Source organism: Aptenodytes patagonicus, chromosome Z, assembly GCF_965638725.1.
Source record: "Aptenodytes patagonicus chromosome Z, bAptPat1.pri.cur, whole genome shotgun sequence".
NCBI lineage: Eukaryota > Metazoa > Chordata > Aves > Sphenisciformes > Spheniscidae > Aptenodytes > Aptenodytes patagonicus.
The window spans coordinates 29,957,739-30,101,917 of NC_134982.1; the positions used below are offsets into that span (position 1 = coordinate 29,957,739).

The 144,179-nt window shown below is 42.2% G+C and overlaps 1 protein-coding gene across 1 annotated transcript; it reads right to left on the reverse strand.

The window, feature by feature from the left end:
* Nucleotides 1–977: 977 nt before the first annotated feature.
* Nucleotides 978–68,936, reverse strand: MAP1B (microtubule associated protein 1B). Its single transcript, XM_076363142.1, has 7 exons — nt 68,681–68,936; nt 63,747–63,848; nt 18,938–19,020; nt 14,757–14,897; nt 3,786–10,398; nt 1,910–2,148; nt 978–1,234 (listed from the first exon to the last, which is right to left on the reverse strand). The coding sequence occupies exons 1-7, from the start codon at nt 68,856–68,858 to the stop codon at nt 1,079–1,081; spliced, it is 7,512 nt and encodes a 2,503-aa protein (XP_076219257.1). The 5' UTR covers nt 68,859–68,936; the 3' UTR covers nt 978–1,078.
* Nucleotides 68,937–144,179: the final 75,243 nt, after the last annotated feature.

Below are 144,179 nucleotides of genomic sequence, written 5' to 3' on the forward strand. Positions count from 1 at the left end.
TCTTGCCTTGTTGAGCTGTCCACATGCATCAATGAAGCGTTCACATGACTAACATACGTAATTCATAGCACCAAGCCATTTGACCAGTCAGATAGGTTTCTAGTACCACACATGCACACTCACACTTCTTTATTGGTGTAACTATGATCCTACACAGATGTTTTATAAATTTGCTGTCTCAACATTAAAAAATAAGTGCATCAAGTTTCTTTGTACATTCAAGTCACTTTCTAAGGCAAATTGTCTACTGTATGTACTCCCAACCGCTTTGGTATTTTGCTTCAGTTAATCAACGGTGGACGTGGGTGTTCAAGCATGTGGACTGGTCAGTTCTGGCTGGAGTGAGCGGACTTTCACTGGGAGCATGCCTTAGACCAACAATTCTGCATGTTGAAAGAAAGGTTTTAGACTTCCGGATGGGGTGCAGACTATGTGCGTATTTGGCCTATGATTGTTATGGTATGTCAGTATGCAGAGTTCAAATGAAAGTAGGAAACTGCTGATGAGCATTTAGGTTGTACGTCCCTTCCTAGCCACATTCTGTTTCTTTTTCTTTTCTAGCTAACTTAATTCTGTAAAAAAAGGATCCCCCTTGTGATAGCTCAGATTGATACAAATTTAAAACTTTCTTTTCATGTGAGAGCATAAGCAGACTGCAGTAAGCAATACATCTATTGCCATGAGACTAATGCAGATCTAATTACTTATTACTTTCTCCTCCTACCCCTCTCTCTCTTTCTCTCTCTCTTTGTGTTTCTTTAGAGGGCAAATGCCTCTACCTGGCAGAAGTCAGTTGGGGTTGCTAGTGCATGGTTTCCAAACGTTCAGCAGAGGTGAAACGGGATCTGTATTTTTGCAGTAATTTGAACCCTACTATGGGAATACTGTTATTTCCCTTAGCAATCAGCAAAGACTGAAAAATATTAGTGACTTGCATCACTGTGACACAGTATAGCATTTGGCAGGTATACAGTTCAGCAGTTGAAATAAATGGGTTTATTTATTTTTTAGAAAAGGTATTTTCAAACTGAAGAATTTCTGGAAACAAAGTTTAATCTTGTGGTGCATGGTCTTGTTCTTACAGTTCAATCTTGCATGCGGGAAAAGATTCATCCTGCATAACAACAGTGCTGCTGCTTGCCAAAACCATGATGTTGAGGTCCTGCTGTTTCTCATGGGTTTCTTGGTACCATTCCCTCATCACTTCTGAGTCATGGGTTGGGATTAAGGTCACCTGCAACACAAAACAGAAGTCCTGAGGAATGGACAAGTATGTTTCCCTTTTGGAAAGAGTGGGTCTTTATGCAATAAATAGTTGGATAAATGAATGGATAAAAGGAAATAAACAGACACATAGGTAAGGTAAAATAACTGCAAAGAAGTAGTTTATCAAAATAAAACCTTGTTTTTCTTAAGGTGCTGAGATGCAGCTTTCCAGAGAAGTAGCAGTCTGTAGTCTGCACTGATAGCTCTTCAGATTATGGCCAAATATTTGTTTACTTATTGATCATGATGGAAAGGCACAGGAAGTTTCCAAGTGTATGTGATTACCATATAAATCATGAAATATTCACTCTTCTTTCCTACTTACAAACTGCAATGTTTCCAAACTTGGATCATATATGGTATGGTAACAAGATGAAACAGCCAAATGGCCCTGTAAACCAGCCCCCAACTGTTTTATTCACCAGGAACAGGTCAGAAGGGCCAGAAATGGGGGAGCAGATGAGTGTGGTGCAGCTCTGTGCTTCACTCGGGTGTCCTCTCACATTATCAGTGAAACGAGGTGCCCAGCCTAGGGACTCTACTCCCCGGCAGCCGCTGTCCACTCCAGAGGTGCTCTGGCTTCCCATAGTCGCTTCCCAGAGAAGGTTAAATTTCCAGATAGAGATACTAGTGAAGAGCCTACCTGCATGTTACTCTCCCACTGCGCCTTGCCCTCCAGCAGGGAGTCCAGAACAGCCCTGCTTGGCTCTTCGGCTGCAGAATCATTCCCGCTCACCACGTAGTAGGATGACCGCACCCTCTTGAAAAACTCAACGTCAACGTTCTTGCTATTGCTGTGGTTGGGAATGTACACCAGATCCAAATACACCGGAGGTCCTGGAGGCACTGCTGTAGATTTTGCCACCTTAGTATTCCCCGGTCCTTTGGAAATCAAACAACAAAAGAATATATCACAGGCTGGTTAAAAAAAAGCATTTATTAATTACTGTTTGTTAGAACCACTGAGGTGAGATGTGTCCAATTATGGCATTACTCTCCTACATCTAATGACATGTTCCAGCTTTGTTGTATCCTGATTACAATTGTAATGGGAGGAAAAACCTGAATAACTGTTACTGTATAATACAATAAAAACTCACTACCACATAACCAAAAATTGACTGAACCTTTCCCAGTAATATACTACTACTATCCAACAATTACTACGCAGGGCTGTGATTACTGAATTACCATTCAATAAATGGTGGTATTATTTTCCAGGTTAAGAAGCACAGCTTTTCAAAAGTCTCAGGTATGCACAATTCTAAAACCTAGGGTCACACAGGGAGCCATGCAGATTTGAAGCAGTCCTGAGATTTGGGGTATCAACACACAGCAAGACACCTGTTGATATGCTCAGACTGCCTTACAGGTGCATCAGGAAGCTACTACATGTGAGCAGAAAGAGGGTCAAAGAGGAACTTGGGAGGACAGAGAAGCTTGTAAAGCAATTACTTCAGGGAACTGAGAACAAGTGTTTGTTTGCCTGCTGGATCCTTATTTGCACACACAAAATAGCCACTTACCACAAAAAGTAGGGGGAAGCATGTTTTTGCTGCTGTACATAGTATAGTGCTTCTTCTAAGAAGAGCTTCAGTCAATAGGAAGTTCAAAGTTTAAGTACATTAAAAATACTACCTTTGAAATGCATCTACTAATGGAGACATGCAAAAGATGGTGTAAGAAAGGAACAGTGGACCACTTAAAATGGGGAAGCTAAAGACAGTTGAATACTGGTTGGTTTGTATTGAACCCTAGAACTGCTCCTTGTAAAAAAGCTTTCAACAGAACATCAGCCCTGAAAACAGCAACATCAAACTATCCCCCAAACACTCTCTAACAAGATCTGCCGGAAACAACAGATTAGCACAATGTCTCCTTCAGTAATTTAATTTGTATTTTATTACTACTTAAAATACACAACAGTCATTCAAAATGACATTAACTTTCTGTATGTTTAGTCACCACTGATGGCATAAGACTTTAACTGGATTATGTGATGTACATGCCTAGTTCACTGAAAGTGCTCTTACTACTGTTATATTTTTTTAAAATACTCCTTTTAAAATTAATCCAGCAAAGCAATAAGAGCATCCAATGGCCGATAGTACCTTTGCCTCCCACAATATTAAATTGCATTCATTTATGTTAAGAGAATTGTGCCTACTTGTTTCTTACAATGAATAAAGTGGTTCACTTTGCTACTGATTTCACTTCACCTACAAAAGTGGTACTTTTAATTCTATTAGTTGGTTAACAGTTTAGACAGCTAGTATTAAGTTTTTATATTTTATGTACTCTCTGAGCAAATTGACACATCAAGTTTCTCAGATTACTGAAGTTAAATTAGTGAATTTCATGCATTTAAATGTGGCCTTTACACACTGGATTTGTATTTAAAACCTGGACTTTCTTTGGGGGTTTGCTACAAACTACATTCTCAGCTGATACAAAGGCAAACTAACTTCACTGCAACAACTAAGAAAATCTTAACACTAGGGACTGCTCTCTGTCTTTACCTGTGGTTGCAGTCTTTGCTGACTTGGATGTTGTTGTATTTGCTGCATTCTTGGTGTCCTTATCTTTCTCTTCCACTCGAGACTTTACTTCTGGATTAGAGATATTTTTGGTTGCCTTCTCCACAGACTCCTTCTTTTTTGGAGAAGCTGTTTTGGAAATTTTGTCTAAAGATTCTTTTATAGCTGGCTTTGGTGAAGCCACTTGTTTTGATTTACCATCACTTTTCTTAACAGGAGAAGACGACTTGGTCTTAGTACCCTGCTTTTTTGTCTTTGTCTTTTCTTTGAGGTCCTTCTTCAAAGGTTTACCTAAATTCTGATCAACAGGCAGAGCCTCTGGATCCACCATGGAAACATCAGGGTGCCTAGGGGAAGGGCTGCGATCCTGCATCGGGACAGGCGGTGGGTCAATGTGTTTGTACGTAATTGTCTTGTCTGTTGGAATGGTTTCTGACTCATCTTCTGAGTCAATGTTAGCATCTGCAGTGATGGAGGGACATTCCTCAGTCTCTGGGGGAACATCCGAATCAGTCTGAGATGGGGCAGACTCGCTCACAGACGTGGGAGGGGTTTCATCACACTGCCGCCCTTGCTGCTTTCCCCCAGAAGGTGGCTGAGCTCCCCCAGATTGAGTTAACGGCTTCTCTTGATCCTGAGACTCTTCTTCACTTGCAAACCACTCAAGGGGGTTTGGGTTGATAAATGAGGGTGAAAGTTCAGTTTTGGGATGTTTATATTCGCAAGAGGACACAAGGCATAAGTCAACATCTTGACGGGATTCTGCTAACGGTTTTCCTGGAGTGAAATGTGCACTTGCTTCATAGGAATAACTAGTAGCTTCGGGTGACCTGGTGGTTCTCCCAGTTGTCTCAAATGAGTAATCTGTGGCTTCAGGTGAACTGGAGGCTTTCCCAGTTGTCTCATAGGAGTAAGCCATGGCCTCTGGTGATCTGGTGGTTCTCCCAGTTGTCTCATAGCAGTAGCTAATGGCTTCTGGTGACTTAGTGGTTTTCCCTGTTGTCTCATAGGAGTAATACATAGTATCGGGTGATCTGGTAGCTTTCCCAATTCTCTCATAGGAATAATCTGTGGCCTCAGGTGATTTGGTGGTTTTCCCTGTTGTCTCATAGGAATAATCTGTGTCCCCAGGTGACCTGGTGGTTTTCCCTGTTGTCTCATAGGAATAATCTGTGTCCCCAGGTGACCCGGTGGTTTTCCCAGTTGTCTCATAAGGATAATCCATGGCCCCTGGTGACCTGGTGGTTTTCCCTGTCATCTCATAAGAATAATCTGTGGCCTCAGATGACCTCATATTTTTTGCAATTATCTCATAGGAATACTCTGTGGCCTCAGGTGACCTAGTAGTTTTCCCGGTTGTCTCACAGGAATAACCCATGGCCTGAGGTGATCTAGTAGATTTTCCAACTGCCTCATAGGAGTAGCTAATATCTTCTGGTGACCTAGTCGTTTTCTCTGTGGCCTCATAAGAATAACTAAGTTCTTCTGGTGACCTGCTGCTTTTCTCTGAATCTTCTTTTTCTGGACTAAGTAAAGGTTCTGGACTGTGCTTTGTTAGGGGTTCCTGGTAACCAAATGCTTTGACAGAGGACACTTGCAGTGGCAATGAAGGTGTGTGACTAGCTGACACCGCTTCTGTGATTGCAGGAGGTGAATCTGGAAAACTAGGAGAGTACAGAGGAGAAGATTCCCTTGGAGTTAATGGAGATAGATCAGACTTTGGTGACAGCTTTTCTCCTAGGCTCTGCACCTTTTCTGAGGTAAAAGAAGAATGTAGTGACATATCTCTGGGTGGAACAGCACCTGAAAAAGTTTCCTCTGGCAGTGGTGAAGTTACCTGGGAAGGTGTATGAGCTGATGAAGTTGAGGATGAAGCTTCAATTTGAGAAACTGAAATAATTTCTGAAATATCTTTCTCCTGAGAGTAAGATGACTGCTCCACAGGGGAAATCCTCTGTGCAAAAGTAGGCTCCTGTATATCTGAAGGGCTATAATCTACTTCTGTTGGTCCATTTTCAGATATATGGTGTATACTAGTGCCTACAGTAGGATATTCTGGAGATTGCCTACTAAAGTCCATTGCTAAAGACTGCTCAGGGGACTCCTGACCAAATTCCACTGACATAGTTGACTGCTCAGGAGATCTGTGATCGTGCACCGGCGTTCTTGATTTTGCGGTTTTAGGTGAGAAATCTGGTGGAGAAATTGACATGGGCCTTGGGCACTCTTCCTTAGATGGAGACATTTCTGTTTCCTGAAAAGTTGTTGGTGTTTGTACAACTGACACTGAAAGGGAATCATCAACTTCAGTAGAGTGGGGAGATCCAACCTCAGCATGCAAAGAAGGAGAGACATCATCAGTAGTTGGTTCTGGAAATGAACTAGTAGCAACAGATGCTGTAGAAACAGAAGCTACTCCTTCTATATGGGAATAGGTGTCTTCTGCTACAACCTCATCAACAGGAGTTGCAGACTTGTCAGAAACAGTGCCTTCGGAAATTGACATTTTGGTATCTTCTTTTAAAGAACCGAACTGACTGATATCTATTTGAGTAGGTGAGAGATCACCTGCTAATTTCCGCTCATCCAAGACCAGTGAAGACTGGGAGCTGCTGGGTTCTGTATCCTCCATTTTCCTTTCCAGGCTGAAGCCTTCCTTAATTACCATAAACTCCATGCTTTTTTCATCTTGTTTTTCTTGGAAAAGGCCCACAGAGCTGGCTTCAGAAGCTGGGCTCATCTGAACAGGTGATTTTTCTTTTTCAGGTTTCCCCTCAGAAGGACTTTCGTAATCTCTGATGGGAGACTTTAAATCAGCACTCAAAAATGTATCATATGTGGTCTCTGAACCTATCAGTGGTGGACTCCGTAGAGGCGAGAGAACCTTTTCAATAGGAGATTCTGAATCTGGCACAGGCTCATCCATAGGGCTTATTCTGGGTTTTCCAGACTCATCTTTGACTTCACTGAATTCAAAGCTAACAGGAGCTTCTGTTGACTTTTCACTGGTTTCAGACGGAAGCTGACTGGACTTTTCATCAGTGGGAGACTGATAATAAGGTGTGTGGCCAGCACTACCAGCAGCAGACTGTGAGGGAGATGCTACTTCTAACGTTTTATCTTCAGGGCTTGCACAGTGCTCTTCAGCAACTTCTTGATGTACATCAGGCAATGTAGCAATGGGGACAGGCTCAGACGAGACCTTGATCTCATTGGGAGTAAGCGAAAAGTTCACACTACGTTCACTCAGTGGTGTTTTCGCAACAGGTGATGGAGGGGACAAACTGTCAGCTGGACTCTTGGCTGGACTACGTTTTCCACCAACATCTTCTTGATAGGGTTCTTTGATTTCTAATCTGGCAGTGCCTTGGATTTCCCTTTCTTTTTGCCGGTATACATCTTGGAATGCAGATTTGCAGAATTTGTCTTCCTCTAATGAAGAAGGTGGTGAGATGGTGGAAGCTGAGGCATTATAATCTTTACCTTCTGTGGCCTCTGTTTTGGATCCTTCAGATAATCCATTAAAAGCATCTGGAAGTGGAGAAAGTTTAGGTCTGCCAAACTCTTGAGAGTACAGAGATGTCTCATACTTGGTAATGTTCACATACTCCTGAGAGGGTGACTCGCTTTCCTCATTGTTAGTTTCATCACTCATGACATCCCGGGGTGTTGACATTTCATCCATTGGAGTTGGTTCACTGGATATTTCAATGGTAGACTGTGTGTAACCTGAAGTAGCAGTGAATTCCTCAGGTTGATCTTCTCTATTTTCTTCATCAGAAACAGTGGCTTCACTTTCTGAACCACCAGGTAATGTCTCATCATGGATAGAAGAGGCTGGTTCAACTGCTGGAGACTGAGGCTCTGAGCGTTTTGTTGGTGTAATTATGAGTAGGCCATATTTATCTTCAACTTCACCAGCTTCTGCAGCTTTGTCTACCACAGCCATCACATAATCTTCTTCAGCTTCTATTTTTTCAGTTTCCTCTTCATCTCTGATGTCTTCTGCTTTGTCCTCCTCATCTTCTTCAGTCTCTTCAGTTTCTGCCTTTTCTATTGCTTCTTCCCTGTCTTCCTCAGCCCGTTCATCTGATGTCTCATAATCTGCCTTTTCAGTATACTTTTCATATTTAATGTTAGCATCTGCTTCAGCCATTATTTCTTCTGAGCTCTCTTCAATTTTTCTTGGTTCCTCCATATATGGTTTTGTGATGTCCAGTGGTGTCTTTTCTTCTTCATCTTCACCTCGTTCTTCAGCTTCTTCTGTCTCTGCCTTTTCCTCATAATCTCCTGCTTCGGATGATTCTTCCAAGCCAGTTCCCTCATCTTCAAACTTTTCGTTGTCATCAACCCTGTGCTTTTCCACAGGTTCCAATTCTTCGGGTGTCTGTTCACACTCACCCTCAGCCTCTGTGGTAGTTATGCCTTCATCAGAGGACTCAGCAGGTCCTTCATTATCTAATTTTTCTTTCTGTATTTCAAAGGCCTCTTTTTGTACTGTGCCAGTGAGTTTCAGTTCATCCTCTATAAGTGCAACTTGAGGTTTTGTTTCTTCTATTGTTTCTACTTCTTCAGCTTTTAATTCCTCAAAATCCTTTGTTAAATCCTCTGGTGAAGACATAAGGGATCTCTCCACTTCAAGTTCCTTTCCACCGGCTGTAATTTCTGCAGCTGCTACAGCTGCTACGGTTGTGGCAGCAACTCCAACTGCTGCAAGGGCAGCTTGTGCTCCACTGACTTTGATCTCCTTCTTCACAGTCTTAACTTTTCCTTTTTCCTTTGGCTTTCCAGCAGGTACTGCTTCTTTTTTAGCAGGTTCCTCCTTCTTTTGTGGTTTAGGCTTTGCTGCTGGCTTTTTGGCTTCAGTCGAAGGAGCAGCTGTCTTCTTTGTTTCTTTAGGAACCTTTTTGATATCCTTTTTGGCTTCTTTTTCTTCCTTCTTAATTTCCTTCTTCTCTTCTTTTTTAGCTTCTTTTTTAGCTTCCTTTGGTGGAGCTTCTTTCTTTACTTCCTTCTTAGTTTCCTTCTTCTCCTCCTTTTTCATGTCTTTTTTAACTTCTTTCTTGATCTCTTCTTTTTTTGGTTTTTCCTCTTTTTTGATGGGTGTTTTCTCCTCTTTTTTAGAAACCTCTTTCTTTGGTTTTTCTTTTTCCTCTTTCTTTTCTTCAGGTTTTGCTTTGACTTCCTTTTTCACTGGCTTCTCCTTTGACGCTTTTGGTTTTACATCTGTAGTTTGTTTTTCAGGAGCTTCAGATTTTACTAACTGTTCTTCTTTACTTGTTAGGTCTTTTTCTGCCACTATAGGTTTGGTCTCCACTTTTGCTGGTTTCTCTTTTTTAACTGGAACTTTTTCTTTGCTTTCCAACTTCTGAGGCTTTTCCGGTGCCGGACTAGGCTTCGCAGGCTCTGGTGTTTCTTCTTTAGATTCTTTTCTGACAGGCTTGCTTGGTGGTGTCTTTGCAGCAGGCTTGAGACTCTCCTTGCTGTCTGTTCGTTGTTTCAACTTTGCTTGTTTCACAGCCGGACTAGCAATGCTCCCAGTTAGGTCTTTTTGTGTAACCATTGGTTGTTTAAGGAAGTCTAAGTGTTTGAGTTTTTCTAGTCCTTCTAGAATATTATATTGGGTGCTGTTTCCAGGAAACAGAACTCGGATTATTTTTTCTGCAGGATTAGCTGGATGCCACACAATCAGGGACGAGACAGAGGTGAAGTAGGATAATGGAATGTCTAGTTCTTGGACATTCGGTAGCAGGAATTCAGCTTTATCTTTGTTAGTACCACTCCACTGCTGCATAAAATATTGCATCTCTTTGCTATTTTTGACAGGATTAAGCACATACATCTCAAGTTTGCCAACTCCCATTTTCTGAAATAAAATGATGGGGTCAATGGTATTTCCCATATTTCTGAAAAGAGGTTCTGGTTTCATAGACAATTTATTTAAATACTGGAGAGTAAAACAAGCTTCTTCTACACTCCTTTTTACTCTAGAGTTAGGATCCAGGTTCTTCAGGTTCTCAGGTACATTAAGGAATACAACTCCTAAATCAGGTGAGATCAGATTTTTCATCCAGTCACTGTTGGTAGTAGACCCTTGGGACTGTTCCTCTTCTAGTTCAGCTATCTTTCGCTGAAGCATGCTATTGATTCCTGGCAGGTTGTCATCTCCGATGTGAGTGAGCAGAATGGAATCCACCCTGTCCAAGTGCCGGATAAGTTTCCAAAAGCAAGATTTTCTTTCGGATCCTCCATTGATAAGCATGTTGAATCCATTCACTGCAAACAATGCAGAGTCCCCTCTTCCCCCCGGGAAAATATAACAGCAGGGTTTGGAGAGTTTCAAGAAGCCTCCTGAGGTTGGAGGTTCCAAAATGTCAAAAGGTGATGGCACTTCTACTGATTCTGACAGATACTCTGTGAATTCAGAGAGTCCTTCCATTTCGGGCAATATGGAAGCTGAGTTGAGTTTAATGTTAATAAAGTCTTGAAGGTTGTGTCTGTCAAGGTTGGAATTTTTCCAGTCCCCTTCCTCAGGGCAGAAAAGAGTTAGGCTGGCTTTGTTGGCAGGGTGTGTGGTGCTCAATAATTCACCAATCTAGGGTTGTAAAACAAAAACACAAGAAGATGCATGTAAATTCATTTTTTAATGACAATTAACATCAGAACAGTATTTCCTGATCAGATAGATAAAAACTTTTTCATTTGCTTCTGCACTGGTGAGTACCCGTCCTAGAAGCTAAAGGAACCTGTTACCACAATTAGTTTACTACTGTATTTTTTTAAATACAAAGAAGGACCTTATTCCCGGTCCCTATTGCCCAAAGGATGACAGTACCCCAAGGCTCCCCTTCCCTCCTCCACCCTTTATAGGAAGATGGTACAAGCTTTTATATTGAGAGGGTATGAGGACTATGAGGCTAATGCTGCCAGAGCTGCCACTATCTCTACCATTGGCTCATGAGTCTCCCTGCTGCCCCAGTCCATCCAGAAGAGCCAGCCAAATATCTAAGGGACAAAGCACATCATCTTAACAGGCAGAGAGTAACTGCAATCCAGAGGAGGCCAGCATCCTCCCAGAGGCAGCCGCCTTCCTCACCCCTTCTCTCATGGGATATATTCCACCACACCATTGTTACTGCAGTTCTTTCTGCAGACTGGCTCCTGAAGAGCTAGCACCGCTCCCAGATTAGCATGACTGACTGCAGGAGAGTTTTCCAGAACACTACGAAATGAGTTACTGCTTCAGAAATGCAAACAGCTACAAGTTTTGTATTTCTGAGACTATGAGATACAGGGCTAAAGAAAGAGACAGAAAAAAAGTGTTAGGGTTAAAAATGCTTTTGTCATTATTTTGATTTTAAACTCGTGGACCATGAAAGTTGAAATCTAGAATAACTCCATTAATTTTGACAGTATTTGCTAACATGCTAGTACCAAAACCAGCTGCTGAAATAAAGGCATAGAAAACAAGAAGTTCTATGCCGTAGTATGAAGAGCTGTTGTTCTGTTTGTCTGAACTAAAAAACAGTATTTGATGGTCCCAGATTAGTAGACAAACAAACAAGAAAAATTGTGACATATTTCATACCTTTGCCCAGTTCCACAGATACTTTCATTTGACTTTTTTTTTTTAACTGGCAATTAGGTTAGATGTAGCCCATTTCTGCTCTATTTGGTCTTAAAAAAGAGACCACCAAATTATGTAAACTTCTTCTTTAAAGAAGTAATTCAGACATAAAATGTCAGTGCAAAATATGCCAGCACATCATCATGCAAAATACTACAACCTTCTTTGCAGAGACACAATTGTCAGTTCAAGCTGTAAGAACAGTTTTCATAAAGATGATATAGATTATGCTACAGCTGAATAATTTGAATGTCTTGGACCACAAGCTGAATCAGCAGAAGAAATGAATACATAAAAAACTAATGATGTTTGATTGCATTAGATCTCTTTGGGCCTCCATGTGTGTGTCTCACTTTCTTTCTTTGTGTTACATTATTTATTTTCAGCATTTACCAAAAATAAAACTCAACAAAGGTGCAGTTGCTGTTATCCAAAGAAAAAAAATCCAACCAATACCTAAATAAAGCAGAAAATAAATATTTTCTATCTTCCTTTGTCAGCCTTACTTAGTAACCAAACTATTTGACAGGAGTATAAATAAATCTCATCCATATGTCAGACATGGCTTTGTCTGAAAAGGAGCAAAGGAAAAAACAAAGCAAAACAAAATAAAAGGAGAAATGGCTGAAAAGGATGAAAGATAAGGAAAACAGGAGAACTATTCCTGTTGTTTATTGCAACAGAAATAAGAAAAGAGGGGCAGCACAGACCGCAGCTCTGAAATGGATTTAGGATCTCAAATGTAATCTTTATGCTGTGTCTCTGATCAGGGTTGAAAACACATTATTAGGGAGAGACGAAAGTAGTAAAAGATCACTTCCTCTGGATGAATAAATCCAAGTCTGTTGCACACGTAAGGAGATAACTTGAATACAGACTGTTTCTCATGTAGAGCCAACTTTCTGGCTAGATAAAAAAATCGTATGGTAATACACTGGGCTAATGAATATACTGGGCCAAGGTTTGGGGTTAGTCCTCTCCAGTTTATATTATATCATATTTGGATTTCTGCTTCATACTCCTAAATTCTGATTTTCTTTGCTCCTAAAAGTTGGCACGCATAATGCAGACAGTGTTAAGCCACTGGTAGCGCAGGCCAATGAAAAGTTGGAGAAAAATTATTCCAGACATAGATCATATCTGTTAGGAATAGCAAGTTCAGGAATGCCCCAGAAAAGGCCTCAATGGATTTGCATTTCAAATGGCGACACCAAGGATATCAACAGTTCCACTGCTTATACTATTTGATAACACAGAGACGTAACCACTCCTTGTCTTCTCTGGATTCAAAGTCACTCTGGGAGCAAAGAAATGTATTTGTGAACCTGAACATCTTTTCAAGCACTGAGAGACATCTGTTGAGGAACCCTCAAGTTTTAAAGGTGTCACAGCTGGTGAAGGCAAACAGCAAGTTGGCTGCTCAGAGAAAACACAAGGTTGTTTCCTACGCTGGACCACAAAGGTAAAAAGAAAGGTTTTCTTCTGCTAGCTGTTGTTGCAGAGGCAGTGAAATGGGACATCTTCAATCTTCTGGCACGGGAGAAGTTGAAAACACCACTTTTAGGCATTGTCTGCAGGGAGATCTGCAGGCTAGAGATGGGTTTCTGAATTAGACTTCATAAGAGTATCCCCCAAAGGGTATTTACTTATTTGTAAGAACATTCCTTGACCATAGTTCAGGTTTGGTCCAGCGAAGTAAAAATGGGCAGAGGCCAGAAACACCAGCTCTACCCAGTACTCATCAAACCTTACATGTTTATAGAAACATAGAATCATTTAGGTTGGAAAAGACCCTTAAGATCATTGAGTCCAACTGTAAACCTAACACTGCCAAGTCCACCACGGTCAGGACAGCACAGGAATTCTTTCTTCTGATCACCACTTAGAAAACCACTAACCACTTTTTTCTAGCCTTTTTTTCTAACCTTTTTTCCAATTTGTAGACCACCTAAAAACTTCCCGGTAATGGGACCCTTTAAAAAATTTGACATACACAGACTGCAGTATGCGATATTTCTTTGCTTTTGTGAAATCTTGTAGAAGCAGTGAGAGGCCAAGGCTTCAGAAACAATAAATTGGAAGCCAACACTTTCAAAGACCCGTGCCGGCTCGCTGGTGAGCCTGCTGCCAGCCACAGAGACGAGCCAAGTGAGCCTTACTCATAGACCATGGGAGTACGCCCTGCACGCCCACCACTGCAGCAATCCCTTGGTGGCTGTAACTCATGGCCTACCACCACCCCTCCACTTTCCACCCAACAATTCCACTTCCTAACGGTAATGCCCCTAGTTTTGCATGTAGTCATAAAGTAATTATGTGTCACTAATTAGCCACAGATGCAAGGAGCTTGGGTTTGCAATTTCGTAGAAAAGTAACTCTGTGAACTGTCAGTGAGTTTTAGGCATCACACGTGTTTCAGAGAGCAAGAATCCAGCTCTTTCCCCAACCCTACAACCATACGCTGAACAAAGAGGCTTTGAGAATAGGATCAAATGGATACAATAAGGTCACGCTGGAGCTCATGCAAACTTTGCTTTTTCAGTGCTGAACCTTCAAACCTCACTCCACTGACATGCTCCTAATTAATTTTGGAAACTAAATTCCTAAGGGTGCAGCCATATAGTTTATTTAAATATATACTTTACACAGCAGCCAAATTAAGTGTGACAGCTTGTTTACTATGGGTTCCTGCCCTATGGGAGCTTTCAGACACAGTACATTAAGCAAGACAGCAAAATAACAAGTCATGAAACAAACGGCATTAAATACTGGTATACTTCATACTTATTGTTTTGGTACATAAAAATCACATGATTTACAGATTTCACTGGCCAAATTTTAAACACTACTATAAAGAAGCCAAGCAGGTAGGTGGTGCAAAAAACTACAGCTATTCCAACACACAGCCTCTGTCTTGTTTTATGTCACCTATTACTTAGCTGCCACCAGTGTGTGGTGGCACCACACTTGACACCACGTGGTGTCAAGTTCAATCTCACTGCTTCATATGTGCACCTTAGAAAAACAACCTGTGTATTTTAAACACAGCACTGTCTCCTTCCATTGTCAAAAGGTTCCTTGATTTTCTGTTTCTGGAAGTTACAATTTAATTCCCCAAATTAAAATTTAATTCTTTTGTTAAGCAATTTACATAAAATGTAAAGTATATTAAATGAATGTTTTGAAAGAAAGTCTATAATGAAGAGTAAAGAGCATCAGCATCAGGCTGCTGATGCTAACTCTAACAGCACAGAGGGCCATTTTTAGTCTTCTAGAAACCTCTGCCATTACATGGCAATGTATGGAAGACACTTTTCTGAACACACCTCTTGATCCGTGAAGATCTCAATGAAGTTCTGGAAGGAGAAGGACCCTGACTGAAGAATGAGTTCTCCTGTGTTTTCAAAGCACTGTCCAGTTAGTACAAGGAGCTTGTGTCTTGCAGTGTCTGTGATCATTAAGCGCACCTAGAGTAAGGGAGAGAAATACATCAGTAATGGGAGTTACCACGTGTTTCTATATTCTGCTGAGAACGTGCAGTTTCTCTCTCCTAATATAAAACATATTTTGCACCAGAGTCTCCCAGGACTGTTGAAACATTATCATGTTATAGTGCTGTTTACAAAAGACAATGAGAAAGGTGCAAAAGGGAAAAAAGGAGGGACAAGAAGCAATTAGAGAGAAGGTCTGATGAATAAACCAAACTAACGACATGGAAAAAAGAGCAAGGAGCAGAACAGAATAAAATTTGAATGTAAAAATAATATTTTCAATAAACAAACACATTCCTTGTTTAACTCTTGGTGAATTTTAATAGCACTGTATCAGGACAGTCTTGGCGAACTGTGTCCCACGTGCTAATGGGGGACAACTGCATGTGTCAGACTCAGTTTTTGGAAGGCTGCTTTACAGTAACATTATTGTACAGTACATTATTTAGTACAACATTACTTACCATTCAGTTGCAAAAACATCAGTGAAAAGTAACAGCCACAAATCACACATAAAAGTGTCATATTTAGACTGTCATTCTATTGTAACCTGAATCATCTAGAAAGTTAAGGGACGATTCTGCTTCACCATAATCATAAACTTGAACTTCAAGCACTCAGATAGAGTCACATGCACCGTTTACACCTCATGATGTCACTAACTATGAACACTATAAGTTTTTAAAGTATGCCAACCCAGGACCTTTTTCAATATACAGTAGTAAATTAAGTGGATGCCTGATGGCACAAATGAGCTTGCTACTGAGAAATTACCTTCTTCTGCATTTTGAAATAACTCTTAACTATTTTAAAGTAGATGCTTGTTACTTTACTTGACTCTCACTACAGCAACTAATAATTCCTGTTTCCCCCCCAGGGGGAGATTTACTTGCATGCTAAGAGAAATCCATATATTCAGTATACTTCTGTTGGCTGAATTCAACTTAAATTTAAGAACAAAACTAAACAAAACCTGTGTAAGATTCTGTACTGTTGAGTAATTTTTTTGCAAATACTTCAAAAGTCTTGTCCAACACTGAAAAATCAATTCAGCCTACGGTAAGGTATGAATTTCAAGTGCACTAATTCCTCTGTTTAAGGAGGAATTAAGTTAAACCAGAATAGCGATTCCAGAGCAAGGCTGTCCACATATTAAACTAAATGAGCAGGGTCCATCTGGAAGAGCTCCACATGATATTGCATCCAAGCTCCATCTCCATGGAGATGACATAATCACCTCAGCTCTCCTAGCAAGCTATTCTTTCAAATTTTTATATTGATTGTTAAGCAATCAGTAGGTCTAAATAATTCCTGCTCACACCAGGGAGGCTGAGCCAGAAAGGCTCGACCTGAATCTCTGCTGAACAACTCACATTTTCAGTACAAGTAGAAAAGAGGCACTGAAGAGTGTGTATCTGAAAGAAGATCCCAATTCTACCACATTTTCATTGTTATTTTATCAAATAAGTGACCCTGATGCAGAGCAGCAGAACGTTCCTTTAGTTAAACGCAGGACTAATGCTGGTCTGTCACCAATTGCACTAAATACTTATAAATTCAGCAATATCCTTGCTGGATCGAGTGTATCTATTTCTATTTCAGACAAAAATATAGATAAGTGCAGCCAGCTGTCTGATGTGTGTTGCTCAAATCTTGTCTGTTTTGGCTGTATTAAAACCATAAAAGAACTGGCTTCCTTTTCTATGCTTTCTCTCGTTGCTGGCAGCAGTGCTGGGCAGTCTGCCAAGTTATGTGTAAACTCACCAGGTTTTCCAACAGCAAAATTATTTCCTGACTTGTGAATCACTGATATGTGACTGTCACATAATTCCCCTTCAACCTATTTTATTAATTGATGATGAAATATGTTCTGCAGAGCTAGCAAACTATGGCAAGAAAAAAAGTATATAAAAGCTTGCACATTACAGAGCATAATGTATGATACACATGGAAGACCTTCAAGAGACACATATATTCTGTGTCTGGGTATAACCAAGGCTTCCCGAAGGACTACCAGAAATTCATCTCCTGATTTCAGGACCACTCCATTTCAGAAGAAATACTGCAAGCTGATGATTCTGTTCAGCTTTACCCTTGCTTGAAGTCCCAAATTGTTTGAAGGAAGCGAACAGCAAGATGTAGCCTCAGTCAAAATGGAGGTAAGGATGGAATGCGAGCAGAGACAGGAGCGTCAGCAGATCAGTGGTTTCCCAGACTTACAGTACAGTCGCAGGAGTGTTAGAGCAACGGAGTGGGGTCTTAAGAAGGAAGTAACTGTTCATGGGTGTTTCAGAAACTTGTTTTCTTTGGGAAAATACAATCTCTCTCTCTGGGCCTCTCTCTTCTGGGAGGTATTTTGGCATTTGACAGAACATGACAGGAGCTTTGGGCAGAACCATGCTCAGACTACCACCAGCATGGCTATTACCAGCCAGATTAGCAGGAATTTCTTTTAATATAATTTTCCTTTGTTTTTCCTGAACGGATAGATTCAAGCTCCTCTTCTGGTGAAGTCAGAGCTCCATGGTATACCAGTGTATCCCGAGATGCAACCTGGAAATGTCTTGATATATGAAACTCAGGTTTCTATTTGCCATAATGGGCAGAGCATGTCTATTCCAATCTCCGATTTAATTCTCCTGCCTCTTTCTTATTGTCTTTTTCTGGCTTGTGTCCAGTCAGAGTCTTGCTTAGCCAGCCAAGGTAAATCTCAGCTTGTAACTTCTGGCTGTGACCAGTTTGGCAAGATGAAAGCGAAGAAAAGATTGCCTCCCACAGTCTAGAGAGGAAATTAACAGTAAACTAGCCAAACACCTTCCAGAGCCAAAGGAGTAAAGCCAGGCTTCAGAAGTCATTAATGGGCCTCAGACCATGTTCTTCCATGTGATCACCCATCAAAGGTATGACGAGCAACAGCGACAGAAATGGCATTTCCCTACTTTTGGCAGTTCCTTCAGCTCTTCCCCCCTTCTGCACACACACACACTTTATAGCTTTTTACTCTGAATTCCTGAGTGTATTAAGAGCTGATACCCCGCTGACCCCCCTGCTCCTTACCAAGTACCTCTAATGCCTTGTAAGAGATTTTCACACACAGTTTTTTAGTGAATGAGATGCCATTAACTAAGGTGACTTACTTATTTAAACTTTTACAACTTCAGAAATTTCATTTGTTTTGGAGTCCTTCCTCCTGTTTGTGTTTAATATCACCTAAGGTTGGTAACAAAATAGATTTTTCACTATGTACTACAAGCAGAGCCACTTCATTTCCCAACAGAAATGGTAATATGTCAGTGCTTCCCAACACAGGCTAGCAATGCAATTATCCCTATTTTTTCAACCTTCAGTCTCACTAGCTAAATTTGTCAATTTTGTCTTTGAGCTACACGCTCAGTTCTTTGACTCTACTCTAGTGAGTTCATGAGGAATTGGCAGTCCTCTTCTGGAGCACTCTCCAGAGTCCATTGATGACATCACATGCTTTATGAAGGACAGACAGGTCAACCTAGAGTCACCACCACATAGCTGGTAATTCTTCTCAAAGACCTAAATTTGTCTCAGGGCACCTTCAGGCACTTTTTTCATGTGTAAAATAGGCATCCAGATCTACCAAACAATGGAGGAGCAGAAGAAAAGCAAATGCAGTTTCACCACAGCTGCATCCACTTCAAGAAGGGAATTTGGTGCATTATGAGAAAAGGAGTGCTGGGATCAGAGGTGTGTTTCTGTCCTATGCCTCTGACATATTATCAGGAGTCTGGGAAACCAGGGAGAAAATCAAAGGATGGCTGATGTTTTTCATGATATTTGCTCCTAACATGTCCTTTCATCCACAGTTAGGACCTGCTTTTAGTCTGCTAAGACTCTGAAAGACAGTATTGGGATTTGTCAGTCTCTCTGCTGGAAGGCAGTAACTGATATTCAAGAATCATCTCAACTACATCTGTTTCACTGCTCTCATCTTGTCGACTTAATGGAGCTTTTATGACACATCCAATAAAGTATTTCTGACTTACCTCAGTACTAACAGCTTCATCTGAGGGATTGATCAGGACTACAGTTTCTAAGACATCACTTCTGTGGTGAAGAATCTTCTGACCTGCAAGCACAGAGAGAAAAAAAAAGGAAAGAAATTGAATTCAATCAGCATGGTTTAAACCAGCACTTTCCATGAGCTGCTTGTATGTTCCGATGTGCGACAGCTCTCTGGTCACCCAGAGCAGCGCACACCGGCCACAGCAACTGCTGTGCTGCTCATCTCTTCAGAAATGCCCATGGCATGTGGTCCTGTGGGCCAGAAACACCGCTCCAGAAAATTCAAAGTAATGAAAACAAACTGGCAACAGCACCAGGTCCTGTCCCTTTCCCCTGGCCGGAGGAGTCCCTGTAAATCACCTTGGTCTCACAGAGCTGGTGTGGATCAGGGACTGGAGTAACCGTCACCAGCTGAGCATCTGGCCTGGTATTTTCATGGATGTATCTACACCACAGATACAGCTGAGATTACACAGTCCTGTAACATGCCCAGGTGGTTTTAAATGAGCTTTTTCAGGAACTACTAGCTGCTTAGCTGCAGCAGCAGGAAAGTCAGCACGGGCTGCAAACTTCCCCTGCAAGAAGCAAAGTGAATACTTGGGCTGTACACCAGTGCTGGCCACCACGGCTAACGAGCACAATTTGTGAGACAAGCAAATGAGCCCAGGGGTGTCCCTGCTGCCCACCACCACCAGCACTGTCCCACATGGCACACGCGTGCTCCCTGTCACACACTGTGGGAGCGCTCCTGAGCCAGGCAGTGCCCCATGCAGACCCCACGTCCCTGGCCGCACCAGAGGAACCAGGTGAAAGCTGGGACCCACCCTGCCAAAACTCCCCTTTCAGCCTTCTGTTAATACTGACTAACACTGGGACACTGTGAGAAATTCCCTATGGGGATCGTCGGACACTTGCCGCACTGCCCTGCTTCATCTTCCTCCTGCTTACAAAAACCATAGCAAGCAGTGTTAGGCACAAGAGGGAACGGGCGTTCACTAGCTAGCTCCTGAATTAATAACGTCTGGGCAAGTTTGGAACAGCCTTGCAGCCCACTGGCTTTCATACTTAGTAGTTAGTCTGTCTCTGTATTTAATAGTGATATTCATCTGACTGGGAGTGGATGCCAGAAAAACACAACAGGACTCTTGACATTTTTTTTTCGTATGTTAATTGGCAAATTCTTATCAGGGTCTCTTTCTGTGAGAACTGCAGTGAGATTAATTAGCAGCCGTATTGTCATTCAGAAATCCAGACTGGTAATTAGTCCAAAAAACCAGAAGAGCTGTCCCTTCTGAGCAAACTGCTCGGTGCAATATTAATCAATTAAAATAATTGCACTTAAAAGGAAGTACGAGGGACACAGAGCAAGTCACCTATTTGCCAGCTTAGAAAAACTCCCCTGTAAAGAGGCGTAAAATAACCGGGCCGAGAATGGCCACGCTGAAAGGAGCTCTGCATTCCTGGGAGCACCGGGCGGCGTGGGGGCAGGCTGAGAGGGTGGGCAGCCGGCCTTTCCCACACCGCCCCCGCCTCGGGGCAGGCTCGGCGCTGCCCCCGGCCCTTCCCCGGGCAGCCCTCCCCCAGGCAGCGGACCCCGCCCGCGCCAGCGGTGCCCTCCTTCTCCCTGCACCCCTCCTGCCCTCCTCCTCCTCCTCCTCGCCCACCGAGCTCGCAATGTGCTGCATCTTTTGCTTTTGCTCTGGGGAAGTTCTGCACTTATAAGCGTAAAGGCTTGTAATCAAATGATAGAAAGTGACGGAGAAGGAAAAAAAAGAATGTTCCTAAAATGTGAGACAGGGTTGTAGTTTACTCTCTTGTGCATGACAGTGCCTAGAGACTTGCGGATAATGATCTAATTCGTTCGAAGAAACCTAGTTTTCTTAACACATATTCTTTTTGCTGTGCTTCTTTGAAAGAAAGAGACAGACTGTATATTACGAAGGGGAGGAGGGCAGGTCTCCCTCCGCAGCATCCAGTTCTGGCATTACCCTTTGTAATTAAATTTATTTTTATAGCTCTGCTTCCTCGCCTAACAGGAATGCACGTATGAGACTACATTCAACAAAACATCCAGATGGCTCTGCTACCACAGACTCCTTCAGAAGATGCTCTGCGATCTGATATTTTAGTTATTCTGCAGATTTCCCTCAAATTAAGAGATTAGGCAGTGGTTATTGAATCTAGTCTTTACGGTTGGTAAGGAAACAAAAGAAATCGTCATCCCTTAGTTGCCACAGAAATTTCTCGCTTAATAGTTGGTGACACAGAGCACACACTTTGCTTCAGGCCAGACTAAGCCTCATATATGATTAGACATTAACACATTAAACACAGGTAGAACAGAAATGCAATTAGCCACATGCAAAGTCAGACAAAGATGCATAGCATCCACCTGACTCTAAGCACCCACTTTGGACTTCACTGAAGCTGCTCCAAGTTGTGTATCTGTGTAGCTGGGAGGAATTTGACCTGAGGAGTTGCAACTCCTGCTGAACAGCACCGAGGGTGGTTACTTACATCCTATGCTCCCGTGGGCCAGACACCCAGCTCCAGTGGTTGCATGGTTTCATGCACCTTGAGACTGATTTCCAGAGGCAAGCGTAGAGGTCTGCACCATGTTCATGGTGCCATGCGTGACTGCCTCCCTCTTCGACCCCTCAGCATCAACATGTGTTACTGCTTATCATGCAGGGTGGGGACCCAGCACTGGTAGGGTGTGAGTCACTACAAGGGCTCCCGTCCCATGTAAAACTTGGGAAGTTTGCTGCTGCTTGCCGATATGAGTAACATGGTCCCATGTCACTGCTTGAGAAACAAAAAAAAAAGTCTTTTATTAAAACTATTTACAATTTTGTGGGAGCAACACAGGCTTACTGCCCAGGCTGATACCCTGAGATGCTCAGCTGGAATGAAGGAAATTCTCCCACGGGAACAGTTTTATCAAACAGAAATGAATTATCACAGTGTGGGAGCGGAAAGCAGCAACAGCATTTCACAAACTGGCAAGAGGCTGCGACTTACTAAACTACAGATGGAGTGGGAGAATCTGAGAGTCATGTAGAAGATCTGGGGTTGCTTTAAATTAACTCTACTGGATTTTTGCAGCCCATCTCTACACATTTGACAGAACATTTCTGTGACATGTCAGAGGAAGAAAGGAAGAAACTTCCACGTTGCACAGAAGTGGTTGGGTGGATAGATTTTACCTGCTTATAGTTTCTGGAAAGCAAGTTGAAGTCCTATCTAAAGAGTTTCAGAAATAAATATTAATTGTGTTTGGAAGAAATCTAAGTATCTGCTCATCCTTGATTTTATTAAGTAAAGCTTCAAATTAAAAACAGATATGAATAAAGAGTCTTGGCAGCTGTTTGATTCAGAACCAAACAGAGAGAAGTAAACAGCATGTGACAATTGCTTAAAGGGTGATTTCCACATGCATCATCCCAGGTCCCATGGACATAGGATCCTATTGCTCCCCTACTTGGCCAAGTATCAGTTACATTTATAGTAGGATTATTGAGATGGGGATGGTGTCAGTAACATTTCCTAGAGAAGTGACCGAACAGATTTCTAACTTACACAGTCGGTCTTTTCAGGCCAATCAAGCAGCATGAATATGGGGCCCACTTTTAACAGTGATTATGTTAATTTTGTGCAAACACAAAATGTAAATTAATGGCTAGGAAAGCCCTCCTTCAAGTCTTGTTTAACCAAGGATCACTACTGACACACTTCTCCTTACTGGCATGCCTGTGCAACACCAGCCCATGTGGATGCATGCTGTAGGCAACAAGCTACTCAACAGAGGGGTTCCCATCAGCCCTTCCCGCCACCCCAGATGGACACCAGCACTCACTCGCTCCCCATCAGTGCCATTCCCACACAAAGTAAACACAGAGGAAGCAGGCAAATCTTTCCTGTGATGATTCTCAGCAGAAAGGGTGAAGGGACAATACCTCCTCCCTGAAGATGATGACTGTTTGACACCTGAGCTGTCATTCAAACACAACCCTTTGGCAACTTTAAACATCTTTTCTTTTTCATTGTAAAGAGCTTTCAAGTATGGTTTCTCTGCCAGAAGACATAACTGCCATGTTACGCCAGTCACCGTGATGGGTGGCATTAGCAGATGGCACAGCTTGCAAGGCTTGCTAACGACACTTCCCCCAAACCATGACTAGGTAGTGAACTCTCTGCAGCTGGAAACGTTCAGCGCACTGCACTTGCAAGTAGCTCCAATGCCCAGGCCCCCCCCAGCTGCCCCTGTCTTGTGGAAGAATTCCTGGACATTGAGGGGAGAAAAATCCTCCAAAATGAACCGTAAAACATCCATTCCTAGAGTTCTTTCTTCAACTCTGAAAAGACGTCTTTAACAGACAAATACAATCACTGAGGAAAAGACATTTTCCCAACAGGGCAATGCTGCGTTTGAGGAGCAGCAACGTGCAACCTTTTTGCTCGTTGTTTCTGGGTATCAATGGCAGGAAAGGCTTGGTGTATTTTAATTCCTACTCAGGACAATACCCTGTTTACTGATATCCACACATAGTAACATCCTAAAAGCTTTAATCCTCGCTGCCTTTACATCCAAGAGCTGGATGACTGAAAAATACTACCAGCTAAGGATTTCATATATGTGAGTATATAGGGGGTTTGGAGGCGAGGTGGGGGAAGACAGGAGGGGTTTTACACTCCGTTTCTATGCATCCAAGCACTAAAGGTCAAAGCATTGGCAAATCAGACACTCTTTTACATTTAATTAATTTGTTAGAAGAAAATACACCTTTAGTAAAAACAGAATTAATATATAGCCTAAGGAACACAACAAGGGTCTTCACCGCTGAACAAGAGCAGGTGAAGCTCAGGTGGAGCACGGTGTTTGAGCTGCTAAGACTCTGAAAGACAGTATTGGGGTTTGTCAGTCACTATGCTGGAAAGCAATAACTGATGTTCAAGAATCGTCTCAACTGCATCTGTTTCAGATTTACCATGTCTGATGAAGGTTATCGGAAGGTTACCATATCCCTTGGACATGATATATTTAAAACAATAAATTCCTTTGGAAAACAAGAAGCTTTATGCCTAGCCAACAATAATGCAATAACCCATACATTTTAAATAACTTCAAACTGCTCATTGTTTCACCTTTTTCTAGTGGGGACTTCAAATTTGCCCTCCAAAAAAGACCTATTAACCTTGTGTTCAGCATGGTTGTTCTATGTTATCAACAGAGTATTCAGAGTTCTGGACGCCTGGTCATCTGATCTGCTATTTCTTATACTAACTGAATAAATCTATTTTTCCTTATTTTCAACACAAAGATCAATGGGCATAAATTGTCAGATAATGTAATTGTGACCAGCCCCCAAACCTCCCCACTGTCAACCTGGAGGCACTACATTGCAACAAGGATTCCAGGCCAAGGAGAAAGGATCAAGATCCCCTTTTACAGCAGATTATCAATTATCTGAAGAAATCTTCCATAAATGATATGGAGCACTCCATCCCCTTCACCTTCTCCATTAAGACAGGGCCACCAGAGCAAATTAAGTTTCCTGCTGACCTAAACTGCAAGCTGGAGAAATAGGTAAGTGTACAGCATTAAGCAAGGTAGTGGGTTTTACAGAGTTTCCAAAGCAAATTCTGATGTTGTAAAAATCTGGAGTTCTGTATCTGCAAGTAAGAAGAAAATGATTTGCAGACTTGATGGAGAAATGGCTGTATAATGTCCAGGCACTGGACTATGAGAGTAGAACTTCAGAAAGCCCCTTTCAGGCACATTCTGAAAGCCCTGCAGGTGATGCTGGGGGCTGCAGAGGCTAATCAGTCAGTCTTGTAACTAGCTGACATGATGGGGAGTGCGTAACACAGGCATAACTCCACGTACGTCAGAGAAGATAGATTCACTGCCTCCAGGGCTCAATTCAGCCCAATGACTTCTTAAATTTAAGCTGGGTGCAAGGAAGGTATAGTCATTTTTTCCAGCAAGAACTCTCATATACGTACAAATATTGGAGTACTTTACACAATTCAAAGTGAAAATAAAATCCATACCTGCTAGGATGCTGAGTTGGCATGACAGCTGTGAACAAAAAGTCAGCTCTACTAACACTGCTGAGCCCTCTGATGGTGACAAAGATTTGGAAGAGTGACACTGACAGCAAAGTGTGACTGTTTTCCTTGTAATTATTTAAACCTGCTTGCTCTGAGCACAATGGTTAGTTCAGATTCATATCTGATGTTACATGCTCTTCATAGAGAATTATGTGTTGTCTCCGCAAAGTTAGGTTAATCTTTCTTGCATCTTATCTGCTGGAATACTGAACTGTGTTGTGACTCTGCAGGAAGCATAAATCCCCGTTTTATCTTCTCCCTCTCCCTCTCCCTGCATAAATGGAATTCATATTCAAGTTTCATCCAATTCAGCTGCAACCTGGTGATAGCTGAACATTTTCCTACTCACAACCAACTTGCAACAATTATAAACTACAAGTCCTGAGAGGCAATGTCCTGCAGCATATTGTATTTTAGGATTTTTAAGCTCATATTTATTTAATGAAATAAGGCTAGCTGCATATAATTTCATTTTAGTTCTTGGATAAGTCCTTAAGTGTTAGATTTCATTTGGGTTTACACTTCCAGGTAATAATAGAGCCCTGAAAGTGGAAGGCTAGACAGAAGATGATGATACAGCTTGAACAGTAACATCATGATTCAGCCTCCAGTTACTGTACATGAACCCAGTCCACCAATCCTTGCTCAGGACTCTTGAACAGCACTGAGGGAAAGCAAGCTGACCTGTTTGCACTAATATTCATAGCTGGATTCATATCTTCTGCCTCAAACTTTAATCTCTAATACTTGCAGACTTATGAACTGAGCTATGCTAGGAGCTGCTGCAAGAACTACAAGTGATTGCAGGGGACGCACCACTCTGCGACCCATTCCCACTGAAATCTCCTGAAGTAAATTCAAGTCATTAAATCATGTTTTCACACACCCTGTTGATCAACAGGCTAATTGTATCAACTTTTCACACTAAATATTGATTTCTTGCACTATTTGCCACTTTGTGTGACATCTCATTTGCTGCCAAAATACAGCCATTTATCAAGTGGAAGAAAACTGCTGGCCTTTCACTCGCATATGTTACTGTCAGGGGCAAATTATTACCCACAACTGTCATTCTGCACATTCAGAAAAAGTATTTTTCACATAATTCTTGATGTTTTACAATTTCAGGGCTCTATGAAGGACTGCTAAAGCATTAAAAATATCTTCTGAACTAAGTAGTACTACAAAAAGTACTCTGAAAAAAGTTGAAGCAAATCAGTCTAAAGCACAATAACAATAATAATTTATATATTATATTTTTAATGCCTACTAAAATAGGTTTATCTCCCAAGAAGGGGATATGCCACAAAAACTGAACCAAGTACCCTAGAGATTTCATTATTGATTTCACTGAGACTCTGGACAGGAGTGCAATTTAAAACCAAGTTTGCTGAAGACCTCAGTAAAATCAGAGTCAAAGAGAACAAGAATACACCTCCTCTTTATATACTGAACTTGCAACAGTAGTGGAATCCAATGCTGCTGATAAATGGCTTCACCCTTGACTTTGCTTAAGGAAAAATATATCTAGTAGTCAGTCAACAGCACCAATCTGTTCCATGAGTTCAGCTGCAAGTTATTGCTATCGAGCATTAAAATTCGCTACCAACAGGACAAAGACAAGCCTCTTCTTGAAGTGAGTGACTGTCTTTAATTATTGGAGTACTTCTTCAATTAGGAAACCAAACATTCCTTATCCATCCTATGATAACCAATTATTCCCAATACTTAAGATTTCATATTTCTGGGGGAACTAACCAATATCCTAACCAGGTGTTGTAGAGATAGCGGGTCCCTGGCAGCAGTCTTTGCTTTCTCATTTGATGCCTAATTTTTGCTGTAGTCAGGCATGGCTGCCTCTGAACTCTGCCATTTCTGTTCTTCCATTGACCTGTGTCATTTACAATCCACATGGTGAATAAAGCTCAAATCCCAGAAGCCTTGTCCACCACTATTTGGCAGCACTGTAATTGCAGTGAGAGGATGGCAAGCAAAGGACATAAATATGAACTGGCCCAGCTGAAGTTAACGCTTTGCAGACAGGTGAGTGAAGCTTTATGACCCTACTCCAAGAAATGATCTCCTGTAATTACAGGAAGGAGGAAAAAAAGGAGTGTTCAGAGAGCAGAGCAGTTTAATATCTGGGTAGAAAGAGAGGGAAGAGTGATGGCTGTTTACCAGAGGGCCATGCAGTGTCCCTAGTCATGAGAACTGCCTTGTTCAATAGCATGGCTGTAGTCAGTGGCTCTGAGAAGCAAAAACCCCATCCCATCCCAAGTGTCTGACATAGGCTTTCACCAACAATTCATTTACCTGAAGTCACCATCTCCCTCAGGAATCACCCTTCCAACCTTGAAACGAGAGGTTTCAGAGACAGCTAGAAGATTGCTGCACTCATCAACATGGAAAACTTCGTATGTACCTTTATGTCTGATTCTTCAATTGTTTTGCCCTTAAAGTCTTTTTATATAAATTGTATAGTCTTTTCCATTATTTTCAAGGCAATACGTAGCACTTATTAATGCTCCATATAAACAAAACTTAGGATCTTCTTCCAAAATATTCACAGTTCAGCCACAGAGTGGCTTCCTGAAATGTGTATTTTAATCTTGTTTAGGAATATTTCCACGTATTGGTTTTGTAGATTAAAACTCTAGAGACACTGTGAACTCTGAACAACTACTTTCACAATGAATTTTATCTTTAGAACACATCTGATAGGTGTGAAAGGATTTTAACCCCATAAAATAGAGATAAGGAAATAATTTCCAAGTTCATACAGAAACAAAAACCTGGATCTTTAGAGACCAACCAGAGTGCTGCGGCTACACAATCCTTTTGGTTCTGCAAGGTACGTCACTATGATGTGCATTAGAAAATACTGAATACTTAAAAAGCTATGCGTAATGGATTTTTTTAGACAGACCCCCTAAGTTACCTTTAACTACTTCCCAGAGCTGAAATTATTCCATAAACCAATTGCCCGGCTATTAAGATATCTGTATTATTTAACTTACAATAGTGTTATCACTGCAGACCCTGAAACTCTAGCTACAAATGGCAACATAAAACAGAAACCAACACCCACTGAAATTCGTGAGAAATTTCTCTGGGACTATCTAGGCAAAAGCAAAGCAATTTAATCTTGTCCTCTCTTACTGTTTGTGTTTCATAAACTTGAGTCAGGCAGGTAGGCAACTGTGAGATTCTCTGTAAGCAGTTGTCTTGAGTTACACATCTCCATTACAAGTAATAATCTTAAAAAGCTGTTAATAGCAAATTTGGAAATTAATGGCATGTATACTATGGTGAGCCCTACATTTTTAGGCTGTAATCCTTTCATTGTTTCACGTTAATCTCTCCCCTACCCTTAAATCTTAAATGCGTAGGAAATGGCAAGGGCAGCTCTATGATATGCTGCAGAACTGATCCGTGGATCTGGAGCTTTAGTTTCAGCTTCAAAGCACATTGCCCCGGTACTGCATAGAAACTGGCAGCCAACACGCACCACGATGGGAGGGAGACTGCAGTGATGCAGAGCTGACTCATCAGTCCCGAAGGTCAATGAAAGTCCTCGTCTGAGCCTGCATTTGGGAATATTACTATCCAAGGAAGCTGCTATTACTATCCAAGAGCTGCGCAACATCAGACCTCTTCCAGAAACAACCTTCTCTGTCTAGAAAGAAGGAAATTTCTTCTTTTACCACTGGAAAACATCTCAGACCCAGAAACTAAAACAATCCTGAGCAGAGCAGACCATCTCCCAGTATAATTTATTTGCAATAGTCCCCACAATGTGATACTTTAACTTTGCTCAGTTATTCAGAAAAGGAATCTCTCTTTCACATCCCAACTCGGTGCTGTCAAATAGCCAAATAAAATCTTAGTTGGAACAAATATTACTTCTTTCTCAATACCTCTGTGGCTCATTACCTCACACTCCACTCTTTATCAAACAGCACCATATATCATAATTCACAGGACTGGTTAGAAGCTTAAGTGTTGTTTTGTTTTACCAGGTGCCCGGTATATACACATTACATACAAACAAAACCATTTACTGGGCTGCTAAAGATGCTAAGCAAATTTGTGCATCAAAGGAAAAGTGCTTGGGACTTTTTTCCAAGGGCTGCTTTTATGGAAAACAAACATCAGATTTCTTTTAATGACTTCTTGTAACAAAATACAATTGTGCCAATCTGCATTAAATATCATAGTGTCTAACTCAAATCCAAGTGCACTCCATAGGAAAATTGCCACTGAGCTCAATGAGGAATGGAAAAGGTTCTCTGATTATAAGTATTTGCTGCTGAAAACAAGATAGGGAACATCAGCATTATGTTTCTTCTTAATGGAATTTAAGCAAGTAGCCAAGATCCTTCCTGTATTTAAAAAACAAAAAAACCTCAGTTAAATGTACTTTATTTCCTTTCAAATGTTGCCATTGCTAAAACCTTCTTTTTATATCCTTCCATTTTACGTCCCTGTGCTGCAGTGCCTGGCTGTACCATTCTGCCCTCACTATCCCGCCTGCCAGGGAAGGAAAGTTTGCTCAGACTTTTTTCCTTTTCTCTGCAGCACTCTGTGCAGATGCTTCCTTGCACTTCACCGCAACTCCCACCTTCATATGGAAAATGGAGCGCAGCAGCATCAGGGAAAAGCTGATGTAAATGCAAAGTGTGCAACAAAGGGATAGATACTGAAATGAGTATTTCAGAAAAAAATAATTTCAGAAGCCTGCCTTTCCTCTTCCCAGACATCTCTACCTGAATACATTTTTAGTCTTTTACTCCCTCCCTTCAGGGAGAAGTCTCTGAATTTTGGTCATTTCAGTCTCTGTTAATGATTCCAAATTGCCACAGCCTACTTACTAATGGGTTTTCATCACTATGGCAGCTGAAGCTAAACCCAAAGCTCCAATATCCTCTGGGGGATATTTCTGGTCTTGGAGCTATCACTGCATATGCAACTTAGTTTTAAGTTCATCTGCCATCTCTGTCGAAAGTCAGACAAGTCAATACAACCTATAGGGATTTCACACATGGGGAATCCATTCTTTCCCTCAAGCACATTTTCTTTGACATATATTTATTAAAGTTTCTCAGTTTATATATAATTTCTATCCTTGCTCCTAGTTCAAATCAGAGAAGGATTTCATTGTCTTGGCAGCCCATGAATAATGAATGACAGATCTGATTGCAAGCACTAAGGGCTGTTGCAGGGAGCCTTGCACTCCAGATTAGACATTTAGTATATAAAATTATTTATGGTTGAATCTTCCTACAGTCTGACAATCAATAAGTTTTATTGGGAAAAAACCCAGAGTTTATATAACCTACCCTTGATGTTTTTACTGTAATGTGTATTATGTACAATAAAAATCCCGGGTTGTTTGCCAAAATACCTCCTTAAACATAATTTACCTAGTGGTGCTCTTTGAAGAACTGTGAATTTCTTCTTTCACAAGTAACATCACAGCTTTATTGCTGTTTCCTGAACAAATCACACAATCATAATAGCTGTATTACAGTGGAAAAGTTCCTTTTTTTTAATACTTGGGTTTACTTTTGTGTGCTTTAGAAACTTGCCATTCCGCTAAACGTATTATTACTACCAACTAATTCACCAGCTGTGGAATACCCCTGAGCCTCCGCAACCACTGCAAAACCTAACAAGATGCTCTGTTTGTGAGCCTTTAATGAGAACTGGGTTTAAGTTTTTCCCCTGACAACCATCCGGCTTCCCAGCTCCATGGGACAACTTGTCCAAAGCTTTTATTTCGCTTTACCTATAGTCAGTAAAAAAAGCCACAATGATAAGCAGTGTTGCTAATCAATTTCTGGGCGTGAATTCACTGTCCTATTCTAGCAGCAACCGCTTTCCCGGTCTGAAAGAGCAGAGCAACTGTTCCACCCAAAGGCAGAGATCTTGCTCTGCCGAGAGAGAGACTCACTTGAAAGCTCAAAACACCTTCATCCTCTGATTCTTTACTGGATGTGTGCAATTCTCCACTGTAATGGTTTTATACAAATTGCAAATGTAATACAAAATCAATTGCCTCTGCATACAATACAGGCAGGTACTATTAATTAATTCCAGGTTTTACAAAGAAGAAAATGAGAAGGCGCACCTGCCAGCTAGATGTTTCAGCACAAAAGGAACACTCTTTTGGTTTTCATTTCTGGAATTAAAACAAGCCATAAAGTAGTCCTTCCAGTCTTTGGCTTAAATTTTCTGATGATGTGCTTAAGTACAACCAATTGGACTACATTATAAGTCTCAAAAGGTCAATACTATCCTGTAAATAAAACATCAAAAACAGCGAGGGAAGGAAGAAATGGCAAGTATCTTCAGGAAATACAAACCCATATCCAAATACTATCTTGAAAAGTCAATGTCTTTTAATACCTAAACTCTAAAATTATACAAAGCAATTACCCTAATCAGTGGTGAAAACTGTAGTATCAAAAAGCCATGTATGAACAACAAATAGGGATACCTCATATTCACTGATGTGATACAAGAAAAAAAATAGCCGCTAACAGAAATCAAAGGACTTGGAAATCAGAAATCAATGAACCAGCAAGTGTGAAAGCAAAAGCTGGCCCTCTAAATGACAAAGTGGGCAGACTCCAGAGGCCAGTCAAGAGTCTAGCTTGGGTTATTTTTTTTCTTTACTGGCTCTGTACACTCTCCCTGCACCTACTTCTGTACGGAAAAATAAGTGAGGAACAGATCTAGTTCTGAAAACACCTATATTAATCTTCAAGTGTTTGCATTACCATTTCTGATACCCTTTCATACTCCCAGTCTTCTTCCTAGGAAGAAGCAGATGCCCCTAGAAATAGTTCAGGCAGCCTCTGGGCTGAGGAGCAGAGGACTGCTCTTGCTGACCCGTAATGGAAGGATCCTTTCCGCTTACACAGCCACAGCAAGCTTTTACACAGGGGCACAGAATACGCACCTAGAGAAATAGTTTCCTCTTGCATATGCAGGAAGTGCTGCAGAGAACTGTGTCATCTCTAACTAGATGAATGTCCACCAAACTCCCAGGAAGTCCACCGCAATGCTCAGTGCACATCAAAACTAGTTACTTTAAAAAGAAGGAAAGCAAAAGCTTACCCTGTCACGGAAAGGAAAAACATTTAATTAAATGTGAGCTCTGCCTCAGGTTCTGTCTCTTGCAGCCAAGCCTTCTTACCTTTTCCTAAATCTTCATTGTTATTTTGGAGCCTCTAATCACCCTTTATGACTCAAAAATACAAATCTCTGAAAGTACTTAATGTCACACAGTGGGAATACTCGTATAATTTTGGCCTGGTCCTTCATGAAATTGCTGGAAACCTTTAGCATACCATAATTACTTAAAATTTGAAGGTCTATTCTTCCCTTTATGTGCATGCTTAACTCCTGTTAATGCCGATGAGAGTTATGTGCATACAACAATGAAAGATTAAACTCTTCATTGTTTAAGAGGTGGTGATCAGCCCTGTGCTGCTTTAGGGAAAAACCTCAAGGATATTGCAAGTACTATCGGGAGTTAATCTCATTACATACTACTAATAGCATTTGTGGCAGTGTTTGCTTCTTAAATCAACCATAGGTGACCACCTGGTGCCCTGCAACTGCAAAGCTGCTTCCACAACACATGCACAGACCAGTCTCTGCTTAGGAGATTAATCTATAAGCTGCTATGAATCTATTCTCCTGACACTTTCTCCCCCACTGAGAACAACATGTGTTTTTATTTTCAGTTTGAATATTTGTAACTAAACAATAGAGCATTTTAAATTAATTTTTAACTACACAAATCCTTTAAAAATTTTTTTTTTAAGAATCATGGATTCAAATACAAGGCCTATTAGTTAGGAATGAATATATTGTGATGGTTTTCAGTGCAAACTTCACACAGGCTCATCTTCTTGAGTTACCATATGATTGGCTGCACCTAGTACTTTCCAAAAGTAAAATTGCTGCAGGGCTGATTTTAAGTACTCTTCAAGACAGCAATCAGAGAAAATAAAGACATCTGTAAAAGAGAAACTAGTACACTGAAAACCATATGAGATGTCTCTTTTATTGGTCAGCTTTGTCTTGTCTATAGAAGCTATCCATACTATTCTTAAATATACAGAGATATTTTTAACTAGGTTGACTTTGTGCATACCGATTAAATCAGCAGAACCATGCTGACTTAAACCAGCTAGTGACCTAGCCCACAAATAAGTTTTACTGCAGATTTGAACGGAAAGGCCACCAATCACTAAGCAACTGTTTGCAGGCACCAACTGAATAATTAAAGCTGGTTTCATCATACAGATTTCATCATGCTGTGAAAAAAAATTTACCATTGGCAACCCCTGTTTCTGTATCTGAAATCTAGAAATTTACAAAAATCAAACTCAAGAAAGACTCGTTCACACCAGGCTCGATATTAGAATTAATTCCTCTGGCTTGCATCCAGTTACGATGCTTTAGGATACAAGCAGGAAGAATGGTGATCACCAACTTTTTAAACAAATTTCATCTTTCTAATTACTTTTGGCAATTGATACCAAGTAGCCTCCAGCAATGGATTGCCAGGATGAGACTTTAAAGATAATTGGAGAACGTGTACTTACAAATGTGTCTAAACTGAAATCTAGAGCTGTGTTGGCAGAATATTATTAATAGAGCCGATGTGTTGATATGGATATAGAGAAATGAGGGCTGCAGTTAGAATGGAAACACTGAAGAAAGAAATGTACAGTACTTTTATTTCGTATGTTTTAAAAGATGTGTTGTATCCATATTCTATCTGGGGATTTCATAATGATTGATACTGATAATTTGTTAAAGTGGTAGCTCCTGAGCAATACTGGGTGGATCCTAGATATGTAAAGGTTCTGTTTAAATCAGGAGATCTAGAACAGTTCAGATTTTTAAAGACAGCCAGCCCACTTTCTCATTTATAAAGATGGTCCCTCCAAGTCTCTGGCCCCTCTCCCCAGCAGGCTCCAGGCTTTGCCTTTATCTCTGTGCACTGATTGCCCCTGGAAACATGCTCCAGAGTCCTCAAGACTGGAGGATCTGAGCTGTAGCCCCAATGGTCATACTGTTGAAATTATCTTCACGCTGTGTTTCCCCAGACAAAACAACTGGGGAACATGAAAGCCAGAAATGAAACAGGTCTTGGGAGTCTCTTAAAAGAAGGTGATATGCAGAAAATCCACATAACAGGGAAAAAAATCTCAGCTCTCACGTAGATGAGAATGAGGGAGTCTGGTAAATTCAATAGATAGAGTAAGGACAGTTTTGTTGAAATTTTTTAAGTATAAATCATTTATCAATAACCAACATCTTCATTCTGATCTAGCTAGTCTCAAAGATTCCTGTAGGGTTTCCCCCAAAAAATTCTGCAGAATCTAGAGTGGCAAAAGTGGGAATTTTATAGCACTTGGCATATATATAGCATATGGATACTCATAAGCTTTAATAGCATGCCCTTGGACAGGCACACACAAAAGGAGGCCCATTCCAAGATACCTTGAAGAAGACCACTGGAAAAATCAAGAGAAAAACATCTTCCTGACTCAGATATGATGGTGTAACATTGTGTGTTATCTAAGAACAGATGTCTACAGGGTAAATGAAGAAAGTCAAGTCCAAAAATAGCATTAGGACAGTAAAGTGCTGCACAAATTCAGACTGAATATGCTTCAAGCCACATCTGTCTCACGGTGAACAGTATGCATTAGGTCTGCACACGTGGCAGGAAGCAAGGCAACATCACCTTTGCACAAAGGGTGAGATTTCGCTGTGTTCTCCTGAGAAAAAGAGCGTTCTATATTGCCTGCGTTTCTTAACTTAAAGGTAATTTCTGTACACCTCCTCTTCAAAGAACACTCAGTGCGCAGTCAGGTTTTTTTAATTTTCAGCTGATACATAAAATGACTCTCTTATTTAACTTGTAGCCCACACAGTACAGCAGGATGTGCTCCGTATCCCACACTCCTCATTACTACACAGTTCTACCTAGGCTGATGAAAACCTCACCCAATCCTGAGAACCATGTACCTTCCTCATTTGAAACAGAACTGGCGCAGCGCAACACTGAAATAGCTGATTTTTAAGCACCTGGAAAAAATAAATACCCAGTGATTATAAAAAGAGCTGTTGGTTGCAGTGGCTTTCCCCACCTAAGTCTAGCAGTGTGGGCTAAATCCCATACGCTGCTACTCAATTTTTAATAGGTCATTGGGCAAAATTTCATTCATTTTTTATGAATGCTTAAGAAAAAAATGGATATGACTGCTGGTAGGCATGGGGTAAGCGATTGTATCTTTACATACAGAGATTATTTATTCTTTGCATATAGCTAAGAAAGATAAAAAGAAAAACATATGTTTATCCTTACACTGGGACTGCACTGCTGGGAACATTCAGCACTTGTGCTAAAGCTGCTTCTATACACCCAGTTAAAGGAGAGATCCAGAAGATCCATTTACTGATCTGCAAGGCGTGGGGGTGTTGGAAACATACCAAGATCACTCTCGAGGACAGCAGGTATCACCCAGACATGAGAGGGCCTTGTCACTACCTCAGGATAGCTCACACCGAGAATCCACAGGGAGATTGCATCCCAGTTTTAGGACCCATCCTCTGCGATGATGGGCACTGGGCTCGGCTGAGATCAGAGAGATTTGCCGAAGTGGATAAATTTGCTTCCCCATCGCTTCCAGGAAAAACCTGGTGGGTCAGAGCCACACTTTCCAGTGCTTTAAGTAATCACTAACAGGGTAGGAATAAATCAGATTTAGATTTCAAGACGATTTCTCTGGCCCCCTCCCTAGCATCCCTTACTTCCCAGCTTGAAGGTCTCAGCAAGATTCCTGGATTTCCAACAGGTCTTCCTTGCCCTTTTTTCCCCAAATACTGTGAGACAGTACATGTGCTTTTGTTTTTAATTTAGAAGACAATGAAGCACAGGCTAGAGTCCAATCAAATTCTAAGCACAGATATTGTCTGGTATGAATATTAAACCCTGACACTAATATTTCATATGTTCATCAATAAAACGCTCATAATGATAGTTACAATTGAGGGAAAATATTTTCCCTTTCATATGCCAAAGAATGAAAAAAAAAAATCAAAGAATCCCAGGAAAATTGGCACATTTATTTATAAACAGTCCTTGGCTTGGTTGCTATAAAACAAAAACACAAGTTCTTTGGCACAGCTCTCATTGTATATAGATTTAATCTATTTGCTGTTAGTGAATATTACAGCTTGATATGCAACTGTAAATGCATGTCTGCTGTTCCCTCAGGTCAAAGCATGTGGACTTATATTCTATAGATGTGTCATCAAGCCACAGCATTTTTGCTGTTATTTCAACATATTTATAAAATGTCCCATGCCACTCTCCTTTGAATGCTATAAATTGCTTTCATGATCTGCTCAGGGATACTGAGAGTTCAGCTGGCATTGTAATATTTCATTTAATGCATGAAACTCTCAGAAACACTTTATAACAGTCAACTGAGTCAGACCAGACAGTTCTTAAAAATATTAAGGGTCCATTTACATCTTCAGAGTATGCGTCAGTTTCCAAGCCACGAGTTGTGTATGCAAACTATGTTTGGGGGAAGGATATATTCACAAGCATAAAATCAATTAGTAGGTCTGACTTGAAGTTTTAATTACACTGATACAGTTTGGTCTATCCTATATCAGAATTTCTTTTCCCTGACTTGACTTCTCTATATTAACATTCCTATATATTAACATACCTATGAGACGGTGCTTCGTTCTCATTTCTCTGAAAGTTGATCTATGCCAACATTAATATGCCCACATTTTCCCTATCCATTCCAAATATCTGATCACTTATCACCCCACCATTTTCAGACTTACTATATATGCCATTCTACATCCACGTACATACTCAGAGTTCCTATAGTGCCCTCCTTTCTGTCATTTTAATCTCCAAGAAAAATATTCATTGCCCGCTTTAGCATCAGATTAAACAATTATTAAACAATAATAAACCTATTAAACAATAGGTTCATTTCAATTATGGATTACAGTACATCTTCACAGTTTGTATGGCAGTAAATTCTGGGCCTTTCTGAATCACGAAAGATCTTAATTCTGGCTCTGAACAACTTAATTCCAGCGTTTGCCTCTTTCCTGTTCATAAACCCAAGGTCTGAACACCAGTCAGAGGAATTGTCACCATTCAGGTGCAGTCTGGTGGCTTGCAAGGATCTGTCTTCGCTGACCAAATCCAGTGCTGGCTACCTGCAGCTCCTGGTGACTCAGAAGGAAATAGGAAAGCAGTAAGAAACCAGATCCCCCTGGGAAGGTTTGGCTCTCTTACTTTACAACAAGGCTGAGGTGGCGACCCCACTTTACACTGTGGAATTTAATTTCCTTTGCACTACCAGCATTGCAAAATGTTGAATACGTTTGTGCTAATTAGCTACAAACCCTTCATCCTTTCTTCACTTGTCCCTTTCCCCACTTATCCCTTGTCTCCTTTCTGACTTAATTGTAATTTTCAGGGGCAAAAACTCTTGTGAGAAGTACACAAACTGACACAAACATGCAATATAAATGAGTCGCACAAGAGCAGCACGTGCTGCCCATGAGCCCAGCATGCATTAGGTGTGTCGAGGCAATGCAGACGTCCAGGACATCCTCTGGCTGCAGGTCCCCCAGGGGAGTGGACATGGGCTGCATCAGCACATCAGGCCACAGCTGTCGCTACTGCTTACGACCTGAATAAGTGCCCATGCCTCAGCTGTGCAGACCTTCCTTTCTCCTTCACCCCACTCCCTGAATAGACTGGGGGAAAGGAAGCCTTTGTACAAATGTCCCTGATAATGCCAATCTTACACTCTTATCAAAAATAATGCTTTTCTGGTAATATTTTTTAAATGGAACTGAATTCTAATACCATGTTCAATTTGGAAATTGTGGGGTCAGCAAAAGGAAGATAAGATCTGACACATTTTGCTTATATCTGAAAAATCCTTCATCTAAGGAAAAATAAAAAAGACATTTTAGCAGAACATGAATTTTATTGAAAAATATTGAAAATATGCTTATCTTTAATACATAAATTGCTTATCTTTAATAAATAAATCTTTAACCAGGTTTGCAATCTTTATTTTTAGTGACAGAGGTCAAAATTCTACTTTTTATTTCCTTTCAGTGCTCCTTCCAGCTCACTTCCTTAGCTCCTGGGAGCACCTGCTCGTTTTATTCCTGAAAAAACCTCTCCAGGCCACAGGGATGGGATGGCAGGGGGGGAAGGGGGCTAGTCCCTGTGTGCCGCATTTACATTTGGAGTGAGTGCCATGTTTCACAGCTGCAGCTGTCAGCCTACCATTTCTGCCGTTATTTGCATTTCACCAGAATCAATGGAAGCAATGAACTACAAAATAAATTGAAGTTCTGCATAGAAAACAAATGCCTTTTATTAATCTGACTCAGCTGCTGAAGTACTGAAACATGGAAAACTTGGTAAGATTGCACAGACCCTAATGATGAGTACCATTATCAGGTGAGATCAACAGTATTTTTATGTCAAAAACTGTAATTTAAAAAGGAAACTTTTTCTACAGCTGGTGGTAACCTAGTTTTCAAAGGTAATCACCTCTGTTGCCCAGCTTAAACACATTAAAATACAATTCCAAAGCCAGTGCAATAGAAAAGAAATTGAAGCTTAGTAACTCTTCCTCTTCTTTTCTTCCCCCAAGTATCTTATGCTGCTCTACCAAATGTTTCATGTGCTATAGAAGTCTGCATTTCCTAGTTGGAAGTTTGACTTGCAATTCACAGATTGATACCTATCTCAGCCCTATTCCCATGTCCTTTAGGTCATTTCTCACTTATACTAACCCAGAATTTGAAAACTTACTTTGGAGGCTAGTGTCAGATATAATGGAGTAACTGCAGGCAGCATTATAAATTGAAATTCTAGGGGCAGCAAAGTCAGAGAGAAGCTGCAACATTCCTATGCAAACTCCATGGACGTTGTCTATAACAATGGTCGAACACAACCCCAGTTTATATGCTTCATTGTGGCATGGCAGCACATCTGCAAGGTGTTCCTACTGCACCAGCATGTCTGCAAGCAGACAGATCTTCTGCAGGGAGCAGAATGAAGCGCACTCTTCCCCCATCTTTACCACAACTAACCAATCCGGCCACTCCTGTGGTAAAGGCAGCATTCAGTCCTGCTCCTCGTGACAGCCTTGAGTGTCATTTAATCCCGCTTGTTCCCCCCTACTTCTGAACATCATTGTCATCCATGCCCCACTGTACCTCCAAACGATATACATCATTGCCTCCAAATACGAAAGAACATTTCTGGCAAAAAAACCCTGTTCCCTGGGGAGCAGGGCAGTGGAGAAGCACTGGGATTTGAAATGGATATGTGGCTATGACATCAGACCTCTTAAGCTGATGGCTGGGACACTAATAGCAAGAGTACTTTCTTTCTTAATGGACCTCTGGGGTCCTCAGTGCACCCTCAGTGTGAATAGTTAGGCATTAGCCCTCCCCTCGACTCTCTGCTTTTTTGCCTCTTCAGAGTTGAGGTAGGCCTAGACAAATCATCTTTGCAAAACAGTGGCAGAATCAAGGTTACTATTCTGCCTTCCAGTCCGTGATGGGAAATGTTCAAAGGATAGCTAGATCCTGCAGAGACTCATCTCATCTCTTTGTAGATGTCAGGGTGCACTTGCAGCTGTGGTGACTCAGCTAGACACAAAACCAAGGTCCTGTCCACAAAGTGTCTCTCAACATCTTGCAGAATAGTTTGCGTGTCACAACTGAATTCCTACCCAGCAGTAGTTTGTTTTCCACCTGCTTAGTATCTCTGTGGGTATCTTTTCTGGGTGCTGTTAATAAAGTCGTCACACATTTGCTCCACAGCTGCACTTCAAATAAGGCAACATCTGTTTACTGTTTCCATTTCTGTTTGTAAAGCTGCTTAATGAATGTTTTGGAAATACTTGTATTTTATAACTTGCTGTGCACAAGGGTCTTTGTTCCAGTTATGGCTATTGTGCATGATTTGTAATAAAAATAACAGAAGCACTATGAGATAGTGAACAATATAAGATACTGTTCTTCTGTACAGAGATAATTCGACTGTGTATATTTCTCATGCACCATCTATCACAGATGCTGGAAACAGAAGAAACATCCTAGGCTACACAGAGTAAGGGCTGATCCAGCTGGCCTTCAGACAACAGAACTTTTTCCACTGACTTCAGTGGGAGTTGGACAAACTCACGAGAGTGATAGAGTAATTAAAAACAACAGTCTACAAAATACATTTTACAAGATAAAAATACAGGATTTCTTACATTGCCAAAAATATTTTAACTTGCTAATTAGCAATCCCAAGGAAACTTAACATTGACAGATTTTCAATGAATTAATATATTCGCCATGCACCACAATGTGAATTTTCCCATGGCTTCAAGAATAAGTTAATTGTGAGTTGGTTCTTGGTCTAATATTGTGAACTCAGACATAAATTATTCATCTTCTCCCATATAGTTCTATATCCCATCTGCAAGTTAGATGGAAATTACCCCCCGGCTCAGATTCCACCTAACGTAAGTTGGCAGAGCAACAGTGAATTCACAGTTATCCTGTGTTTAGCATGCCCTCAGCAATAGGCCTAAGAAATTCTACTTGAGAATATCTTTAGTAACTAAACGGCTCCTGTGGACTGATTTTTGCAACATACGCATGCAGCAGTGGTCCCAGCATAAACTCTCTGGTTCATCTACCAGATGGATTAAGAGCTGTAGTAAACACTATAAAGAAAAATCAGTATTTCAGTATAATGCTTAAAACCAAATTAAATTAAAGGCATTGGTCTAATTCTACTAATTTAGGTCCAAGCATCTGCAGATATATGTGTTCTTTTTTACCATCTCACTCAAGCTTTTCTCAACAAAATCAGACTAAGGAGACAAATCAGAAGACAAAGGGAAAGTTTAAAAAACTCCACACTTCAAAGTGCTATTTTTTAAATCTCTGTAAAATGATTATGCTAAAACCTAAGCAAGTGTGTAAATCTTTGAAGGATAGGATCCAGCTAAATCTGTAAGTCCACTGAATGATTCACCTGAGTAAGAAGTTCAGAAGTAGATCCAACCATGTAGTAGTATAGCTATTGTGATACTAAAGTTGTTCTAAAAATTTCTGAAGCCATCTCTTGCTTTCATATCTATTCATCCCATGTATTAGCTTTTTATTGTGTCTTACAGTAATGTTTAATATGTATTTTTAAGAAATATATTTGGGAAGGTGCTCACTATTTTAAATCATTACCTTTTAACTCTCACAGGTGCTTATTTCTCTAAGTGGACGTGCAAATCACCACCCAGATTGCCACCCTTCTTTGGTCCACAAAGAAACAGAACCTTCTAGTTTATGTTCTCTTTTGCTGTTGAAGACAAGTCCTATCATATCAGATACTTATCCAGTGACAACTTAAGGACAGGTGAAAGATGAAAAGAAAAGTTATTTCACTTCCCTCTCTTACCTCCTAGCACGTCTGATTTTATTCATGCCTGTCTTTAGTGATGTCCTATTGTACAGCACACAGCTTATCAACTGACACAAAAATAAATGCATAATAAATATTCTACAAGAGCAGACAAAGGGATTTGCTAAATATAAACATACTGTCTGGTCAGACTTCTACCCTCTTCCCTAAGGGTAAATACTGTTGTCTTCTGACATCTCTCAACTTCTTGCAGCGCCTTCTCAAGTGCCACTAGCAACTAGTAATTAGTCTAGTTCTCAGATGCCTTGTGTGTCAATAGAGAAAAAAGGCAGCAATTCCTACACAGAACTATTTTAACTCAACTGTTTTGGTTCTAATATTTAATAAATTGCTTGTAATGTTTTAATGTGCTGCTGTAGTGGCAGCATACCAGAAACATAAAGATAAGCAGTTGCTCCAGGCATGGAAGAGAGCTGGCTTGGCAGAAGTGTCAAGCATCTCATATGCAGTATCAGTTCAAGTAAGACAGGAGGCCTAGATGAAGAGAGTGATGTCTGGGAGAGGAGGAGAAGTCATCTGATTCAGTGAAAAAAGAAAAATACCATAAATTAATATTAACAGTCTTTTTTTCCTTATTTGTCCTATTAAAGGGTCAATGAACACTGGCTGCAGAGTCAAGAGCTGCCAAATTTGACTTTCAAGTGGCTTTTTATTGCCCTAACAACCAGCAAAGGGCACCTGCCTTTGCCCTAGGGCATGGGGGAAACATCAGAAGGAAAAAGCTTGAGCTAAAGAATTCAAAACATTTTTTCATTTAAAATTTTTGTGTGTTCTCCCACTTCTTGTTTTCTTTTTCCAGCTGACCTTAACAAAGTAAGGAGAAGAGGGTTTCTTCTGTCTCACTATTACTAATAGTTGAAATCTGATTTAGAGAAACAGGAACATTTAACATATTTTGCAGAGGGTTGAGATAACAAAAAGAGATCCAATATATTCCTGATGGTTTAAGCTTTCCTTTCAGTTTATATACTTGCACCTGGCAATGGAGCACACAATGATTCAAGTCCTTGGATACTGATAGTGGTTATATTTCTAGACTGGGGACAGCCTGAAGGTAGCATTTTCCAAATAATTTGTTGAAATAGAAACATATTTTCACCCATTAGCATATATTTGGCTTATGAGATCAAACATTGACACAAACTTACTATTTCTAAAATTAAACAAGCAAGATTTAGATTCCTTACAGAAATCATAACTTGGATTAAGAATACATTCATAATTATTATTATTCATAAGTATTATTCTGAGGGAGAATAAAATAAATGGGATGAAATCACTGAGAATGTTAGTAAATTTAAGGGAACAAAACCTCAGTTTTCATTCTACTATTCTCCTACATTATGTATCTTTGCTATTACCATTATTGTGAGAAAGTCATCTGCACTGCTGATCAGCCTTCCAAAAAAGGCACTTAAGAAAAGACCTGGGACAACTTTTAAGACAGGAGATAGTTAAAAATACTTCTCACTGTTTCTGTACTTCTCATGTGGTTTTGGGCAATGAAAATGTATCATTCGGTCTCATTGTATTTATGGTCAGTATCTGTTCTCTTATGTACTAAAGCAGGGCTACAAAGTCCAAGGTACCAACACTGTAAGGAACTTCAGAAATACAAACACATTTTATCTGTAGCATAAATAAAACATTATTTACCATCAGCAACATTTGTTCTAAAAAGCCCCGGGCCTGATTGTCCCCGTGAGATTAGCCAGAAGAAAAGACCCTCTAGGGCATGAAAAACCTCCTTGTAGAGAAGAGAGCACTGGTCAGCTACCTCCAGGACACCACCTGCCACTGTTTGAGGTCTAGCACAGTTCTGCATGGGTTCAGGGATGTGTGAGGACATGCTGCTCCTGGTCCCAACCAGACCCCAGAGACAGTCTGTGAAGGAGCCAACAGGCTTTCCAGCTGGAGTGTGAATTTTCCATACAGTCAGACCTCACATGTACAGCTGTCAGCATAAGATCAAGGATGACCACTCTACTCATGCCACTGCTGCTTGGGAGTCTGAAGAGGAGTGGAAAGGACCTTACAGTTAGTAAGACACAACAAGGCCTCCAAAGCCTTGAGCTTCTGATAATGGATCTTTCACTACATCTGAAAAGGACTTTTAAGTTACAAGGGAATAACACTTCAGTACATCAGAGTGCAAGTACTTCGAAAACAAAAAGAAACCTGATCTTGTATCCTGTTTGAAGACATGTAAAAAAGAGGCCCTCCAAAATTAGGGACTGTGCAAACACCTTTGAATTGGAAGATCTGAAATATATTATGATGTACAAGTTCCCCTTTCCATTAATACAAAAGACAGTTTTTAATCACCTATCCAAACTAGCACTGGCATTTGGTTCTTACGGACTCTCATCTCACACTCCCTACTTGCAAAGCAGCAAATCCACATTGATCTCTTCAGCTGAAGATACAGAATTAAGTACTGTCTGTCTAATTTCACTAATTCAGCACAGTGATAATACAGTAGAAAATTAATAAACAAAGTTAACAATGACAGAAGTATGGCTATTAACTTCAGATTGGTCATTTGGCAGAAATGGAGAAAACATTAAAATTCTTTCCTTTAAAGCCTAGGGACTTGATGTGTGGAAAACAGATCTTCTTGCATATCTTTGTGGTTTTGAACATTACAGCTTAAGGCTTAAAACACTTCAGCACTTTCCTAGTCAAGGTAAGATTTAAGAATTCATTAAGTGTTCTCTTGAAACAAGGCTTGAGTTTCTTGCATTGTTATCTCGTGTTCACTCTGTATCGTATTACTGCATGAGTCTTCTAAAAAGTCCTGGCTACCTTTTATAATAATACATCAAATAGTTGTAGTAAGACTTGCATGTAGACCTATCATGAGCTGCCATCTCTACTTTTTGTGTGGAGTAGGAACAAGTGTAAGACAATGTCTGGGTCCATGGCAATATATGTGAAGTGGTCTAGCAAAGGAAGTTGACAGAACGAGATAAAACCATAATGTAATCTCCTAACAAAAAATTGTTTTCTTGCATTTCCTCCTGGGATCTGGGTATATTTCTACTCAGAATTCATCTGACAGTGTAAGATCTTTTGTAGTATACCTGTCAAAGCTAGGTTATAACCTCATCAAAGGAATGGCCCAGAAGTATGGATACAAATAAGACATTTTCAGAGTTTTTTTCATAAGCTACTGGTTTTGAGTGGTTTATAATCTGACTATTGTAATTTGCTTCCCTTAGAAAAAAGCATGGTAAGATAAAAGTCTATTGTACTATTTTTAAATGAGTAATGAAAGTTCACAAAAACATTGGGTTTTAGTTACATTTCTAGTGCCCAAATTGGTTTTGTTTCTTCTACAAATAAAGAAAAAAAACCAAACTCATTTAAAATTATCTCCCTCAGCTTAAAATTTTCCTGTGAATCATCTAGTTCTGGCCTTTATAATAATCTGGTGGTCTTTTTTTTTATGAAAATTATATATTTCCTATGTTGACAGGCTTGGAGTCTAATTAGACGGGAAACCTGCGTAGAAAGTGGAGTAACATAAGAAACATATGAGAAAGTCCAAGAAAGTGTTGCGAAAGGGTAACACAGACAGAGAGCACTGCAGACTGGAGATCTTTCTCCATGGAAGAGGAACTAGGTTAGCAGCTGCCAGGAGAAGGACCCGGCAGTCTGGGAGTACCGAAGGTTTCCAAGAAGACAAGCACACACCGTAGGGCCCCGGGGTCCCTAACTCCTGCATCCAGAACAAGGGCACACCCGGATGGTAAACAGGGGGATCAGGTCCCCTGTATGCCTTCATTTCTGTTAGCGTGGCACTATGCTGTGGTCCACATAACCATGTGGGCCATGTAACCGATGTGACATCAGCAGAGTTATCTGTAGATATAATGGCTTGTAGCAGCACTGACTAGTCATATTTGATAATACATGGACTATACTGAGTTCCTCTGATATTAATGACAATTTTCTGAGCCTTCTTTCTACAGAAATTCAGAATGGAAATCTGTTTAAATGAGGCACAAAGGGAAGGCTTAGCTTCCTATCTCTTATGTTTCATTAAAGAGAAAGGGAAAGAAAAATACTAAAATCATTTTTTAAGCACCTTCTGTCAACTTTGGCTTTTACATTGTTTATGCAAATTACACATACACATATAAACTGCTAACTATTTATGCAGAGTAAGCATTCCTGTGCAAGATTAGTAGTAGCAGGTATGGTCTCCCACTGGGGGACTTATTCCCTATTTCTGCATTTTATTGCTTTGTTAACAAATGCAGATTTCTTGGTAATTAAACCGACCATTTAAAGTTCTGAAGTATGTGACCATGTCAAGATTTGCTGCAATTTATCCCCAATTATCAGGTTAGTACAGTAGAAGGGAGCTGTTAGCAAAGGAATGCAATAACAAAAAACGCCCAACTATAAAGAAACACAGTAGTGAATTATCTCTACCCTCAAATACTTAGGCTGACAACTGGTCTGAATAGGTTGTCTGACTAGTGAAGAGCCACTCACCTAGTAAAATTTTAAAGGTTTAAGCTTTATAAGAATTCTCCTTTAGTACTGATTAACCTGAAAACAATGTTTGAAGAGCACATGTAACATGGAGCATGTACTGCACTGATTTTTTTTCATGGGAACACAAAAGCCATTTCCAGGTCTGAATTTCAGTATAGGCTATTAATAAGTATTGCCTCCAGGGAGAAAATTATATTACTTTGGAAACAGCAAGATTTCCCTTGGGCTGATATAGGGGAAACAATAGGCTTTTTAAAGGTCTAAATTCAACATATTTTTTTTAAATAGCTTTTTCAAATAACAGTAAAATGAAGACGATACTAGTTATGTTGCAGTTTGATATAACCAACAAAACATTTTCCTTAATAAGGAATAAAGCCTGCTCAGTGAGTCTCTGAGTAATACCCAGGAAAATAAAGTTACCTCTAGTCTCCCTTATCACCTACTTCTCCTCTTCTTCTCAGTCAGCATTAGCCCAATTCTCTTCTAGGGCTGGCTGCAGGGTGGATGGACGTACCAAGTCTAGCACTTTGGGATGGTCTTGTTTTAAAAGCCATCTCAAACAAAGCTGGCACACGAAACAAATCCAAGCCTTTTCTATAACATCCAGAGTGATTCTGGAGCTCTTTTCTTGCAGCCTTACCTGGATGATGTTCAATCAGAAAATGCAGAAAAGTAGTAGACAAACTTGGCTCTCATTTTAATGCCTGCGTCAACTTTGGCTTCTGTGATCTGTACTTATCACTGAGAGAGCAAGAAAGCAGCCGGTAGCTGTGAAAACTGAGGTGTCTCTGGCCAACCCCATCTCAGGTGGTCGGCCATTCTCATTAAACACTTGAGCCTGTCAGAAGATACGTGACCAGGTACCGCAAAAGGTCTGAGCAGACCAGAGCCCCTGCCCCATGGGGAGGTGACTGGGGGCATTTTGCTGGAAAGAGCATGCTAAAGGGCAGAAAAGGAAGCAAAAAATCCCTCTCTCTCTCTCTTCAGGGCTTCTGCTAGCAGCAACCACAAAAAAAAAAAAAAAGATTCTTGATGGTGTTTTGATATGAAAATATTGAAAAACTGGAGATAAGTAAATCTAAAGGAATTGAAAGACATTCTTTCAGCCCATGTATTAGTGAACGATATAACAAGAGTAAATTTCTGCCATTTTATTCTTTTATAGCCATGAGAGATTTCATAGAAGGTGAGTAAAAGCCATCCAGTCTGTCTGTTTACCACTGATCTTCCCCTTGATATATTCCTCAGCCCCTATCGTTCCTCCCCCGAGAGCTCCTGTCACTAACACATCACTCCTCCTCTTGCCTTGAAGGGCGGTATCTGCAGCCTCTGAAAGGCTGTGCTAGTGCTGGTCTATTCATCATCTGGCAGACAATGCTCTCACAGACAATTCCATTAGCAATATCCATCTCAATGACAAAGTACGTCTTTTAGTGTCTGGTTTCCAACCACATAGATGTAAGTGTTGTGCTAGGCCCCTTTTTTTGACAGTGGAAATCACTGACCTAGTGCAAGTTGTGTTTATTACCCATTTCCTTTCAATCAGCTGGGTTGTCAGAAGTTTTGCCTTTAAAAATGGCCTGTATCCTTTGACACACACGCTGCTTTGGCTGAACTAAGAGAACTAGTAACAAATATTCAGCTTTCCACATAAGGCTAAACCCCCCCCCCCCCCTTGATCTTTGAAATCTGAAGCTTTATTTTAAAAGACTAATCTTTCAAAATTAGGTTGAGAATATTGGGAAAGGACCCTTGCAAGCTATTGGAGCTCTGCACTTAACTTTACATTATTATTGTTGTTTAAATGAGGAAAGTAATCCAGTGAAAATTAAATGAGCAATTTTCATGTGAGTGCCTCCAGGCATTATTAAGATTCACAGTACAAAGTGTCATGCTGCTTCATAATAAATTGATCTGAACAAAGTAGTAAATACCTACTGCCTTTATAACGGAGAAAACATTTTGCATTACCGATGTTTCTGAAACAGGCTGGCTGAACTGATTTTTTTCCCTAAATACTTAGTCACAGGTTAAATGCTCCAGCATTTTCCAGTGGCAGCATCCATCCTCCTATACTTTGGCAGCAGGCAAAATAACCCTGATTAAATTAATCAGTGTCTTCAGCTATTGTTGTGCTCGTTATCAACCTTCTAATTTTGTATGTTCTGAAGATATATCCTTAAGTGCAATAATTGTAGGCATTGGTTCATTAGCCAGTATGATCAACATGGGTTATCAAAAGCATTTTTCATGCATAACAAATAGATCAAATTACTAAAACAATAAAAGAAATATCTGAGATCTACAGTAGGTCGATCTACATGATGTAATATTTCACTAACATAATTACAAGCAGTTTTATAATAACTTAATCTTCCACCTTCTTTTGTCTAAAGGAGACCAGAGATACTCTGCTGTTTCCTGCAGAAAGCTTGTGCCCCGGCTGGCAAAATGTCAGGTGAAATTAGACTATATAATGAAGAAAATGTTATTTTAGATGTGATACACTCCCTTTAGAAATATTGCTGATTGCACACAGGCTGTGTAATTACAGACACTGATGAATTGTACTTCATTAGAATGACAAAGTGTCGGCATTGGTGAGACATTTAACCCACCCAATATTAAATGAACACAACTCAAGTACACTTTTAGGATCATCATAATTTTAAAAAAACAACGTAGGGGGATGCTTAAGGAACATGATATCAATATATGCATTTTTCCCCCAAAGATTAAAATAACTCAGTATTTAATTTATTTTCTCTTTTTTTGGCAAGAGAAATCCTGTGAGTTTTAATATTTTCTCTTGACAAAGAAATGTAAAGATTGCCATTAGATTTCCATTGGAAGCTTCCACTGTCTTGCATGATAGGCAGAGTTGCATTATTTTTCTTTTTTCCATATGAACCGTGATACATTTTAAGTCTGGCACACTTAATTTTCTAAGGGAGTGACACTAAAAGGAGAACTCTTACTAGCTGTTGATCGACTGACCTATGCCTGATGATAGTTCTAAGCTGTGCAAATGCACAAGTATTCTTTCTTAACTTAAGAAAAAAGTACTTACCTATGGAGAAGAGGAATAACAAATAATGTTGGGGTTGATCCTGCCTTCACTGGGATCAAGAGCAAAATTCTGACTGATTTCCAAAAGCAGCAAGTTTGGATACAAGACTTTTTGTGCTACAAATTCACTTCATATTTGAAGATGCCAGCAAAGAAAAGGGAGGTTCATTTATGCTGAACTAGGCAAACCAGCTGTATTTGCCAGTTTGAGCACACTTTTTAACTCAGTGATTGTGGTCTTCACTGCATTTTTTTTGAGATGGCTACACTTCTACAAAGTTACACTACTGTGTAGTTCATAAGACATTGACCTGAAAAACGCAAATTTAAAAATAGGAATATTTATAATATATAGTATTAGAAACATATATTAAATAAAGTCATATATAAGGAATATGCACAATAACATGAGTAGCAAACTCAGTCATGTAAATAAATCCAAATTGCACAAAACTTAGAAAGGTAAATGTTTGTTTTGTGTACAAATTATATAATTTCTTCTTATTAGTTGACATCGCAAAGCCTTTCACCTTGACTTTTTCTGTTGAAAAGTTTTGATTTATGGCTTCTGTTTCTTGAGGATTCTGTGAATCCTCACAAATGAGCAGATTTTGCATATTGTTCCAACATGCTCCCTAAAGGGAAAACTGCTTCCCTTGCACAGAACACTAAAATTAATTGGAAAAAAAAAGAAAAATCAGGAAAAACAAAAGATCAACAATGACCTGATCATGCAAGCTCTCCTCATATGGCATTTACTGGACGGCCACTGTAAACCTGGCTACTCACATGAGTGTTTAAAAGACTGGACCGCTTCATACTCGCCTTTCACATCAAATTTGGATAACCAGGATAAATTTTCTGGAATTAAGCTATTGAAAGTTCTTCCCAGCACAGCGGTTGTATATTCCTCTACAGCTACATATTTCTGTTTGGGCTTGATCATTTTTAGCCAATGCCTTGACCCATTTTACATCCTCCCTTATGCTCTATACCGCTGCAAGGGATGGGCAGTGGTCCCTGAACCCAACTCCCTCTATCAAACCTACGTATCAGCTGAGAATAGCAAGGCACAGACACACGGCCGAAACGAGAGAGAATACACGGTCTGTCAGTGTTAATCCTTTTTAATATTCCACTTCACACCAGAGAGGATTTAATTGTTTCTTAAATGGCTCCAGGGCCTCTAAATGAGCAAACTTGTCTAACAGAACAGACATTAATTTGAAAGAATCTTTGTAATAAATACTGATCTATCATATCCATAGATCATTCTGGAGACGCAGCAATCTCTCCTTGCCTAATTAAACAGTGCTAATATGAAAATGCGGGCCAAGCCCATAAAGCACAACAGATCTGCCAGAGTGTGGAAATGCCTGGAAGTCACGAGCTCTGGGAAGAGAGGCAGAGGCACGCACGAACTCCGCCTGCATGCTAATGAACTCCACCAGATCATAATCCATACAGATGTAATTTAAATTCCCTTCCACAACTTCAGCCTCGACGTCTTCTAATTAACCCTCAGCCATGAGATAAGCAGCCGTACAGAGATGGAGATAGCACAGCAGAGGTGACAAAAGGCAAAAGACTACTCCTTGCCACTTCTCTTCCCCCAGGATTTGAAGGTTGTGTCAGTCACTAAGCCAAACTTGGAGGGGTAATCAAAATGTCATTTACTTCATCTCCCTGTGGCATTTTAACCTTTACCCTGCAAGCATTCCTGGATTTAGGACTGGCAAGAACATTTTAGTAATCATAAAGCACACATTTCCACAGACACGCAGCAGTGTTTAAAAGCATTTCACTCCCACTTGGGATGGAGCTTTGTTAGAGATGGCAGACAATATTTCACCAGCTTGGCTTACGTTTTGCACAGATACTCAGCTTCCTACAGAGGTTTAGGTCTAAGGGAAGTCTGCCGATTTATTGCCAACTCCAGCACTGCCCAGACTTGCAGGGAAACCATAGAAGAGAATTGCTGGGCTTTATTTCAAGTGGTGCCACAGCAACTCAGCAGTGCTGCATTTTATTTTATGTGGAATCCCGTTACAAACTATAGACCAGCTCCCCAAAACCGTTTCCCTCCAACTGTCTATAGATGGGATCTACAAATTGCAATTCTTCAACAGCACTCCAATGCTACCCTAACATATAATGGCGTAGATCTGGAGGGACCCTTCTGTTTTCAATAAAATTACTCACAATTTACACTTGTTAAAAGCAGAATTTGTCAAAGTGATGTAGTAATCACAATTTAAGATAAACTGCTGGCTATGTTTTTGGGCAGTTTTGGTTTTTTGTTTGTTGTTTGGATTGTTTTTTTTTTTAATAAGTGGTAACAGACAGATGTTCCCAGCGAGTATCCAGAACCCTGCTACTTTGCCCACAATTAACTGAAAAGTATTTGAATGCCCATTTACCAGTATTTGCATATATCAAAAGGTTTTGCCCATGCAGATGTATGCAGGTGTTCAGTTTCATAAAATGGTCCTCATGTTTGGGGTTTTTTTAATACAACTCAGAAATCTGAAGGAGTTACACAAATTGGCGAATGACTAATCTCAGCTTTTCATCTTTGGTGTTATTTTCAAATCAAGTTGAGTGATCCCTGTAGTGATTATTTTCTAACATCTGGCTGGTAGCTTATTTGAAGAGAGTTGGTGGCCTCATTTTGAATTCTAATGAAGACCACGCTGCATAAATCACTGACGTTAGATTCCCTACTGGCCCACTTGGCAGAGCAGTCCTCGATGGGAAGCTGAAGCAAGACAAAAAGAATTAAATGTCATTATGTCCCTGCAACTGAATAATCCAGATCAAGGATTGTCCACAGCATCTGAGTGTGACAGCCACAGTCAGTCTTTATGTAGTTGAGGGGCAAAGTTAAGGACTAAACTTCAGGTCTCTTGATGTAGGACATATCATGTGTTCTACAGTCACTTAGAAAGTAATGATTTTTTCTTTCATCCCTAAGAAAGGCAAAAGGCCACACTGGGATTTAACTTGTATGAACAAGTATTTTTAGACAGACAATACTGAAATGCTTTGTCAAACTACATGCTACTGTATTCCTATATTCCTAACAGACAGTCATAGCACAGACTGAGACAGGGGAAAAAAACTGATATATGCTAAACTTGACAAGTGAGTCAGAGTCTACTTGCTTAGGTGTCAGGTCTTTTATTCCATGCTGTGCTCTAAATTCAGCATGGGAGAGGAGGCACTGCTATAAGTCTTGGTTGCAGCTTAAAAACAGGGGAAGCTCAGGTCTGTTAGAGACATCCTGAAAATATAGAGAATACATGATCTGTACGGCTGATTTCCTCAGCTATATCTACAGCATGTATTAATTTATGCACAAATATAGCTGTATGTATAATGGTCTTGCTTTTCTCCCTACCGGCTCTGCAGAGTTAATGTAATGTTAAGCATTTTCATAAATGATCACTATCTGTGGTCTTCAAACTGAGAGAGCTCTCACCCTGCATGAGCTATACTCTGCTTTTCCTCTGTTGACTATGAGAGATCTGAAGTTTGCTGAGCTCATTTCACATTGAAGGAGTCGTCCTTCACAGTCAAAAGAGCTGAATTATCTTAAATTTACACTTCAAGCAAGATCTCAGAGCAAAATGGAAACATATGTTTCACATTAAGTACTATGACCTAAAACCAGTACAGAAGTATTCATAGTGACTTTAGTATGTGCTCGTTTACTGCATGGCAGTGAGTATGGGCATTGAGAATGCCATCTACTGGCAGAAAAGAACGAGGGAGAGTAAGCCCATGGCAGGCAATTTCCAAAAAAGGGAAAGGGTAAGAAAGCATGATGTGGGTCGTTAGTTTGTTTGGTTTGGGTTTTTTTTTTAATTGTCCATTTCAAGTTTTTTAAACCAAGTAGGTGTAACTGCATGATATGATGCTGAATTTTATGTAGAAACTTTGGTGGGAATGAGTTTTGAACATGAAGTGTATTATTACAACTTAATTTTGTACTGGAAAAGGATAATGTTTGAAAATAGTAACAATTTAAAAGACATCAGAGATAATAAGAAAACATTAATAGAGCTGCAAGACTGAGATTGCTCGTACTTTCCTATGCTTCCTCTTATTTCACAGGATCTCAAAAATTACTCTCAAGTGTTCTTTAAATATTTGGTGAGAATATTTAGAGTCTAAACCTTTGACACTAAAATCTGAAAAAGCATCAAACTCAGCAGTGAATCTATTTGTTATTGTGCCATCAGCTATAGCAACTGTGATTCCAAGCTTTACATGGCCAGTTTGTGATTTGATGGCAAATAATCATCTTGGTGGAGAACATCTGTCCTGTTAACTTCACTTACAAAGCAGTAACTGTTGTCATAGTAGTATGGCAAGGAAGATCCACATAAGGTACATCTCTGCTGGTTTGAGAACCATGATTACCATGACTTACTGTGACATATAGAAAGACTGCAGGAGGAACAGCATGGCGAAAGGAAGAAAAGTAAGTGTCATCTAGGATGAACACAAGCTTCTCTGCAGTCTTGAAAACACCTGTTAATATCAAAACTCAGCATTTTGCTCATTTTAGGAAGCAGAAGGGAATAGGATACTATGTTTAAAATAAGCTGAAGAAATAAAAAAATAAATCAGGAAAATGGGAAAAATAGTTTTGGACATCAGTGTCACAGAAGGAAGCCTTTGCTCTGTGCTTTGTCCATGCAAAAACTGCCCTTGCAGAGACACCAAAGCTGTCTTTGAAACACGGCAGTAGAGCCCTGCCAACTCAGAGCTGTGGCAAAGCTGAATACTGATGTGATGAGATGCTCCTAATGGTCTTCTGAGAAGCCCATCACTGATGACATCATTCTGCTCCCAGAGACTGAAGTCTGGGGCTGCACCTGCATGGGGTTGCACTGTCCTGGGTAGAGGTACCAGCTCACCTGGAGCTGGTAGGGTAGCTCTGCATACGGCTGCCTTGCACCACCACTCTTTCACTTCCAATAGCGAAAGAAAGCTTTTAAAGTGGTCCCTTCTTTTACAGTCATCCCTACTTTTTTGTAACTACAAGTCAAGACAAGTAGGGAGAAAGTGTTATCTTGCCAGGACTGGAACATCGCCCTGGGCTGAACATACCACACTAACTACTGCCCCCCTGGAAAGCAGCAAGCGCTGTGTTAAAAACTCATTTGATTCTCAGAGCACTCTAGGAAGGCCTGAGATGCACGGGAGGACACAGGTAATTTCATAGATGCCCAGCTGTCTCCAACATCAGCAGGGAAAAAGACTCAAGTTGGGAATGGACTGAAAGTTAGAGGAGCATCAACTCTGCAAATACATAACATGCTGTGTGAAACTAAAAAAAGTAGAGACTTGTAAAATAAAGTAAATCTCTAAGTTTCCTCCATCTCTGCAAGAAGCTGATTTCTTGGCCCAGAATTTGTGTTCAGTTTAAACCAATTTAATTACAAAGGGAGCACACAGGACAAGTCAAAACTATACCTTCTTAGGTAAGTATGGCTCTAACATATGATTGTATTATACTGTTCAATGGACTGAATAGTAAGTCTATACTGTTTAAGGAAATCTGAAATTTGCATCTCCTCTTTCCTGTGATTACTGTCTATAAATGGTTGTGGAGGACCCACATCCATTAGCATAGCCCCGCATATGGGTTTTCCCCACTCAACAGCTCCTCCTAACAGATTAATACTATCTCATCCTCCCGATCAACACAAAATGAGAATGTCGTCAAGGTCTCCTTCCACATGATAATCCCCTACTTGACATACAATGACATTATGCCACCAAAGCTGGAGGCAAATTGTGATTCTTATTGTAATTACAGGCTTTAATAGGTATAGAGGGTTGTTAGGTGCAGAGCAACTATTCCCACTAGGGCCTCTTCAGGAATACAACTGGTGCAGCCAAACTATTTATGCAGTTGAGACAGTGCTATGATCAAAGGAGTCCATCCTTACTTTTAAAGAGTCACTTAAATAATACACCATCTCCATTTGGATTTCTTTTTGGTGCCTTCCATGTCTTCCATCTGTTATGTTGAAAGGTGGTATGTTTTTCATTTGATCCAGCAAGTCACGTTGTAGGACACAATAAAAAAAACAAACAAAAGACCATTTCAAGCTTTTTTATATGTAGTGGATTGAAATGTAAAAAGCATGGCATTCTATAATACAATTACTGAAAAAGTGGACAGAAAGATTAAAATTTATGAAGTTTCTAGGAAATGTTAAATGTACAAAAACCTAATTGTTATTGAAAAATATTTAAATCTTCCAAGTCTAATGAACTTTTAGAATCTGAGCTTTGCAGCTAGTAATGATAAGTTTGAAAAATTCAATAGTGCTAGAAAAATTATTATTAATAATGCCATTAAATTATTAGCTTATGACAAGCATTAAAACCTATCCAGAGATACTCTTGAAGGCATTGCCTTCTATATCTATTTAAAGCACTGGCTAAATAGAAAATAAATTTTTATTCATTTTTTTCAATTTGTCTAAACTCCGTGCAGGTTCTAGAAGACCAAGAAAACTTCAGGACACAGCCTGACGTTAAGAAAGCATGCTGGATGGCCACAATACCCATGGCCAGGATGTGCACTGGATGTTTCAAAGCCCCAAGATCAGAAGCAAGACCCCTCCACTTGGGCTCTTCTTAGGGGTCTGTCAGACTTCATCCCGTATTTATTTCTCAGAAGTTCAACAACGGTGCCAGCAAAAAACCATGACTTGAACACAGAAAGATGAAAGCAAGGCTTCCCTCTTCCCTGTTTTAATATTTTTCTAGTCTGTTTTGTCTGCCCCCTGTGTTCAAAACAGTTTGCGTTATGCCAATTTCCTCACGCTTACAGTGATCCAGGAAACTTCAGTCCTTTCCTGATGGTCTTTTGAAATGACTCATCCAAGACTTGAGTCCTGCTCTTGTTAATGGATACATATATGATTATTAAGAAACAACCCTTTCTAGAAGAGTTTACTGGCTCTGACTGTGATGGAGTTAACTTTCTTCACAGCATCCAGTAAGGTGCTGTGTTTTGGATTTACGTCTAGAACAGTGTTGATAACACACCAATGTTTTGGCTATTGCTGAGCAGTGCTTGCACAGCATCAAGGCTTTCTTTTGCCCCACTCTGCCTGCCAGTGAGTAGGCTGGGGGTGGACAAGAATCTGGGAGGAGACAAAGCAGGAGCAGCTAACACAAGTTGGCCAAAGGCATGTTCCATACCATATAATATTATGCTCAGCAACAAAAGCTGGAGTAGAGGGAGAAGGTGGGGTTTTTAGTCTCCAAGGTGGCTGTGTTTGGAGACTGGCTGGGCATTAGTCTGCCTGTGTGAGGTGGTGAGCGATTTCCTTCACTTTGTTTGTTGTTTTTTTCCTCTTTCCTTCATCTATTAAATCATATTTATCTTGACCCATGAGTTTTCTTGCTTTTGCTCTTTCTAGTCTCTCGGGGGGGGGGGGGGGGGGGGAGGTGTGGGGGCAGAAACAAACTCAATCCACCATAAAGAGCTTACAAGACCTAGAAAAGCTTACGAGACCTAGAAAAGCTTATCTGAGACTCAGGACTTGGGAGCCAAAGCTGGGATCAGTCTTTTCTCCAAAAGAGCTATAGAACTACCATAAAACTGGGACAGCTTCCAAAGGCTGCCTTTGGCAGGGGGGATTTGACTTCCAGGTGAAAGTCTCCATAGCTCATTAGAATCACTCAGAGATTACACAGCCTAAGAATATGGCTTATCTCATAGAGGTTTTTTTGGTTTGGGGTTTTTTTTGTGGGTTTTTGTTTGCTTGTTTTAAATAAAACCCTAAGCTTCCCAGAGTTCTGATGGGCAGAATCTCCAACACACAGCTATGCAGGAGATGGGGACATAGGGACTCACGACAGTGACTCATCTCACCACTATAGACAAGCTCTCAAGTACCAAAAGACATAAAGTTGCAACATCAAAATAATACTGAAATTCACATAAATTTGTTTCTGAATTAGTTATTATTTTAATAATTTTTTTAAATTTAATTTTTGTCTTGTATCAGCAACTAGTTTTGAATCATAAACAGACTAATTCCAACCAGTAGAAAAGCCAGGAACCAGAAGAGTCATGTCCTTACATTTATGAGTCTATGCTGCACACACAGACAGCAGGCAAACCCAGGTCATCAGGAGCACTGGCTTTTCTTCTAGACTCTAGGAACAGATTGCCACCAGCAACTACAAGCCAAAAGTAACCACCAAGTCTTTTTGGTGGGACCAGCTGGGGGTTTGATGCAAAAGCACAGACCTCTGTTACAGAACTATCCAGCTTTCTGTTTGTGACTATTACTGACTGAAGCGTGTATCTTCCCTACCTACTCACAGGGACTGTGAGGTACCATGGGACACTCCCAGCAGCCTACAGATAGATCTAGATACTAGACAGCAGTCTACACACCTGGATCTGCAGCCAGCACTAATGCATCTCTTGCATTTGTCTCTACAAAGAGAGCTCCTCATGCTGTTGCAAGGCTGACAGCAGCAGCCACAGTGGCAACTCTCATTCTACAGTTGGCAACAGGGATGAACATGTGCTCCCCATTCCACTCAGTCTAGAGACAAGGAGTGTCTCAACTCTTCTTCCCTGGATCTGGTCCTATTACTGAATACAGTGGTAGGCAACTCACTGCAAATAAAGCACCATTTTTATCTGGCAAGAAAGCAGTTAAAATGTTCACTTTCTCCCTCGTTATGTGAAAATTTGGTCCTTGTTCTACCTTAAAAATACTACATAGTATTTCCTCTAATCCAAAGTCCAATCCAATTATTTCAGTGGCCTTTGGATCAAGTCTTTTGTCATTATAAAGTCCAATTAAGAACATTTAATATTTCTCTCAAGTGATTGATAAACTGTACCAGAAAGTAACAGAAAATCCAGGCAATTAAAAAAGATACATCTTTACAAAATTAAGAAAAACAGACATCCGAGAAAAATGTTGCCCACGACAACCAGAAACTAGATGAAAAAAGTGGCAATGATGTTCTGGTTACACATTTATTATAAATCCATGATGGAAGAGATGAGAGGTAGGTTGTCTGTAAATGATACTGGGCAAGGGTCAAAAATAAAATATTGTTTTTCTTCAATTTTTCTTTCAATTTCTTCAGTTTCAGATGTCCCACATAGACAAAATGTTAGAACAGAAAGATTGAGGAGTCTTGTAAGGGACAAATTAAGACTTATAAATGTGTAAGTTTTTCTTAAATAACCCTTAACAAAATAACCCTTGGGAATATACCATTAGGTATGCTGAATTATCATTCTAATAAAGAGGAATAGGGATTCAAATTTCATAATGGAGTTAAAATTCTATCATTATTCACAACTAACTTAATCCCACGCCTCTGGTAGCTGCCTCACACAGGTCAAAAACCTGTTCTTGTAATATATGGGCTATTCTAAGACCACTGAACTCATTGTATGTACTTGTAATACAAGGCATTTAAAAATAACCTCTCAGTCATTTTGCTGATTCACGCTAACAGCTTAGCATCAGCAGGTACTGGTGTTTTGGCAGCAATGTAAATTCATGCTAATTTTCTTTGAGATCATTCCTAAAAAAGCAGAAGTGGAAGTCAGTGCCAGAATGATTGTCACATAAATGCAACAATTTATTCACTGAAAAAAAGATAAAGTCACTTATCAGCCCATCTCTGGAATTTTTATTAGTACTAAGAAAGGAAGGCTTTGACAATTCATGTATCCAAACATATAGGCTGTTACACTGTAATCCTCTCACGAGCCACCAAAATCCGAGCATCCCCCCAAAAAAAAAAAGCTCGGGAGCGGATGAGAGCACTGCATGAGTCCCCCAGCTGATTGCCCCCACGAGGACACTGGGGCTCCCCGGCCTCGCGCCACCAGGCAGCCCCACTGCTGCAGCCCTGGACCGCTGGCAGCAAGGCCCTGCGGGGACGCCCATTCACAGCCGCAGCAGCGTCAATCAGCTCAATTCCCTATTCAAGTCCTATTCTGCCTCCATTTTCTTTCTTCCAAGGCACAAATACTTCAATACACAAAACAAGTCTGGTAGCCAACTAAAATTAACCTCTCCAAACATATACTGAACTAAAGTGACTCCACTCGATAGCTATTCCAGCTATCAGTCTGCAATAGCTGAAGAATCACAGTTATAGGATGTCACTAAATATACATACCAGACTACTTGAGATTTTAAGCGAAATTAATTCCTAGGCACTTAGTGATGGTGCTCTGATACCAGCTGAGAAATCTGGTCATGACTTCTTGGCTCTTTTTCTTTCAAGTTATAGGTTTTGCTCAAGTACCTATGTCCTCTTACTTGACAAATTTTGATGAACTGCAGTTTTCAGTAAGACAGCACTAAAACCATGCCCTTTAGGATTTTATCAGCGACTCCACGAGCTCACATGGCAAGCTACTAGGTGTGATATTAACTGGGTTTAGATCTGCTTTGACAAAGGCAATGGGACTATACACCACTTCGGCAAAGTATGGAGCTGTGGGCATTGATGACCAAAATTCCCAGATCCAAAAATTCTCCACAGGATACTAACAGTCCTAAACAGTAACTTTTGAAATGGTAACTTTCAGAATGAAAGCTGTTAAGGGTTTTTGGGGTAATGACAGTTTCAGAGAACAATAACCTTCTTTAGGAAGCCTGAAGGAGGCAAGCCCACTGCTGATGATGATGCAGGTGGCTGCCAAGGGGACACTGAACATGTCTCGCACTTTGCCAAGGTCCCCCCTGGCCGCAGGCAGGATGGCAAAAATAAATTCTTGGGCACAGGTAAGGATGACTCACTTAAGCCAGTGCAGTCACCAACTGCTGACTTATGGGCAACAGGAGACCTCCCGGTACTGCTCAGATAGGAAATGCATCTTCCACAGAGAGACGTTCTTCATAACAACAGGACAGAGTACAAAGTAGCCACAGTGCATTGCTTGAGCGGTATTTCTTAGAAGGTTAGGGGTGACTAGCTGCTGAAAAGCTATTTAAATAAAAAGGATTTCATCTAGACAAGGGCTTGAATACACACCAATGCAACAGTCAAGTGTCCCCAGGTGGAAGCTGAAGGACAAAACAGCAGGTGTGGAAGTCTTGCAGATGGGCCCTCAATGGCTTCACCCTCCCACACCCCCACCGCAAAACCCATTTACTTACTTTTTTGTGATGCTGCTTTATGCAGCTGAAACTTTTTTTAATTAAGAAAAGATTGGTAGGTACAGCTGCAATTTCAACAGAGCTCTTTCCAAGACTTTCCACTTGCTCTGCCTCACTACTAGATACACAGTTCCTTTTCCAGCACGTACATGTTACAATTCATTGTTTGAATTTTTTGTCCTTGTGATGTTAACATAAAATGGAAGTTATCAGTACATGACAGAGAAAACAGAGGCAAGCACTGGAGTACCCATTTTAAGACTTGTTGCCTGTTGTCTTGGCAACCAGTTAATAAGCTCTGTTACTCATTTTTCACTAGCACCTGACAACACCTCTGCAAGATTTGGTATTATTAAGGAGTCTGCTAACTCAGCTGCTTTACAAGGTATCAGAAAAGATCTGCTGGCATTTCCATTCTGAATCCAATTTCTCAGGAATCATAAATCATCCACAGATTGCCCAGCAGCTGAATATAGGATGCACAAATACCACTGCGACAATCCCTTCCCTTGAAAAGAGCACAAAAAGAGTGTTGGGATCCGGTCACGCTCCCTGCAGTATCAATATGTACATTGCTATTCACTGCACAGGGAGAAGGATTAGACCTCAAATTCCTCAAGTGAAAATACGTGAATGCTTTGACAGACATTCTCTCACATGTCTCTCCTTTGACATCGCAGGCATATGGCGTGGGGACAGGGTTGACCCCGTTTCCTCCAAGCTTCCTTTTGGAGAAAGAGTCCTACCCTTCACATTGCTGCTGTGCGTATCCCCAAGCTGCTTTGAGAAGCATACAAGCATGTACTGAGCCAGCACTGCAATTACCATAATTAAACATTATAATCAAACAGGCTTCAGTCAGCAGTCAGAGCTGACTACACTAGGAGCTGTGCAGACACACTAGATGACTCTACCGTTCCTCAAGAGTAAACTGTCCCTATGTGTGAGTTGCACAGAGAGTTCAGTCTCAAAGAACTGAAAAAAAGGCTGCTTAATTACATCCCACAGACTACCCCGTCACCTTGGATGAATACTTTCCTTGGACAAAAGGTCACCTAGTTACCCAAATTCCACAGAATTTCAGTTTGGGACCATAAGGGAATACATACTTACAATCATCTCTTTAGTATGAATGTTGACCATTTCACTGGTTAAACACTCAAAATTCAACATTTGGGTGTTGTAACAGAAATCAAACATTCTGAAATTTTGTTAACAAATGGCAACAAAAAATCCTTCTTCATACCAAACAGTAGAGAGGATACAAAGGAACCTCATGCAGATTCAACATCAGAGAACCACAGAGAGAAACTAAAATAAAAGATCCTCTGATCTGTGCAGTGGGATTCTGGAGGTGCCAGTGGGCTTCCCCACAAAATTTTAGACAAGAAATTGGTCAAGAGGTCTAGCTTTATTCCTGGATGTTCCCTTTATCCAAGTTTCAGGCTCCCTTAATGCTCTTTCAGCACAGATTTTGGCAGTTTATTGTTTAAAGACTGAGCAGTGGTGAAAAACACATTCATTACTGCTTGTCATAGAGATGTTGATGGGTTCCAGTCACATGCAATTAAGCTGTAATTCAACACAATGACAGACTAAACAGGCAAGTCTAGACAAACAAGAAAATCAACCAAAAATACAATTCCTAGAGAAAAATTCCTAGAGGATTCTATAATCTTTCTGTTGAAAAGAAAGGGTGCATCATCTTACTTTATTCATCATATGAAAGCAGAGTATTTGCTTTATTTTAAGTCATGCAATGGTATCAGGATGTATCACCTGAACAAGACAGAAAAAATATTAGACACGCTGGAATATTTTTGCTAAAGGAAAAGCACAGGATCTTTTTTCTCCCTGAAGTTTTAATGTTAAAAATGGGATGCATTGCATCTTGCACTCCTTAAAGATAAATTCTGCTAATTTCACTTATCAGAATACCCTCTCTGTAAAACAAAGCAACTAGTGTCACTGAGAAGTTGAATTGGCTTCATGACATTTAAACTGAAATGAAAGACATGTATTCTAGGCCTGAGTTTACTTCCGTGTAAATCAGGAACTACATGCCTTGACTCTAAATCTTCACACTGAGTATTGCTGTATTGGTTCTGTTGGTTTTCAAACCAGGGGAAGAATCATAGGGATTTTTTTTTTTTCCTTAACACTGGCAATGTTTTACTCTCTATACATATGGGGAGATACAGCAAAATCTGTTGTAACCTGTGCTGCGAGAGGAAGAATTAGTTACACAAGACATTTTGGTACAGTATTCGAAATCATGAGGTCAATGCTGTCAAGCTGGCAAGACACCAGATCTCTTTGTCAACAGTGTATAGCAACTGACCTGAGGAATGTGATGTAGTAGCATGATACAACATTTCATAGGCCTTTTTCACCAACTTAAGAGATGTTCCTGAAGCTGGAATTTATAACACTCATCAGTACAAGGTTGTACTAGTCAACGTGCACATGGCCACAATGGTTTTACCAATGAAAGCAACCTCTACTCCTTAGGTTATATATTTTTACATGAAAACTGTGATTAATTTCACCCATGCTCACTCAGCATTTGTGTTAAAGTAATGAGATGTTAGAAAACTTACCGAATACTTGATTCCCATGCAACCAGAACAAAATCAAATTTTACACTTCACAAAATTGGATCTAATTTTTTTGTTTTGTTTTGCTTTATTGTATGAATCCTCTAAAGGAAGGACAGGCTTGAAGAAAAGGCAGCAAAAGAGATTTAGTCTTATGAGCCCTGTAAATTTCTAATTTCCTCATACAAGCCAAAGAAAGTTCCTGTGAGTCAAGGTAGACCCTCCACCCCTCAGCTTTTCATACCAAGAAAGAGAAAAGTCCAAGCCCTTTGGGATGAAACATGGGGCTTGATCCGTGCTTGCACAACAGCCATGACACCGTTTCTGGCTCTATCAAACTGCAGAGCTAACCTTTCGGGTTATTTTTTTGTTATGTGCTCTACCTACCACAATAAGCTTCAGCCTCTGTGACTATTAGATTGGTGCTATGTAAACAAACTGTTCAGTCAAAAAGTGAGTTTTACTTAACTTTAATGTGGCCCTAAAATCAAATCTACTACCAAAGTAATCATGGTGATATACATGAAGCTAATCTAAAAGGCTGATTTTAAAGTTAAGTTGGGAGAAAGTTAAAACAAATTATAATTTTCAAGCCATATTTTAAAATAAAGGAAAAAAGTTATTAATCGTAAAGAATCACAAATGAAAGTGAGCCATACAATTCCAGAGTGTATTTATTAATTCTGCTCTTAAAAAACCAAACAAACAAAAACTTTGTCAAACACTTCCAAAAACTCACCTCGAACTTCAGGAGAGAATCGAGCTGAATGGCGAGACACAAAAAGTTTCAGTTCTTGATCCAAGTTGCATTCAATCAAGTTTGTGTCCCATGAGCGGATTCCTAAAATTCAAAATACAAAACACATCTAGCTTGACACATGAGCACTGGAAGTTTTAACTGAGTATTTCTCCATTTGCATTCATGCTATTTGCATATTTCTAAGTTCCAAACCCAGCCTCTCTTCCTTTCAAGGCACACAGCTATTTTTTGGAAAGTGCCTAGTGCTCAGAAGGAGCACTCTGGACAGGAATCGTTCACAAGCAAGAGGAAATCTGCCTTTCCAAAGGATGACCATCCTTTAAGGCCCCAGCTTTAGGACTGTTGGTCCCACATCCTAGTAGCCACATTACAAGAAGTTACTGAAGTCCCTGAATTGACTTTAAAATAGCAATACACTGATTTACAAAACTGAAAGAGTGAATCACGTGGAGGACACCTTAAGTCGCATTGCAGGACCATTGTACTTGTCCTTCTGAGAAAAAAAAAAAAGACAGCATCACCTAGCATGTTGCAAATTAATAATTAAATACAAAGTGTTAAATTGCTGACTTTTTCATTCAAAAGCTTTGAAGCATCCCATATTTTAAATTCAAATTTAAGTGATCTTTTATTTATGAAGTATCAACGTTCTGGTTTTGAGATTTAAAAATGCTATTCTTGACTTTTTTTTTTTTTTTTAAAACTAAACAGCACATCTCTATTCCCTGCTGTTTTTCTCCCAGCTACTTAGAAAGTGAGACACTTGACACATACGCTCAAAAAAAGTATTATTCCAAAAATATGTTTTTAAGGATTGAAATTTGACCAGGAAAAAAATCATTGCAGCCAAAAGACAAATTTATAGTTTCCTTCCATAAGAATTTGATGACTAAATTAAAAAAAAAAAAAAAAAAAACAAGCAGGAGAACATGCTTAACATTTTTCTATAATTTTCTTGTTTTGAAGTTGTTCTGAAAAATCTTCTAGTTTTGAAAAATAATGAGCAGGCAGTTGCACTACAGGTAAGTCCAGGCACTGCTGTGATTTTGAACACCAACATTACAGTGATTTGTTTTCCTACAGGAACATCATTAGACTTACACAAATTAGCTGGCAAACGCAGAAGGGACTGCAGGTGAGGAAGCGTCTGGTGGCCCCTCCCCACATGCCTGACCATGCGTTTGCATGAAATTGTTGAGTTTAATCACTTTGGGGTTTGGCGAGGAGATGCCTGAAGAGGTGTGTGGCCAACCCCTCACCGTGAGACTAGCACTAACACTCCTGCTGGTAACTCTGTCAGGGTTTCAGGCTGTGAACGTTACTGTCAACACTACCTCCCATGCTATATTCTCTTTGAAGGCAGCAGAAACGTCAGGACTCGCACTGGCAGAAGCCATGTTGTAGGGCTGAAGGATGAGGAGGATAAAGAGGGGGAAGAGCAGAGAAACCAGATCTGCAGTGCCAGTCTCCCATTGCAGCTCTGGGTAGGTTCTCCATGCAAATATGAACATCTGCATTTCAAGAGCCTGAAGCCTCTTCAGGGAGAATTCATCCAGGGCCTTTCGTTGTCAGCATCCCAGCCCAGATAGGAGCATGCTTACTACTGGGATATGCTACTAGCTATTAAGTAGCTGCCATTTGAAACTCTAAATAAATTTGGAAATACAGCATTGCCTGTGTGTTTCATAACCACTCAAGAGAAAAATAACTGAGCTATAACCAGCCACCTCCACTTCCTGACTGATGCATCATTATTCAGAAGCAAGAAGCATAAGCAATGAGTCTTTTCTGGAAGTCTCCTTATTTTCATTTCTGAAAAATGTCTTGGCCATATGGTGCATTTTTGGGGCGTAGTTTTGGCAAACAAATACAAATCAGCAGGCTTTAATGTTTTCCAGGTGTTGGAATATTTGAGAGTAAGAAATTAAAGATGATATAATACCACTCATGTACAGCACATATGAAAACTTTGACTGGTAAACCGACATTGATCACGAAACTGAAGTATGTTGAATGAATGAGCGCTGAACTTCAAGAAGCTAGAAGATAAACAGCTCGCTGGCCTCTGACAGCAAGCTTGTGTGGGGAGACTGCAAAGCTTTCTGGAGGTCAGTTAAGCAATATGGACTATGATTCAGCAATGCTGATAATGATAGGGCCTGTACACCATCCCTGGCTGCTTTTCTCATGAATCCAAATTTGCTGTAGGGATAAGATTCTGATCAGGCGTAGTCAAGACTGCTGAACCAGGCAATGTCCAAAATACAGGACTCAACACAAAATAAATAGCAAAAAAAAAAAAAAAAAAAAGCCTAGACAACCCATGCACACAGTAGTCCTAGAAGCTGAAGCTGGGATTTGGACACAATATCCCAAATCTGCAGCTGCATGATTCAGCAGTCTGGATGCAAAAATTATGCATGTACATTATAAAGTAGCATAATGCATTATATATATTATATAACCAAATCAGGTCTGGGTAGAACGGAGGTAAATCTGGAACTAAAATCCAAGGTCAATCCAACGATGTAGATCATTAACTGCATGGACATAACTACTGGAAGCATGGCTGAACTGGAGCTATTTCTTTCTTTCTGCAGTCTTAGGAGTGCAATGCCACTAGACACAGGACTAATCAGACAGCAGGCAGGGCACACCCAGTAGCATCTGCCAAATCAGTGGCAAAATCTTGAAGCTTTCTCTTCACTCCCCTCTTCTTTTTTGGTGGACGGTGGGTTGGAGGATTGCCCCCTTAGCAAAGTCACATCCCAAATGTAATTACTGCAAATGCATCTCGCCACGCCATTCCCCCTTCATGATATATTAAGAAATGACTCTGCATTCCACCAGGTTGCGTAGCATCACGCCACTGATGTGTTATCAGCAGATGTTTTCTTTGAGACGTTGCTCTGCAGTTTGGCGCATGAATCCAGTTTTCAGTGATGGTACTCAGGAGATGTACCAGAGAAGACAGTGAAGCAGAGTTATCAAGAACCCAAAACGTATTTAAGGCTCTGTTGAGAACAAAGGTTGAAAGAAGCGGTTTTTTCCAGACTACAGCACACTTTCCAAAGAAAAGGAGATTAGTCAAGCCTATATTTGCCTCACGCAGACAGAGCTTCAGACTCCCAATGTACTCATCCAGAACAATGCACCTCAAAATTTTATCAAGGTTTTTTCCTAGCAGGCAAAATCTCAATCAGATTGTCTGACACCAGGAGCAGCGAGGTCACTTCTAATCCAAAATGATGAATAAAAAGGCCAAAGCGTTCCCTCCGAACATCTAAAACTGTAAGTGGGTGTTATGCTTAGTGGCAGGAGGTAGCAGCAACAGAGCTATGCAGCAGTAACTGTACAATAGAAGCTTCAAGAAGAGACTGAAGAGCATTTCTTCAGAGGAAGGATGACATCAGCTGTCTTGAGGGCAGAAGTTTTATCCATTTGCTCTATAATTTTTAACAATTTAATTAAAATGCAGCCAATTCACTTCTGACACAACCAAAAATTAGATAGAATTAGGAAAGTGCAATGCTGAAAAGGCTCTGAATGACAAAGCATCTGCCTCAGTAGTTTTCCCTAGGAGACAATGGTGGCAACAAAGATGAACAGGTCGTGGTGAAGCTGGTTAGCTGTGATGAGGCAGCCCTTTACCACAAAAAGTCGTGAAAAAGAATCAAGAGAAATAGCCAACTAAAGCAACAATGCTTGAGAAAGCAACAATAGAGACAGATGAAGTCCTAGCTGGACTGCTGAACCACACCTACATGACAAGGCTGCTACCAATTCCCTGTTCCAGCGTCTCTTGCTCCCCTCTAACAATGGCAGGTTTCTGAAATCCCTGCTTTCACCAGCCCAGAACAAAAATATATGTTACAAAATCAGGTATCATTTGAGTTTAACAAACTACAGGGTCTGGCAAGAATTTTCTTTGTGCTTCATACCAGTATTACTGCAACGGGGCTTTTTCTCCCCTCTGCATGTACAGAGGGGAGATACAATCTATTGTATCAAAAACCACATTGAGAACTTATAAAACTGTCATTTCACTTGCGATACCTTCCTGTATCGCCGTCTTATGAAAAGGACAAACAAACAGAAAGTCAAAGCAGCCCGTAGCCGGACAATAATGAGGCTGAGCACTCAGGCATTAGCCTTGTTACCCATACGGTTTTTCTTTATTGAAATATATATATGCGCATATAAAGCTTGGGTCCTGAAAAATTCTCCAGCCAAGAGAAAAGTCTCACCGCCCAAAGTTAGACACAAAGGCACGGCTGCGCGCCCGCTCGGGCAGTCTTTGCCGCCGAGGAGGAAAACGCCCCGAATCCCGCCGGTTTGGTTTGGCGGCGGGGGACGGGGGTTTGCGGGGAGCAGCCGCCCCGCAGCCGCAGCCCAACCCATCCCCATCCCCAGCCGCGTTTGCCGCCGGCGCCGCGGCCGCCCTTTGTCCGCTCCGGGCTGCCATAGGGACCGCAGTGCGGACCGCGCCACGCCCACCCGCCGGTGTCTCCGGGCAGACGGGCTCGGCGGCGGCAGCGGCGCCGCGGCTGCTGGGCTCCCGCCCCGGCCCCTCCGCCCCAACAATGGCGGGCAGGGGGCTCGCTGCCGGGCTGGCTCGGCAGGCGACCGGCCCGCTGCGGCTCTCTGCGCGGGCGGCAGCGGGGCCCGGTCCGCAGCCGTTGCTCCGCAGCGCCCGCACCCCGCCGGGGGAGGATGCGGGGGGGGGGGCGGCTGCGGCGGGACCCTCGTGGAATAAAGAACCGGAGACCGCGACTTGGCGGCTCGTGTGCCCGTGCCCTGCGTGGGGTGGGCGTGTGGGAGGGTGAGCCCCGGCCGCGTCCGAGGAGGGGGAAGGCGCCGGCGGGGGGGTGCCGCGGCGGTGCCCGCGGCGTCCCCGCTCCCCGCCGCCTCACCTCGCTCGATGTTGGCGATGGCCCGCCGCAGGTGCTCCTCGGTCACCAGCTCGCCGATGACCACCAGCAGGTAAAACTTGCTGTCCAGGAAACGGTGGGAGAGGCTGGGCGAGGGGGAGGTGGGGTTGGGGATGCTGCAGGAGGGTTCCGAGTCCACTTCCACCACCACGGTGGCCATCGCCACCGCCCCGCTCCGCCCCGCGGCTCCGGGGCGCTGAGGGGAGAAGGGCCGCTCGTCGGCGGCTCCGCAGGCGGCGGGGAGGGAGTGAGGGCGGGCGGGGAGGCGGCGGCGCTTTTATACGGAGACGGTGCAGGGCAGGGACCTGGCGAGGAGGAGGAGGAGGAGGAGGAGGAGGAGGAAAGGGGGGAGCCGGCGCATCCCTGCGCCGCCGCCGCCGCGTTTCCAGCATCCACAGCTGATGTCATCTGCGGCAAATCCTCCCCGCGGCGGCCCCCGGAAGCAGGAAGGACGCGGGGGGCTAACAAGACGCCAAGGGGTGCGCCCCGGGCCCGGCTCCCGGCCGCGGCGGCGGGACCCCTCGGCCCGCGCTGCCCCGGCCGGCGCAGGTCCCGCGCCCCTCGGTCATCCCTTGCTCCCCGGGCCCTTCCGGGGCGTCACCCTGCCGGGCTGGTCAGCCCCGGGGTCTGGCTCTGCTGCTTCGGGTCCCAGCCTTGAAGCGCTGCAGTGAGGAGCCGCAGGTGGTGCCCTGGCAGACCTGGGGAGCTCGTCTGGGGGAAAGCCCACATCGGGGCTCCAGCTGCACCCCTGCACACGGCGGGTGAAAAAGCAGTTATGCTGTCCAAGGCCCAGGGTCCTGTCTCCTCCATCTCGCTGTAGCACTGCAGCAAAATTTGAGTCATACTTCCCCCCCACACACCAGCAATCTAAATGTTCTTGCTACCTTTTTTCATTTGAAAGCGGTTCACTTAATAAGATACTTCAAACATAGCCTTTCTGCACGTATTCAAGGCCCCTGGATTTATGACTTAAACCAGAAAAGCACTGGTTTTGGACAAGCTGCTGAAACCCGTACTCCTAAGGCTCCAGAAGTTCAAAGGGCTTTGGGTAACTAATTTTGACCACGCTCAAGCAACTCCAGGGAGCAATGGTATCAGAAAACATCTACAATGACAAAAACAAAGGTTTCATTCCTCTCCACATAAAAGTTAGACATCTACTCCCCAATACTCACTGAGACCCACTCGAGGGAGAAACTCGATCACCTCCTGAAACTGTTTTATCCTCTCCTAAAATGCGATAGAGCAGTCACATAAATCAGCCTCTCTGAGATGTTCGTCTCACTTTACTGACAGAAGCAAGGCACTGGTTTACACTAAGCCTCTTGTTTATATGGCTAAAGTGATGTGGGAGACATCTCACTGTGACCTAGGAAAGGATAGGAACTTTTATAGCCTGGTTTTTAAGATAACCTCTGGTCCCTGACTGAGAAGACACTTCCTCTGTGTGCAGCTCCTTCTGGTACTGACTGCTCAAATTCCTTGCTTGCTGCTCAGAAACACAGAGTGCTTGCCTGGATGAACTGATACATCAGTACTGTTTTCTTAGAATATGTACTTTGTTCCAGGGCACGCTGGACTCATTCTAATTAACATGTATTTCAGGTTGTCACTACTAAGTTATTTGTCTTCTTTGCCTAGAGGCACCCACAAAGATTGAAACACCATTGTTGTAGGTGCTGGTCCATAATATTATATCTGCCTATAGCACCTAGTGTTTTTCATATGAATAGTTCCTCTGCATAAATACAGTATTGAGAGCCTTGGCTAGTACGGCGTGATGTGTTTGGGTGTTGCATCCAAAGTAGACTGTTTTTCTGAGCTGCCTGAAGGTTGTAGAGTGCGGACAAGCATTTTTACAGCCATGTCAGGTGGCTGAGATGACACAAGAGCAACGGTGCTCATTCTTCACTAGAGCTGACACTGCTGATAGAAAAAATGCAACGGCATAGATGCAGAAGAACTAGCAGCAGTTCTTCTAAAGTTGGCAAGGTATTCATAGGTACATAGTGTTGCTCTTTAGTGTTGCTCAGACCCCCATTCGTCTGAGCCCAGCTGCCACTTTGGTGTTTCCTCGCTGATCCTGGCAGTTTCCATGGAGTAGTATAGATGCCTACTTAGAAATAATGTCCACTCCCCTGTGGCCGTGTCCTGTATGACCCCCACCCTAATAATCTATTCTAATTATAGGTGCCCTCAAGACTTGCCACATGGTGCCCACTGGAGAAAGGCAGCTTCAGGCTTCTCCCGCTGCAGTACATAGCTTTGGGATGTGCCTTTATTTCAATCACCAACAAGAGCAGCTGGTCTCTGGAGTGTGGAAGGGGCTTGCCGGGGGGACTTGCTAACTGGTTGCAGAATAGACTGGTAGTGGTTCCTGGACATAAAGGTACAACAATTACTTGCCTCACAAGCACAGCAGGTTAAATGTATTACTTTGAGAAATGCACATCAGTACACAAAATGCATTACATGTGCTTTTTAGCACTTTCTTATTTTAAGAAAAAATGAAGACATACGTAACTGGAAAAATGCCTGCGAATTTGAAAAGTAAAAGGTGAAAAGAATGTATTGTATCAAAGAAGAAAGTGCTTACATACAGGTAGGTAATACAGATATGTTTGAAATAGCCTGCTGAGGTAGTCTATTTTATATTGTGCTGTAAAATAACATGCAGCTAGAACGTGGTATGATAGAAGGTGAACTGTTACAGTCAAACTGTCTTGTGATGGGAGATGTGTCACACATTAAAACCCTAAGGACAAGAGGCTGCCTTTGGAAGAAAATGGTTTTGCGCTAACCTCTTCAAGGTATGCAGACCTCTGCCCTCATCTATTCACAAGCATATGCCGCTTCATCTGAGATAGAAGTTAGACAAGAAAAGATGCTTTAACGTCCTGGTTGTGTCTCTGAGGAAGCTGCAGGTTCCCAGCTCCATAGTCAGTGTTCACGCTGTGGCTTGCCCTGTTGGTATCTCACTCGTGTAGTTTTGTTTGTCATCTTTCCCTATCTGGATGCCCATTTATATGCTGCAATATGGAGCATATCAACAGATCCGCTGCTGGGTGAAATGTGGCGATGTGCTCTATATAGCTGACTCAGTGTCATGTGACCCTGACTGTTTGAAAGTGATACCGGCTTCCTAGCTGCAGCTAAATCACATAGGTACGCCACTTCAGTAGAAGAAACTGCAAAACTCATGTGGACTGTGGAGTATGTCTTGCTGTTTTAAAAGGACAAGGATTGATACCCACTGCTGTCTGGCTTTTGTTTGCTTTGTTTTGGTTTGGTTTTGTTCCTTTAGTATGTTCAATACCAAATTGGTGTCCCCCAATTGAATATAGTCAAACATTACAAGTAGAGCTGTATTTTTCTTGCAGATCTGGTATTTTTTGAAGTAAACAGGCAGTTTTAAATAAAGCTCTTGAAGTCTAAAACTAGAACGTACTTCTTGGTGGTATGTGCCATTTGTTACCCACTAATATTAAGGTTTCGTTCAAGTCCTATCTTCAAGTTTTAAATGCGGTTTCAGTGATGCACAAACCCTTAGATTGGCCCTTTGTCCGAGGCCAAATGTCACCCCCAGCATAAAAGAAATACATATCCATGTGCATTACTTCAGACCAGTTTAAGAACTTTACTGAAAGTGAAGTGGTTCAGAAGGTTGTCTTCACTGAGAGAAATGTCAATCTGAGGACTGCACAATGTGTCATGAAGTGGCTTCCTAAAGCGGGTAGGTTTTCATAAGGAGAGGCAGTAAGGCATAATGTATTTTAGAGGTGAAGCTTTGCCAGCCGACACCAGAGGTGACAGAATCACAGAATGGCTGAGGTTGGAAGAGACCTCTGGAGGTCATCTTGTCTAATTCCCCTGCTCAAGCAGGGCCACCTACAGCAGGTTGCTCAAAGCTGTGTTCAGTCGGGTTTGTGTATCTCCACGGATGGAGACTCCATGACCTCTCTGGGCAACCTGTGCCAGTGCTCCATCACCCTCACAGTGAAAAAGTGTTTCCTGATGCATGATGAAGTCAAGAATATGCCACCAATATTATAGCAAATAATACCCATAACATTTTGTACCTTACCTGATGCCTTCCCAATATGACCTACTCACTCTCAATACTCCCACTCCCCCATGTGTGACTCCACACTCCCCATTTCCTGCAGTCAGCAGCTCCACCATCCCCACATGGTCCAGCCTTTACCTCCCAGAGTCTCCTCCATGCGTTGCTCCTTTAGGGCAACTCAAGCAGAGCACGCAGCAGCAGTGCAGGCACAGAGGGACAGTCAGCGCATCGTCCTGACCTCAGCAGAGCAGAAGTGTCATCCTGCAGCCACTGGCCATGATGTGATTAGTCAGGAGCCCTCCACATCCCTGCAAGAATCTGGCCATGTGGTTCATAAAGACAACTCCTCTTGCCTTCACCCATTTTTTCAGGCGGGGAGGCATCCTCATCCCTAACGTCTTCAAGCTGCACTGCTGTAGGAGCTTCTCCTACATCAATGCTTCATCACTGCTTCTCCTACAGCAGTGATATGGCAAAGGATAGGGGAACCAGAAAGACCTGTAGTGAGCAGCCAGCGACTTGGACTCCAGGAGGGACTCTTTAAGAGAGGAAATACTTGCTTTACTTTTTAAGATGGCAAGCTTTATGTTTAACTACATGCAAAATAAAAATTACTTGTCTGACATTAATTTCAAGTATTTTAAATTATATTACGTCAATTTTAATGATTGCTTTTTAAACAGCAAAATAAAGAAATTTTTAATTGGCTTGTGGTGAAATATCCATTTCAGTCAGTATTTCAGCTGTTGTCCCACTCCTCCCACTTTCCCCATAGAAAAAGGGGAGTTAAATATTAAAATAAAAAAAGTGAGGAAAGCAACATTATTGCTTTTAAAAATAACATTTTCTCTCACTTTCAACTTTCTCTCTTGAAGTGAGAGAAAAATAACACCAAGTAACATTTTGCTTTAGTTCCCAATGGAATAAGTTAATTATTTTTTTATCAGAGTAACTTCCTTCTTTTTGTTCAGTGGAAAAAGAAGTTAGAAATAAAAAAAGGAAAAATACTTTGTTTAACTGCAGTGAGAATGAAATGAAAAAAAAAAAGGAATTTCCTCTTGACTATTAAAAAAAGACCAATTAGAAATTAATGATTTTGAATAAACTTATCCTGAAATTTGCTAGGAAAAAACCACATAGTTTTGCATGAACATAAAATGATTGCTTCTCCACTGTTGGAAAGAAAATAGAGCAGTTTTAAGTAATTAGATCCTGTTTACTAATTAGGATGACACTTAAAATTCAGCGATAAATGATAATAAAGACATTGAAAGCAATGATACCCATTGTACCGCAAAGCTGGGTGTATAATTAAAACATCAACAGCAGCAAAAGCAATGGTAAGACAAAGTGAATTGGCATGAGGCAGTAGTTTTGAGCTTCCTTTGAGCAGTTTTGAACCCTTCTGAACAAGAAAGAGAACAATGGTCTCGATACAGGATATAGCTTGGGTTTCAGGAGGTGGGTTCTGCAGGTTTTTAGTTGTTGTTGAAGGACTGCAAGTTACAGAATTACATTTGGCTTCTAGGGACAAGATACCATTTATCTCCTATCACACCAACCTGAGGAACCCTGCAGTCCAGAGGCTCAACATATGCTTCCATTCAAGCCAGTTTTAGAGCTCCCTCTTGACTTAAGAGGGGGGTGAATCAAGCCGCGGGTTTTGAATGACTATATGTACGCTATCATCTGCTTAATTTGGGGAGCAGCTGGAAGCTGAGAGTTCCCGCAAGGTGGTGTTGGCTGCCGTAACACGTATGTTCAGCCTGGCCGCAGGCTGCCTGAAACCTGTCTGCCCTGGCAGCACACCCTGGCCGCGGCCCCGCTGGAAGACCATCAGCCATCTTGTACGCCAGGTGTTAGTCTTGTAACTCACTGCAAGCACAGAAGAGAAAAATATCGACGGGCTGTTGGTCACACGATGCTCCATCCTAGCTACTCGGGTGACAAAAGCACATGGAGGTGCTCCAGAGCAAGGGCGTTTTTTTGGTTCCCCCCCCAGGCTGAATCATCTAAAGCTGCCTCTGGGAACTCAACAGCAAGTAGATATTTTACATGATATTCTCATCTAGTTTTAAGACATGCCTTAAAATACTTTGCAGAGGTTGCCTAGCTCTGCTAGTTCTGTAGGATTTAAAACTGATTATTATTATTATTTTACAAGGGTCCATTCTCTTGTTCTCTTGAGCACACTACAATAGAAATGGCATATTGCTACTGCATAGAGAATAGGAAGCAAGAAATCCAGGCAAGCGTTATATCATAGAGTGCACTAACAGGCTTCTGAACATGGAAACTGGGGAACTGCTGGATCTGCCTACTGCAGAGGTCCAGCAGACCACGGTCCTGCACTAGGAACATCCCAGCTCTTTAAGGGCACAGCAATTTCGCATATTTCATAGCTGCAACCAGGGTAGTGCATAATTTTGCACCTTTGCCCAGGATTTTTTGTCCATGCAAACTACATTCCTGCAAGGATCTTGATGGGCCTTTCATTCTAGCTCTCTTTCATGGACTCTGGATTTCACCTAAATATGTATAGTAAGTTACAATGAAATGTGGCCGGTTCCTATGAGAATAATTTGTGACTCTGATATTGCCTAAACAGGTTTTAGTCATTCTACTGATGTACCCTTTAGTCTTACTGCCACAATAATCCAGTTCTTTAACCATTTCAACTACAATAAAAACTCATACTTTTTGCATAGAACTTGATACTCTTACAGAATAAACAGTAGGAATGGCTAACTTCATTTTACATGTCTCTCAAAACAAATTCCAGAGTTGTTCAGACCATCTATAAGACTGACCGTCTGCTTCCTTTCCACCTTCTTGCACTTTCTATTGTGGCTTAATAGCAACATTGCTATTCCTACAATTTTGCAGCATCATTTTGGCTTTTTTTTGGCTTTGCTTTGGTTTCTGTCTACTATTTATCTGTCTGCTCCATGCACTCCAATAGGCTGATACAAACCACAGATGATTTAAGGATGTTTTCCTCTGATCTTTTCTTTCTTTCTACTTTATCTGCTCTTTAATTTAATGTCATTCCTAGTCATCAGTATTTTGCAGTAGGTTGGGATGTGCTGAGTAAGGGTCACACTGCAGAATTTAGTGAATGGCCTGAGTGGAGAGCATGCAGCAGGGTTGCCCAGAGAGGGCAGCAAGCTGAGCATTTTGCTAAAGGGCCCCTGTTTTGGGAGTGGGCAGAGACCACCACCACTGTGCATTCTGATATACAGGAGGTCACTGTCAGTGTTTGCTTTGCGCCCATTGGAGTCTCTACTGGTCCTGCCACGGAAGTGGCCCAATAGTCCTTGTGGAGCTGGCACTGTGCCATGGGACAGACAAGGGTCTGCCCTGAGAATTGTCCTGACTTTTGGCAGGTATCCTTTTTGCCAGATGTTGCATGATAACTTCTTTGGGTAATGTTAGAGTGCTGTTATCATATTTCTGAAATACAGAGAAGTTTTGTTCTTCTTTATTACTTGCAAAGGCAGTAGAGCAACAATGTTAGAGCTGTTGCTGAAAAGTATAATTTCCAATGCAAAAATACAGATCCACGACCAAGCAAATTTCAAAATGCAGAAAAGGAGCATTATTTTTAATGTTCTTTTCCAAATATTCCATTCAGTTTTACCCAAGATAGCTTGAACTTCTTTGGTTGTAGTTTTTTTCCAACTTCCCTTTATGCCAGTTCCAACAACTTTTTGAATTCCAAATTTAAAAGGTCATAGTTCAGTCTTCAAAACTCAAAGAAGGCAAGATTTGTATTAGCCAGATCTGACGTATTTTACTGCAGTCACCCTGCATACACACTTTTGAGATAGCAGCTATTATATTGTCGTTATGTGGCACAATAATTTGTATACATCATGTACATGATATCTGTAAAGCCTCTTTCTCCTCCCAGTAAATCTGCAACTACAATTTTTTACATACAGGAACATTTTTTTCCAGCACTGAAATGCTGCTATTTCTGGGATAACACACAGTATGCTGCAGTTGCACTCAGTTTTGTGAAAAGACATGAACGAATATATCCTTTCCAAGCAAAGTAATGGAATTACATTGTACAGACAGAATGTAATCTCCATTTTTGGCTAATACAGAGGCTCTGGATTTTAGCAACACGTGGTCAGAGCTGTTTTTCCATGTTTCACCGAGAAAATCCCAGTTCTGCAAACCATAATGCGTCAACTCTGTGATAGGAAATAGGTTTACTAATAAACTGAGGGAACAGCGTTATTTATCTGGACATCCTTACCACAAGCACCGCATGTTTTCTTTGGAGGATTTGCACTGGGTAAGTTCAGTCACAATAGCTTTTGTCGTCATTGAGAAAAAGCACCCAAACAATTCCTTATGACCCACGGGCCATAAAATTGTTCGTTGTTGCATTCCTGCATTCACACATTCTATTTTAAACAGCATTAAAATCATTGTAGATGATTCAATCAATGAAAAGTTTTGCTTATCTCCAGAGGAGTCTCTGATTACCTTTTCATTTTCCAACATCTCAAAGCTGTAGGCTCAGGCTTCCAGTTTGACCACAGCATTTTCCTTCGGTTCAATTAGTGTCTCAATCTCATTTGATATTAACAAACTCAGTGGGGAGTATAAAGCAGCTGTCCATGGCCATTTTTATAGAAAACTAGATTAAGACCATGGTAGGTGGACCAGTAAAACTATATCTAGGAGAAAACTGCTAAAACCACCTTACAGTGCAAAGTACTGAGAAGAGTCATGAATAGAAGAAGAAAAGATTGGGAGACGAAGTACAAAGGACATTAGTGAAGTTATAACAAAGTGGACAAAGAGCTATTTTCTCCCTCAGAAATATTCTCTGAAGTCTAGGTTTTGGTTTTATGCTCCAAGCATGATCAGGGTTGATGATAAGCTTTTTTGTCATTGTCTTTTCAGAAAGTTGAGTTAGGTGGCTAGCATGCTGGTCTGGCTCTGAAGGCACTGCTGACTGTCAAAGCCCATGTTCTGCTAGCATCCAGCTCAGAAAAGGGGTAAACGTCAAGGACTGTGAAATATTTTTAAGAGGAAAAGTTTCTGACTAAGAACAACGTGAAATCAAGAGAGAGTCATGTTTATTTTGGCTGAGAAAGATGCCCCAGATACTGTGCAACTTTCTGTGATAATACCTATTAGTACCTGCTTTCAGGCTGTGGGCACTGGGGGAAAAGTAGAGTAGGAGTAAAGAGGTGACTAGCAAGAGGGCCATGGCATTGTCAATTGAATTTGGAAAGTAATTACATAAATAAAGGATGGGCAGCTGTAGGAAGAGATTTGGACAGATGTAGGAATCTAAACAAACATTAAACCTGATCACTTCTCTTCCCATGCGCTCTTCTGGTGAGAATCAGTGTCCCAGATGTGGGATGGGAATTCATCATTTGGGGAAGAAAGGGGAGAGGGTTGATTCTGGCACAATTCCCCTTCAGCCTCAACCCTGCAAAATCCAAGGCATTGCACAAAGGGTAAGTCAGGGTGGGCACTGGCCAAAAGAGTCACTTCATCCTGTCAGACAAGCAGAACTATTTCTTGCAGCAACAGTCGTCCACATTCCCCATGGAGCAGAGCACCGGCCACACAGTCAGCACCTCTGGCATCTCCTGACTCTCAGGATCCCTGCAACATCTCTCATTTTCTCCTCTGGGCACTTATAAAAGGTGACCAATACTGACTGCACTCACTGACGGCCTCCAGGGTTTTAAGACTAAGCAAACAACTCCTTATGATTTTAATCCAATTTCAGCCTTTATCAAATGTATGGGCTGTCCCGTGGAGGTGCAGATTACCACAGTGAGAATTTAAACCTATTGACAACAGACTAAATTTCCTGAGTTGCCTTCTACAGCTCTCTTGAGAGGGCAGCTGAAGATTCCCATGCACCTATAGATCACACTAAAACCCCTTCTGTAATCAACAGGACTATTTGTCCAAAGCAGGGGCACAGCATCACGTTGCAGGATTGCTATACAGAGTGCTGCTCTTCAACTTCTTTTCAAGCAGTGCCAACATGCTCTGGCTCCAAGTCCAAAAGCTAATGGGATGCTCTCATGAGTAAGCATTTTCCAGACTTAGTGCACTGTGATTTCTCTGAACTCATGTCTTTGGGGAGAAATTTCTCCAGCTTGGTTGCAGACCCCGGCCTCCTTTGTCTCTGCATTGTGCCACCAGTGGCTTGGCCTGTCCATCCACTATTGCACCAGCAGCAAGTGCACAAGGACTCATCAGGGGCATCTAACCTGTCTCCAGGTTAGATGGAGATTTGCTGTCTGACCAGGGGTAGCCACTAAAATTTTCATTCCATGAGAATTTTTTTCCAGTGGTTTCTAGACAAATTTCCATTTAAAAGCTTTTTTTAGGGTTTTGTTTTGTTTTGCTATTTTTTTCCTGAGCATGCGCAGGAAAACATACACCAGAATCTAATAAACACTGAAAGTCAAGCTGAGTTATTTTGGGTTGATGCATCTACAGTGATATTTTGCCCTGAGAATTTAATTAACAGTTCTTTTGATGATAAATAAACCAGAATAAAATCCAGCTCATCTTCCAAGAGCTGAATTTGTTCTCTACTGCTAATGGCAGTAAAAATTAATAAAATCTTATTTTAGTGAGGATAGTAAGCTTAGGTAATTCTGAAGGAATGAGAGCAGCCCACCTGCCAAGGGAGACAATGTATTTTACATTTGTCACATAGATGTATTTATATTAAATCATGTCTTTGACCTTCCTTATTCTCCTGTTTTCTCATTTATAAACTGCAGATTTGCTTGGTTTTGGAAAGCTGTTTGAAATATATAGGAGAAAAGGTAGATATAAGTTCTTAGAGAACAGCAAAACCAGAGGTGTTTCTTCTCTAGATTTTTGTTTACATTCGTTTTCTTCTGCTTGATTTCCTACATGTATATTTTGCTTTTAAGGAATTTTCTGCTAATGTTACTCAGGGTTGGTTTTTTTTTACCTTCAGCATTTATGCCCTTGATGTCATTGATTCAAAAAGAGGGAGATGTTGTCACTATGCAAATAAGTGAAGGTGAGATTTCGTAATATGAGAGGATGATCATTCTCCTTTTGCTTTCCCTTTTGCTGTCTCCTAGCCTGAGGGTTCTCCTCATCTACTCTCCCAGATACATTTTAAGCATGCTGTGATAATATTAACAAAGGGAGTTTATCGTATCAGATAGTTCATCGTTCTCAGAAAATTTAAGATCCAGGCACACTGAAGAGAAGTCTACTGAAATGTTTTTTTTTTTTCCTGTAGGAAAAAATATGAGACTGTAAAGTTTACTGTGTTGGGGTAATAGTATATCCAGTACAATATAGTAGTTTAGCTCTCTTTGTACTTGCGATACAATGCCTCTGGCTTAGTATAACCTCATTATGCAGTACGCCCAGTTTACTGAAATTCTGGAAGCTAATAATAATAATTAAGCAATAAGACATGACAAGTATTATTTTATTATGCAATCCCAGAATGCCTAGGTGAGCTGTTAGGCACATGGCCAACTGCTTTGAACCACCTGAAAGAATTATTTTTACACATACTGTGGATAGTGGTAGGGAATGATCTGATTTTCTTGCAGCTATGCAGTTATCACATCCTAATCACCCTGGTAAAAGCTCATCTGCTTAGTAACTAGGCTGATATTGACTTAAGTAATAATGATCAGGGGTGAACATTGCTGCTGGTTTAATGGCTGATGGCGATAAACACATGGCCCAAGGCATAACAATAGGCCCTTAGTCCCCAAGCAGAGCCCCGAAATGCAGCTGTGGGTGTTATTATAAGCTGAGACTGACTGCAGGTGTTTCAGGTTTGGAGGAAGGGCCAGGAAAAAGCAGCATCCTTGGCTAAGCGTAGGGTATGCCTAAGGAATAAGGTGTGTCTGAGCCACATGATTTAAATGTGTGCTCAACATTTCATAGGGGCTATAACAATGTGTAAATTGACCCAAATATCTTCTAGTCTTCTTTTTTGAAATACATAAGATTTTTGCATTTAATTGACTTAACCTGTCCTAAAAGGTTACATTTCCAGAAAACGGGATAGCCTGAATATGGACACTTCATCCTCTGATGTCCAGTTTAATCAATTACTGCCTTGATTTTCAAATTTGTTTGTGCACCCTTCCAAGCCTTAGCTCACACTGGGTCTAATCTGGGTCTAATTTGTTTTAATGGGATGAGAATTGAGGCCCGGTTGTTTTACAGCTTCAGGATACTAGCAGGTTAAAATTTGTAGCATTTCTCTAGTCCAGACTACAATAACTGCATCTCTCGTCTCCATTGCAGCCTTAATAACCTAATGGTCTGTCCTTGTGCATTACTACTTAAGCTGCATACGTGTGCATTGGTTAACGATCACATCAGGATTTCCCAACAATAGCCATTACAAGTTAAGTTTGAAAACTGCACCGTGAATATTTGGAACAGTCATGCTCTCTAAGAAAGACACTAAACTTGGGTTTCTAGGTTAGGAAGGAAATCTCTGCCTGCTCCTTGTATCATCAGGAGAGGATGAGACAGTGTTCAGAGCAGCAGCCTAACTGGGCAGCGCTCTGCGGGAGCGCCCCTTTGCCTCCACTCGTTGCAGTGGGGACTGAGGATGCTGAACCTTTCCATTCAGACACTAGATTAGATGCCTAAAAAATTAACTGTGGTAACTTAAGCTTATAATGTTAAAATGTTGTATTGTATATGGAAAGTGACTAATTTTGAATGAAGGCTAAAGTAGTTTTGGGTGCTCAACTGATGACAACTCATTGGTTCTTAGAAGATACTGACTATCCACCATTGGTGCATAAAGGAAGCCCAGCTGAAGTGAATGAACACTTTGTCACTTGCTCAGTGGTCTCATTGCTGAGTTTCATCTAACCTTAACTGTCCAAATAAAAAGGTAGCTAATGAAATGACTGGAGATGAACGTCTTGATTTTGCTTCTTGAAATATTGACTGCCAGGATGCCCTGAGGGAAGAAACATTGATGTATACTTTAGATGAAAGAAAGCTCATTTACTTTGTCTTTTTTCCTCTGCGTCCATGTCATATTGGTAGACGCTGACCCATAACCTCATTCTATAAAATTGATTTGGGTTTGTTCTCACCGAATATCACCCGCTTCTCTAGCACACAGGTCACAGCCATTTTGTAATACAGGTAATTCTAGAAAAGGTTTGTTTTCTATCAAATAAGTTTCACTGGTATCAAACCTGAAATTTAATGAAATAATGGAAGGTACCTCAAATGTGCAAACAAATGACTGAATAATTCATTACTGCATTCATATCTCTTCAACAAAGATTATTTCCCTCAGACATACCAGCACTGCAGTTTAGTTCTTCCTGTTTTCAAGGTGGGATCTGCACCACCACTCTGTCATCATTATGGTGCATAGGACAACCAGAGTAGCAAGAAAGGCTACTTAAGTCTTATTTGCATCTGGGCAGTTGAACTGAACTCTGCAAGAGCTCCCCTGCCCTCTGCCGCATTGACTATACTGGAAGGTGAGAAAGACAAGCCTTCTAGCTATGGTCTCTGATATAAATGCCTACAGTGAATATGTACTGAGCAGTATGCAAGTTATGCTGGATTTCTAAAAATCCTTATCTTGGAGCATGAAAGGCAAAGTTAGCCCAGTTTCAGAAGAGAAGGAGATTGTGCCATGCATTTTTACGCTCTCGATGAAAAAAGCTTGATGGGACTTTACTGAGCTTTCAGCTCTCTCCAGATCTGTACAATGAACCAGTGAGTCACAGGACAAAATCATTTATAAACATGCCATTATTCGGCTGCTTACAAGTACTGTCCAATAAGGTGTTTGAAGGAAAATTGATTTTCTGTTCCTAATAAATCAAGGTCCTATAAGCAGTTTTGCCTTGAGTGTTGCCTCTGGAACATAATTTTGTACTACTTTTTCTACGCTTCAGAATGCAAATTCAGTAAATGCATTAACACAAAATTCTATGCACCAGTTACAAATGAGGTTTATTTTCTTTAAAAATATTCCTAACTAAAATTGAAATGGAGTTGTTTTATAAATTAACAGTGTTCATGGTTAGTCAAATAGCTGCAACTCAGCTGCTTCTCTCTACAATGTTATCCCTTCAGAAAGCCCATCATGCTCTTTCCCATTTTTATGCTAAGTACTAAATGAAAGCAGTGATCATCCTGACCCAGGAGGCCTGGGTCCAGATTGACTCCCTTTGTGAGTCTGTGGCTGATGGTGAATATGGTAGATTCCTTAAAACAATATATTGATCAACCTGATGATAGAAACAGAGCAGGATGTAAAAGAAGAGGAAAGCCTCTAGACAAGCTGTCTAATTCCTGGAAGAGTTTCCAAACAACTCTTGCAAATTAGTCACTTTTTACATAACAAAGTTTTGTCTTGGCAGTTTTCTGCTCCTTACCCTGCAGTTCACCACCTACTTCCTGAATTTCACAGGAGGCCAAGCCCTTTGGATCAGCTGTTCACCAAGTCATCTTTGAACAAATTCCCAAGAGTTTGTGGGAAGGCCTTTCATCCTCATTGCATTATTTTTCTTCATTATTTCTATCCTGAGAGTCCTGATGGCTAGTCCTAATATAGTAACATATTCCAAGGTCACAATACAACATTAATAGATTTCAGACCATACGTATAAAGTTTAATTCATATCCAATCTCAGGCTGTATTCAGGCACAGTCACAAACACCCAAGCAGTGTGGTTGTACTTCCTGGGAATATTTGAACCACTTTATGTAAGGTTTTGGGTTCCAGGCACAGTGTCCCCAGCTCTCTCAAGCCCTGGGAGCCCAGTGCCAGATAGGGCCAACCTCACTGATCAGCCTGTTGTCCTATGGGTCTGCACACACACTCCTCGACGAGGCAGGAGCCAGCAGCTTTGTGAAGAGATGGCACTTGGCTGCAACCTCAGCGTGACACCTGCTCCCATGCACTGAGCCTTGCGCACAGGACAAGGAAAATGGTGAGCATCTACAAATGCAAGTATGTGTGTGAACACCCATGGACGTGTGTGCGCTGAGAGGATTTACTGTGCTTTCATGTCAGTGTAAAAAGGAACATGTTTTCTGAAAATATTGCCATAAACTGATGTAAGTCAGGCCTGTGTCAAACTCTGGGAACATGGGAGCAGAGATTTTGAAAGAAGTGCACCCGAAGCTAGAGACCCATATCTGTATTTAAAGCATAATCTAATTTTTAAGTGGAGTTTCCCCACTGGCTTCCTATAGGCAAAGGAATCCTACTGGAGACATCTATGAAAAAAAAAGAAAATCCCGGCTGTACATATGCCAACATGTATTTCAGTTACAGACACTGAAAGCAGAAAAGACCACGCATCTAACATATCCCACTGCCAACACTGTTGTCTCCCTGCATTATATTCTCTAATATTTTTTGTCCTTGGAGCCTTGTAAATCTGTTATTCACGTTTAAATGAGAACAGACTAAGTAACTGATTGATAATAGGTATGCCATAGATCCACAGAGGAATGTATAGTAAATCAAGATTTTTTCTTGACTGCATTTCCTACAGATTCTCCTGGAGAAACTGGCTGCTCATGGCTTGGACAGGTGTACTCTTCGCTGGGCAAAAACCTGGCTGTATGGCGGGGCCCAAAGAGTTGTGGTGAATGGAGTTAAATCCAGTTGGCAGCCGGTCACAGGTGGTGTTCCCCAGAGCTCAGTATTGGGACCAGTTCTGTTCAATATCTTTATCAACGATCTGGACGAGGGGATTGAGTGCACCCTCAGTAAGTTTGCAGACGACACCAAGTTGGGCGGGAGTGTGGATCTGCTTGAGGGTAGGAAGGCTCTAGAGAGGGATCTGGACAGGCTGGATCGATGGGCTGAGGCCAATTGTATGAGGCTCCACAAGGCCAAGTGCTGAGTCCTGCACTTGGGTCACAACAACCCCACGCAACACTACAGGCTTGGGGAAGAGTGGCTGGAAAGCTGCCTGGCAGAAAAGGACCTGGGGGTGTTGGTCGACAGCCAGCTGAACATGAGCCGGCAGTGTGCCCAGGTGGCCAAGAAGGCCAATGGCACCCTGGCCTGTGTCAGCAATAGTGTGGCCAGCAGGAGTAGGGAAGTGATCGTGCCCCTGTACTCGGCACTGGTGAGGCTGCACCTTGAATGCTGTGTTCAGTTTTGGGCCCCTCACTACAAGAAGGACACTGAGGTGCTGGAGCGTGTCCAAAGAAGGGCAACAAAGCTGTGAAGGGCCTAGAGCACAAGTCTTGTGAGGAGCAGCTGAGGGAACTGGGGTTGTTTAGCCTGGAGAAAAGGAGGCTGAGGGGAGACCTTATCGCTCTCTACAACTACCTGAAAGGAGGTTGTAGCGAGGTGGGTGTCGGTCTCTTCTCTGAGGTAACAAGCAATAGGACAAGAGGAAATGGCCTCAAGTTGTGCCAGGGGAAGTTTAGATTGGATGTGAGAAAAAATTTCTTCACCAAAAGGGTTGTCAAGCATTGGAAGAGGCTGCCCAGGGAAGGGGTTGAGTCACCATCCCTGGAGGTATTTAAAAGACGTGTAGATGTGGTGCTTAGGGACATGGTTTAGTGCTGGACTTGGCAGTGTTAGGTTAATGGTTGGACTCAATGATCTTAAAGGTCCTTTCCAACCTAAATGATTCTATGATTCTAAGATAATTCCCAAATAAAATGTAGAGAAATATAAAATCCCACTCATTACACAATTCAATGCAACTAAAGTGCATAGCAACTTTTGAGCCTTCCCAAGTCCCAACAATTTCTTGGTCATGTATTCAACCCAAGCATTGGAGCATCTTTGCAGTTGTCCTCTATTTGGTATATACCCTCCCTGATGTTTAAGCCATAATATAATAAAATATAAAAAGTACTTAGTTGCTGACTGAAGCTCTGGTCTTCTAACATATTCTCTTTTTGCTTAACTGTCTGCATGGTCAGTGAGGCTCAAGGGGGAAAACTCAACATGCAGTATGGCCAGTCACTGACAAACCTCTGCACAACCATGGCCATGAAGGGAGACTTTTCAAGTTTGTTGGGTTTGTTTAGGTTTTTTTAATTTGCTTTTTGAAACTCATAGGTCTTGTTTCTAACCTTTTCTCAAAAAACATGTAAGCTAGAAACTGTTGTTAAATGAAAGCAGAGTCTCATGTTCACAGGATTGCAGGATCAGGCACTTTCCTTTACAGGATGCTAAATATTCTAAGAAGTATGGTTTCAGCCCCTGTTGGCATCTTTTGCCCCCTTCATTTCACTCCTGCTACAATGAGCCCGGCTTTCCCTTGCTATGTTTTCTGTGGTACTGCCACCTGAGTATGCCTACTGAGTCTAGCCAAGTGTTACACATACAGCTGAGCAGGATACAGCCACGGGCTAGCCACAGATTACTGCCAAACAGCATATAATAATAACATTTTACTGCCTTTCTCTGAAACAGGGATGCTAATTTCTCTCTCTCCCCTGCCACTAATGCTCACAATATGTGCAAGAACTTAATTGTATTTGCAACATCATCCACTGTCTCAAACTTGGTTGAAACCTGTCCATAAGTCATAGGGAGGAGGAAGGAGGGAAGCTGACAGACAGACAGACAGACGGTGTGATCACGCCAGTCCCACTCCCTTTGAAACCCAGCTGGAAACACAGCTCAGATTCCATGAGTCTCTGCAATTTGCTGTAACACAGAAGGGAATTCATAACATGCAATGGTAATTTCGGTTGCCTGGCTGAGCGGCAGACCAGTTTAGGTGGCCGTCTAACAACAGCTTGCTCTTGCACATGCCTTGGTCAGGTGGATTACAGCAGAGGGACCAGCTGGGGACAGAAGATGCCATTTTATTTCTTACCTGTGACCATATGGTCTGTTGGTTTGCTTGTATTGTACTCGATGTAGCACTTAGTAAAATAATTACCTGGCCAAAAAAAAAAAAAATCAGCATAACTGGTCAATAATTGGGCTGCAGCAAAAATAGATAAGTGCTGCAGGCAGAGAGTTGTGAACCCATACACAGGTTGGGGGAGTACAGTATTAACCTGTAATTTAAATCAATCTTTTGAAAGAAAAAATTCAAGCAGAGCTGACATTCCACTTTGGGAAATCAGGAACTTGCAAAATTTCTGTGTAACAATTAATAAGGAGAGCATCTGAATGTATATTTACATGTCATATAAACCCTCCATCTTAGAGAAAACACTTAGCAGAAATTTTTTGGCAGACTTCATTCATGCAAGTTGCTGACTGCAGTGAAAGGGCGAGTGGCACAGGGCATTGTCTCTATAGTAACACTGTCACCAGAGGCTTGCGAACTGTGTTTCCAAGAGCAGAGCTGCGCAAGATAAGTGGAGCTATCACAGCTCTCCTTTTCCCACCTTTGGCCCTGCCCTGAATAGCTATGCTGCCTCTTGCTTCCCTGGCAGCTTAGAAGAAATGTAGCCTGTGACTATACTGCTGCCAGCCCAACGTGGCTTCTCCTTATCAAAACGTTCGGCATGGTGTGTAACACTGGAGAGCACAGACAAACACAGCAAACCCCCTGCTTTAAGTTTTAATTTGCTATTGTAAGCCCAAGGGAAAGTGCCATTCATGAAGTTTTCCATAAAGTATAAATGGGGAATGGAGTGGAAAAAAAAGAAGACCAGTGAAGATTTTCCCACTGTGCTACTCTCCTTGGTGACATGGTGAGCTCAAAAGCTGGTTTAAAACCAGAGTTCTGCAGGTGGTTACAGAAGACAAGCGCAGTCTGTACCACCAGGCTCTGAAGAAATTTCCAGTTTGATTGCTCAGAAGCAGGTTGCCCTGAAAGATGCTATACCATCAGCAACTGCTGCCAAATGTGCTCCTTCTCTGGAAGTTTCAGGCTTTTAGCTCTAGGACCCCATCCAACTGGAGGCTCAGCAGTGATGATAAAGCAAAGCTTACAATCAGCTAAGCTAGACAGAGAGTAGCCTCTGATGCAGGCAAGGAAGGTTGCTTTTCTCAAACAACAGCACTTAAGATTTCCTTTGTATTGTTTGCTTTTCTCCCATTTTATCTGGACCAGCGAAATGGGGGACCTTGAGGCTTCTCACGTGAACCTTGCTATGAAAATAGGTTAGTATTGCATTCCAGCATCAGTCTCGTACAAAACAAAAGGCTATGTATTACAATATTTTCATCCTTCGCCTCCTAAAAACATGTCAATATTTTCACCTCTTTCTGCTGTAGCGCTTTCGGTCCTCAGTCTTCATTAGTCCTAACTCCTATCCGAAGGCAATGCTGGAGGATGGCTGAACTCCCTCGCACAGCACAGGGAGTTGTGCCAGAACAGATTGCAAGGAGAGTGATGCAGCACAACTCAGCTCCCTGCTTCTCTCCTCAAGATAGAAACTGTGCTTTGGAAAAAACAAGCCTCCCCACTAGGCATGCTCAGAAGCCACCCACCGTCTGCTGATTACTGTCAGCATCCATTTATGGCCTGAAAGGTGAAACAAGAAGTCAAGCTTCAGCCTTTTTCTGAGGCATAATAGAGTGAATCACTGTTTTTGTAGTCTTGAGAAATATAAATAGTTGATGAACTACATATTACCATTGTCTCCCAGCCCCTTTTCCTGCACTATATTTATCACACAGGGACCAACCTAAAATCCATCTCCATACAAAGATCACATATCTACTGCGGTGAAATCAGCTGTGAAGGTAAATGCATTTAGGTGAACCCTAGATGATAATTAAATTCCCAATATCCTATACTTTGAATTAAAAAAAGACTCAGCCATGACTTACAGATTTTCTCCTGCAAGAGCCAATTTCTTAAGCCCTTTCTCTTGGATTTTTCAAATGCCATCATTTTCAGTGCTGTTAGTTTAATTCACCGTTGGTAAAAAACTCTAAGAAGTGCTACAACAGTGGTAAATTTTATCACCTCCACCAGAGTGTTGAAGGGATCTGAGACTGGACAAGTAGCCCTCAGGTTACTCCTGAACACAGCGGAGTGTCAGGCTGACAAAATAGAGTTAAAGGTAACTTTAAGGATAAGGTCACCAGTAAGTGTGAGAACAGAAATACCACATTCGGAGCAATGCAGAAATCTTAAAAGCCAACTAATTAGCTAAAATTTTGAGGAAAGACTAAAAATTACCAAATTAAAATAAACTTTAAAATTCTCTTTTTTCCTTTCAATTTTTTAATTCACTGTAGTTTTCTAAAGCAGAATTTGGCCAAAGCAGTTTTTGAGAAGGCTTATTCAAGGAGCCTATAGCTTCCTTGTAGTCACTAGCAGACAGGAATATTGTCTGTTTATTTCAACACATTAGGAAAATCAAAGCAATCCTGACATCAAGATCACCATAAAAAGCGAGTTGTCTGGTAATTCAAACTATGTGGGTTTTGACAAAGAATTTTCACAGTCTGATAGTAAAGTTTGTTCCTTGTTTGCTCTATAGCTAGAACAATTCTCATGGTTTTTTGAACTACTTCTCTGAAAACAGTTTACTTTCTAATTTTCAACAGTCCCCAGTTGTGTTAGAAATTCCAGCCCAACACTGCTATGTCATTCCATGAAACCCGGTATTATGCATCTTCACAGCTCACACGTGCTTGTAGTCTGGATGGCTTTATTTAGATTATTGCAGCTAGCACAGAAAGAATCATTATAACATCTCCTTGACAAAGCACACAGCCTGTACAATGCACACAGCAACATCATCGCTTTTGGGCTACCTCACATGGAACAGCCCCGAGACAGGACATGAACCTCACTCTATACCTAAGGAGGCACTGCACAGCTTTGACATTGCATGGCTTCATATGCTACTAAACAGCAATAAAGAATATTGCAGCCGAAGTTGTGGGTTACATGCAACCTCCCAACAGGCTAAAAAGTCTCAAATGTGTGCCCACCCAAAATAAGTAAGTACCTAAAACCCCAAACCCCTTCACTTAGGAATATCCTATCTGTTTGGGGCCAAATATTTATTTTTGGTAATGTTCCTATAGCCTCTTAAATTTAATGGATAACCAAGGGCCAAATTCTGCCAAAATGAACAGGAGAATGAGAACAGACATAAAGTAAGAGCCATACAGCCTCTTTTTTGGTATTGTCATGGACACATTCATCCCAAAAAAAGAATTAATAATATGCCTAACTCTGATCTCTCATCCTGGATTTTTTCAGTTACTGGGTCTTATTTTTTCCTAATCAAAGCACAGCAACCACTTTGATGAATCAACTTTTGGTTAAGAATCAACTTTAGCCATATAACAGTTCTGAGTTTCTGAAACAGGTCTTGCAGGCTTGAGTAAGTACAACTATAGATGAGGACCAGAGCTATCCCCAGGTCCATTACTGAAAATAAGAGCAATGCCATGGTGATCAATCGAATTATTTTGCTTCAGATGAAAATGGTTTGGCAGGGACATAGCAAAGGGACATTAACTGAAGTGGGTTTTTATGAGATAAATTATCAGAATGGTTTCTATGTTGTTTTAAAGGCATGTTTGTTCACTTCTATTTTCCAGTGTGATACCCAATGTATACCTTTATAATCACTGCCCAAGCAAAATATTTGTTAATCAGGACACTATCCAGAATAGTGATTCAGTAGTCTACCTCTCACTGCTGGCACCTGGAACTGGAAAATACATAGAATCATAGAATCATAGAATTGTTTAGGTTGGAAAAGACCTTTAAGATCATTGAGTCCAACCATTAACCTAACACTGCCAAGTCCAGCACTAAACCATGTCCCTAAGCACCACATCTACACGTCTTTTAAATACCTCCAGGGATGGTGACTCAACCCCTTCCCTGGGCAGCCTCTTCCAATGCTTGACAACCCTTTTGGTGAAGAAATTTTTCCTAATATCCAATCTAAACCTCCCCTGGTGCAACTTGAGGCCATTTCCTCTTGTCCTATTGCTTGTTACCTCAGAGAAGAGACCGACACCCACCTCGCTACAACCTCCTTTCAGGTAGTTGTAGAGAGCGATGAGGTCTCCCCTCAGCCTCCTTTTCTCCAGGCTAAACAACCCCAGTTCCCTCAGCTGCTCCTCACAAGACTTGTGCTCTAGGCCCTTCACAGCCTCATTGCCCTTCTCTGGACATGCTCCAGCACCTCAATGTCCTTCTTGTAGTGAGGGACCCAAAACTGAACACAGCATTCAAGGTGCAGCCTCACCAGTGCCAAGTGCAGGGGCACGATCACTTCCCTACTCCTGCTGGCCACACTATTGCTGATACAGGCCAGGATGCCATTGGCCTTCTTGGCCACCTGGGCACACTGCCGGCTCATGTTCAGCCGGCTGTCGACCAACACCCCCAGGACCTTTTCTGCCAGGCAGCTTTCCAGCCACTCTTTCCCAAGCCTGTAGCGTTGCGTGGGGTTGTTGTGACCCAAGTGCAGGACCCGGCACTTGGCCTTGTTGAACCTCATACAATTGGCCTCAGCCCATCGATCCAGCCTGTCCAGATCCCTCTCTAGAGCCTTCCCACCCTCAAGCAGATCCACACTCCCGCCCAACTTGGTGTCATCTGCAAACTTACTGAGGGTGCACTTGATCCCCTTGTCCAGATCATTGATAAAGATATTGAACAGAACTGGTCCCAATACTGAGCCCTGGGGAACACCACTTGTGACCAGCCGCCGACTGGATTTAACTCCATTCACCACAACTCTTTGGGCCCCGCCATACAGCCAGGTTTTTGCCCAGCGAAGAGTACACCTGTCCAAGCCATGAGCAGCCAGTTTCTCCAGGAGAATGCTGTGGGAAATGGTGTCAAAGGCTTTACTAAAGCCTAGGTAGACAACATCCACAGCCTTTCCCTCATCCACTAAGTGGGTCATCTTGTCATAGAAGGAGATCAGGTTAGTCAAGCAGGACCTGCCTTTTATAGACCGATGCTGACTCAGCCTAATCACCTGGTTGTCCTGTACATGCCGTGTGATGGCACTCAAGATGATCTGCTCCATAACCTTTACCGGCACCAAGGTCAGGCTGACAGCTCTGTAGTTCCCCAGGTCCTCCTTCTGGCCCTTCTTGTAGATGGGCACCACATTTGCTAACCTCCAGTCAACTGGGACCTCCCCGGTTAGCCAGGACTGCTGATAAATGATGGAAAGTGCCTTGGTGAGCACTTCCGCCAGCTCCCTCAGTACCCTTGGGTGGATGCCATCTGGCCCCATAGGCTTGTGTGTGTCTAAGTGGTGTAGCAGGTTGCTAACCATTTCCGCTTGGATTATGGGGGCTTCATTCTGCTCCTCATATCTGTCTTCCAGCTCAGAGGGCTGGGCACCCAGAGAACAACTGGTCTTACTCATAAAGACTGAGCCAAAGAAGGCGTTAAGTACCTCAGCCTTTTCCTCATCCTTTGTCACTGTGTTTCCCCCTGCATCCAGTAAAGGATGGAGATTCTCCTTAGCCCCCCTTTTGTTGCTAATGTATTTATAGAATACAGTAGCAATATAAATATAGAAGAAATGTTCCATTCCTTCTTTTGCCAAGACTTCATTTACCAAACAAGAATCATATGCCATGGGTATCATTTTGCCTTCACTTAAACCCATGACATTCATTATTCCCTTTCTTCCACTGAAACAAAAAAATAATGGGATATGCTGGTGATGGCTGAGCTAAAATATGGTTTAAGGCTGTCTGCATGCTTGATATGTATGTACAACAGCATTCAGCATTTGAAAAAAATAAAGTGACATAAAGTTTACTTTCTATAAGTATAGGCTTTTAACACAAAACAATGGTCTAAGATTCCATAAGATGTTTTTCGACAGCTCCCCTTTAATTTGCAACCTGGGTGATGCTGGAGCTGTCGGATGGATGTTATCAGTATAACTCTGAAAATGACTATCCAGACCATTTTGACCTTGTCCTCAATCAGTTTAATGATATCCCAGGAGGCTGATGATGGGATTTCTTATGGTTGTGGCATGTCATTCCTTGCAATTTTGATTTTTATACCCCACAGTCATGAGCTTATGATCTAAGGTCTTGGAAAGGAACACTTCCATACTCCCGCCTTTGTAGGTCCCTTTTTTTCTTTCCTTTTAAGATAGAATCACAGCCTTTGCATTGTCATTTTACTTGCATTTTTGCATGTCATTTAGCACTTTTTTGCATACGAGTACTGGAATTGGTGTATGTGGTACTTGTCAATTCACACAACAAATAGCTCACAGATGTGGTGAAGGCTCACTATTTGTTCATTTTTAATGATAACTTTGAACCATGATGAGACCTTAGTATTTGTGCTTTTTCCTTATTTCTTTAATCATTACCTTACAGACTTTGCTTTCCTTCACTCAAAAGTAGCCCATTAGCACAGACTCTTCAATGGTATGATTCTTTATTCAGTATCAATGTAGTAAAGTCATTCACTTGATTTGCCAAACACCAGACATCTTCATGTCACTGGAGTTCACATTCCTGCCTCAGCTGGCTATGCTGGGAATGCAATAATAAAAGAAGTTAGATGCATACAGAGATCTACCTATAAATAAGAGATATCCTTTGGCTGTCAAAATGGAAAATCATATTGTATTTTACTGATACATTATGTTTACCTTTCATATTGAATGCATGGGGGATAAAAAATTAAGGTTTTTTAATGCTACAACTGGCAAAAGGAAAAAAAATACAAAGGAGTGCTGCCTTCTTTCACAGCACAGACACATATGCTTCATATCACAATAGTGACACACTGATTCACAGCAGCTACAGCTTCTGTGTCACGCTTCTGGACTAAAGTAATAGAAAATAAATGAAATATTTGGGTTCCAAATATGGGCCAGATCTTTTATTTATTCATTTATGTACAAAAAAACTTGCTTTTCAGCGGATGCAGTAGGAGGCTGGTGGGCATTCTGGATGCACCAGAATGAAATACCAGGAGCAGAATTACAGAGCAGTCTTTCTTCTGTCAGAAAAAACATTGCCACTGTCTTATTGTCCAGAGCCAATCGCATCAGTGTGAGGCTGGGCACTGCTTTCAAAAGGCATTGCACTGCTCTATACTAATTTATTAATCCCATCCCTTGAGCAGGCATTATTTAATTGCACATACAGACAAAGTTTACTAGCAGTCAGGTCAGAAAATTCATGGAGGAATCATGATAGAGCTGGATTTGGTCCTAATATTTGCACCACTTCTCAAATTCTTATTCATGAAATAAGAAACAGTGCAGAGTTTCCACTTTGTGATGCTATTCTGAGACTACGTTGAGCTGCCAGAAATGGTTCAGCAAAGTTTAGGATATGGGGCAGAGAAAACCCATCTGCCAGGATTTTTAAAAAGGGGGTCTTGAGGGCTCTGAAGTGACTTAGAGATTTCTGAAGAGCTGACTGATCCCTGCTCTTCAGAATTTAAGGGCTTCAGACAAGAATGACCTTTTGAACCATCAGGCAAGATACATGCATTTAGCTATATCTGCTATGTTAAAATCTCTTCTTCTTTGGTAAGGAGCCTTTTCTACCCAGTGCCATCTCATCTCCATGCATACTCCCCCCCAAAAAAAAATCCAACAGTTTGAAGGTTTTCCTGCAGCAAGCGTCTAGCTTTTGCTCTGATGCTAGTTGCATCGCCCACAGCAGGCAGGGCAAATGAGCCTGATATGGGTAGAGCAGCTTAGCGTGACGTGCTACCCAGAACCAGCTCTTGCTGAGAAGCTCACAGGATGGCTCTGTGTAGGCACAGAAGTCCTGTCAGAGGTTCTGCTGCACGTGCATGACATCGCACATGTGCAAAACCTGGGCCCAAGGCCATAGGATTGACTAGGATGACCCTGCTGCTCTTAAGGTTAAGCAATATTTTAGGATCATGTGACCAACAATTAATAGGTGACAGCTGGTAAATAAATGAGCACACTGCACTGTCAGATTCTTATTGCCATGTGTTGACATCAAAGCCAGTGGAGTTATTCTGGATTCGTACTGGTAGAAATGAGATCAGCATCGCCTGCTGTATGTGAAGCTACAGTAAATATAGAATAGGATAACATATTAAAGTGAAATGTGTGCCAGCCTTTTATATACAGTTTGATTAACTTCAAAGTAGCTTTTATAGCACAGAAACCATCTCATTTACAAAAAAAAAAAAAAAAAATCAGAAGCAAGCTCATTTGCCTGCATCTTGTATGTAGTATACTAACATATAATCGTTGCAGTGTGGTTCTAAAGATAAGAAAAATAGCAGTCCTATATGCACTTTTTTCCCACTGCACATTGATCTTCTGTATTAGACACATTTTATTCTGCAGCCTTCCAAGGATAACCCTTTTTCCCCACCCTCTGAGTGGCTGTGTGCCTGAAGTCAGGTGCATCCTTTGTTCTACAGGATGAGGAGGGAGAGGTATGGAAATGTGCTCTGTGTTACCGCACACCCATGCACACTAGCCCTGCACATGTCTGGGAGCACGGGAGACCCCAGTGGCTGCGCAGCCCCCTGCCCATCCCCCTTGCATTCATCCTGCAGCTGCAGCCAGGCTGGACAATAGCCTTTCTTCCCCCACATGATCCCTGCTGAAGCTCCACCAGTAGCAACAATAGAGTATTGGGCATGAGTATCAAGTGATGCCTGATGCATGGTATATTGTGGTCTCCCTGGATGTGCACCCGGGGGGCCAGCAGAAGTTTGGAAGTCTGGGTAACACCTCCAGGCAGTGCTTTCCTGAGGTTTTTTTGGGACACGAGGCTGGACCCTGCCCAGTTCCCAGTCTAGTGTGTATGTGTGTGGGGATGCTCCCCACACAATGTCCCGGGAAAGCTCAGATGCAGCAGAGGATCCATCCCCCAAAACACTGCAAAGGGGCTGGGAATAAAAATTCCCAGTGAAGTTCACCCTACTTTCATAGCCATGCTGAAGGCATAAACCTCTTAATTCCCCAGTCTTCAAGAAAGTCTGCCAGGATAAAGAAGATATAGTTTCCTAATGTAAGAAACAAGCACATTGTGCTATATAGAGCAAAGACATACTCACACAGAGGTCACAAGCCCTTACTTACTCCACCTGGCTAGGAGTATGTGTTTTCCTTGGAAAATCTTTCTTTCTTGGGTTTGGGGGTTTTTTTTGGTTGAATTATTCACTTTTGCTTCATCTACACTCAGGAATACTTTATCATTATTATCATTATTCATTTGCATTACATCATTACCCTCTAGCCCAAATCCAGGGTGAACAGTTTGGTGCTGGGTGCTGCAGGAATCTGAAAGAAAACAACAGTGACTACTTCAGACAGATGAAAATGTACTTCTCTGGCTCAGTCCTGGCTCTTCCTATAAAAGCATGAACTATGCAGTATTCAAGGCCAGCATTTTTCCACCAATAATAGAATTAAACAATTGCCCCAAACAAATAGATGCATGAGGAGGAGGATAAAGCAGGGGCAACCTGAGCGTGTGTTCACGTAGATCAGCTGTGCACACAGTTTAACTCATCACCTGCCTCCTCGTGACCTTCACGTTCAAGATAGCACTGGGTTTCACAAAGGAGTGAGGATTTGCCTGATGCATTCGGCTGAAATTGCTGTTTCCTGTACAATGGTTTGTTAATGGTCCTCCTTCTGCTCCATCATGATGGCTGCATTTCAGCCATGCTAAAAATATACACTGTACACTTGCACTGTGGTTTTTTAAATAGATATATAACACATACGCTATGTAGAGAGACTAATACGTGTATCTACATGCATGCGCTATCTCTGCACGTGTGCACAAATATACACACACAAAAACACATCCCTCTATATGCATGTATCTACACATTAGAGTTCTGTAGGATGAACAGTCTTTTAAAGGTATATTAAAAGTGTATACCTGGACATTCATGAGAGAAAGGTAGCAACAGAAATCCAAATTCAGGTTTCAGCACATTTGTTATTAATTATTATAATAAACAACTTGGGGATGTTTATGTGGGGAAATCTTTTTGCAGAAATAATGGAAAATTAACAAGTCTTGATATATTTCATGCATGAGTTGCTTATTCAGCTTTGTATCAGAAGGAAACAAACATATTGACTAACCCCTCTTAAATTTATGTTTGCAAGTAGCTGCTTAAAATAAAGCAGTGGCTAAAAATGTAATGGATGATGTAATTTTCACTCTTATGGCTACGGTTCCCGTTTACAACTTTCGGACCTGGACTCAAAGTGCTCTCCCTGGAGGAGCTGAACCCACAGCTCCTTGGGCTACTGGCTTCCAGAGGAAAGGGCTTTTCCTACCCTGAAGAGCCAGCTCCCCCTCTCCCACCCACATGTCTCAATCACCCCCACCAAGCTTTTATAAAAGCTGTTCTCTTCCAAGCACAGAGAAGCATCCTCTAAGCTCTGAAATATGAATGAGCAGGAAGGGTCATAGGCATATTTGGGTCTCCCAGCCCTGTAGATGCCAAATTCGGTAGCCCAGGTTTGCTTCCAGTTGCATGGACTGATCGGCAGTGAAAGTGAATTGACTTCAAGAGCGCATGATATCCCAGCTCTCCATTCGCACTCTCGTAGCTTTGGGGTTTTTGTAAGCAAACATGATGCTTTACTGTGAGTTTTGAAGGCAAAACATAGAGTTGAATAATTCAGGCTCCATATGTTTATTATCATGTTTCAGAAATGGCCCCATCTATATTTTTGACTGCTAATTTACACTCCACAGAACCCTTTTGGCTTCACAAGGGTCCCACAAAACATAAGGCCACAAACATACTGCTTCCAGTTTTTCTCAGCTATAAACAACCAAGGATGTCCTGCCCCTGACACTATTCTTTCCCCAAGGTATTCCTTCATGCCCCAAAAAACCTCCTTTAAAAGCCAGGGTGGGAAAAAATACCAAGATCCGAAAGACTACAGGGGACACAATACCTGCACAGGCCCATGTGGATTTCGGGCGAGCACTGGGAGCTGGTCCCCTTGCTAATTCTTTAACAACAGGAAAGGAACAGAGTCCATCGCTTGCATATAAATAAGTACGTGAGCTCTGTGACAGAGTGCAGGGACACCCTCCTCTACTACAGCAGCCTCCTAGATGGCCTCTGCCCGCAGAAAAGCCTTGGGTTTGGGTTTTGTAAATGCCACCTTCCCCATCTCTGCTGCTTTCTTCTGTCTTGCTGTATTTGATTTTCACTTTGTTCAATCCATCTTTCATATCTTCTCAATGCCACTTTCCTCTCTTCCCCCTTTTCTCTTTCCTAACTAGAGACTTCCAAGATGCATTTTTTTTTCAACAGCCTTAGATACTGTCTATGCTGTCATTTCCAAACACTATCTATTACTTTGCATGCTTACTGTAGGGAGAATGTGAGCACAAAAACATCTGTGATGAATCAGGGACTTTCAAAATTGATCAAACCTCTTCTCATTTTTTAATGATTATTTTAATATTCCCATTTTGCTAAAAGAGCTTTTTAACTTACTTTTTGCTGTCTATGCTTTCTAATGACTTTCTAATTGCCAAAATTTGTAGAGGAAATTTTGTTTAATAAAGCTGATGTTTGCTTGCTCAACGCAAGAGGACGTTTGCTAATAAGAGGGCATTTAAATAATCAGCAACAGAACCCTCAGGAGCAATGCAAGAAAATGGGAAACTGCCAGTCACAGTGGATCTGTAATGAAACAATACCCTCCACCCTAGCACACCACGTGAGAGGAGCACCTGAGCTCTACAAAATCAGCTAATCAGGGCAATGGAGGCCCTACTTGCATGAAACAAAATCAACAGATAAATAGCATCTCAGGACAAGCTGCAAAAACAAATTAATGAAAAGGGAGGATCTTAAGCCTGTTGCTGCAGTTTTTTCCAAGGTAAGGGCATTCGTACTGTAGGGCTTCAGAGAAGACACTGCCCAGGCAGCTCTCACACACTGCCTGGATGCTGTGACAAGAAAATGAGTCCTGTTGCCTGCCCTGCCCTCTAAAGTTTTCTCAGATACTCTACCCCTCTCATTTCAAAAGCATTGTACTTAACTTTCGATGTTCTGAGCTCTTTTTCCATCAATGTATTTAGTGTCATCTGCCAGAATCTTTGGAGACTCTCAGGTTTGCTCATTTTCCATTGTTGAGGGGTCTTAAAACTGCAGGTGAAGTACTTCCTAGAGTATCCCTCACAAAGACCCATTAAAAGATAGCAGCAGGATTTGAATCCCAACATGCCTAAAGTTGCTTGATAACAAAATTTTCTTATTTTTCTATTTCTAATATTTTTTGGGTCACTGCCACCTGCCTCAGAGGTCTTGGCCATTTGCCATCACCCTGAAACTGGAACTGCCACAAAAGTCAATGGGAGACTAGCATAACACTCAGCGACAGATTTGGCACGTTGCATCTCCAATACTGAATTTTCTTAAAGGGTCGTAAGATTTAATCACTGTTCAAGTCAACCCCCTTTGGCCATGTAATAGTATATTCCATAACTGACACAGCATTAAAAACTTGAAATTCATTACTCACTGAACCACCCATAGTAATTTTGCTATTGCTCACCCTTATACAAGTCAATTTTGGTACCATAGGTGTTGTTTCATGACAGCTCTGCAGTTCCTTATAGTCATTACATCAAGTTGTCTCCAGCCTCTTGCCACTTCTGCCTACTTTAAGGTTCTACTTTCAGTACTAGTTTTTAAACTCCTGCCTCTAAAACTGTATGTGAAACATACAGGCATGTATTTTTGCATGCAAGTGGGTATTCGTTCATTCAAATTCATACATTCATTGTTAGATACTTCCTAGTTGGCACACATACAGAAATGCTAATTCTGAAAGCAGAAATAAAGGAAGGTTCAGCATATGTGCACATGAACTCAAATATCAGTTTGAATCTCACTGGCATTTGGACCTTTACCACTCACCAGCTCAAATTTAGAGGCAGGAATGTGCAAAAATAAGAAGAGGGGGAGGCTCTGTTTTCATCCAAAATATGAGCAATGAGTGACACTACTGAAATTGGGCAATCATTTAAGCATCTAGAGAGTGAAGCTATTTCAGATTTATTTTGGATGAAAGCACAAAGTGTTACTAATCCCAAGTGAAACACAGCAGACACAATTACCATTCATTTGGAGAGATAAAATCGAAAATATACCAAAATTTTTTTACAAACTAGCGATAATTAATAATTCTACACTAAACTTTTGCAACTGAGTCCAAATACTGACATCATAGTGTCTAACCTTTAATAAGCAGCAAATAACCTCTAGATCAAACATTAAATAAACTGCAAACTTGGCAAGTGAGCATCCCCAATCAAAATTGGGGCCACTAACCGGGATCTCCACTAGAGGCTTTCAGCTGTCATTTGTGGGCTACTCCTAGGAAAGCTGAATAAGAAAAGCAAGGACATAGACACACACACACACACACACACACGTGTGACATTTCCCTGGGGAAATGCCCCTCCAGCACAAAGTAGCAACAAATGAAAGCAGGTCTGGCTCTGCAGAGAGTGGCCTGCAAGCCCATTTCCAGCTCACTACCTATTATCCCACATCATTTCACCCTTACTTTCACAAAGGTCCTTGCTACACCTTCCCTTCTGATTTGTCTCACTGTTCAAAGTGGCCATGGAAAAAAAAAAGTGTGTGATGCCTTTCATTGTCCCTGGCAGCACGGAGATGAAAGATGTCTTTTTGAAACAAGAACCCCTACCGCTGCAATTTCAAACCATCGGGGCAAAACAGAGGCTGACAAGCTTAAAACTCTTTCCCATAGTTCCAGTTCTTCTTTCAGGGTTTTGCTAGCTGAAATGCTGCTTTTCTAGCTTTGCTACTGGGGTTGCATCCAATGTTTACATTGCATTACCAGTATCTGCTCTATATTGTTTCTGTCACAGTGTTTCAGATAGCATACATTTTCATTTTATAGCTCTCCTGCTTCCCTTTAACTTATGACCTTTATTGAAAATGAACACATTTGTCTGCAGACTGTCAGGCGAAAGGGTTGAATCACAGGGGCTTGGCATCTGTGAAATGCTTTGCAATCCACTGCAGCTGTATCAGGAAAGCAGTGATGGAAAACCATAAACTGCCAGAGATTAGAAGTTTATTCTGGAGGACCCTAACTTTCCTTTGGAAGGCCAAGCACATTTCAAACACTCACTGAAATAAAAGAAAAGGCCTGTTGGGAATGGACATCTTGATGTTTCCCTAACACATTTCTTTGTTGACTTTTCAGTCTTTTAAAAGTATTTCTGTCCTTTTCTTCATATCTTTACTGCCCATGAGACTCACAGTCCTCCTCAGTGGGTCCTAGGTGCTTGCATGAAGGATTTCAGAAGCCGAACGGGGACTGGGTGAGTTCCAGAACTCAGCAGTGTTTGGCAGCAAGGACCCAACCGCAGTGCTGGGACATCACATGTTACAAAACAGAGGCAAAAAGCCATTTTGCTGTTATTTCAGCAATTCATTAAACGCCAGCCACTCAGGATCTTACATCTGCATTGTTTCCCAGGAACCTAAAGGATGCTCTCGGTTTAAGAAATGCATGTGTCTTATGTTCAGAGTGGAGCACGGTGAGCTCTGCACCAGTGCCCCTGACAAGGGAAAGCGTTTAGTACGCTTACCAGCAGGAGGATGGGATGGATATGAGACTGCTTGTGTATGTATGCTGTTGCCACAGATTTTCCCCTAACAAAAGCCTCTTCAAACCCAGACTTGCGGCTAAGGAAGTTCTACCTGAGAGTGCCATTTAGGAGACTGCACAGTTTTCCAGGGGTTTAGGTAGAAGCCGACACTGGATTAAGTAATTTGTGGAAGGCAACCACAGGTTAAGCCAATCTTCTACCTGCTGCCTCCCACCCCACTGGTAATGCTCTGGATGTGTGTAGTGGCAAGGCCACGTGTAGTTGCCCTCATCACGGGCCACAGATGCATATCTTTGCTCCTCTGGGTGCAGCAGAATGGAAACCTCATGGCACCTTCCCCCAGATGGGCACAGCCTCCAGAGTGGCAAAGGGCTGAAACACGAAAAATGGGCAATGAGGTCAGTGGCACACGCCTTCTCTTATTTACCTGGCTACTGAGCTGGTGCTTAGGCTCTCCTGCTATCTATATGCCAAGTATTGACAACTCATACAAGTTCTAATGACCTTGGCACTGGTCAGAACAACAACAGCGTCTTTACTGAACCTGAAGGTTTGGATTTGGAGGGCTTTGAGATTCTGTGATAGGTATGTTTGGAACATGTTTCTGAAAAAAAAAATCAAGAACCACAGTGAAGAAGTTGACAGTGGCATTTATGTGTGGTCCATGCAACTGAAAGTTAAGTTTGCATCCTAGTAAAACATGCAATTCATGCTTACCAGAGTTTATTGGAGGCTCAGAGCAACACCAGTTCATCAAGGTTAAGCTGGGGTGAGGAGAGGGAGGAGTAGGGAGGGGGTGTCACTTAATTCTACACCCTTGATAAGAGATATTCAAAATGTGGATGCCCATCATTATGGCTATGAAAGGAAGAGGAAAAAAAATGAAAATTAAGAGAGAGCACTGCTCAACCATTTGTTGATCACACACTATTGTTCAGGCAACTCCATCTGGTATGAGATAGCAAGGAGGGTTACCATATGTAATCAGTATTCCTATACTGCAGTATTTCCCACTGCAGTGCATTTATTTTTATGGCTGTAATACGGCATCCTGTTGAAACAAAATAACTGAACTAAAAAATGTATGGAGCCTTCAGGACTCTTCTAGCTGTTCGTATAAGTTCTCATTTGCCTCAGCAGGCTATGTCAGGCAATGGTCTGATCTAAACAGCCCCCCCCCGAAAAAAAACCCAAAACCCACCCCAAAACATAATAGACAATTATGATATAACTTGCCTTAAAAGGACATGTATTCTTACCTCTCAGATCCTGAGATGCAGCCTCGAGGATGAAGGGAAGTCTGGTAGAGACCTAGACAAGTTACTTAGACTGGCCCATCGGCAAAGAAGAATTGAGATGTCAGTAGCAGACCGGATTTCTGAAATGTGTAAACTACATGTTTATGTGGAAAATTCATCCTCAGAACTCAGCTGTGCTATGAATTATGGCCAATGCTTATCTTCCCTTAGAAAACTGTACAGGTTTTTTCTGGCAATGCATGAAAGAGATGAGATGCTGCTTTTTTTTTTTTAAAGGGTATTATTTCAATGCTGTCCTTGTTCAAAATTTTTGTTTGCAGTTAAACAAGATTACTTGTAGGCTGTGGCATATTTTGTGATCTCTTCTTGGTGTCTCAAACAGCTGGATCACCTCATAGCAAAATTAGGCTTCACCTCCAAAGCATATTTATTGTTCCTTGCTCTGCAGCTGAAATACCTAACCTTCTCTTCTCTCCCTTTTTTGGTCACTGCATAAACGATGTGCTTCTGGGCAGGCTTGTATTGATCTAAAAAGCCATCATAAATTTTCCGGGTTCAGATTCAAGTTGCATTAACTGGAAAAGGCAGATCACTATGAAATGCAATATTCTCAAGAATCAATAAATCTTGCTATCGGAACAGAAGAGGGTTTTCACCACCTCCCCCCCACTTCCAACCCTTCTCTTCAGAGGGAAGCAGGACATCTTGCTATGCAGGAGGAATGGTCTCAAACCGAGTCCTCACAGCATCCGCCAGCATTGCTTCTTCCCATGGCAGTAGCATCCACACTCTGGCTACTGGACTCAGCACAGCTGCAGGAGCAAGAGAAGAGCTGGAGTTGGCAAGTTAATTCAAGTAGCGTTGACAGAGCATTTCAGGCTTACCAGTCATCTTGCTGCCTTAAATGAATTGAGGTGTGCCAGGCCTGCATCAGTCACTTGCGCAATTTCCTTTAGCATTCCCCTTTTTATTAGGGTTGAGTGTTAAAATTTAATGATGCATGTCAGTGTTTTCTAATTTAATTCCCACAAAGGATTTTTTTTCTTGCAAACATCCATCAGACATCAAAAACAACAGAGTGCCATTTTGATTTTTGTCATCTTCCTGCATATTTTTCATCATAAAATCACTACCGTGGACATCTGGTCACAACAAAATCTCATTGCAAGACACGTTGCTGCATTAGACTTGTTGCTGGCTGTTTTGCCGTGAACAGCTGGTCATGGAAATTTCACCCTGTGCAGCATTTATTCCAGGGCATGGATCTATTTACAACAAGTGGAGATGAAGTTTCACTGCAGTTACTCCAGCTACTACAGTTCTGCAGCTTTTCACCATATAGAGGATTCATGCAAAGACATTTCTCGCGTGGCCAATGCAGCCAAAGTATCCTGGATAACTGAGAAATGATAAAAGAACTGGTGGCCTTACAGAGATATTGGTCAAAGTGAAATCACCAATTCAAGTGTCTGAACCCTACTTTTTTGCTTCAGGGTAGGATTTTAATCAAGACTGTCAAAGCCACTTGTCTTTTATTCTTAACACAAGGAAAATGACAGATCTCTCATTCTACCGGTGCCATCGGCGAGAAGAGTTACATATTTAGCTCCTGTTCCTTTGGTCCCAGTGACTTCAGAAGTGGCTCCATGAGCATTCGCCTCTCTAACGATCAGGATAATTGCTTAGAAATCTTACTCCATTTATTCCTTTGCAAGTCCTATAATCGGCACCTACCCATGAAAAATGGTACATTTCTTTCAACAACTGAAAACATTGAATTAAAAGCAATGTCTGATTTTACTCTTGGTCACCTGGGCTAAGGTCTGGCATAGTACAGTCCCAACAAGTGCCAATTAAGCATTAGCAGCAGCAGAGCAGCGGCACAATTAAGTCATGCTAACTGATGGCCCAGTGGGACTTCCTCTACCTTCCCCCAGCCATCCCACCGATGCCTTTACTGGAGGAAGGACCCCTGTATCCAACAGCAGCTTTGCCACTTCAAGGACCAGTAGGTCAACCAGCCCTGGACCTCCAGCCATGACCTGCCATGAGGGTTTTCCCCCATACGTGGAAGTGGCTAGTGTGACAAGCCGATGAAAAAGAATGAAGCAGACAGTTGGGTCAGTATCTCAAAGCTCAGGATGGAGACAAACAAAGCAGATGGCTTGCAGCACCCCACTGGGGCTCAGTAGGATGCCCTCAGCCTACATGGGAGCACTGCCTTTTTTTAAAAAAAAGCTCTGGCCTCAGCTTTACCAAACTGGGTCCATCCTGGGCTGCCTCAGTTTCCCTTGATTTACTGTTAGAATATTCTGATGTGTTTTTCAAGGAATGAATAATCTCATTTCAGGTCTTTTTGCTTTAACCTACTGTCTTCAGCCTTGGTTTTCTTTCTAGTCTCTATACTTTTAAGTTTAAAATCCTATTTGTCCCTCTTTAAATTTTCTATTTAATTGATAATTGCTTACTAAAACCAGATGACAGATGCACCTATCAAATCTGTTTATTTCTATGGGGGAAAAAAAATCAATAGCAGCTTTAGCATTAGGAAAAAAATGAATCACAAAATCATGGGGACTGGCTGGCACCTCTGGAGATCCTCTAGTCCCACCCCCTGCCCCAGCAGAGTCAGAGGCAGCAGGTTGCCCCAGAGCATGTCCAGTCAGGTTTTTAATATCTCCAACAATACAGAACAATATTGTTTCATTGTTAAGAAAGTAAATTTATCTACAGAGAGCCAGAGTTAGCTATAAAACTTCCTTGCTAATTTAGTATGTAAACAATTTTGGAAGTATTATCGGTTGAGACAAATGATGTCTCATTAACAATTTGGGAACTCCCTCTTTTGATACCAGGATATTTCCAGCTACTGCATCTTTCCATCTAATCCAGGACAAATATTTCTGCTTTCTTATTTGCAACAGAACAGAACAGAACAGTTTTCCGATGCCTAAAAATTAACTGGGTTTGTGGACAGGGCATTTTAACCACTTGCATGATGCAAATGTCATTGCAAACAGAGTTTCTTATAATACTGGGTATTTCTTTAATACCAGACATATCAGAGTTTCTTATAATACTTCAGGAAAAAGAGCTTTGGGACATGACATCTTTGGGTACATGTAGTTGCAGTACATGTACATGCAGGACATGCAGTAACATGGTCCCGTATGTTACTTCCTACACTCCCATTGGTGGGCTAGCCGCAACCTTTCGTTCCATATTTCCTCTGCACTCACAACCACTTGCATCTCAGAGTTTGGTTCAGACTATTCTCTGCAACAAGTAAGATTTTGCTGAGGAGGGAGCTTTCATAGCAGCGAGTGTGCCTCCTGCCTCTTATCAGTTTATCGTTTGATGACCCTCAGGCTCCAGGATCCTCCTCGTGACATACAACATGGCATACAGAGGGGCCCCAATGCTCACCTGTGGCTCAGCAAAGTGCTCTTTTAATGAACCCTCCTCCCCCCCACCAGATATACATCAGTCAAGACTGTGTATACAACCTTCTCCTGCCCTTGCCTGAAGCAAGTGCTGCCTGTTTTGCATCCCATCTCACCTGCCTGTAAGGTTGCTGCAACCTTATGACCCCCTGTGAAGGGACGTATTTGCACAGGGCAACCTGCAAAGGTGCATCCAGTAAGCTGAAAAATCCTGTTATCATTTTTATCTCTTCTGATTTCAGCTGATGACAAAACCTTGCTAGCGATTCAAAACTCAGTTCTGCAACATGGAACAAGTGAGCTTTCATTGAACGCGAGCACTTGTACTTGCAAAATGAAGCATGAAAGATGTGAAAACGCAATGGGCAAGGCATTACTTGGGATGGAACGAAGCAGACCCTAGACCTAGGGAGATGCGAGGGTTTAAAGTTGCCAACGCTCCTCCCTACATGTTAGAAATGTGTAGATGCATTTGTCATCAGCATGGCCAGGCTCAAATAGCAAGAGAAAACCTAGTCCAATCCACTACTTGCCTGGGCACCGGTGGGTGTCACCACTATGCTCTGTGAGAGGGACTCAGGCTGAGACCGGGGAGGAAACAAGCCGGGAAACCCAACTCCTTACAGGCTCAGAAAATGCTGAAGTGGCAGCTCACTCCCATGTAGCAGAGAGCATGAGGTTACAGAGCAATCAAATGAACTACAGCAGCAAGGTCTGTCGCTGCTTTTGTCTCCTGAGAAGACTGGATACCTATCAGGAAGGTGATTTCTGAGATGAACATACTGTTTCACACAAAAGCCTGCCTGTGCATCATGAAAAAAATGCAAGGTCTCTACCAGCTCCTCTCCAGCCTGCATGTAAATCTCACAAATGCATCTGTGCTCGATTAAAATCAGCTGAAGTGATAAACGTTTCAATAAATCACATGGCTGACTTCTTCTTTAGCATATCCATTTACAATCTGTAAACAAACCCTGGCTGGTAGTAAACCATCAAACTTTGGTATGAAATTATTTACTTATATTCTTCGAACACCTCTACAATGACGATATAGAAGTCACAGAAATGATGCAGATGGCATTTTCTGTTGCTGTTGCAAACAAACCAGTTAATGCTAGCAGTAATGTTGAAATGACATTGTAGGGCTAGATATTCAAAGCCAGCTTGCATTACCTTGATTCTGATCCCACAGAAGAAAATGAGGTCAGCTCTGAGAAATACTGAGAATGCCAGCCATGAACACTATTGTTTGTACCCATAAAGTATATCCCCCTCTGAGAAGGCAATAAGCCATCCCGGTATAAAGCACCTTACGACAGCCTAACTTTTGGACCCTGCCCTATGGACTGCTACATCAGTGAGAGTATTGCAGCTCAGACCACGCACCGCAGATGCTTCGTGTTGACCAGGCTTCAAGGGTCTGTTCAAGGTGTCAGAGAAAGTCTCTGGCAGAGTCAGATATTAAAATCAGCTTTTCTAATTTCTGGAGCACTGCTGCAACCGCCATTGGTTGTCACCCTTTCTTCAGTATTTATGTGGGGACACCATGTTAATTTATGGTTCTTCTCCATGAAGTGTGTCTAGAACAGCTGGATTTGTCAGATGCTTCTGTCAGATGCAGAAGCAAAATACCGCATCAGACTGACGATGAGTTACTGAGATCATAATCTCATCCACAACTCAATCTCCTCAACTTAAAGGCAGTTAAGATCTACTTTGATAGCACACTTTTTTAAAAAATTAAAACATTATGTAAGTGCATTGTACGTTAAGAGCAGCAACAATTTTGATGATGCTTCTCTTGCCAAAAACCCACCCTGCAGCATCCCTTTTCCCTTTTCAAAGCTTTTGTCTTACTCTATATTAGAATATTAATACATCAAAAGCAGGATTGTCCTTCCAAAGGCATAGCATAATTGTACTCAGTTTTAGCACCGGAACATCACTCAGCAACAATAAAACTAAGAAGAACACAAGAACAGTTCACGGTCAGTATGCCAACTTATGTTTTAAAGTGCCACTAACAAAAGTATGCACATGTTTTTCTCTGACTATTCTTTCCTTTTGTGCTCATTTCCCATGATTATTGGTGCAATTTCACTTTATTCCCATGGTTCCTGCAGAGATCAAATTTTAAATTCACAGGTTTGATAACCAAAACACCCCTCTCTGAACAAAAGTATCTCCCAAGCTTTTGATCACAAGCTACATCCATCCAGAAAAGGCATGAAACCCAAAGCACAGCAGAGCAAAGCCATGTGATTGATGCTCTAGTCAATGTGCCTCCAGTCTTAAGCACTGAATTCTCACAGCAAAATATTTGCCATAAATCCAGAGTTCAGGAAGAAGGGGAAAACTTTACTGAGAAACTCAAGGATAGGAAATCAGGATTGTCTCACCACCATTCTGTAAGCAGAATGAGAGCTGAAACAAATCAAATAAATCATGCACCACTGAATTATTTACTCAGAACTTGCCAGGACATATTTGGAGCAGTGTTGCTTTAGAGATGAAGTTAAACTCAATGTTACTGCAGCCTGCGCTGTCAGGTGAGTCATATTTCTTTGAACACCAAGTGGTTTGTTTTTTTTTTCCCCATGACTAAAGTGCTTATACCCACTTCTTGTCAGTCAGCCATGGGGGATTGTCTGGCAGCTCTTGAAGCGCTGAGTGACAGCGTCAAGGGGGACACTACTAATATAGTAGGAGTAGCCATGAGGGGAAAAAAAATTAATCTTCTGCTGAGCCTGTCTCTGATTCTCTGTTCTCTAGGAATTAGTGCTCAACAAGGCATTCATAAAAACCAGCTGAAAACTTACAGCAGGAATCAAGCACGTGATTTCACTCGGTGCTCTGCCATAAAGCGCTCATATCACAAAGCAAAAAAATGTTGCTATTAAACACCTATCAAATAAAAGTAGGGCAAAGATGTTGGAAGAGAACAAAGGGCTTCAAGGATAAAAAACCCCAGCTTTTCTGGGTTTCTTTTCTTCTCTTTTTCCTTGAAACTACCAGCATGTATCTCTCTCCCAAGGTCTGTAACTGTGCTCTGTGTCACCCCACAGCATAGCACAGAGGTTTTCAGGAAGCCCAAGTGTAACACTGTACTCCTGTTAATGTTCTTCATGTTATTCGGCTTGGTGACTTTCCTCTAACGACAGAGAGGCTGAGACAGCTGCAATGCTTCAGAGGCAGGGATGGCATGCCTGGTGGGCAGTGGTCCCACCGAGGGTCCCACTGGAGCCAGCCAAATGCCAGACCACGAGCCAGAAGCCAGTTCAGCTAGTTGACTAATTATCTGCTCTCCACACCACTGCTGAGCTGTTTGTGAAGCCGCCCCCTCCTTTCTATCATGCAACAAAGGCTCTTTCACAGGGAGGGGCATTTCTAATTCAAGGGTAGAAAATCTGTGTATTCAGTATTTTGAGGGGGGGACGGGATGGGTGGCGGGAAATAATTACACAACACCTCAGCCAGTAGCTCTGGTCTTGTCTGACTGCTTAGCAAGCTTTCAAAGGAAAGCGAGTAGTCACTATAGAAACTGCCACATCATATGGATGTTTATGCTGCCTCAGAGATATGGAATATCTTTTTAATGAGACTTTTGGGGGATTTTGCTGCCTTTAGGAAACACTCCACAGTAAATAGCAGGGCTTTGTTTTGTGGGTTTGTGTGTTGTTTGTTTGTTTTTTTAATTATTATTATTTCTTCAGGTTTGCTTTTTCACCATTGAATGGAGGACAATATACAAGGTTTTATCTGGAAATTCATTTCCACAAGTGATAAATGAACAATCATATCAGACTGTCTGAGCTTCATTTTAACAGCAACATGAGTTCTTATCACTGTGGAAGAACTCAGATTGCAGGATAGGTATAAAAAAAAGAGAAGACAAAAATAGCTGTATTTAAGCAGTCAATCCACAGCTCATTGAGAAGCAGGAGAGGTGAAAAGATCACATGCACAAAAGTCCAGCAGGTCCCAGTTTGATGACTAGTAATTCGAGACTAAATGTCTACAGAGAAAAAAGCCCTAGCTGTTTGCATTGACTTTATAGATAATTGAGCTGTCACATAAAAGATAAGACCTCACGAAAAGCACTGATATGTGCAAAATACCTAGAGTCAGTGAAGTTCTCAGTAAATACATTAAGAAAAACACAGTATATGTAACCTCCCAACGATCATTCACCTTTAAACCACAGTGACCTATTTCTATTTTATTATCTTCACCACAACAAAGCTGAGAAGATATAAATCATTCGATGGCACAAACCCATTGAACTTCCCCTTTGTTCAAGTGCTCACCTCTCAGTACCCAGGTCTAGTTTTTCTTTTATTTCTCCCCACTGAAAGGATGGAGGAATTTTGGCTGAATTATGTGCTGTCTGGACTCCCTCTTTTCCTGCAGTGAATGCCTTTTTTCTGTCAAGTGTTTCTTGGGACATTTGCATGAATAAAAGCATTACGTATTCAGAGGTGCCGGCTTATTTCATGAGATGCTGTGGATGTTTTCCACTCCTTCAGCACAACCTGCAGCTCAAAACAACCTCTTCCACCAACCCCAGCCTGCTCCTTCAGCCCCATGACCTGCTGCTCCATCACGCAGGGTCAAGCACCCTTGCTCATCCTCAGATGGTACTCTCCCCATCTGTATTGCTACCTGTTTATCTTTCCCAGCCCCTCTCTGTCTTGAAACTCTCCATTGTGCCAGCTGCCCTTCTTGCCTCAAAGCGGGCTTTTGCCTGCTTAGGTCTGCCAGAGCCACCAGACCTTTACTTTCAGCAAAAGTTGCAGGCTGCCCTCTGCACCCTCTGTACCTGGTGCAGAAAGCAGCAGGCAGAGGGAGAAGCATGCCCGGGGCTGGGCCGGGTGCTTCATGCCCACATTGTGGAGCTGGAGGGCAGAGGACAAAACTAACTGCCCCTCCTGGCCCCAGCTACCTGGGTGGCAGCCCCAGGAGCTGGGCGAGGAACTCAGATCGGTAGGTGTAAAAGCAAACAAACAAACCAACCCACCCCACAGAGCTGGCAACAGCTGGTCTAATTTGTGTCTCTGTCCTGCACAGAGACACAAGCCTAGCAAGCTTGCATTTCTATGTTCATGTCTTAGAGACACCACAGCTCTCACTCTGCTGCTACCAAATGCAGGAAGGTCTCTTTTTGGGGTTTTTGTTTCTCTGCTTTGGTTTGGGTTTTTTCCCTGGGTTTTTGTTTGTTTGTTTGTTTGTTTGTTTGTTTGTTTGTTAAGCATGCCTTTGTAACATACTTCGTAGTTTAACTCCTGGAAAATTACTGTTAATCAGCCACAGGGGACTAGCCATGGTCTGAAGACTGGAATGAATTATGAAGTATCCTGGATCCTGGATCTCTACCAAGCATTACTTCAGCAGAGTTTTCAGTCCAGTTTTGAGTCAGACACTGGATAATCCCTACCCACCAGTACAAACTTGGCCAGAAGATACCTTTGTGTATCAGCTTGGCAGACCCATATTTGGATGTCTGCCTGCTGCTAGATCTCAAAGCTACAAAGATAGATGATAAATGGAGGCATTTCTGGTGGGCCAAAGGAGTCTGTTCACAGTCCAGTGCTATTTGATGTATTTTCCTCTAGATGATGACAAACATACAGCTGGAAAACTTGGAAGATGAGGCAGAACTGGTGGAATGGTGAATAGATCGGGTCATGACTAGTGTCAGATCTGTATCCCAATGGTAAGACAACTTCATATCAATGTGTTGCATTATGTCTAAAGATATGCACGTAGGAGTGAAGGCTATAAGACACACAAATAGAGACATAGTTTGGAAAGTCAGGATTCAAAAAGGTTCAGAGTCGAGCAGGTTAACCCACTAACCCTGCATGCCTAACAAAATAAGTAATAAGCACATTACTATGACCAGAAGAAGTAGGGAGGTGTTACCCTGTAGCTATACATGGCATTTGTACAGCCACTATGGAATCCCACATCTCTGCCAGGAGCCTCCATGATGGAGACATTGCAGCATTGAAAAGAGCTCAGAGGAAAACAAGGAGAACGATGAAAAGCTATTTACCAAAGAAGCACAGTCTAGTCAATTCAGCCAAGGAAAGGTTAAGAGGTGACCTGCTCCCTGTCTGGGAGTAGCTGCATGTGGAGGTGATTACTATTCGCAGAGAGCTTTTCAGCAGGCAGAGACTTAACAAGATCAAATGGCTAGAAGCAGAAGCCAGCTGAATTCATAGTAAAAAAAGGCTCCTTTTTAAAAGTTAGTAAATGTAATGAACCAATAGAGCAATTTTCTAGGCCAATGCTCTCACCTCAATGTTTTAAATCAAAACTCCCTGTCTTTCTCTAAAGATGTGTCAGGAGTTAAGCTCTTGAGGTAGGAATAACTCGGTTAACTCCTATGGCCTAGTTACAAAACCATGACAGCAGCCACTGCTGGTCTGACTTAAAGGTCCATGTAACCCATCTCTCTCCAAGAGAGGCCAGCGCATGTGCCCAGGGAGGGCTATGAGAGGGGCCAGGCACAGCGCAGTGCTTCCACAGGACAGACTCCTCAGTCCCCATGGTTGGCAGTGCCAGGAACCAGCCTGAAGAGAGCTGCACATCCTTGGGCAAGCTGCTAGCCTCTGTTGCACCACAAGAAGAGGTGTGGTGACCAACCCATTGGAAACCAGTGCAGACAGTGAACAGAAATGACACCAGGAGAAAGACCAAACCAGCAAGCCTAGAAAAGGCATCCAAAGGCAGTGAGAAGTCTGGGAAAGAGCACCTTCCCTGCTGGGGCCTCAGGCCAAGAGCATTGCACAGCTCAGCCACTTTCCTCCTCCCCTGAGACCACCTGCCCACCATGGTCAGCAGCTGCTGCCGTGGTCCCTTGGGTCCTGTTTGCCCACTGGCAGCACTAGCATCACTCCAGATACCCAGCTGCTGCAAAGATATCAGACCATCTCCAAATGCTCCCTCACTTCTTACCTCTTCCCTCATTCATCCTCTAATGTTACTAGTCATTATCACCTATCAGCTCTGCTTCATCAGGCCTCCACCTACTCCTTGTCACTGTCCTTCGTCTTCCCAGTTTTCCTCCTTTTCCCCGCACCTTTTAACAACGTGCAGTGTGATGAAGGCTCCAGTATGCAAATCCTTAAGCACAACTTGTCCCTGCTGTGTGGCCACCAGGAGTAGGTGGACGCCTGTTGGACAAAGCCACATTCTTTCAAGGAGCTGGAGTGCTTCCAATGGGAGTCTTCCCAGCAGGGACTTCTGGCAAGGTGAGAGCTTAGCACAGAGCTTCCAAAAAACCTAACATAACAAATGCCATGAAAATACATAAAAAGGAAAGTACAGTCACTCTCTGGGATAAGAAACTAGAAATTATCCAGTGCTGTAAAAAAAAATAAAAGCACAGGAAAAAAATCCCAGTGTTTCGAAGCAAGCACTATGTGAGAAAAAGATAAGGTTTAACAAGGAAACAAAGAGGGAAACAGGGACTTACAATAAAAGCAAAAATGGGTGTTGTAGATAACCAGAAGTCTGTAGCAGTTACCAGAACTATGGACCTGGGTCACACACATACCTGGGAATCATGACAGGTGAGTGTCGTACTTCACTAGGGAAGCTGAATGTTTGCACTGTCCATATATAAACCCATCAACTCTTCAGAGCAAAGGCTGCTTGCATGTAAACATGAAACACTATTGGGACTCAGTAATTAACTAGAGTAACAAAATGTTCTGCACAGCTCCTGAAAGAGCAGATAACTGCACCAGAGAGTTGTCTAGAAAACCTCTGTTCGTGCATCATTATTTCTTGCAAAATGTTATAAGAAGAAAATTCCACCTCCATTAGGCAGGAGGACATTTCACCTTCCTTTTGCAATTGGCAGCTATCTGTCTTTGGTTCAGAAGTGCATCACATAAGAGCATAAATCTCAGTGACCAGACCATAGCCTTGTGCTTCTCTGGACAGCTGGCTACCAGCCCTCACAGTAGCAGTGAACCCTGCCATCCACCACCAAGATTTTCATCATTGATCTGCACATTCAAACCTGGATGACGTTTGCATAAGACTCTTCCACAGACAACACCTCACTGCAGTAAATCCCAGGGGCGTTTGTTAGTTGGGCTCCTAGGTCATCTCCATGCCTGCTCAAGTGACCTGTGCTACAGTCAGCATGGGACGGACTCCCACCAGAGCCTACCCCGCGTGGGTGAGAAACAGCAGCCTCAACTGGTCGCATCCCTGCAGTTAAAAGCCATGCAGTATCCTTCAGCGATTAAAAGATGGGTGGCCCTGTTTCTTGTAATCTGTGAAAGCAGGATGCCCTCTATATATGGATGACAGGAGGTAGTTTATAGAGTAATTTCTGTTCCCTTTCACCAGTCACAGAGGCTTTTAATTGCAGGCTGTACTCACAGGGATTGCCTTGCCCATCCCCTTGGTGAGGCAGGTGCTGTTTACCCTGCTCACCCTCCCTCAGGATTTTTCCTAAAGGAAAATAACTCTGTAGCAGCCTCCTTGAACAAGGCCAGTAGGCAACATGTTGATGAGAATATCAGCATGTGATCCTGTCTCTCTCTCCTCTCTTATCAGCCTGAGAGATGTTTTAGCTGAATCTAGCAAGTTGCAGTTTATAGATATCCACAGCTGCTTCCAACAGGCTTCCCTAACTGCTTACTTCCCTAATTCATGTCAGATCCTGAGTTGTGCCCATTGCCACGAAGGTAGCCTGACCTGGGTTTATGAGCTGCACCCTTGATAGCTTCATTAATGTTCTTTATAGTAAACTCTCTTCACCCCAGTGTAACAGCAGTTAGAGCCTTACCTCTTCTGTGCATGCTGGATTTGAGAGAAAGTTATTCTACAGGGAATACAGGAATACAGGATTTCCCATTTTGGCAGATTTGTATCTTTTCCCTCCTACAATCAATCAGTGCAAAATTCTTGACTAGGTACCCTGTAAGTTCAACTTTTTGAGAAGAATTGTATTCTTGTATTCTCCAGTTTACACAATTGTTTTTTACTGTTTGGTATGTTTTATATTTTTATGTCTGAGGGGCAGTTCAGCTAGTAGCAGTTCCTGGTACTGTGCATGTGGAAAAAGGTACGTGCATTGAAAAAACAACTCTTTAAAGGGAGAATTCTTTCCTTCCATTTCCCATTCAAGCAAACTACAGTCCTTTATGCAGAAATGTTTCTTACTAAGAAGTGTTCAAACAGTTTTTAATAGACTTTTAAAAGATAAGTGTTTAGTAATTGAGAAACCTCCAACATGCCCAACTGACCATCTCACACAGCCCTGCTCAGGTGGGTTACAAAGCATCTCCCTGATACTGAGGAAAAATGTGCAAAGAATAATTTCTAAACATTTCATTCAGATATCAGCAATTATTTATTTTTGTCCTTTGAAACCGCCTTGTTCTTTGAAACAAAAACTTTCTCTCTGGAAAACTTACATTTTCTGCTGAGCAAGCATCAAAAAAAAGCCAGCAAGGAATTTCAAAAAGTTATTGCATAGGAAGTGCTGTACTAGGTTAGACCAAATCTTCATCTCACCTTGTGTCCCACCACTGGCAGCTGCCAAAAGGCAGTGCTAGGGGCATGGCAGAGCAAGTATGTCGTGAAGCTGCCCCTGAACACTGCCCTGGCAGCAGCCTGCAACCCAGGATTTTCCTCAGCCATGGCAGCTGGGTTTGTAATTAGCAGCTCCCCGTGGCTTTTGCTTTGAGAATCTCAGTGCCTTTTACATCACTGTGGGATTTTGGAACCTACTGTATCCTGTGCCCGGGAGTTCCCCGGCTCAGACATAGGTTGCATGAAGATCTGTGTCCCTGCAGCACAGCATGTGATGGAAAAGGCATTGAGCTGTTGTTCCTCTCCCCACTCACCCACGGCTCTTGGGTGTCTACAGGGCCCTCTCACCTACACCCTGTCGGTTCCTCTCCAAGGTAAAACCCTCTCGTTCCTTGGGCAGAGGCTGTGCTTTGCCTCTGGTCATGCCCTGCCCATGGCTGGACTTTTCTGACTTCTGCCATATCCCCTTTGAGACACAGAATCAGAATTGCACAGACCATCCAGCATGTGGGCACACCAGGGATTTACACAACATCACAAGTATACTCTTCCTATCCTCTTTGCCAGTAATTCAACTTGTTTTCTGGACTGCTCCTGTTTTTTTATGCTTTCACAGATCTAGTACAACATCACGATCTCATTTCCAAGTGGACGTGGCAGTAGTGTCTTCAGACCAGAAGCTAAGGGAAACTGCCCCTTCCCCATGAAAAGTTTCAGTTTTGACAATCCATCAGAAGTTCATAAAAAAGGCGAAGCTCTGCTGAAAAAATTCCCAGCCGGTTCAGGGAAGAAACCTCTATCTTCCACAGGCATCAGGCTAAACTATGAGGCTTGCTGCCATCTGATCTTTCCAACACTAGTTTCTACCCTGAGCAAAGCTGTGTAAAAGGGCTGTGCTCCTCCCAGCACCGCCGAGCAGAACGGGTTCCCTATGCAGGGGCGCAGCTCCCATCTCTCCCATCATGCCCCCACTAGCACTGCACCCGTCATGGCACTAATTAGCCCACAGCATAATTAGCCATGTCAGACAGATCAGCATATTGTACATTGAGTTCTAGAGGCTGTTAAACCCTGATATTTGAGTTAACCTTTAATTAAAATCTTTATAAGCACAAAACATCCTCTCTCAACAAACTGCACCAGACAAGACACAGTAGACTAATTGGCCTAGTAAAAGTTAAGGACTAAGAAACAGTAATAAACAGAAGCAAGGACAGCAGATGTTGTTTTTATGGTAGCCTGACCTTAGTTTACAGTCGGGAGACATCAAGAGGAATGCTGCAGTATCTCTACAAGTTGGTCACTTTTGCTGTAAAAGGTGAAAACAGTAACTACAGTTCAGCCAATAGGTCAAGAGAAAACAAATATATTTGAATGGGTAAGTGAAAAGAGTAACATGGAGCATTTCTAAAAATACTACCGACATTAATAGAAAGACATGAGCTAGCAGTTTAGCAACAGACAGGGGAGTCAGCGGCTCCTGATTTCCAGCCCCAGCATCCTTTGTGGGCTTCAGCAAGCCAAGCTCGGTATCGATCTGAGGCATTTATAATACTCTGCTATTTCAGTGCTTTCCACATAAATCAACAAGTTTTAACAAAGTCCCTCATGCACTTTCAGGAGTTTCTGGCACATCTTCATTTCGTGTAAAAATAGCAGACCACTTCGATGGGCATTTTTGGAATTTTGGTTGTTTCAGTTTTGGTAATCAGGAGCATTATTAGTTCCTTTGCAGTTTTGTAGTTGTTGTTGTTGTTATTAGAGAAATAAAAAGGAAATGAACAAATACAGAGCTGTCATTATTTGGGGACTGTGTCATGCTCAAGAGATAACACTCCTCATTACCTTGCCAGATCCATGCTTATGAAAATTTGTGCATGTTTCTAAACCACAGCAGAGATGACAAACACAGTTCAGGTTGTGACTGGTTGATTTATTTGACCTCTGCTGTGAAGGAGACATCACAGGGCAGGGAACAAGCACTGCCCTTGTGCATCCCCCAGACTTTCCTGTAGTTTTTGCAAGGGTGGGTGGACCACGGGCCTGAACCCTCTTGGCCTGGTGGAGTTAACCCTCACCAGCTCACCAGCTGGGCTGACATGGCGGATCTCAGTTTGCCCCTGCCTTCATGCCATCTTTGACTAGAAGCCTGTAGTTGCGTTTTATTCAAAAGACTCAGGCCAGATACCCAGACAAACAATATTGAGCAAAGGGCTGAACATGGGGCTCATCAGTGGTTATCCATCGCCCAGCTGCACATTCTTACCTCTTGCTCTAAGTGCAAGGTGGCTTACATCTACCAGGGGGCAAGCTGTTACATGTCTGCAACCACTAAAATCTCTCTGAGGTTTGTACTCATTTCTCAAAGCAACTATTTATAGCTGAAAAATAATCTCCATATTTTTAGAGACACATTTGCTGGACCCTTTTAGTGACAGCAGTCAGAGCTAAAATAGCCATTCACTTAAAAAGACAGGGAGTTTTTTCCATACCCCTAAACCGAGACAGTATTTTTTGCACATATTGAAATTCCATCTTAAGAGCACACACTGCAGAAACTGCAGGTGTCTCATTTCAATCACATCCCTGCAAAAAGAGTGTGCCAACTCCTGCTCTGAAGGTAGCTGTAGACAAGAAGTGTAATCAAAAGTTGGAGAGAAAGTTGTCTGGTGGGTAAAGAATAACTTAGGGTAAAAACAAGGTTAAAGCTGAGTGTCCTTATGGTCACATCTGGGATACTTCTTACTTTACAATGGGATACTGCAGTAGATTTTGTAGCAAAAGCCTGATGCTGTGAATCCACATGTGTTAGCTTGCGAAAGGTGATGGGACAGTTTTTCTGAGAAAGGTGTGAGTTCTAAGCAGCAGTCTAGAATTTTCTAACACTTTGTGTCAGAGCTAATAACAAGGATGAAAAAGGCAAAAGAAATGGCTGATTATATTAGCAGAGATAAAGTATGGGAAAAGGATTTTTTTTTCTTTCTTCTGCAGTTTCCTGCAGAATTGGCTAAAATTTGTGATGATAGTTAGGTGCTTAAATGCAGGCGGAGTTGCAAAAGTCCACGTTATGCATGAAAAAATGCATAGATTTTAAACGTGATGGGTTATTGTTGCCTTCCATTGTGAGGTACTTGCAGGTTTTAAGGTTAAGTCCTAGAGAAAGAGTACTGGATTTGACTTTACTCCTACTGGAAAGGATGGAAGTCAATAGGTTATTTGGATCTAATTTGAAACATTTATGTTTATTAACAACTATAAAAAAAAAAAATGATAAAGAGGAGATAGACTGGAAACACTGGCAAACAAGAAGGGCAGCAACCAACCACATTGGTTTAGGAAGTAACTGAAAATCAGCACCAAAAATAGAAGCTAAGTAAGATGGGAGATTCTTAAGTGACTTTAGAAGATTACACAGTGACAATCTTAAAGGTAGGTCAGTCCCAAATACTTGTCTGAAGGGGTGCTTTTTACTTCCTATGTCTTTGCGATAGGTTTTTCTCCTCTCTCTCACCACTGCTATGCTAACAAGAGACTACCTCCCATCACTTTGTTCCTGTCACTGACCCTGACCCTTATTCTTGTATGCCATATATTTAATGTAATTGAATTAATCCCTTTTTACAGCAGGAGCTGAAATATTGTCCATTGGGGATTACTTTCGCTTTTCCTCTCTCATTGTAAGCTTAGCTAACATGTCTTCACAGAGGACTTTCCCATGATAAAAAGCCATAAAAATTATGAAAGTAAATGAACAAACGCCTGGATGGAGAGATTCACATGTGGATAACCACCATGGCTTGTCTTCATTAAGTGGTTCATGCCAGTGGCAGTTGCAAAAGCTGATTGATTGAAGTGAGAGTGATATTTAGCAGTCAAGGTGCAGGTATTAGGTGGACTGATTTCAGATGTAATTCTGATGTTGCTATGAAAGTATCATTGTTAGGTGATTGATAGATAAATAGACGGATATAAATAGACATATAGATACTCTTTCTGTGCTTGTAGTTGAGGTATTTCCATCTGTGGGTAGGTGTGATCTTGGTTCATCACTTTCCTTGTAGATTCATTTCTGCACCTCAGAAAACTTGAGCAAACATGTTTTTGCAAAGTCAGAGAGACAGAAAGCCTACCACATGCTTCTCCACTGTTTCACGATATACTCCTTCCTTGCTCTCTTGGGGAAATCTTCTTCCCTAGTACACACAAAAGATTCAATCCTGCTTGAGAAACTCAGGCCTGATGCCCTTGTCTCACAGCTGCATGAACTCTCAGATTGAAAAAGCAAAAGTAAAACCTTGAATTCAGCTGCTGAGACATCTATCTGCTGCAGATATGTTATTGCTCTGAAGCAAAAATTGCACCTACGTTGTATCCTTGATTTCTCTTAAGCTGCATTCAAAGTGTTAAAATCCAGTTCCACAACTACAAGCTGGCAGATCAGAGGGAGGGTGAGCCTTGCATGAACAGCAAACCTCACCCCCAGGAAGCCTCACTGTCAGGGACATCTATTTGAATGCACACAGTCCTGGGAAGGGCCAGAAGGATCAGTCTGATGTACACCTCCTGCACTGAGGACTGTAGAGCAGTAGGTGCAGCCTCACCCGGGGCCATTGAGAGGGAGGTCATAACTCCCTGTGGTGCACTGGCCATGCCACCCAGTACGTGGTGTGGCTTCCTCATATAGTGCCCACTGGAAAGCACAGTAGGAAAAGTCTGAGAGAAAGGAAGATGTTTAACAGGATTAAGAGTCATTTTCATGCAAGCAGTATTTGCTGATGAGCATGTTTTCTGCTGGTGTTACCTACTTTCTTCCCCAAGTTCACCAGACGTGGGACAAAGAGAACAAACTGCCTTTAGAGAAGTGATTAGGAGTGTGGGAATGTACACAGTCCTCTAAGACTTGTGAGAATCACAGATAAAACCATTCACAGCTATCTTTCTGTTGTATTTTTAAATCATTGTGGAGCACGCATTGACATGCGTGCTTTTTTTAGATTGACATCTAAAAAACAAAATCCTTCAGCCAGGCAGTGCTCAGGGGAGTCCAAATTACAAGGGCATGGGAATTATGATCCACAGCTGAAGCAAAAATACCACCTACAATTGTTTTTAAAGATTTAGTATAGAAAAGGTATTTATATATTTCTGTAGGGAATGATCCCTAACTCGTGAATGCCTTCAATCGCAGAGACTGGGAGCTTTGGAGGAGAATAGAGGGAGCTTGGAAAGCACTGTTTGAAATGTTTAGTCCCAGGGTTGCTAAAGGTGCAGGAGGCTGCTGTTCTCAAAGGCAGAGCTAGGCTATCTATCTCATGCATGCATTGGCATTGGACATGCTTACAACTTTGCAAAATCTCAGCATCTCTCCAATAATATGGTACACATGATAGGAAAAGATCATGGTATTTCATTATCTTCAGCAAGAGCTCATGAAGATTCCTGTGATAATTGTGCAATTCCTGTGCATTGCTGATTGACCTCTGTAGTTGCCTGGCAGAAATAGCAGCCCTGATTGATGTACAGGTGCTGTTCAAATGAGATGTAATCACAGTATGTGTGTTTATGGAAGACCTGAGCACCAGCAACAAGATATAGAATATCTGACAGTATTTTTCAGGCATGCACTTGTGCTAGGTGTTACGGATTGTGTGCACACCCCAGCTGGAGAAAAGCCTCCCCATCAAAAAGCAATTCATCAAGACAGAAAAAATCACTTCTTTCATTCCTCATTCCAGCAGAATGTGGATGTGATGTCAGCTGCCTGGACCCACATGTCAGATGTGAGCATATCACAATTGCTGTGCATCCAGTCTGATATTACCTGTTGGAAATTAAAGGCTGTCGGATAATTCTTTGAGCAAGTGTGTGTGCATGTGTGGTGTGTATGCGTGCACACAGATGCAAACATTCACTAGATACATGCACACGTCCAGTTTATCAGTCCACCAGAAATGTTTTCAGGGCAGAAAGGTGTTTTCACTTGAAACCCTCTTCATGTATTTGCAACTTTCTGAATGAAATGTAATATTCAGGATGAACTTTTCACATTCAGAGTCTCATCTCGGTGGTTTCTTTCCCCCCAGACATGTCAGTAAGATTTCACACAGTTCAGAAAATGAGTTTGCACCATTTAAGCAGGTTCTTCAGGTGATTTTTCCTGTTGACTTCAGCTAAATTTGGATTGTAGCTTCCTTTCTAAAAGATGAATGTACCTTGGTCATTGAGGATGAATTAGGGCTTATCAATGCTTCTATAAATCAGGGCCCCAGCCCCTTTGAGAAGGCTACAACAGATTCCCTAAACTCAGTGCTTATTAAAGAAATCCATTTGTTCCTAAGGAAAAGACACTGAAAAACATGACAGAAAAGAAAATTGGGGCAGCAATGTGGAAGGGATACCCACAAGTCACAGCCAGTGGTCAGGAGCTTCCACTGTCACCTGTTACAGGAAATAGGGAAACATCTGACAACAGCATGGGCTTGCCTTGCTGTGGGCACACCAAGAGCTGCTCACAGAAGGTGGTGAGCCCAGCAGGCTGAATACCTGTTCTCTGCTGCATGGAAGAAAGGGATCATTTGCTTGAATAAAGTGCATGTTTAGTACAGGATAAAGTATCTTGGGGCTTTTAAAAATAGTTTTAGGCTGGGGTTTTTATGACTCAAGGAAAATATGCAAGTACATTTCAAATTTTGTGATTCTGGTATGGTAAAAAAAAAATTGCAGCACTTGCCACTTTCTCTAAAAGAGAGTTTCACATAGGCACTCCATATTTTTGTAAAACCTTCATCCTGAATTCACAGTATTTTCAAGTTAGAAGATGCAACGTGCCGGTGCAAAGGAAGTTGTTACTCAGTCTGTCATCAGCGTCATTTACGTATCAGGTGTGGACTCCATACCATGCTGGTTACCTCTCAGAAATCATGGCTTTACTGATCTATATGGACAATCACAGCCTTTTAGCTCCTATAACAGGCATCATGTTGTCAGGCCAGGGAGCAGTTTGCTGATGGACTCATAAAAGAGCAACAGTGCGTAGTGTCTCACACAGCCATAGTGTCCAGCCCCGCCATGCATTGCCAAGCATTAACTAATAGACTGTTAAACACATTTTAAATTTAAGCTAGAATTATGATTTAAGTTTTATTTTACTAGTACTCTTTTGTTGCTAGACTTTCAACTAGTAGCTTCAATTTTTGTTTTATCAAAGAAAGAACCAGCACTCCCACCTGGGGTTCCTGGAGAAAGGTGTACCAAGGTGCAAGGGGCACACTTAGGGTACACTGCCTCCATGAGGACAGTGAAGCCACATGATCCTCAAAATACTTTCAGTGGATGGAAGGGATGGGGCCTGAGACCTGGTAAGGAGCAAAGGACTGTAGCAGGAATGCCTGCAGGTGCTGACTTTCAGGCAGGTTTTTCCCCCAGGCAAGCATCCACCTTGCTAGAAGCAAATAGCCAACAGACACACCATGACTCCAGGCAAGAACTGAAACGTCACATGTGGGCTCTGATTTCTCTATAATGAATAAAATATTCTCTTTGGTCTACTCTAAACATATGCATAAGTATATCGGTAAAATACAGATGATTAAACTGGGTGTAATCTCCTTAACACAAATGAGATATGCCCTTCTCTGTGCAAAGCCAAACATCGCTGGCACACTGCGGTTATATAGGGTTTACCTCAAAGTATGGGGGCTGGGGAGAGAGAGACGGAGCACGTGCAAGCACTGTCAGTGGGAAAAAATCAGACATTTTGTCAGAGTCCAAGAAATCATAGCCCAATTCAATAGAATGAAGTATGCCTAACAAGCTATCAGAATACTACTTAAAAATAAAAAGCCCGACAAATAGTACCATGTTTCACAGTGACAAAGATTGCATAAACCTTGTTTTCTTTTAATAATAAAAGGTATTTCTGAATAACACCCTTTTAGCTGCCTGCTGTGCCTATGCACCACTCAGAGCAGTGATCATGAAGCTATTTTCCCAGCAGGTGACTTTTCAGTAAGTCATTCCTGTGTGAAATCTCACTTGTAAATGAGAAAGTGGATCTATATGACCATAAATTTGATGGGAGACAAATTGCTGGTGGTGTTATTCTGGTGGTTGCTCTCTCTACACAGCCCTGGTATGAGACAAAGCATGACACATCACTTATAGATTCAGTGCAATAAAGTGTAAATAATTGAAAGCTTTTTGAGATTATCCTGTCTTCTTTTAGCATGTGTCTTCACTAATTAATTCATTTGTATCTTAAAAGTGTCTTGCTCCATATCTTCAGTCATTTCCACAGTTTTGCTTATTAACCTTGGGATAGCATGATCTGCTTTGTGCATGCCTTTTCCCTGTCGTGTTACTGTATGTATGCTCTGGGAGTTTTCCTCTCTCGTACTCATAATTTTCCACATCACATGTGAATCTCCACGTCTACTGCCTCCAGTAATCATTGTTAGCAACAGTAGGTAACATATTATAGTGTTCATTATTTTAATTAGGATTAGGATTCAAGACCTGCAGTTTCTTCCTTCCTCTTACTGAGTGTGCGCTTGCTGTCCCTGGAGAATTCAACCTGCCCCTCCGGGTGCCGCAGAGCATCACAGCCTTGATGCCCAGGTGACATCTGACAGAGGTAAGATCCTTCATGAGACCAGACTGGCCCCTGATTCATTAACCTCACTTTATATTCTATGGCCTATTAAAAAAACCTTTTTAAAAGGTTTGTTAGGCTGCTTGCAAAATCTTACCGATTTTTAAACTTACAGATTTTATGGGAGAACTTTTCCAGGCTAGAAAATTCATTTCAGGCTAAAAATGTGTCACCTACAATCTGTAGAGGTAGGTATTTCCTTCATTCACCATCGTGATTTGATTTACTGGGCCTCTTCCTGCTTCTATTTCAGTCACCAGAATCTGCTGCCTAACTGAATAAGGGTGGGCTCAATCCCTGAAATTTTCTTTTAAAACTTTTTTATTTTTTAGGCTATTTTTGCCATGCTTTTGATCCCCCATTGATTGGTTCAGTTTTGTTTCTTTGAACAGAAATGGTACACTGTTTTAGTACTTCAGGAATACCCTTTCTCTGAATGGGTTTCTTTTGCTGAAGCCTTTCTAGTTCTTAAAAGACTGTTTCCAAAAAACATGAAGGAACAATACTGAAGAGGGTAAATTGTGGAGACAGTGGATAGCAGGCTCAGACTAAAAATGGTTTCAAAATAAATTCTGTTAGGAAATTGATTGCTCCTAACACTTTGTAATTAGCACTTTGCTAACCTTTGGGAAAAACAGACCCAGAGCAAGGCAACATTCAGCTTCCAAAGGCAGAAATAGAAGGCATTCATGATTTTCCGAAAATGTCTCATTTACATTTTTACTTTGTTTCATATGGTGCATTGGATATTTCTGTAACAGTTTGCCATTGTGGTCATTCTGTCATATTTTATCTATCTACCTAGCTCTGTGTGTGTGTTTATATAGATGTGCGTGAGTGTGATCCAGCTTACACAGGTACTTTTACATGTCTAAACACATTTCTTAAATATCGTAGAATCATCAAATCATAGAACAGTTTGGGTTGGAAGGGACCTCTAAAAGTAATCTAGTCCAACCCCCTGCCATGGGCAGGGACATCTTCAACTAGATCAGGTTGCTCAGAGCCCCGTCCAACCTGACCTTGAATGTTTCCAGGGATGGGGCATCCACCACCTCCCTGGGCAACCTGTGCCAGTGTTTCATCACCCTCAGCATAAAAAATTTCTTCCTTATATCTAGTCTAAATCTACCCCCCTTTAGTTTAAAGCCATCCCCCCTTGTCCTGTTGCAACAGGCCCTGCTAAAAAGTTTGCCGCCATCTTTTTTATAAGCCCCCTTTAAGTACTGATAGGCTGCAAGAAGGTCTCCCCGAAGCCTCCTCTTCTCTAGGCTGAACAACCCCAACTCTCTCAGCCTTTCCCCATAGGAGAGGTGTTCGATCCCCCTGATCATTTTTGTGACCCTCCTCTGGACCCGCTCCAACGGGTCCGTGTCTTTCTTATGCTGAGGGCTCCAGAGCTGGACGCAGTACTGCAGGTGGGGTCTCCCCAGAGCAGAGGAGAGAGGCAGAATCCCCTCCCTCGCCCTGCTGGCCACGCTTCTTTTGATGCAGCCCAGGACACAGTTGGCCTCCTGGGCTGTGAGCGCACACTGCTGGCTCATGTCCAGCTTTTCATCCACCGGTACCCCCAAGTCCTTCTCGGCAGGGCTGCTCTCAATCCTTTCACCCCCCAGCCTGTATTGATACCGGGGGTTGCCCCAACCCAGGTGCAGGACCTTGCACTTGGCCTTGTTGAACCTCGTGAGGTTCACATGGGCCCCCTTCTTGAGCTTGTCCAGGTCCCTCTGGATGGCATCCCATCCCTCTGGTGTGTCGACCGCACCACTCAGCTTGGTGTCATCTGCAAACTTGCTGAGGGTGCACTCGATCCCACTGTCTATGTCATTGATGAAGATATTAAACAGTACTGGTCCCAATATGGACCCCTGCGGGACGCCAGTCATCACCAACCTCCATCTGGACATTGAGCCGTTGACCACTACCCTCTGGATGCGACCGTCTAACCAATTCCTCACCCACCGGACAGTCCACTCAGCAAATCTATACCTCTGCAGTTTAGAGAGAAGGATGTTGTCAGGGACTGTGTCAAAGGCCTTACAGAGGTCCAGATAGACGACATCTGTAGCCCTTCCCTTGTCCACTGATGTAGTCACTCCATCATAGAAGGCCACTAGGTTAGTCAGGCAGGACTTGCCCTTGGTGAAGCCATGCTGGCTGTCCCGAATCACCTCCCTGTCCTCCATGTGCCTTAGCATAGCTTCCAGGAGGATCTGTTCCATGACCTTCCCAGGCACAGAGGTGAGACTGACTGGCCTGTAGTTCCCCGGGTCTTCCTTTTTTCCCTTTTTAAAAATGGGAGTTATGTTTCCCCTTTTCCAGTCAGTGGGAACTTCACTGGACTGCCACAACTTTTCAAATACAACGGACAGTGGCTTAACAACTTCATCCGCCAGTTCCTTCAGGACCCGCGGATGGATCTCATCGGGTCCCATGGACTTGTGCACCTTCAGGTGCCTTAGGTGGTCTCAAACCTGATGTTCTCCCACAGTGGGCGGCTCCTCATTCTCCCAGTCCCTGCCTTTGCCTTCTGTGGCTTGGGTGGTGAGGCTCGAGCACTTGCCGGTGAAGACCGAGGCAAAAAAGTCATTGAGTACCTCCGCCTTCTCTGTGTCCTGGGTAACCAGGTCTCCCATTTTGTTCCGGAGAGGGCCCACATTTTCCCTCGTCTTCCTTTTATCCCCGACGTACCTATAGAATCTTTTCTTGTTGCCCTTGATGTCCCTGGCCAGATTTAATTCTATCAGGGCTTTAGCTTTCCTAACCTGATCCCTGGCTGCTCGGACAACTTCTCTGTATTCCTCCCAGGCTACCTGTCCTTGCTTCCACCCTCTGTAGGCTTCCTTCTTGTGTGTGAGTTTGTCCAGGAGCTCCTTGTTCATCCATGCAGGCCTCCTGGCGTTTTTGCCTGACTTCCTCTTTGTTGGGATGCATCGCTCCTGAGCTTGGAGGAGGTGATCCTTGAATATTACCCAGCTTTCTTGAGCCCCTCTTCCCTCCAGGGCTTTGTCCCATGGCACTCTACCGAGCAGATCCCTGAAGAGGCCAAAGTTTGCTCTTCTGAAGTCCAGGGTAGTGAGCTTGCTGTGCGCCCTCCTCGGTGCCCTCAGGATCTTGAACTCCACCATTTCATGGTCGCTGCAGCCCAGGCTGCCCTTGAGGTTCAATATGCCATATCAGATATGAAATATATGGTTTATTAAGTAAGTACATATCAAACAGACTGAATATAAAAAGTCTATCAACTCTTATGAATATATGTAATACATATGTTTCTGACACATATATTTTCTCTGATTTGGCACCTTTGTCCAAGCCAATCTACAGGACCAGACAGCAATATTGTTCTTTCATTATCTTTGTGGGGCCAAAAGGATTGATATTTTAATATTTATCCCATAAATGGGAATGTTTAATTTATAATTTACCGAAATACACCCATTTTTATGGGTAGAGCAGGAAGTCTACTCACCATTACTAAATTTCTCCCAGACTGGTGCTTTATTTGCTAAATCCAGACTGAAATGCAGGATTAGTTTTCAGTAAGATCTCCCTGATTGTGAATTTTAAGACTCTGAAATGCACGCTTTTGTAGTGTTAGCTGCTGTGCCTATGCCAATGGATATAAGTCATTCAGCACACACAGGTTTTTCTATACAGCTGAACATGTTCATGAAATGTGCCAGCTCAAACACTACGTATATGATCTGCTGAGTGAGGGCATCATTTGCCTGGTGTCATAGACTTGACTTTCTTCCCTTAACCTGGCAGCTTTTCTAGATCGGAGGTGGCCCCTGCTAGATGTCTGGAAACAACTACTGTTTCTAGAATACAATTATAAATGAATATTACTAATACGACTAAGTAAAATACTTCCTGACATACATCGGTGCAAAAAATCAGGTACGCCAAAGCAGTAATAGTGAAGCAATGAGGGTGAAGAAAATCAGTACACGTCAACATTGAAATAGGACCTGAGACACAGACACTTTTGATAAAGATATCTTTGTTTTGGATCCAAAGGAACTTGCTCACACGTCATATAATCCTCTACAGAGCCAAGATGAACTGCAACAAGGGCTTTGAAGTGGTCCATTTTTCTGCACTTATCACCTAAAAGATTTGTATTGGTCTTACAGACAGGGTGATCCTGAATCAAAAACAGAAGCAACATCTACACCAGATGGAGTCAGATCATTTATCTCCTTTTTTTAAGCAACACATGGTGGAGGGGAGAGAAGTTACTGATTCTGTTCCCTTTGTAGACAATTACATTGACTGGTAGTATAACATGAGCAAGAAAGATCGCTATCCGCCTCACCTATTGAACATCCAGAATAAAGCAGTTTATTTTGAAGAGCAGTCATCAGGAAGAGAGAGAGGGAAAGCAATTGTGCGTGTAACCCATGCCACTCCCCAGAAGACCAAGGTCCTTAGAGGCTACATGGTAGTACAATGTGAGTTTATGCCATTCTGGAAAAGTTTACCAAGCTGTGCCGACATGGGTCCAAGCTTTGCTGCACTGCTGCTACACAGACTCATTTGTGGCAGCTAGTCTGCAGGCTTGGTGAGGAGGGAGAGGGATATTAGCCTCACAGGTAGATTTTGCAGTCAGGGTGCTTTAGAGATGCCTCAGAAAGCGTCTTCCACACTGAACAGAAATGTTTCCATGAAAAGTTTGTTACTATATATAACCAGCGTGCTGGGACAGGGCCCCAGAAGAAGCCTCCCTGTAAGATGAGTACCGTGCATGCAGCAGCTACCCAAACTCACCATCAGTTATTTCACATTACATCTTTATGTGAAGTTTGTATAAGAATGAAACCTGCAGAGTTTACAAAATAAATTATTAAACGTACAAATGAGATCTCTATCATCAGATGATAGTGCTAGGAGAGGCCAGGGAGAAATAAGAGGTATAAGCAAAGCAACAGATGTGTTCACTAAGCAAACCTAAAGACATGAAGCAGAAATGTCTGTCCCAGCATCCAGGCAGCACAACCAGTGGGAAGGAAAATAGGAATGAGAAATGCCATTGTGAGTGAAGGGAGCTGATTTGGAGGCAACGCAGCACGAGGGATGTAGTGCTACCCCTGCCTGCCTCCTGGGTATGCCAGCCCCCTGGATTTCCTTGGGCAGGGAGCCACCTGTAGACAGGGCGCTGGGGAAGACCCTTCTTGGTAAGTACAATCATCCCCAGGAAACTGAACACAGACTGCTCCACACTCAGAAGGTAGCAAATGTGTCAGCAAGGGGTGGATGGCTTGTGAAATGCTGTGCACACTTTGTAGGTTTAGGAGACCCAGCAACTCTACAGGGCAGTCCTCTACTAACCTGCAAGGCCCTGGTTGTGGGCTGGTAACAGCGAACACCAAGACTATAAGGAGATCTTGAGATTCACCAATAACTCCAAACTCATCACAGTTACCTACAGAAATAAAATCTGACTTTACATTGCTAATGGTCTCTGGGCTTTGCACACACTACAGTTCAGAATGCAAATACAAAAAAAAAAAAAACAACTTACAACCAACCAACCCTGTACTGTTCACAGTACTTATAAAATGATGTGTTCAATAAACAGTTTCCACACATACAATCACAAAATATAGTAGGGACTGCAGGTGGGCAAAACAGGCCAGTTGCCCTCTTTGGGTGCTCCACAGAGGGTCTGGATGTGTACCTCCAAGAGCTGCAGCAAGTCCTCACATTCCAGCTGACTCCTGAGGTGAACTTGGGCAAGTAACTTAATTCCTCTGTGCCTCAGATAGCCGGCTGTAAAATTACGCTCTCATTCTAAATCCTTTACTGACCTTGTTTATTTACACTGTAAATTTATCAAAACAGATGCTGTTACTTACTATGTGTTTGTACAGCAGGTAGCAAACAAAGAGCCTGACCTTGGCTGGAGGTCACAGGTAACCCACAATGCTGTGAGGAACAAGGAACAGCGGGGTGTATCTTATCAACAGAAAAAAAAAATAGTGTTTATCTCTCTCCGGTCTCACGCTTCTACATTCAGGAATTCAAAGCAGTATACACAACAGTTCAACAGCACATCAGATATGCATGGACAGCATGTTTTTCTCTGTGAATTTCTGCATTTACCTCTAATATGGAGAACGGAAGACAGTGGCTTTGACTTCTCCAGTATGTGGGCATATTTATTACACTAATTCTTCTATTTCAACAGCAGCTTCAGTTTGGCATGAATCCTCTGTTACATGACTTGTCTCAGTTCAAAGAACTGTAATGCACTAGTACTCCAGGTTCTCGTACTAAATTTAGAGAGGATATTCAATACTGTAGTGCTGTTGTCTTGTCAAAGGCAGAAAAAAAAAGATCCCCATATAAAGCAGAATATTACCATGCCTGTGCCTGTTAGTTCAACTGAGGATGGAGGCAGTGAGTGGCTTCTGGCAGAGGACACCAGTGGGACAACGGGTGGCAGAGCGGTTTACAGCTCCAGAAAACGAGTCCCAGCACTGCATAGTGAGCGATCCCGTGTAGACACACACAAATGGCTTAGTATGTGTCTTTTTACCAGAGTGGTCACAGCACTGTGCTGCTTAGCACAGGTAGCAAAACCCTTTCTCAACTGCAAAGTCTGAAGAGTCTTGCAGACAGTGTGTCCTGAGCTAAGTGCTGCTCATCCTTTGCTGCTACGGATGCCTAATCTCACCAGGCCAGAGCAGGCTTTGGTCCCTAAACCTATGTTGTTTTCACTATGCACAAACCCAGAAATGCATACACTCCTGTTTCTTCTATGAATTTTAGCAATTATTCTCCCTAAGGCATTTTTTTATTACTTGTAAATGCCATACGTGAGGAGTTCTGCCTTCAGAGCATCCCTAGGTAGATCTCAAACTCACAGCAGGCAGTGCTAGATTCGCCAGGGAGGGCAAAGCCTTTAACTTTCCTCTAAAGCAAAATAGCAGCACCCTGCTGTGACCCAGGACTACACAGCAGAAGCAGGGAGAGACACAGGGGTGCTCAGGAACCAGCTTTGCATTAGGTGAAATAAGGATTAATTTAGCCCTGGTACTATGGAAGCAGCAAGGAAATGCTGGAGAGGCTGGAAAGCAAAGAACTACAGGAGGCAGACAAGATCTCTCCAGTACAAAAAATAATTCTGAGAAAATATTGGAAGCAGTATAACTGGGTTCACTGGAGTCAGCAGTTGAAATTTCCATGCCGCAGGTTTTGGGGCATGCAATCTGAGACATGCAAAGCAGGTCTATCGGAGATGCTGAGCATTTTCACTGCAGTCAGTGGTTGTCAGCGGTGCTTACCATCCACTTTCCACAAGATGACCCATCCTTCTCTCTCCCTTCGTCAGCAGAGAGTTGAGCTTTGCAGTTATGATGAAAATTCCTCCCCTTTCCGGGATAATGAAAAAAAAACCCACCCAAATTCAGTGTACACACCCCCCTTCCCAAGTAGGCCAGCTGTGCAGAAAAGATGTGCTTGCTGTATGGCTGTTCTTTACAATGTCCTCCCCAGCGAGGGAGGCTCCACTTCCCACTGACCCTCACCCCAACCGGCAGGGAAAGAAACAGTGAAATATAGCTGGGTGGGCAGGCAGCAGCAGGGCAAGAATTTGATGTTTCACCCTCATGTCAGCAGCTCCGTGCCAACACCGAGTACCGCATGGCAGTGCTTGAGTCAGAAGTGACACTGGCAGTGGATGAAACCAGGAAGATGGGACTAAAACCCTTCCTCTCTTCTCGCACAGTGCCTTGCCTCCATTGCTCTGCAGTCACTGAAGCTGACAGGAGGACACTGCTGGAGCTCCTGCTCCACCACAGGTTTTTTCCTGTCTTGCTTCAGAGAAATCACTCCCCTCTCTGCCAAGGCACCCTGTTCTTTAACACAGCCATTGCTTGATGGGAACCAGTTGGTTTGCAGCCAGCTCTGTCCCCGTGACCTTACACCTCCACCCAGACGCTCAGCCTCACCTAGCTTTTGCTTTACTGATCTTTGAATATTGCAATACCAGGCTTCCCAGCTGCACATGTGGATGTGCAGTGTTTGTAAGCCATTTGCCACCAGCTTGTACCTTATGGAGTATGGTGCTGTGGAGAGGAGATTTTAAAGTCACCGAGGTCTGGCCCGGATGGCAAACTTCACGTTTATCAGTGGCCGCTTACAGAGTGGGGCCCCATGTCATAGAAGGATCAAAGCAGGTATTTCTTTGAAATTCAGGGGAACTGGAATATGTGGGAAATACAGAAAACAAGAAAGCAGGTCACCATGGGTCTGATTCCTGCAGACATAAGACATCAACAGCTATCAGGAGGAAAGCCCGGGAGAGGCAGCGCAGGCAGCAAGGCTGCAGACAGCCTTGCCGGTGGCCGTGGGCTGTCCCCATCCCTGCCACTTGTCCCCACAGGCAGTTGGCTCCTTCAGCAGCACCTGGAAGAGGTAGCCCTGCACCCAGGCAGGCATCCAGGGAGCCCTGCCTGTTTGCAGCCAGAGGCAAAGGCTCATGCAATCAGACCATGCGGCTGAAAGGCAGTTATTCTGTTGTTTTTAGTTTTTCTTAAGACAGGGAAAGCATCAGTCTACAAGCCAAAGACTGCTGTACCATGCTGGCAGATTTCTTGTAGATGACCTCAGCATTTGCTCATTCTGACATCACTGTCAGGAGCAATATAATTCAGGCTGGTGTCCTGTGAAATGCTCCCTGGGCAAATTTAGAAGAGAAATAAGGGCATGTGCCCTTCTGGACAGCAAGTCACTATGTACTTATCTTTCTAAACTGTCTGTGAATAGTAATGAGGGGGGGTTAAAACATTCCCTTTCATCCATCAAAAGATTCACTGCTGATCATTTCCACTGCATTAAGAAATGAGGTCCAAACCCTGAGGCCTTCATGTCTTTTTCAGTAGTCTTTTTTTGGAGCAAATTCTAGAGCAGAGGTCTTCAAATAATCTCAGAGCAATTTTCATCTTGTGCAGAATTAAAAGTTGCTTGTTCAACAGTTGCTGCACAAAAGAAATGTTGGTTTAAAAAGCAGGTAGAAATGGTTTCATAAAAGTCAACACTTGCTTTTTTCTGAAATGAAAGGGAGTGACCTGAGCTCTAGATCTCCCTTTAAATCCCAGGAATAGCCTTGCCCCTTTTTGATAAACCCCATCTCCTCAGAAAAATTTCCAGCCTTGTCCAAGTGAGCATTATATCATAAAAGAAATGAGGATATCAGAAGCTGGACCAAACTAATTCACGCAGTACAGCAAACATATTGCATGAACATGTTGTGCTAGTTACCAGATTAACATTTAAACTATTAATAGGAACTGTAATGCACTTTTTGATTTTGAGCACTGAACACAGCACAGCACTGTACCTGTGTTTCAGACAACATGAAGTCACTAATTCAAGCTGCAGTTCAATCACATTCAACTGAAAAATCAGCCTAAGTCCCAAGAACTGCATCCTCTCAGTACCTCTGCGAGAGCCGAAGGAGCCATGCCAACTTATGCCGGTGGTAGATCACAGTCATATTTTCTTCATAGTGAGCAAAATGCAGATGCCATTTGGCTACATGCAGAAGTGAATGAGGAGAGGAGTTTAAGGTCTGTCAGAGCATCTCTGTTGCAGTTATTTTATATCCAGCTGCAACTAGAAAGGGCCAATTATTAAGGCAAAGACCTCTCCAGCCACCACCCTTTATGCTACATGCCAAGACACGACTTGCTTAGGAGAAGTCTCAGTTCCTATTACGGGAAGAGACTCCTCTTGTTTATTGATCCAGCTTCAAGATGTCTTTTCTCCACAGTTACTTCCAGATTCCAATAAAAACATATGGTCAACTAAAGCATACCAGACAATGTCTTTGGTGACTGTCTCAAAGGCATAGCAAACACATGACTGCCATCAAACTAGATGACTGGATGTGATACTAAGGGTAAGAAATGCATGGAGGTCCAAAACTTCAGTAGTCTTTCAAGCTATTTTCAAGCTTCCAAAGACTTACAGTACTGCTCTAAGTTACTTACAATCCTGCTCTAAGTTTGCAAACTTTATGCGGTTAGGCAAAGTATGCTACAGTGACCTACAATGTGATTTCTTTAAATAGGAGCCAAGTTCCATACGTCAACTTATTCTATACTGCTATTGCTATTGCAACATGAAAAAAGATAATCTCCATTCAGGTTATAGTGGCTGTGGAACTGTATAATTGCCATCCCTTCCATAGGTCAGTGGAGGAGTTTTATTAGGGGAGCTCTATCCACATATGTACTCTGCTTAGATGTCTGCGATTCAAAAGGCAATCATGTTTCTGTGCATGTATTCTCTATAGCATGTATTCAGAAGTTATTTGCTATTCAGTACCACTGTAAAAAAGCCCATGTAAAAATTCAAAGGTGAAACCTCTTGAAAATGATGAGATAAAACAGCCCATGTATTTTGCTGGTGCCTCATTTGTTACTGTGCTTATAATACCCCTGCGGTACTGCAGCACTGTTAAAAAGCAAGAGCTAGAGGCTTCCCGAGTTTGTTTTTTGTTGAAGTCAGTGTGAGTGATGTTTGAAATGAAGTGGGGCCTTAGCAAGTAAGGGTAGTGCAGAATTTCACCATGGAGTTTGGGGACACATAACATGTTTTTTTGCTTTGCGCTGGCCGCAGGGAGCCTAGTGCGAACCTAGGGAATAAATGCAAACCTTCCTCCCTGCCTGCTCACTCATGCCATACCGGGGCACAGGCAAGGATCAGTTATCTGAGGCTGACCTCAGTCACAAGATAAGTTGTGAGAGATATTTTTGGGCAGGGAAACAGACATGGTTTTAGTCTTGTCAAACAAACAGCCTGTTGTTTTGCCAGTGTCGATCTGGGTGCAGTCAAAATCCACTTCCCACATGAAGTTGATCTACCAAACAAAGGAGCAGCTCTGGTTTGCATCATTCCCACATAGCACAAATCTTGCCACCTGTGGTAAACCAGAAACAAACAGGCTGAATTTCTATCAGTTTCTCTTCTGTCTTTTAAAAGGTAGTCATGGGCCTCCTTCCTGTCAAATACAGTTTTATACGTATCAGAATGCAAAGAGGCTTCATATTAGATTTTGCTGTGAGGTGCTGTGGAAACAGGTAAAGGCAAGACACTTTCTCTTCCCTGGCTGCACGATGGCATTGTTACCGAACAGATCACTGCAGAAATGAGGGGAATGCTTGCAGGGCAAGCTGCGCTGCTTCTCTGTGCTGTTCACTGGAGGAGGAAGCTCTGGACATGTCACACCATATGGTTCCAGAGCCACCTCTGCTCTTAGGTCGATGGGATGCTAGGACAGGGAGTAATTCCTCCAGTCTCTTAAAACTTTAGTGATGCTGTAGAGTTTTCCAAGCCAAAAATTAAAATCTCACAAGTTTCCACAAACTGGAACTCCAGAAACAATTTTGATCTAGGTCAACTGAAACATTTTCCATTTCCATCACTGAACATCTTTTCCATTTGTATTTCAGACATTCTGTATGTTTTACCTTTTTTATTGCAATTAATATTGCTGTATGAATGAGAATATATTTCAAAACAAAAAAGAACATTTTTGTGGTTTTTAACCAGCTAAACACCACACAGCCGTTCGCTCACTCCCCCCACCCCCCAACAGTGGGATGGGGGAGAGAATCAGAAAAAAAAAAGTAAAATTTGACGGTTGAGATAAAGACACTTTAATTGGACAGAAAAGGAAGGGATAATAATAATAATAATAATGATAGAAGAGTATACAAAATAAGTGATGCACAATGCAATTGCTCACCACCCACCAACTGATGCCCAGCCAGTTCCCGAGCAGCGGCCACCGCCCCCCAGCCAATTCCCCCCAGTTTATATACCGAGCATGACGTCACATGGTATGGAATGTCCCTGTGGCCAGTTTGGGTCAGCTGTCCTGGCTGTGCCCCCTCCCAGCTTCTTGTGCACCCCCAGCCTTCTCAGTCGGTAGAGCATGGGAAGCTGAAAAGTCCTTGACTAGTGTAAGCGCTGCTTAGCAACAACTAAAACATCGGTGTGTGATCAACATTGTTCTCACTCTAAATCCAAAACACAGCACTGTACCAGCTACTAGGAAGGAAATTAACTCTATCCCAACCAAAACCAGGACAAACATATATTCTTTTTCACTTGAAGATTCAAGTGATGGTAAACACCCTTTCTAAAGCAGAGAGTAGCCTAGAGGTCTCTCTCCTCTGCTCTGTCCCCAGTGTACCAGTGAAGGTCACTAATGCTCTGCAGTCCTGCAGGAACATCTGGCCCCTGACCACCACCAAATCCTGCTTCTCTGAAAGCCAGAGGTTCACTTCCTATATTTGTATTGCCTCGCTGCTTGGCTGAGCCTGGGATGGGGCCTGAGACCAAACATGGGACTGAAGGTCTGGCTGTAACTTGGCTTCACTGTCACAGGCACCAGCGTTTTTGTTTGTTTGTCTGGGTTTTTTTGTTTAGAAAAAAACGGAGGGAAAAAAGTTACAATTCTACAGTGCAGGTCAAAGTTTCAAGTGACAGGTGCATCAGAGGGACCTCTGTTGTAAAGCAGCCTGACTCACCATCAGGTGTCTTGGCTGTGATAAGAAAGAGGGAGGATTAAAAGAGAAAAGAATGAAAAGAAAGTGACCATCTGTAAGTTAGATGGACACCCATTTGGGAACATCCAGGATGGCCACTATAATTGTTGTGAGTGGAAATTTACTGGACTACTTAGTGTAGAAGGAATTATTTTCAGTATCTTCATAGATGAAGCAAAATTGTTAGTAGAGCAGAGTTCTGGTCTTCACACAATTTTTGCACCTCTCTCAGGAAGTAAAGCCTGAGGTCCTGTAGTTAGCCCCTGCTCACAGTGCAAGCTATCCCTGCAGCGGTAACCCTGAAGGTGAGATAACTCTGCAGACCAGTGCAGAGACTGTGTCCGTACCCACACCGACGTTCATGCTGCCTGCTCCTTTTTAACCATGCTCCCAGCAGCATAGATGTGAGCAGGTTGCAGCCCTGAGGCAGCTCTTGCATGAGAGAGAGGAAGAAAAGGAAAACTCCTTTCATACTTTCCCTCTCTGTTTAAAGGCTGGGCCAAACCTGCAAGAAATTATACATTACAAATGTTATACATATACAAACGTATATATAAAATTAGATTAAAGCAGCTGCATACTATGATAATACTGCCAAACCTGCAACTGCAAATCCTCTCAATAAAGGTAGGGCAGTGTTTTGCTTTTAAGGTCTGCTTCTGTACTGCAAGCCATATTGCAAACCTTCTTGCTGTCTGAGACCTTCCTGGGGAATTGTAAGTTCAGCCTTCGGCAACTCAGGATACATTTTCCTTCAGGACAGTCATTAGTCGGAGAGCATAGCAGGTGCCCACCTCTTGTTTAACAGCAAATCTCCATCATCTGTTGCTCTAACTTCCTTTCAATTTGATTTCAGGAGGCAATTCTACTCCCTGCAGCCTGCACGGTGTTGGTATTTGGAGTGAAGGGAGGGAGATTGTCACATTCTGTGTCTCCAACTTGGGGCATCAGGGCTTTGGGCAAATTCAGCTCCACTTTAGGGGTGCAAGATCAGTCTATGTCAAGCCATTAATTTCCCAGGATGTGACTAATCATGGTAGTCACAGGGTCTGGCTTCCTTCCCCTGCCTGAACAGCAAACTTCAGAACAGGTTATTAACTAATCATGAGACTGGAACTGGAAATAGGGAACATTTGGGTATGAATTTTCAAATGGATGTCACTTGCACTTGGCCTTGTAAAACTTCTCAGTTCTGCAGACGTGCTCATGAATACAGCACCACAACGTACTGTGCTTATTGTAATCATATACGAAGCAGTTGAGCCAAAGTGTCATCCTGATCTGCCAAAAGACTTTGGGGACATCTTCTTCCATTATTCACATATTTGTAGTCCTGGCTCAGATCTGATATTTTAGGCTAATGAAGGACAGCTTTCATTTTCCTTATCTCACCTGTCATCTATGGATTCAAGTTGAATTATGTTTTATTCCTTAAATATCTGAAGGGAAACAATGGGCAGCCAGCAGCACTTAAAGCTGAGAGGTCTGTGTCTGTAGCCCAGGCGCATTATCAGTGCCCTCATCATTCCCACATCATCGTTCATTCCCACATCACCCCAGATGGAGGTGTTACAATACAGGACTTGATTCTGAGCTGGGGTGGGAAGGTTAAAACTTGCTAAAGTTCAGAGATGATAAAGACAAAAGTACATCTGCCCTCTCCATGTGCTGCCCAGCCCTGGCACCACCATGTGTCAGTGCCGATGTGGCCACAACCAAGAGGTCCCATATACTGTATCCAAGTGGCATCAGGTGTTGGCAGCCCCCAGGAGCAACCCTGGTAGCCGACACTCTTCCCTGGCCTTTGCCATTTGCCTGCCTGTGAGACACAGGAGTGCAGGGGCATCTTCTGTGGGGTACCCAGTAACACTTGGGATTGTGTGAGAGAGCTACCAGTCTGAACGTAAATGAACAGCCTATTTGCAACATGGTACAGTTATTTAATGGCTTGCTGAAAATTTCCATGCAAATTTTATATCTGTACACTTTTAGGGCTATTGCTGTACTCGTAGTCCAGTGAAAACAGTTTAAAAGATACTGCTGTAGCTCTTTGCAAAAGCCCTGCTGCTGCTGCTGTCTGTGGTTTCATTCATTCCTCATCTACTATGACTGCCTCATTCATCCTGTTTTGTATCAGGCCTTTCACAAAACCATTGCATTTCATATCTTTTAAAACAGATAGAGTTTGCTCTGCAATTATGCATATGTGCATTTCTTAATCCAACCAAAATAACTGTAGCCTTCACAGGATCAGATTTCTGCACGCTGCTTTCTATTAATATGTGATCTGGGTGCTGCTGGAGTCACACCTCTACAAGAAGCAGGCAGAGTTTGCAGGGTCCACTGACCATCTGTGTGCACGAGTCAAGTATCAGCCTGATTAATACACATTGGTCTGCTGCACTCTGGGATGCAAGGGGTCATGAGCAAGTCTTCCATGGCTAAGGAATTTGCACATGCAGAAGTCAATCCACAATAAAGGAAACCACTTTGAAACTTCAGCTCTTATACTATGGTACTTAGTGTAGCAGAGAGAGATTTCCTTTAATCCCATAAGGGTTGGGGTGTATAAGCAGTCTCAGCCCTAAGAACAGTCAGAGACTAAACATTGCTAACAAAACTACTTGTTAAATGCTTATAAAGTGTTCCTACATAGACAAACAAGGAAAAAAAAATCAAGATCTGGTCAGACCTGGGAAAATAAAAGGTTTCAAGCACACTTTGGAGATGCACAGCAAACTCTTCAATCTTTTCTGCTTCCCTGCTCACCTCTTTTTGGAGGTGCAACAGTATGTTTCAGAGAGGTTTTAATCTATCGCCACCACTCCTGCAGTTTACAGACATCCTCTCTTGCTGCAGCTTCGGCTGCTTGTGCCCAAGATGCCACTGCTCTTACTACAAAATGGGGCACATCACAGAATCGATGTCCATGGGGAAAACAACTCTCAGAAGCACACTCTTACCTTCTACCTCCAGAAAACCCTTTTGCTCAGGTGTGGGTCCAGCTGGTTCTGGCTCTACGGTGACTCCAAGTCACCGGCCCATTAGTAAGAGCCTAAAACTCTTGGAAATGTCTTTAGACATCATCGTAATACCTTTTCTATGAATCAGTAGATAATATTTAACCTCTTGCCATAACAGAAAATACCACATTTGCAAATGAGTATCCTTGATTTTGAAACAAGGGTAGCAAGTTTTTCTCTCTAGACTTCTAATGAGTTTGATACTGCAGAAATATACACTCATTTATCATACTTTAAATGCAGCTTTCCATTGCCAATAACAAGGTGATCATAAGTAAGCATGGCAAAGGCAGCACTGCTCTGTGGGCAATCTGAAGCAACCCTGTAACTACAGGTTCCATGTTAAGGACATGCTGATCTCATTTGGTGATGTCACCGCAAGCAACAGAAACTCCCGTAGCAGCAAAGATGAGTTGGAAAGACACAGCCACAGCTACAACTTCTTTGCAAAGCAGAATAAAAACAGCTGTTCCAAATAAGAATAAGTACATGTTTAAACCATTCCAAACATAGAACAATGCCATAGCACAAGGAAACCCCTCTTGTACTGCAGTGATAAACCCCAGGTGTCACCAGGACCGTGGAGTCAGCAAAACTCCAAGGCAGCTGGACTAACACCAACACATTGGGCAAGCCTCACTTTTGAGTTCAGGTGTTTTTCCTCAGCTGGAAGTGAGAAGAACAAGTATCTACAAAGCTTGCAGAATTCACACACCACTGCTTGACAAATTTGCTTTCATATTTCCCTTCATTTGCTCAGATTAAAAGAGGGAAGAAGAGAGGTGACCTGGTGATTCTTGGCCTACCTCCTAGCTGAGCACTGGGAGCACAGATGCTGTCCTTTTCAAATTTCAGTCCTGCTCCACCTACAGTATGCTGAGTTTGGTGGATGTCCAGGTTGTTGTGGTAGTGGTGCACAAAGCAGTTTCCCCACTCTGAATCCCAGAGGCGGCAAGGAAGGACCAGATCACCTGATGAACAGAATTACCTGATCAGGGAGACCAGTGACTACAAGAAAAATGGTTTGATTAGGAGAGGAGATGTGTTTTCAGGAATGAACAAGATGTCATCAGGCAGAGAGAAAAAATTATAGGAAAAGCATCCCAGACACCTTAGACATCTTTGACCTATGCTCAAGGGATGTTCAGGAGTTTTAAGGAACCACTGAATGAGCGGGTTAGAAAGTCCAGCAAAGCCCTTCCATTATAGGGTTCAGTTAGCATAAGCTGCTGAAAAAAAATGAAAAGTTAAACTGGAGTGCCCACAGTACTGGGTGAAGTAGAAAGACAAAATGAAAGCCTGAAAATGAAAGCACTGACTGGGCTTTCCTAGCTGGGTCTTGATCATGGAATGTTCACAAACCACCTCAATTCCTCCACGTGAGATATGAGAACACCCAACTGGCATGCCCATGGGAAACCCCACCATAAGCGTTCTGCTTGCCCAGGCATCTTCAGGAGAGGCCCATGTGCCTTTGCAGAAACACCTTCTGAGCAGCACCATGAAGACCAGATAGCTGCTGTGCCTCCTAGAAGATGCCTGGGGCCATCCGCAGAAAGGGCAGAGAGGATTTATCAGCAGCTTGACCTCAACCCTGCTCAGGTTGCCAGAGGCTGGCTTGGCTGGGAGGTGCTTGCTTTCTGGCCCCTGGTTTCATTGTGCACAGATCCCACCACAGCACGACCTTTCCCTGCGAGCAGCCTGTGCATTAGGCAGATTGCCTGCACAGCCTCACATTGCAGAGGGGGCTCAGGGAGCCCTGACATGCTTAGCTAGCTTCTCAAGGGTGTTGGTAAGCTTGTGGATAAAGGGAATCCAGCAGACGCCTTATATTTGGGTTTTCATAAAGCCTTTGACAGGATTTCACAGCAAAGATTATTAAAGAAGCTGTGTTGAGAGGGATGGGAGGAAATGCCCTTCTAAGGATTAAAAGCCGGTTAAAGGATAAGAGACAAAGAGCACGGCCAAATGTCACACCTTGGGATGGAGAAGAGTCAGTGGTGGTAACCCGTGGAGGAAGGCGCTGGCATCATGTTTATCCAACACTTTCCTCGGTGACCTACAGAATGGGTTGAACAGTGAAATACTTAGGTTTGCAGATGGCAGCTGAGCTCCTTCAGTCAGCCTCCAGCTGTGCCGATGGTGAGAAGCTCCAGAATAACTTTAGACAAATTAATGTGTGGGCAGGTGGGCATCCATGTGGATCAGTGTAAGGTTGTAGATCTGAACCATGGCTACATGATACTGAACCTGGGACTGGCAGTTACTGTTTAGGCAAGAGGTCTTGGAGTCACCATGGGCAGCCCTCTGAAATCTTTGTCTCAGTGTTCAGGGGGAGCTAAAATAGCCAACAAAAACACAGGACATCGTAGGGAAGTGTGCTGAGACCAAGAGAGAAGGTGCAGTTTTGCTGCTATATGAAACACTTGTGCACCCAATTCTTGACAGCTCTGCACAGCTCTGTTTTCAGCATCTCAAGAAGGAGGTTCAGCAGTTGGGGGAAGTACAGAGAAGGATGAATACAGCAAGCAAGGGGATGGTGCAGCTGTCTATGAGGGGAGACCAGGAAGGCTGCAACCTTTCAGGGAGAAGGCTGAGTGGAATATGATCAATGTTTCCAAAACAGTGAAGGGGTAGGCTGAATGGGGAACCACTGTTCACTAAATCCTGAAGTCAGACAATTAAGGGGCATGCAATTAAGTCAGTAGGAGGTAAGCCTATACCATATAAAATACAGTCCTTCTTTACCCAGCAGGTAGTAAATTCTGTAATTTGCTGCCACAGGGGCCTGGGGAGGATGGCATCAATGTGGTCAGAAATGGTTTAAATGAAAGCGTAGACCACAGTTCTACAAATGGATCTGGACAGGACTGCTCAGAGATGTATTCACGGACATATCTAATGCAAGAGCTATGGCTGTAGAGTCATAGGAGGAAAAGAGGTCCCAGGGAGGGCTGGGGCTTACATTTGTGCCCCAGAAACCTCTCCCACTGCTGTGGTGGGAGACAGACTTCGGGGCATGGGGCTGCCAGCCTGATCCCACCAGGAACTCCTTGCACCTTTAATGCATCCCCATGTCTCTGTGCAACAAGACTCATCACATCTGGGTCTCAAGTGGGCTGCTGGAAGATTTCTTTATCTGGTTCCCAAGGCAATAGCTTCCAAGTGCCTCACATGCATCCTCATAATCCTCTTAGGGCGTAGAAACATATTAGGCATCACTTTGCAAACAGAGCATTGAAGCAAAGGAGAGTGAGTCTCTCACCTGAGGACATGCAAGCTCTTTGCAGTCTCGCTTGGAATTGAGCTCCTGTATCTTAATTTAAGTGCCTCATTTTTCAGACCATTAAAACTAGAAGGCTATTCTCTGGCTAGGTTGGATGCAGGTAAATACAACAATCCCTAGCACACGGTGCAAGGTGCATGCAGAACGATGGGGGATATGTTAAAACCACCAACACCACACAATCGTATTACATGCACTGAAAGCCATGTACTCTGACACACAGGCCGATCAGTCATGCGTACCAGCAGCCAACAACATGCTGTGCTAGAGGGAATCCCCACCAACTTGAGATGCTATGTCACAGCACATTTTCTCTAATGAAGAAGTTTTCCACCTCAGTTCCTGGACAGACAGAGCAAGAGCTGCTGCAGGTAGTAATCTTCAAAATGGTGCCCTCAAGATATTTACATATATATATACAGCCTGAGGGCACAAAAATGCCGTGCTGTGACATGGCAGTGACGCACCATTGGCCTCAGAAGAAGTAGCAGCTCTGCTGTGTACACCACAGGATTACTGGCTGGGCACAACCAGACATGACTCAGGACTGTCAGACTCAGCAGCTGTCAAGGCAGCAGGTCATATGCCAGTGCCAAAGGCCTGTCACTCTGCGTCTTACATGGCAATACAGAAGGAATGTATGTGTTCTACATGATAGCTGTAACACCCAGCTATTAATCACACAGGTACATAGAGCTCCCAGGATAAGACTGTGAGTACACATGTTGCGGTTCAGCAGGAGGAAGGCTGTGTCTTTTTTTTTGGCTGTCATACCATTTGTGGTCTTCTGAAATCTGCCTTCCATCACTCACCTTACCCTGCAGTAGCTATAACACCCTGTGCTGTAGAAGAGTGATGCTGCCTCGCAGGGTGCCAGGAGCCCACTTCCTGTCTTGTGGGGATGGACAAGTCCACGTCTGACCCCTCTGAGTGAATAGAGAATGCTCACTTTGGTCACCTAGGAGGAGGCGTTGTTCTGGGTGTCTTACTCAAAAAGATCTGTCTTTTGGATTCATCACGTACCCACCCTATGCAAAATCAGACCTCTGGAACATGTGGGGTTGGACAACTTGAA

Excerpts from the sequence above, each read along its gene's own strand:
- MAP1B (XM_076363142.1), bottom strand. The coding sequence starts at position 68,858 with ATGGCCACCGTGGTGGTGGAAGTGGACTCGGAACCCTCCTGCAGCATC. Across the intron at positions 63,849-68,680 it reads CATCGCCAACATCGAGCGAG|GAATCCGCTCATGGGACACA; the intron begins GTGAGGCGGCGG and ends TTTGAATTTTAG. Across the intron at positions 10,399-14,756 it reads AGATCTTCACGGATCAAGAG|ATTGGTGAATTATTGAGCAC; the intron begins GTGTGTTCAGAA and ends TTACAACCCTAG.